Below are 144179 nucleotides of genomic sequence, written 5' to 3' on the forward strand. Positions count from 1 at the left end.
CCATCTTAAGAAGATGTAAAAAAAGAACAAATTAAAGCCAGAGTAAGTAACAAGGAAGAAATAACAAAGATAAGGGTAGAAATCAATAAAAGAGAGAACAAACAATAAGAGAAAACGAACAAAACTAGTCTTAGCAATAGTGATGAAATATAAAAGAGAGAACACAGATTCCAATATAAAGGATATAAGAAATATTAACATTATAGAGTCCAGATATTAAAAGGAAAATAAAGGAATTTTATGACCAAGTTTATGACCAACTTTATGCCAACAAGTTTGTCAATTTAGATGAATAAAATGAATATTTAAAAAGTACAACTAGTCTAGATTGACACAAGAGAAAACAGAAAGACCTCTTTAGTCATATATCTATATATAAATAAATTATATATGTATATATAATATATACAGACTCTCACATGGTCGCACTGGAAAATTCTAACTACTTAAGGAAGAAATATCACCAATCTTAAACTTATTCAAAAAATATTAAGAGTAGGTAACAATTACCAAATTATTTTATGAAGCCTGTAAATCACAACATTAAAAAACTTACAAGGAGAATCCAAGAAAAAAATTGCAGTCCACAAATCCTCATTGCTATTGCTAAGAATACTATAAAAATATTAGCAAGTCAAATACAGCAATATATTAAAAGAATACCACATCAAGACTAAGTAGGCTCATTCTAGAAATGCAACGCTTAATTTAACATTTGAAATAAACGATTGTAATTTGCCAGTTTAACATTTTAATAAAAGAGAAAAAATACAATTAATTCAATGTGTAGAAAAAGCATTGGGGAAAATTCAATACTCACTAATGTTAAAAAAATACTCTCTAGGGGGTGGCCCGTTAGCTCGGTTGGTTAGAGGGTGGTGCTAGTAACACCAAGGCTGTGGGTTCAAATCCCACATGGGCCACTGTGAGCTGCGCCCTCCTTAAAAAAATAATAATAAAATAAATTAAGGAAAATAATAAATTTTAAAAATGCATTAAAAACACAAAAAAATTAAAAAAAAACTTAGCAAGTTCAAACTAAAAAGAAACTTCCTCAATCTGATAAAGCTGTCTTAGAAAAATCATATGAAAAATAGGATATTAAATGATATAATGTTTAATATTTTGTAAAATTGAGAACAAGGCAAAACTTCTCATTCTCATGACTTTTTACTCAAAATTCTACTAGAGAACTTAGCCATAAGATAAAAAAGGAAATAATAACTATAGATTAGAAAGGAAGAAGTAAAACTGTCTTTTTGCAGATAACATGATTATATATGTAGAAAATCCTATAAAACCTTCAAAACAAATGCATAACTGAATGTCAAATTTAGCAATGTGTCAGGATCCATGATTAAAAATAATTTTATATTTGCATGCCAATAGCAAACAATAGGAAGATCACATTTAAAAAACAATTCCTTTTACACTAGCAACAAAAAATAAATTTATTATTATTTTACAAAAAGTAAAAGTAGTAAATTTAACAAAAGATGAGATGTGAAAGACATCTATTCTGAAACAAAACAAAACAAAACAAAAACTTTTGAGAAAATTTTAAGAAGACCCAAATAAACAGACAATGCACGTTGTTCTTTGGTTGGAAATTTAATATTTATACTGAAATGAAAAGGACTTTGGATATCCAAAGCTATATTGAAAAAGTAGAATGTTTAAGTAGAAGACTTACATTGCCTGACTTCAAGACTCACTATAAATCAAGACAGTGTGACACTGGCATAAGTGTTGATAAATAGATCAATGAAATAGAATAAGCAGCTCAGAAATAAATCCTCATTTTCAACAAAGATACCAAATCCAATGGAGAGAGGAAAGCTTTTTCAACAAATGATGCTGGAATAACTGGATATGTATATATGGAAAAAATATAATGCTCCCTAACTCCTATCTTACACTATAAATATAAACTAATTTCCGATGTATTATAGACTTAGACATAAATACCAGAAGTGTAAAACTTTCAGGGAATAATATAAGAGAAAGAATTTTTGACTAATAGGTAGGTCAAAGTTGCTTAAACCTATGATAAAAATTAATGACCACAAAAGAAAACTTGGTAAATAGTCTCTATTATCACTAAAAACTTCTCATCAAAAGCCAACATTAATAAAATTATTAGGAAAACAAAAAACTAAGAGAAAATGTTTCTAAAATGATATCTAACAAAGAACTGGTATTCATAAAGAACTCCTACCACTCAATAACAGAATGGCAAACAATCCAGTTTAAAATCTGGATAAAAAAAATTGAACGAACACTTTGCAGAAGAAGATATACAGATGGCCAATAATTCCTATCTTCAATATTTACCCAGTAAAAGAAGGCATGTCTTGAAATGACTTGTACAAGAATATTTATAGAAGCTTTTTCCATAATAGCCCCCAAAATGAAAATAACCCAGATGGTCTTCCACTAGGAGAATGGACGAATACCTGTGATATAGTCTTACAATAGATATTACTTAGTTATAAAAAGGGAGCAAACTAACGGTACCAGCAATGTTATGGATGAATGTCTTGACAACACACTGTTTCCGGATTAGAAGTTTTAATATAAAAATATCAATTGTCTTCTAGGTTTACTGCAATGTCAATCAAAACCACAGTAGTAGGATTTTATTTTTGTGGGAAGAACAGGTTATTTGGAAACGATATATATGGAAGTACAAAGAGCAAAACTAGCCAAGGCAATCTTGAGAAGGACAAAGCTTGAGGACTTACACTACCACTAATCAAGGTTTAACATAGAAGGTACAGTAAACAATAGAGTGCTGTGTTGGTACAAGGACAGACTAGCAGACCAAAGAAATAGAGTCCAAAAACGGACACGTACGTGTTCATAAAGATGACACTAGTACGGTGGAAAAATAAGAATTTTTTAATTATGATGGTAAGTCATTTGTATAAAAATAGTGCAACTTAAATTCTATCTCAAATGTTAACCAAAAATTAATTTGCAATGTACTATTGATATAAATACAAAGAATAAAATGTGGAAAAATATCTTTATGATTTGAGATAAGCAAAGATTTCTTTAACAGAATCCAAAAACCTAACAACAAAGACTGATAAATTAGATGGCATTAAAATTAAGTTCGTTTGCAGCTATATACAATGTTAGACAGGTAGTAGATTAGGGGTGGGAGGTTGTCACTTTGTGTGGGGTATAACTGTCTATTACATTGTTTTGTACATTTGAAACTAACAAAAATATTAAGTTCTTTTTTATTCTTCAAAGAACATCATTAAAAGAGTGAGAAAGCAAACCACAGAGTATAAAAAGTATTTGTAGCATATATCTGAAAAAATACTTGAACCCAGAATTAAAACAAGAGAACAACAACAACAACAACAAAAAACACCACTCCTAAAAACCTTTAGAAAAAATGACAAGAGGTCCAGTAGGAAAACTGAAAAGGATTACACGTGCACCAACACAGCCAAAATGAAAGTGATTAGTAACACCTAGTGTTGGTGGGGATGTGAAGAAACTGAAACGCACACATACTGCTGGTGGAAATATAATTCAGTATAACCACTTGGGAAAACCATTTGATAGTATCAACAACTGAAGATATGCGTACCTAATAACCCAATAAAGTTCCTTTCCTAGGTATATTCTTAACAGAAATGGATTTATATTTTCAGCAAAGTCAGTCACAAAAATATTCAGTTATTTTTAATAGTCCCATGCTTGAAATACTCAAATGTTTATCCATATTAAATGAAAAAATAAAGTTTATATTCATATGACGTGATATTATTCAGCAATGTTAATGAATAAACTGCTCCTCTATGCAAAACATGTATGAGTCTACTATGCATAATGTTGAGCAACAAAAGTCAGACGCAAGAGTACTTACTGTATGATTCCATTTATATGTATTTCAAAAACAGAAAAACAAAAAAACAAAAAAACTAATCAATGGTGATAGATGCCAGCCAGTACAATGGTTATCTTAGGGTTAAGGACTGGGTATAGGGAGACTTCAGCGGTGTTTGATAATTAAATCTATGGAATAAAAAGAAGTGTATATACTACCGTATGAACAACTTACAGGCTAACAGCTCTCAGATGCTTTTATTCACTCTGCCCATTCCCCCTACCACCTATCTCACCAGTTTTTTTTTTTTTTATTTATTAGTTTCAGGTGTACAAGACAAGGTAATACTTAGACGTTCATCATTTATATCCCTCACACTGTGAACCCCCCTCCCCCCATCCACTATCCCTCCGACCTCACACTGAACCATCACATTATATATATAAAATTATAGTTGGCATTCATTAATGTTTAGCTTCTGGTGTACAATGCCATGATCAGGTATCCACAGTATCCCTGAGGTGGTCTCCCAAATAGGACGCATGTCCATCGGATACCCAACAAAATCTTTACAACAGTGCAGATGACTTTGCCTCTGATTTCATAGAGACAACTTAGAATACTGAGAATGATTGTTAACTTCTTGTGCTCACATGTATGAGCACCTAGATAGGTACAAATATCAGTTTCCCTATTCATAACTAATCACACCCTTTATGATCTCTGTGTAATATCCTTTATATCCACCAGGATATAGAATTTGCACCAATGTTTTTTTCTTCTTAACATGCATAGTCATGTTACATTTTATATGGTTCAGGATGATGCTTTTCTAATTACAAAATAAATAAAAAATAAAATCCAAACATTCTTGATCTTCTATTCATCCATTTATTAATTTCTTCTGCAATTCTTCAGTTACTTCAAAGAATAATTTGTATTCATGGTTTCTTTTCCTTTGCATCTGTTTACTATTTACTATGGCTATGTAAAATACACCCAAAACTTAGAGGCCTAAAACATCCAGAATATTTCATCTGTAATTTGAGAAAGGCTCAATAGGGATACCTCATCGCTGCTTCAGATATGTCAGCTGGAACAGTTCAAAATCCAAGGTCTAAAATCATTCAAAGTATTGCTCACTCAAGCAGTTGGTGCTGGTGTTAGCACTGAGATGTTAGCTGGGTCTTTTAGCCAGAATACCTAGTCTCCATATGACCTAGGTTTCCTCACAACATGGTTAGTCAGTTTCAAGAACCAGGGATGAGAGAGATGATAGAGACAGAGATGGATAGAGATAGGGATATAGAGGTAGAGATAGAGATAGAAAGAAATGATAGATAGATGATAGAATATTTCTCTTTATGATCTAAACTCACAGCATTATTTCTGCGGCATTCTGTTCATTTGAGATGGTCACAAAGTCCTATTCTGCTTTGAGGAAATAGAAAATGGACTCCATGTTTGATGGGGTGTATCAAGATTCTGAAAAAAACAATTAAGATAAGAAGTATTGCTGTGCCCACATTGAACTTCAATTTGTTTCTCTGTAAAATGGAATGATAATAACATCTTTTGAAAAAGAACAGTCTCCCAGTATGTTTTATCCACATATCAAACTTCTACAGTCTGATTACAGTCTCCACCATTGCAATGACACTTCTTGCAAATCACAAGCAATCCAGTGACTGTGAAATCATATGGTATTTCTTTTCTCCTAATCTTACTTTATTTTCCCTACAATGTTTGGCAGAATTGATCTCTTCCTTCTTGATACATTTCTACTTTGGTTTTTTTTGCATCAGTATGTCCTGATTTTCTTTACACTCTATATGTATGTGCCTCTCATTCTCCATTTAAGTTCTTTTTCTTCTACCTATCTTTTATGTTTTAATGTTTCCCAAAGTTCAATTCTTAACTTTCCTCTTGTCACTCTATCTAGTCTCTATAAGCGACCATATATGGTCCTATAACTTCATCTACCTATTATATGTAGGTGATACACAAGTGTCTTGAACTCTGTTAAACAAATATAACCAATTTGTGATAGACCTCTGTGTTGTTACATCCTACAAGCAACTCAAACTCTAACTTCTTCAAAACCAACTTATTTTACTCATCTCATCTCCCCCTCCCCACCTGTGCCTCCTCTTGGAGTTACTGTCTGATGAAGTTATCATCTTTGTAGAGGCTGGGTGTCATTCTTAATTCCTTCCTTTTCCATGTTGCAACATGATGTGAGTAGCCATGCTCCATTATTCCAAGTTCCTGTTGTTTCTGGGGTTGACTTGATTCAGGTCTTTATTGTTTCTTTCATGGACCACTGAAATAGTTTAGTAACTGATTTCTGTATGGTGCCCTCCAATTCACCCTCCACATTGCAAGTGGAATGGTCTTTTTAAAATTCAGTGTATTATGGTACTTCTCTGGGTAAAATTCTGCAGTGGCTTTCCATTGTTTACCAGAGTATGAAATCTAGTCCTTATGTGGCATAAGAGATTTTTCAAGCTGTGGTTCTGAACTGTTCAGTTTTAATCGGATTTTTAGTCTAACCAAAGTAATAATAGTATCTGTCATTTACAATGTGCAATATGTAGACTGCATCTATTATCTTGTGTAAACTTTATAATATTTTTTATATTGGAAATTAATTAATAGGTATAGATATATAATTATAATGTATATTTCATAATTAATGAATCTTTATAATTATAATTTTACAGAAGATATTGAGATTAAGAAAAGTTATTAGCCCATCATTACACAACTAATTAGTGACACAGGGTTCAAAAACAGGCAATCTACTGTTAGAGCCCAGTATTCTATGTTCCACATTATGGCACAGTTAACTATTTGAAGTCCTCTGAATGTGCTAGGATTTTTAATCCAGACATTATTTACATCTAGGTTACTATTCCCTTGCATTTATATACATGAGAGAGTTGAATCACATTTTTTTTATGTTTCCAAAGGAAACTGTCACCCAATAATTTATCGTATTTTAGTAGATCTAAATCCTAGAACAAGTAAAAAGTGAACCAGAAGGTCTTCTTTGCATTTTCATGATATTTAATGCTTGAAGACTTGAATACAAACTTGAACTTTTCATGACAATTAGTTGATGTTTTTCCAACTTTTACAATGAAGTAAACAGTACTTGATGCATTATAAAGATTTTCTTTTTTTAAGTAGCTAAACTAAGGCATGAAAAATGTCAACATGAAAATTACAAAGTCATGAAATTTATTTATTTTGCTACTGGGGGACAGACTCATAGCAAACATCTTGCCCAGAGACAGAAAAACAATGCATTTTCTGCTAAAACTCAAGATGGAGTGATTTCAAAATATGCACATAACTAGATATGCATATTTATGCTGTTTGGAGAATGGATGCCCCATGTCATTTTGACAGGGAAACCAGACACAAGTAGATACAAAAAGAAATTACTATGAATTTTCTTTTGATCATTCCTGTGATTGCAACAGTGGTTCAAAGGCCTATGTTCAATTTAGAGATGTGCATATAGCTGCATGGAAAATACTGAATTATATAAATGTTCATTTCTTGATTATTTTGGTCCTATGTAGTACATAATAAAGTAACTTCCCCATGCTTTGTTCTTGATGAGATAAGTCCATTGTCAGCTTTGCACAGTAAAAATAAGCAGTAAGAAAATATTTTCATTAAAGTTATTCGGAATTATCTTCTTTTTTTCTAGCTCAGCCCTGGAGTTCTTTCTCTCTTTGATAATCTCTTATGAATCTACCATTACTACTAACATTTCTTCTTTCTTTAGCCTCAGTGATAAAAAGTATGTGTACTCCATATTCAGATTTTCTAGCCCATTTTTAGATAAGTGGATCATTTTCATTGTGAACTTGGGTGAACAAATCGACTTTATTGAACTTCAGTTTGCTACTCCATAACATGAAATGGGTTTTGATGAGCATCAGAGGGACACCACTCTTGACGTATAAACTGAGAAATTGTGAACATTCACCACCTATAAGCTATGAATTATTCTATCCAACAGCCCCATCTTAGAAATACTCCTGTTTAAGGGCTAATTTCTATGCTGAAAGACCTTAAAATATTCAGAATATTTTAAAATGTTTTGAAAATCTAAATTTGTTTAGTAGTAAGAAAACATTTCCCATTATTTCTCATCTATAAAATGGGGATAATAATAATATCCAAATCCTAGGACAGTTGTAAGCATTCAGTGAAAAAAACTGCATACAAATCCCTAAGAAGAGCACAGGGCATATGGCAAGCACTTAGTAAATATGTTGTTATTATTAACAGTGCATAACTAAATCCACAAGTAAACATTTGGAGGCAGCAGAGACCAATATAGAAAATAGTGTGTTCTCATTACATGAGGTTAGTTGGTTTTCTCCAGTGAGCATGCCCCAGGATATTGATATGAACAGGGCTGAAGATTTGGAATATATATATAAAAAATCTCCTCTTCTCCTTTTACTCTATTTATTCCATAAACACATTTTGTGAATTTCCCAAATATGATATTTGATGGGTATCAGCCCTGTGAGCTGGAACTTTGTAAGAAATATGGATTTCTCAATTGGAAGAAGACGATTCATCAACTAGAAGACCTGATAAAGACAAAGAACTGTGAGGGTTATTTATTTATACAATTAGATGCTATTTCTTTTGTGCTATACAATGTTCTAAGTGTTTTGACGATATCAACTAATTTAGTGATCATAATAGGTGATTATGGTAGCCTCTATCACTATTTTCATTATATACGTAAGAAAAGTGAGGTATGTTGGGTTAAGCAAAGTTTTTAAGGTCACGTGGATAACAATGAGTTAATTTGAACACAAATAGTCTGTGTCCAGAGCCCTTGCTATTAACTACTATATAGGCTCTTTCTAGAAACTTTTCATAACCCCTCTAATGCAGCTTCTTTTTGCATTCTGGTCAATATCCTATCTTTGACTTATTGCTTTAATGGGCCACTGACTCAATCTCCATGTAAGAATGTTACCTTTACTCTCTTATCATTACTTGGCCAGGCAAATGCCGTTAGTGGAAAGCACTCAGATCTGAGAATAAAAATTTAGGTATGGTTTTCCTTGCTGTGTGAACTCTGCTTATTCCACCATTTCCCACAATGAATTGTTTTGTTTGGATTTCACAAGGGAGGCTCCACATTAAGTGGGAAATGCTACTCTAAAATTTAAATAGAATTTTTAAATCATAGGATTTCTCAAGAATTTTGATTTTATATATATATACATATATATGAATATATATATGTATATATACACACACACATTCTTCACAGAGGGATATGAGAAAAAATTATTTCACAGACTCATTTTGATTGAACTGTTTTTATACAGAAAATCACAAAATCTTAAACAACTAATTTGAAGAAAAGATTTTGAAGAAAAGATTTTGAAAATACTTTGCTAATTTATCTCTGAGACATATTTTGTTATTTTTGAAGAGCTTATTTTTTATGATTTCAACTAGACTAAAATCCTGTGCTTATGAAAAATAAGAAATAAAGTAGTTTGCTTTTACGTTCACTTTGATTCATTATTATGTTTTGATGCAAAATCTGACCAAATATCTCAAAAAAGTTTCTTCTGACGGAAGTTGGAAGATAAGTTAGAAAACCAGGCTGAAATTCATACTTAAACTAGTACAGTGCATCTTCTTACAAATTTGTGTTTAGCTTCTTAATGGCAGAAATTCTGTATTAGTCATCTTTGTATCTCGTGTGCCTATCAGATTTCTTTGCACAGAATGGGTCTGGATGGAATGAAGCTAACATAACAAGTTTTTTCAAGGAAATTCCAAGTAGAAAGGTCCACTAAAAGTTCAATTAAGATTAGTTTTCAGAAACACTGCAATGCTTCAAAATATACACCACTTAAATCGAACAAAAGCTTGATTGCTGACCAAATATAAAAAAAAACACATATACTCATTAATAAGTAGAAAACAACTTGTAAAGATCTGAATAGAAGTAGTTAAAATAAAGTGTTTTCAATTCGTCATTTTTTTTCTGTTTTCTTAAGTTGCAACATAATTTGTATTTAAAAATAATTTTTTAAAAAATGGATCAATTCTCTCATTGTAGTGTGATAATTTTTACACCTGAAACGTCTCTTAAAATCCAAGAACTTCAGTCCATGGTGCTCGATGCTTTATATTGACTTTCTATAAGCAACACTGGAGATTTATTTAGCAAGCCTTATTGAATGTCTACTGTATAATCATTCACTCTCCTTTTCTCCCACCAAAGTTTAATATTTTATAGGTCCTGGAGTTATCAATCAATACTCTGATGTTCAATCATGTTGATTTAGGCCATCATAGATACAATATCAGGTTTTGTGAAACATCTGCTTATTTGTTTTGTAAGAAATAGAGACAGAATATTAATTTTATTTACATAAGTTATACAATTATGTAATTAACACTATTGCTACTGAACACTTGGAGACCCCTGGGTATCTTAAGGCCATGTGGATCAACGTCCAATGTCTAAAACCTGAGATGTCTGGGGCAGCTCCCAAGTAGAAAGTAAGTGTCAAGAGCATACAGTAATGGTTCTAAGGTGAATCAACCCAGGCTGATAGTGTTGCTGATGAAAAGTGCTGTTTATCTATATACACAGGAGGTATGGATACAGGACTAGCACACGGGAAGAAAATATCCCCTTCCAGACTCAAATTTGAAGTCTGCCCCTGTTGCCTGCTAACATCCAAGTCCAAGCACGATTATTTTAATGTCTTATCTTCAGCATACTGGATTGTTCTGCTACATTTAGATATGACTGATATAACTCTTTCACAATGGTGGAATATGGGATTCATGGAAACTATCATCTTTTGTTATATATTCTTTCCTTCCTTTCTGTCTGTGTCTCTGTCCCTCTCTCTCCCTATAGTCATGCAGTGATATAGCTGTTTAAAGATTTTTTTACTCCACAAATATTTTTCAATATTAAATTCTCTAACTTTCAAACAATAATTGGTGAGGACATATATACAGACGTTAAATATCTAGCTGTGACTTACGTGTCACTGACTTAGCCAATAAAAATTTCGAGTATACGGTGGATTTTTTCCTCATTTGAATCACAGCTGTTAGATTTAAAAAATAATTATGTGTTCTATGTATTTATATCATGAATTCCTCAAGAATAATCAAACCTCTTCCAAATGCAAACTGCTTCCTTAATAAAAGTGGTATTTATTGGATATTCCTTTAGTAGAACCTTTAAAAAAATACTTCACAGGCACTGTTACATAGAAAGGTATTAGAAGAGTCAAAATGAAGCAATAAAGCCAGTAATAAATATATAATAATTTAAGTAGCGACTTTCATTATATACTTTAATTCTAGAATTACAATATATAATGCAATACATATACTGTAAAAACCCACATATCAGAGTAAACACTCCTGGTTTTTTTTAGATATAGAAGTTAGACTTTATCTTGAAGGTAATGGGAAAAAAAAAAAACAACAAAAGCAAAACAGGGTAGACACTGTAATTCTTTTATAAATTTCTGCTTTTTAATCAAGAATTAACAGGCATTTAAGAAAGCAGGACAAAATGGCCAAGAAAGTTTGCAATAGACCCACACATGATCCAGACATTTGAATAATGGGATATGGAGTTAAAATAATTATTATTGATATGTTCATGGAAATAGAGAAAAATGTCAAGACAGAGCTGGTCTGTGTGAAAAACAAAGCAAAACAAACAAACAACAAAAAAACTTTATGTAGGACATATAATAAATTGATAGATTTGTTATAACAAATTAGACCTGCTGAAGAGAACAATAGTAAATTAGAAGACAAAGCAACAAAGGTTTCCAAATTGATACACGTAGAGAGAAAAAAAAAAGATAAAAATACACCAAAGAGTGAAAGGGGATGTTGAAAAGATTTTCTATAAAGATTTTATATAAATATAATCGGATTCATAGAATTCATAGAGGAGGAGAAAAAGGGAGTGGGGAAAAAGTAGTACTTGAAAACATATAAGGGTTGGGGATTTTCTAAACCTGATTAAAGACGCTAGTCAGTGTGAAACAAGGATTTCTACGAACATAAGAAGAAATTGCAAGAAGACCATTCCTAGGCACATAATAATAAAATCTACTTCAAAAAAATAAAACAAACACCAAAAAAGAAAATTGAAAACCTTCAGAGTAAGCAGAGAGAAGACCATTGCTTTCAGGGAACATCAATGAGACTGACAGCTAACTCATCAATAGGAATGATAAAGCAAAAGACAACAAATTACATAATGGAAGTGCCGAAAAGAAGTAGCTGCCAATCTCAGATTCTTGACAGGGAAAAATTATTCATTAGTAAGTAATGCAAAGTAAAGTATTTTTAGACAAAGATTGAGATAATTTATTGTTAGCAGACATACACTTAAAAAAATAATAGAAAGTACTTTTCAGACAAAAAGAAAATGATCTCAGATGAAATCACAGAAATGTAGAAAGGAATAAAGAGCACCAGAGATGGTACATAATGAAAAACACTACTAGAAATCTGAGTATATTGGTCTGGATCTAGGCCGGAGACCCAAACCAAACAAATTATTAGAACAGAAAAAATTTAATGTCCATAAGTACAATGTACAAACAAACAAAAAAACAAACAGCTGTTATTCCCAGGCTGAGAGATAATGAAAGGCAAAGAAACTGAGGACTCAAGAGAGAGTCTCTCCCTATTCTACTCCCGCCTCATCCCAAAGCTGGGACTCAGATTTTTTAAAAGAAGGTGTGGGCACCATAAGAATATGTTGCTTCATAGTGGTAAAGAAAGATTCCAGAGGGCACAGGCCGAAACTAATCTTTAGAAATGACCTGCCATGGTTCGAAAGGGTGGGCAGGCTGGAGCTATGTCCTTAAAACAGTTGCCTGAGTATGTGACCAAAGCTGCTCTACAAGGAGCCCAGTGGAGCTTCTCAGAAGCAGTCACTGGATAGGGAGAAATGGATTCATCCAGGGCTACAAAAAAGCATACATAAAGCCATGGACATAGCTACTAGGTGGGGGTACAAAGCTTGAGAGTTGAAATTAGTCTGTAAGGTCTTCAGGGCATCCATGCTAAATAAAAACATGGAGGACCTTTACCCAGAAGGGGTCTTCCTGCTGCTATGGCCTTCCATTGTCACTACAGTGTCTTCTACTGGCAAAGTCTAACATTGCTCTAGATGGCAAAGAGGAATATTCAGATGGTGCAGCTTAAGTATCATGAAGCAGGCAAAGAAGGATGGATTTGCAGCTAAGAACAATAACTTGATATTGGTTCACCGATAATGTGTCTTTTGTGGTTTAATAATATGTGTAATTGCAATGCATGTGAATAATAACATAAAACTTTAGAGTTAGATGAAAGAGCAATTTTTTCTAAGGTCTTCAGCATATCTACAAAACGGAAAATGTACTAATTTAAGGTAGAATGTATGAAGCCAAGGATAATCATTTGTATCTTTAAGGAACCTACTAGAAGGATAATAAAAGACAGTATGACTAATAGGCTCATCAGGAAAACAAATAGAATAATGAACCATGCTTGATCCAACAAATAGAATATAAGAAAAGGAACAGATAAAGAAGAGATGAAACAGAATCAAAAATAATATAGTTGATTAAAATCCAAGTACATTAGTATTTATGTTATGTTTGGAAGATAAATGCCCAGTTAGAAAGAAAGATTTTAAAACTGGAATGAAAAATATAAAGGCAGATTAAGATTGAAAGTAAAATGATGAAAAAAGACATACTGTAAAAATTGTAACTAAAAGAAAGCCAGAGAAACTATATAAATAAACCACTTGGACTTGTAGGCACAAAGTATTATTAGGGACAAAAGGGACTTTTCACAATAATAAAAGGGTTAATTCAACAGAAACATAATAGTCCATAATTTATGGAATTATAATGCAATTAATAACACAGATCCAAAATATCCACATCAAATTCTGACAGGATTATAGGAAAAATAGGAAAACCTATAATGGTAGCTAGAGATTTTATTATACCTTTGCAACTAACTGAGATAAAATAATAGACCAAAATTCAGTAAGGAATAGAGAATATAGATATCATGATTAACAAAGTGTCCTAATTCACGTGTTTAAAGCACAGTATCAACAAATGCAGAAAACATTTTATGTTCAAGTACACATGAAATATTTACTAAAATTGACCAATTATTATGTTATAAGCAAGACTCATAATTCAGAGAGTTTGCTGACTAAACAGAACTTGATCATAGCCAGTACTTAATACAGTAGTCCCTCTTTATCTGTAGGGAATACATTTCTAGATCTCCAGTGGAGGCCTGAAACCATGGATAGGACTTGAACTCTATAAGCCCTACGTTTTTTGCTTTTCTCTTCAAGGAAGCACTTTATGGCTTCTCTTTGGCATATCAAATTGCCAGCATCACTACTCTTGCGCTTCTGGGCTACTATTAAGTAATATAAAAGGTACTTGAAGACTTTTTCAAAGAACAGCAAATTATCACAGCAATGCCTCGATGGTTGATCTGATAGCCTAGATGGTTACTAAGTGACAAACACAAGTGTTGTGTACACAGTGTGAATACGCTGCACAAAGGGATGATTCACCTCCAAGGTGGAACAGAGCAGGGGAGTGAGATTTCTTCATTGTAGTCAGAATGGCAGGCAATTTACAACTTATGAATTGTTTATTTCTGGAATTTTCCATTTAATATTTTTGGACCCTGGTTGACCATGGGTAACTGAAACCGTGGAAGGAGAAACCATGGGTACCACTCCCAAGTAGGGGTACTATAATAAAAATTTAGCTAGAAAACCCTCAAATGCTTTGAAGTTAAGCCATGCATTTGTAAATAACTTATGGGTCATTTTAAAATAAATATTATAATATACTTTCAATAAATTATATTAAAATGCTACATACCAAGATATGTGAGGAGCAGCTCAAGAGATATGTTTAAGTCCATAAATTAGAAAATAAGAAAAGTTGAAAATTAATGACTGTAATCATCTATCTCAAAAAGCTACAAAAAAGAACAGCAAATTATCCCCAAAATATGGAAAAAGAAAATAATGACAATACGAACAGGATTAAATGAAATAAAAACACATCTATGTGGTCATTTTACAAGAGAGGTGATAAAGTGATGCAATTAGGAAAGGATGCTTTTAAATAACTGGTGCTGTCTTGATTGGTATAATTATAGAGAAAACAAGCACCTTAACCTTTAATTCGCACAAATATAGTTTTTACATGATTTGTAGACCTAACTGTAAAATTTAAACCAATAAACTTTCTAGAAGATAGCATATGAGAATATCTTTGTGGCCGTGAGATAGACATATATATATGTACATATATATATATATATATATATATATATATATATATATATATATATTTTAAATCGGAAAGCAAAAACATTCATCATAAAGAAAAAAACAAAATTGAACTTTATCAAAATAAAAATAAAGTTCATCAAACATTCTATTAATAGAGTGAAAATCTCAAACATACACTAGATAACAATATTTGAAATATATTTTACAAAAGCTCTATATCCAGAGTATATACAAAATTTGTACTAAGCCATAAAAAAAGGAGGCAGCACAATAGAAATAATAGCAAAAGACTTGACCGAAAGAAATATGTCATATTGAATAAATATGAGCACATGAAAAGGTATTCGATGTCATTAATCATCAGGAAAATACAAATTACAGCCTCAATCAGATGCCATTTGAATTAGAATGGTGTAAAATTTCGCGTTACCCACAATTAGTGCAGATGTGGTGCAAATGTAACTCTCATGCTCTGCTAATGGACATGTAAAGTAGGTCAACCACTCAGAAAACTGTTTTGCAGTATCTACACTAAAACTGAAAATGCTATGCATCCTAAGGTCCTGAAGTTCTAAACTAGGTATAAATCTAACAAAAATGGTAACTAAAGACATACACAAGAATGTTCACAGCAGCATTATTAAAAATATTCCCAAACTAGAAATCAATGTTAAAAATATTTAACAGGAGAATATCAACAAAAGAATGAATAAATACATTTTATATTGATGTAACCACAAGAATGAACCATTGTGCTTCAAGCAGCAACACAAATAAATCACAAATATAATGTTGAGAAAAGAAAGCCAGACATAGAAGAGCACAGATCATGTTATTCTATTCATGTAAATTAGAGAAACAGACGAAAACTAATTGATGGTGATAGAAGTAGAAATATTCTTTTCTTAAGATAGTCAATAACTAGATAGATGGAGGCATGAGCAAGGATTTTTGGGGTGCTGATATCCTGGACTTGAGTGGTGTCTACATGGCTATATTCATTTGCTTTATCAATTTACTTGTTCTCACTCTATCCGATTTTTGAGGTTTTTACATTATATTTAATTAAATATATCACAACAATAGTGTTAACAATAATACATATGACTATCATTTGTTGATCACTTATTCTAAGGACGCAGTGCTTTTTTAATTCGTTAGTTCATTTAAGTCTCACATCAGTCTCATGAAGATAATGCATTAATTATGCTGATAGTAAATTGATCCTAAAAAGATGAAATGACTTCCTTGTCAAGGGTGGAGCAGGGATGAAAACCCAGATCTGCTGAGTTCAGAAGGCATGCTCTGACTCACCCCAGGCTCCTATTCCCAAATGCTATGTTATGCTGCACACATTGAAGGGAACAGCTGCATGCTGTAGGCCTGCCTGGCATAGAGGAGAAGATATAAATGAGAAGTGTGATAAAACATTTAGTCGAGAATGACTGAGTCCCATTTGGGACATAATTGCTGCAATCAAGTTACGAAAGAAACCAAATAACACTGGCAGAATTACTGCTATTCACTCGGATGAACTGAGGACTGAAAGAGCTTGCCCTCAGTTACCTAAAATGTCAGCTGGTCACAAGCATGATCCAAAAGGGTTTACTGAGTCATGACAAGCAGGGTAATCCAACAGGTAGGAAAATGACAAGAAAGAGTCAGTGAATGTTAATGAAACATCCATAGGCAGCACAAAGTTGGAGTGTGGTGGGCGTTTTTATCTTCTTAGAAAATATATTCCTTTCCCATAACGCTCCAGCAAGTAACCAGAATTTTGAATGGCTTACAGGTGGATAGTGGGAAAGGCAGGAAATAGAGAATGTGGCTTGAAAAACCTTAATATACTTACCCTACAATGATAACAATCACCCTGATCCACTTAGTAAAATTAATCAAAATACTTAACCTGATTCACAGACTTCAACTGAAATAATATGGATCACTGTATCTCAAACTTTTTCTCTAAATATCCTCAATAGTTGAAGACAGTAAAAGCAACCTCCCTCCCCAAGAGTTCTGGGTAAGCTGCACAAACTTGCTGAAACAAGAATTATATTTCTTTTAAATTTGGTGTTTTATTTTAAAACTTCATGCTTATTTTGCAATCCACTCCATTAAGCGCCTGTTTGATATAATATGAAAAAATGTTTTACATTACCTAAAAGAAAAGAAAATTGACTAGGAAGCTTTTTCAACCCCTCACATACCTACGTATCTTCATGATATTATATATGCCTATGTACTTTGAGAAGCATAGCTACAAGAAAAAGACTTTAAAGCTATTAACTGTAAAAGGTTATGAGAGTATTATTGTTACTACTATTCTTATCATAAGAACACAACTTTGGTAGAAAAACAAGCTAGGAAGCCAACATGCAACTGTCTTCTCCCTAGGGCATCTGCTCTTCTGGGTAGATGCAGTATGATGAGGGCTGGCCGCTTGCTTCAGGGCCAGTCTATCCTGGAGTTTCTGTCCTGCTTCCCTTCCCAGGTGGGTTCACCTTATTGCTCGTTGCCTGACAGTACGGGCTTCTGCTCATTAAAAACATTAATATGTCTCCACAAATCACTGAACACAGAGTTTCTATGAAAGCCAAAATGTCAGACATTACTTGACAATTTGCATATGTATCTGTCATGAGCTATTTACTTGCCTGCTGATTAATTTAACCAAAGGTAATACTGTAAGAAAATAGAAAGTAATTAAAAACGTGAATTAATAATCCTTCCAAAATGATTCATGGAAAGAGAACCAGGTGACTTATAAATCAATTAAATGAAAGTTTAGGGTCTCTTTTCTACCCTGGCCTTCAGAGAAGGTAAGAGATTGTTGAAATGGATAGTGCTGTGTGACTTAGGGCCATTTCAAGTCCTTTACTTGCCAGAAGAAAGGATTTCAAATATCTGGTGACTCTGTTATTGCTTTCCCTACAAACTTCAAATAATCTATAGCCCAAAAGAAAGAAGTGCTAGGGCAGAAAGACCTGTGCAGAAGACAGTTTGTGATTTTAAATAATATTGGCATCGTGTGGTACTTGTTCAAATTTAAACTCTATCACGTCTTGGCCGTGTGACTTTTGGGAAATGACTTCGTATGGAAATCTTGGTTTCCTCATTTGTAAAATGGAGAATATAATGCTTACCTAATAGGGTTGTTCTTAGCATCAAATATGATAATATATTAATATATAAAATGCTTGGGGTAGTATAGTTGTCTATAGTTAGTAGGGAATATAATTTATTGTTATGAGCACAGGTACAGAAGACAGACTGACCCGGATTTAAGTCTAGGCTCTTTTATTCACTAGATGTATGAGCTCAGGTATGTTTCTTAAATTTTCTGAGCCTCAGTTTCCTTATTTCTAAAATAGGGATCCTAAAACCTGTAATACTAGATCAATGGGTAAGATAGTTACTGATGTACTGGAAGGTGGCTGGCAAAATATATTTATTTTGCCATTGATTATATCTTATCATTACTGAGTTACAATATACATGTATCTCTAATGAATTAGCAATGAGTAAGCATGTGGACAAGAACAGCACCTGACTGTCAGTGCAGTAGCTAATTCTGAATAGCTGTTGGGAACAAGACTCAGTGCAAAGTGCTCTGTGGAGCTGGTATGGGAAATGCGAGGTCGACGGGTGCCTGCCTCCATGGAGCTAATGATGCATTGTATGAAATAAACCATGAATAAACATAAATAAGAGAGAAAGCTGAATATATTGAGTGATATCACAGAATAGAAAAGGTAAATTTGATCTAACTTAGAGAATAAGAGATGGTTTAATGGGGGATGACATATAAGTGGCCACTGAACGTTCAGCAGAATTTCAAAGAGCAATGGAAATTGGATCAAGTGAGTCCTAGATGAAGGCAACAATGTGAACAAAGATACAAAGCAAGAAACTACAGGATATGCTTGTAGAATGATGAATTTTGACCCAAATATTGTGTGGTATCACTTATATGTGGAATATAAAAAAGTCCACCTCATAGAAACAAAGAATATAACGGTGGTTCCCTGGGGTTGGGGGGGACGGTAATTGAAGAGATTATAAAGGGTACAGATTTTCAACAAGAAGATGAATAACTTCTGGAGAGCCATTAGCATGGTGATTATAGTCAATAATATCGTATTACATACTTCAAGGTTGCTAAGAGACTACATCTTAAATGTTCTCACCACAAACTAAAATGACAATTATGTGACATAATAGAGGTGTTAGCTAAACTTTCAGTGGCAGTCATATTGCACTATACAAATGCATCAAATCAACACTTGTACACCTTAAACTTACACAACGGTATACAACAATTATATCTCAATAAAAAAAAGACAAGATGAAAATTTCTCTTCTTCAAGCTTCAAGTGGTCCTAGTTCAGTTTTACTGGCGCTCAATGTGGTGTGTATTTTTGCATCTGTTTGTGTAAGAACTGAAGCCAGAAAAGTAAATTGGGGACAAAAATTAAGGTTTTACTGCAATGCTAAAGGATTTCACGCTGTTTTTGTTTGTTTGTTTGTTTGTTTTAGTAGGCAGTAAGGAGTTTTTTAAGATTTTTGTTTTAAGCAAAGGAATGGCAAAATGGGTTTTAATTACACACAATAAATATTATAGTATACATACTGTACACCAAGAACTGTGCTAGGCACTGGGGTTATAAAGATAAAATGGGACCTGAACTTTACCTTCATGTGACAGATATAAACAATAATTACAATAATAGAAGTCTGTATAAGTGTCAGACTTCAATGATTATACAAAAGCTAAGAATTCTACTGGGAGTTGGGTGTGTATGTGTGTGGGGGGGTGGAGTTTAAAAAATAAAAGTGCTCTCCTGGCTGAAAAGGTAAGGTAAACTATACTAGGGAGGAGGAAGCATACACAAAAGAATGTAAGTTGGAAACAATGTCTTGTGTTATGAAAATTACCAGCAGTTCCATATTTCTGAAACTTGAACTGTGTGTGTGTGTGTGTGCCTGTGTGGACATGTGTATACTCATATATTTAGGGGAGGTTCAGCAACGGTTGAGATAAAGAGACTGGAGAATAGTTAGAAATCCATACTATGAAACTGAATTATAAAATATACAATATATTAGAGAATTATACAATTTTAACTGCATAGGCAGCATAGCATCATGGTTAAGAGCATGGGCTCTGGAGGCAGACTGCTTGGGTTGATAACTCCAGATCTTCCATTTATTAATTCAGTGTCCTTAAATGACTCAGTTAACCATTGTTTACCTCAATTCTCATCTGCAAAATGAAGATACTAATAATACTGTTTCATAAAGTGCATATGAGTATTAAAATTTTATTAACATTTTACAATTAATATTTAATATGATAATTAAATATTTTGAAACACTTAAAGCAATATGTGTCAGATAAAAAATTTTAGATAACTCATATTTGAATACAGGATGTCCACCAGGTTAGTGGGATCACTGATTTGACTGTAGCTTCAGGGATATTGACCTGTGTGCAAAAATTAAAAAAAATATATATGGACAAAAGAGCATCAGTCAACAAAGACACAATGAGTCTAGAGAAGATGTGGGGATTGGCGCTGGTTGTTGAAGTTCGCAGAATCACAGTAAAAAGAGAATCCACGTAACCCACTCCAAAACAGATGTTTCTAGACTTTTACTTCCTTAAACATATCTCTAAATTAGAGGAATCCTGTTAGGAAAACAAATCAACAAAAACAAATGCCGTGGAAGAGTATTTCTAGAGACTGGGATACATTCAACTGAGATTAGAAGATTGGAGGGATATAGAAGCCATACTTCTTCTGGAAGTAACAGCAGCAGTAATACCAGCAATGCCCATTTCAAGTAGTGGCTTCAGAAGTATCAAAGGTGAGGGAGAGATGGCTCTATTCCTGCTAAGTAACAGAAATGGCAGCTTGAGGAATATCAGCTAAGTGTAAGCTCTTGGGATCATACGGAGTGATGACGATTTTCTATAGTTCTAAATCTAAGGGCAATAACGCAAACCCTTTTGTTTTCCAGTCCTTCAAACATTTTTAATGCCCTGAATTAAATTCCTGTCCGCTTCAAAAACCTTGAGTTGTTTGGTTTTCTGATTTGATGCTTACTCTAGGACCCATATGCTTAGACTTTGGGTAGCAAGACTTTGTATTTTATCCCATTATCTTAAGCATTGGTTGTGATGAAAGACTTCCTAAGAGACTAAATTGCTATTACATTGGGGATATTAAAGAATTTTATGTGAATTATAGAATTAAAACATAATTTGAACTCAGTTCTGCTCTGTCTGTGATATTAAGGCAATGACTATAAATGAGTAGGACCCTGAGAATAATAATAGTTACATTTGAGTGAATGAAGCTGAGAACTTTGAACCTCCATATTACAATGAGCCTCCTTTGAATATAGGAACAGTGGTTTCTTTTCTATTTGAGGAAATAAAGCATCCCTTGCTTGAAAAACATCAATAACTTTACCTAATGATTTCTACTCTCTTAACTGTCCATCCTGCTAACCTGTATTTATAGTATTTCACTATAGCAGGGGTGTCCAAACTTTTTTCAACGTTTTTCACCAAGGGCCATATTTGGTAAAATACACAAACAGCCGGGCCACTCACTTGAGGTGAAGTACGTATTGCCTCACCTGGTTTATTTAAGTAAACTAAATATATTTTTGGAATTTGCTGCAGGCCGATATAAAATGGATCGCGGGCTGCAGTTGGGCCACGGGCCGCAGTTTGGACACACCTGGACTAGAATAAAATATCCCAGACATACTCTAGTGAAACAAGTAGAAAGTCTCAATATAGAGGAGAAACCCACCCAATAATTAATATTGCAAGATTTTTATTTATATTAGCAGAGATTGGGAAATATGTATGAAAATATATACTGTGCTAGAGCAAGGAGAATAAAATCACATCACACTGGGATAATTGTATCAATATGGCTGCACTTATTTGACTATTATGGATTGAATTGTGCACCCCTCCAAATTCATATGTTGAAGTCCCAACTACTAGCACCTTAAAATATAATGATATTTGGAGACAGGCCCTTTAAAGAGGTAATTAAATTAAATGAGATGATTTGGTAGGCCCTACTCCATGTGACTATAGTTGGAGATAGGGCCTTCAAGAGGGACTGAGATAACATGAAGCTATTAGGGTTGGGCTCTAATCCAATATGATTGGTGTCCTTATAAGTAGAGGTAGAGCAACCAGGGAGGCACATGCAAAAGCCATGTGAAGACACAGGGAGAAGGTGACCACGTGCAAGCCAAGGAGAGAAGAAACCAAACCTGTCGACAGCTTTATCTTGGATTTCTGACCCCAAGAACTGTGAGACAATCCATTTCTGTTGTTTAAGCCGCCTATCTGGCGTATGTTATGGCAGCCCTAGCAAACTAACACACTGATGTTCAGTATTTAATGTTTTAGGCCAAGCAGCCAGGAATGGTACAAGCACTTGATTTGATTGATTTGAAACCTTTGAGTTCATTTGTTAGCTCAACTCAGTGATGATGAACATTCAGTCACAGAGTAAGTAACATTCAGTCACTTACGAGGTATAGTGTTGAATGGTTGTCCTTGGGGCTGCAAATAAGAATCCCTGGAAGGCTTGCGAAAACACTGTTACTGGGCCCCGCCCTCACAGATTCTTACTTAATAAATCTGGGTTGAAGGAAAATAGTTTGCATTTTTCACAATTTCCAGAGTGATACGGAGGCTGCTGGTCCAGAGGCCACAATTTGAGAATCACCCACGAAAGTACACAGACGTTCTTTTAACCGGGGAACCTCTCAATTCCTTAGAGAAGGGAGCACCCACATCCATTAAAAGCTTTACAGTACGTTTCCTCCGAAGATCAGAAATGATGGTTGGGAGGCAGTTAGAATAATGGGATGCTGGAGTAGGGAAGGCCTGGTGGCAATACTTAAAACACCTGATACAAGATGAGATATAGTTAACATAACAGACAGCAAAGCCAGAAGAAAATCAAAATGTTTGATCCGCAGGGAGGTTCAGCAGTAGCTAAGTAATTACTTTCTTCCTTGGAATGCAAGAGATGGACACACATACTATTGCTTGATCTAAAAACATAAAAATTAAACCCTGAGTCTGGTGGCAAGAACTCTGACTTGAGTTGTCACAAAGGGCTGTTTTCTAGTCTCCATTCCTAAGCTAATCCATAGATCAACAGTCACTTTATTGAAGAGGAGGTCAAGTTCCCTTGCATTGCCACAAGTAATATCATAAATCTTCAAAACTTTACTATAGCAATATAGGAAATGGAGGGAAATAGACCTGGGAAGGATTACTAAACAACAGCTCAGATTTGACGTTAATGCCCAGGGACCTAAAATAACACAATGGTTCAATAGCAGAGGCTTATAGAGGTCAGGTATTAAATCAAATTTTGGACTTTCTCAAAGTGAGTCCCAGTGATTATGCAGACACAATCAGTTCCTGAAAATATAGTTGAAATAGACATTTTTGGCAACTAGTAAAATCCCACATTGGATTCCCGACCAGTACATTAAGGTCTATTATTAGGAAGGGCCAAGTAGAAGCCACTGAAATGTCACGTACAACCAAAATAGAAAACCAAATGTAATTCTACATCCCTGGGGGCATTTCAGAAAGCAGTGCCACCATCAAAGCTTTGAAAGATTCAAAGTAATGATTCCTATAATATCTTCACCTAATTTTTTGATTTGTGAAAAAGACCAACAGGTCCTGGAGAATGTACATTATCATAAGCTGACCAAGTGGTTACTCCAATTATAGCTTGTGTTGCAGATTGATCTCTTACTTGGAGTAAATCAGCACAGTCCCTGGCATTTGGTTATTGAGCTGAGTAATTGAGCTGAAAAATGTTTTCTTATACCATTTAATAAGGACCACGATAAATAATTTGCTTTTGTCTGACAGTGAAAACTGTACGTGTTATCTCAGGGCTATGCCAGCCCTATGGTTCTCTTGTCATGATCTAGAAGACAGGAATGTTAGTCATTTTGCCTTTGCAAAAATATCATGCTGGTCCTGTACATTGATGACATCATGCTATCTGGACATCATAACAAGAAGTGTTCTACGTGACTTGGCAATACACAAAAATCCCAATGTGAAAAATACACTTCTGAAAACTAAGGGACATCTAGTCAAGTTTTCTTGAATATAGTGATCAAGAACATGAAAAAAAAAGAAAGATGAATTTCACTCCTAATACAATCTACTACTAAGAAAGAAGCATGATGCTTGGTTGAAATATTTGGATTTTAGAAACAACATACAACTCTGTTATGGGTGCTTCTTTGCTTTTATTACTAAATAACCAATAAGCTTAAAAGTTTTCAGAGTTGCCTAGGCAAGAGAAGAATTTGCAACAGATCCAGGATGCAATGCAAGCCCTCCTCCACTTGGTCCATGTGACCCAGTAGATTAGATGATGTTGAAAATGTATATAATAGATAGAGATCCTATTGATACAAGCATAGATGAGGTGAATCACAAGGTGTAGGAAACAACATCAAGTCGCTTTAGAAAACAACTATTCTCTTTTAGAACAACAGCACTTTGCTTGCTACTGGTTACAAACAATGTCTGAATTCCAAAGCACAGGACAGCAAGTGACAAGAATTGCATGTATCTGATCCAATAACCCAGTGAATGCAGCAGCACATTATCACCAAGTGAAAGTAAATAATACAAGATTGGGCTTGAGCAGGTATTAAAAGCATGATCTTGGACCATCATAGTAACTGTATTGTTTACTCTTTTTCAACCCATTTCTATGATTCTGTAGAACAGAGGTTGGTAAACTTTTGTCTTAAAGGGATAGTGAGTATTTTAGGCTTTGGGCCTTAATAGATATGATTGCAACTGTTGAATTCTGCAGTTATTAGTGTATAAGCAGTCATAGATGATATGCAAATGAATGTGACTATGTTCACATAAAACTTGATTCAAAAAAGCAGATGGATTTGGCTCTTGGACTATAGTTTGCCAACCCCTGTCATAGAGACTCCTTTATAACTAGTTGACTGAAGGAGAAAAATATTAGGCCTGAGCTTACTAATCATTCTGTACAATATGCTGGGACTAGCCAGAAGAGAATTGTTAACACATTACAGGCCTACTCAAGGAAAGTACTAAAAGATAAAAGGGTAGGGAATTTTCCCAAAGAGCAAAAATTCAAGCAGTATAACTAACTGACACTTTAATAGAAATATCATAGATCTACACTATATGTATCTACATTGATTCATGGAGTATAGTTAACGGTTTGGCCAGATGGTCAGGACTTGTAGAGGAAAAGGTTGACAACTTGTTAACGAAAAGAACTACGAATGAGACATGTGAATGGACATCTCAGGACAGGCATAGATTGTGATATTTGTGCTCCATGGGAATAACTAACAAAGGGCATTCAGAGCAGAAAAATATCTCAATAGTCAGGGAGATAAGATGAATTTTTGTTGTGGTCAGTTGAGTTCAGTCAACCTCTTTCTTCAGCCCTGACAGGTAGTGGATTCAAATGTGCCTTGGAAAACATACACCCAAATTCTAGCCCCTGGTACCTCTGAATGTGACCTTATTTGGAAATGGGGTCTCTGCAGATGTAATGAAGTTAAGGAGCTTAGGATAAGGTCATCCTGGATTTAGGGTGATTCTTAAATCCAGTTACTGGTATTCTTAGAAGAGAAAGAAGAGGAAGATCTGAGACAGAGACACACTGGGAAGAAGGCCATGTGAAGACGGAGGCAGAGAGTAGAGTTTTTGCCAAGGAACAACAAGGGCTGTTGGCAGCCTCCGGAAATCAGAGAGAAGCAAGGAATAAATTTTTCCTTAATGCCTCCAGTAGCAATCAACCCTGCCAACGCCCTGATTTCAGACTTCTGGCCTCCAGTACTGTGGGAGAATACATTTCTATTGTTTTAAGCCACCCAATTTGTGATGCTATAGCAGCTCTAGGAAACTAAAACAAGGTGCTTGCTTACTGGAAAAGTAGACGTGACATCAAGGGTTGAAAGCTATGCACGTGCTCAACCATGAAGGCTGATATGGCTACTTCCCAGCCTGTCAACAAATGAGAACGGTGTTGAGCCCAGAACACAGGACCATTCCGTTTTTCTTTTTTGGTGGTGGGGAGAGTGGACATCAAGCCAGCCATTCAGTAGAAGATTGATTACATTAGTCCCTTTCCCTCCTGGACTAAGCAGTGGTTTATCTCAATCGGTCAGACACTTATTCTTGATATTGGTCCACATTTGCAATGCTTCCACATACAGACTCATAGAACGCCTTACTTAAGGTCATCACATTGCTTCTGACCAAATACTAATTTTACAGCAAAATAGTCATAGATTAAAACTATGGAATTCATTATTTCTCCATTATCCTGGTGCAGCAGGCCTGATAAGATGAAGAATGGCCCATTAACAAATCAGCTATGGTGCCATGTGGGAGGCAAAACCTTGTGAAGTTAGGATGTTGTCTTGTAAGAGATGGCATAGGTTTCGAAACATGCTGCTGTTTCTTTTATGGCCATATCTGGACTTCAAAAGAGTTGAGGAAGGGAATCGAAGAATTAAAATTCACCAAAATTCTGTGAAGAAACATAGCATATATTGAAATTGGTAAAATTTGATTTCAGCACATTTGCTCTCAGGAAATTTCACAGGGACTCTTGTCTCTTTAAAAGAAAAATAATCTTTCTATTTTCTTCACAGGTGGATAGTTAAGGTAATTAAAAGATACATGTTCAAAATAAAACTAGCATAATGAAGCAGATCAGTAGTACTATTCCACCCAGCAGATGTGAATCCCTGTTAACGTGAATTTAGAGCTATTGCAAATAATAATAATTGTGTAAAAGTAACAAGATGTTTTATTTTGGTTAAGTAATGAGTGCTTGGTAAAATATTACATTAGAAATTATATGTGGCAACGATGGCTTTTCAGTGTTCTACCCCTACCTTTGGTACCAGTATTCTTTTTTATAGTTGAAATTTAATTGTTGATAGTTTTCTATTCCTTCCCCTGGATATTCTTATTTTTTATAAGCTACCCCACTGTAGTACTATTGGAATTTAAGAAATTTTATTTTCTGGTTTTATTTAAAATTTTTATCGTGTACTCTATCCTCATTGTTATAAGTGTAGCTACCTCTATTCTTTACGACAATGATAGCTCAGATAGAGAATGATGAAGCACTCATATTACCAGCTATAAATATAACTTTCAAAAAGTCACTGTGTTACATTGAATATCCAAATGTTTCTAATCACATCTATAAATCTCAGGAATATGATTAGCATACACAAGCCAAAACTAATGATTTCCATAATATGCCGAGAATTGGAACATAATGAAACATTCAATTTGTACATTTACAGAACCTGAACATTACAGTATTATATAGTAGAATTTCAAGCCAAAGAACAATGCCATTTTTAAGTGATGCTTTTAAAATGAATGCATTGCATGCTGCCTTGTACAGTGATACCTCAATTAACAAATACCATGGAAATAAAGCTTCTTTTATTGGAATCATACAATTGAAAAAGAAAATCATCAATCATGCTAAAAAGAGCTGCCTAAGATTCTACCCTCCACACAAAATCTCCTCATTGCCTATGTCTATATGTCAGGGCACAGCTGAAGGTAAGTAATTTTTTAAAATCAGTATACCATTTGTATTAGAAAATTCTCCTTTATAATTTTTGACATTTTTTTTTTCTCTGCAAATCCCAGGGTACTATACCCAGAAATTGAAGTACCTAATACCAAGTTTCCCCCAAAATAAGATCTAGTCAGACAATCAGCTTTAATGCGTTTTTGGAGCAAAAATTAATATAAGACCCGGTATTATATTTTATATAATGTTATATTTATTATATTATATCATACCATATCATACCATATCATATCATATAATTATATTATATTATAATATACTATTTTACATTATGTTATATTATATTATATTATATTGTTAACTTGGTCTTATAGCAAAATAAGACCCGGTATTATATTAATTTTTTTTTCAAAAGAAGCATTAGAGCTGATTATCTGGCTAGGTCTTATTTTCAGGGAAACAGCTACCTATTAAAATTAAGAAAGTTCTGATAAATGGTGACCACCTCTTGTGTATTGACTGGTTCCTATAACTAAATCTCAGTTATGATGTGTCGTTACCTTATGTAAGTAATAATTCCCTTTAACTCTAGTTTCCTCCAATTTTGTTAAAGTAAAATGACTAGCACGTTCATCGCTCATAGTAGAAATCTTACTCAACAAATGATAGGTGCTTAGTTCATTACTCCTCTCGTCTCTCTGCACTTAATAAATTGTTATGAAGACCAATTCTCTGGTGGTTCTGAACAGAAATTATCGTAGTAAACCAGAACATTTAGAGAGGAAAACCATGACTTATCTATCTCTTTATTTCTATTATGCTTTGGTATATTGGAGAGGGAAGTGGGATGAGCAGGTGGGCATGACCGGACAGTTGAACAGGAAATATCTTTCTTGCCAACAGTTGAATCTTGACATGAGCTGCTAAATGAGGGTTGTTCCATGTCCCAATGCCTGCTTAAGTTCCCAATGCTTGCTTAAACTTAATGGTGAGCCAAATTCAGGGGTCTAGCAAAATAAGAGAAGACTCGCTGCAGCTTGGTCAAGTCAAATTAGCCAGCATTTTGTTCAGTAGAGACAACAGTTGAACTAACCATTTATGAGACAAATAATGGCAATTTGGAGGGTTTGTGTCTGGCCTTGTCAGAGATAAACAGGGGGACATTTTCAAGCCTACCAAGTCTTACGGAGAAGAGTGGTTCTTTGCAGTCAACCATTTCTTGAAATACAAAATAATGGAGGGATTTTTTAACCATTGTTGTTTTCCAGAAGCACAGGCCTTAGGTAAAGTCAACAATGTCAGTCCTTAATATTTCTTATAAGTGAAATAGTAAAATGCTGGGAAGGACACCAGCCCCTCTTTGAATGGCCACTCCAGTGTGCAGATAAAGCTTGGCTACAAAGCTCAGATAAACCTATGGGTCATCTACTCCCATGGCCAAGTGAATTATACCAGCTGCAGCACCCAGAACTGTTTGGGATAGTTATAGAATTCCACATTCAGAGAAAGTTACCAACAGTTCAGCTGATACCTGAGTTAGTCTGGACATTGTCTTTAATAGGGAGTAAAAGGAAAGTATGACCCCCTTTCACCTTCTATCTCTTCAGTGTTTTGTAATTTCTACTTCACAGAAATCAAACAATTAAATAAACAGAAAAGAGTTTTCATTTTTGTTGGCTGTTTCTAATAAAAGGTTAATAGTATTTATCTCTTCGCCTTTGTAAAGAATTTGGGATAATATCCAATGGCAGTAGTTCAGATAAGAGCCAAAAGCTAATGGAGGAAATAATATGTCATGTGGAGATGATCTAAATCCTTAACTAATCCCAAGTAAGCAACTTTCTAACATATTAGTTTGTTCTTTCAACCAAGGAACACTTACTGATCATTTAACCTGTGCCAGGCTCTGGGTAATGGTAGCACAGAGTGAATGGGGTGTTTTTCCTGCTTTCCATGCCTCTATTAATCTAGTAGACAGGTCTAATATTTAAAATTTGTTTCTAACCCAATGCTACAAGTAGAGGGTTAGTACAGGATCTTACTAAAACACAGGAAATGATATAACTACCCACTCCTTGAAAGGACTCAGGGATCTCCTCACACAGGAGTGACATTTGAATGGACATTAGCCAGACAGAAAGTATGGAAAGACTTTCTAGAAAGTAGAAATAGGGGTTGTAGAGGCAAAAAAGCAAATGAAACATATCATATTTGATGGCCCAGCAATCATATAGGGTGGACAGAGAGTAGGAGTAGTGAGAAATGGTTAGCTGTGGGGCTATAGAGCATGTTATTTCTCAGAAAGTGATCTCAGAAACCCTGCATCAGAATTTCCTAAACATGAGTGTTAAAAATTGAGATTTATGGTCTTTAATGGAGACCTATATGACACTATCCACGGAGTAAGCATATAAAATCTGCATTTTTAACAAACATCCCAGATGACTCTGATACACTCTGAAGTTTGATATTCACTGCTATAGATAGAGGTTGGCGGATTTGGGAGATGAGGTTCTTATCTACTGAACTATGGAGATTAAAGTGTATATGTAGTTGGGAAACAATGAAGCTTTTAAAATTGGATTTATACTGATAAAATTTCCCTACTGTAAGATCATTGGCTGCAATGTAGGTGATAAATGGGGAAGGGGGGTGGTGACACAATAATAACAATAAAAATGAGTTAAGATGTGATTGCCGCAATCCAAGCAGGAAATATTGTAGTTGAGGGTTTAAACTAAAGCAGGGTGGGAAATGATTTGAAAGACATTTAAAAGGTACAGTTGACCAATGTTGTGATCAATTAGATGTAGAAGAAGGAGCATAGAATGACTGTGAGGTTTCTTTGCTTTGGTGACTGGTATTTCAAAAGAGTGTGTGTGCATTAATGCCCACATTTGTGTGTATTACATACTTTACACACATCACCTTATTAATAGTTTCTACAACTCTGAATGAGGCAACTTCTTTGTCTTTATTTTATCTCTGTTTTACAGTTCATGAGACAGAGTCTTAGAAATGTAAGTTGTCCTAGATCCCAGACTCCATGACAATTAAGTACCAGTGTCAGGATTCAAATGAAGGCAGATTGAGTCTAGAATCTACACTTTCACCCACCACACCCACCATTTCTCCATAGAATTAATAAAAACATTGTCTAAGAAGGCAGGATTGCTATATAATCCCATATAAGATGTTCGACTCTTGCACATCTCCCTGAAGAATTCACTAAGGAAGCCTGTGGTGTCCTGGCCAAGTAATTAAACTAGTACTATAGTTTGTTTTTCTGTACACTCTAGTCTTCATTTTGCTTCTGCGTTAATTACACAGTTCTCTCTTTTATTTTACGTAGTTAAGGTCTGAGAATTTAAAACTTGGTCTTTCTTTGAATAGCATAGTACCAAACAAATTGCTCTGTTTAGAATCACAATATTGGCCATCACTTCTTTCCTATGGCGTAGCATAATTTCTTCTCATAGTCGGTGAACTTTCATTTAACAAAACATCTTCATAAGCTGTTTTGGGTAGGGAAAATGAGATGCTCCTTATCTCCCTGTACTCATTATAGGGTAGAAGGGAACTGTGAAACTTATGTTCTGCATTAAGAAATTCTAACAGGTGTTAGAATGGCTATTAGCAACAATACAAGTAATAACAAGTATTGGAGAGGCTGTGGAGAAAAAGGAAACCTCATACTCTGTTGGTAGGAGTGTAAATTGATATAGCTGCTATGAAAAACAGTACAGAGGTTCCTCAAAAAGTTAAGAATAGAATTACCATATCCTCTTCTGGGTATCTACCCCCAAATTTTAAAACATGTATCCATAAAGATATATGTACTGCCATGTTCATTGCAGTATTATTCATGGTGGTCAAGATGTGGAAACAACTGAAGTGTCCCTTGATAGATGACTGGATAAAGAAGATGTGTACATATATACAAAGGAATCCTACTCAGCCATAAGAAGAGGTGAAATATTTGCCACTTGTGACAATATGGATGGATTTTGAAAATATCATACTAAGCGAAATAAGTCAGACAGAAAAAAGTTGAAAACCATATGATTTCACTCATATGTGGGATATAAAACTGAAAGCAACAAACAAGGCAAACAAAACAAAACAAAACAAAAACTCATAGACCAACAACAGTTTAGCACTTACCAGAGGGAAAGGGGCAGGGAGGAGGTAGAAAAGGGTAAAGGGGGTCAAATATATGGTGATGGAAGGAGATCTGACTTTGAGTGGTGAATGCACAATGCACTATGCAGATGATGTCTTATATATTTGCGCACTTGAAACCTGTATGATTTTAATGACCAATGTCACCCCAATACATTTAATTAAAAAAAAGAAATAATGAAAGATCAGGAGTTGGAAAACTAGGAAGAAGAAGATAGGGAAAGGGGGGACAAGAAGAGGTAAATGAATCTGTCAGGAAAAATTTCTCAGAAACAGAAGTGGTCAAAGGAAGAGGAGTGTTGACTCTCCAATTTTATTCTTGCTGTATGATGCTATGATGTAATCCTTACTCTGTCAGACCAGACATCTTATATCAATAGTGACTTTCAAGAGTGCTGTTGTGAGTAAATAAAGAAAAAGGGGCCATGTTGCATACATAAGTCAGTGTACATAAGAAAGCTTATTACTATAAAGAGGCGATCGTGTTCTCATAAGCCTGTTCTGGTAAACCTAAATTTAAATCAAATATCAAATGCAGGCCTTAGACTTTACATTAAATGACCTAGAAATCTCAATCTCCTTGTAAGGGGGGGGTTGGGGGAGGGAGATAAGGTTAATGGGGATCAAATATATGGTGATGGAAGGAGAACTGACTCTGGGTGGTGAACACACGATGGGATTTATAGATGATGTGATACAGAATTGTACACCTGAAATCTATGTAATTTCACTAACAATTGTCATCCCAATAAATTAAGAAAAAAAAGAAAGAAAGAAAGGTAAAAAAAAAAATGAAAATGCTAATCCCGAGGAACTATGCCCGGCAGAGAGCAAATGTTCAATAATTAATTTCATTATTATTCCCATCCCTAGTTACTTTTTTTCTTAAAAAAATATCCCCCTCCCAAAGGAGCAATCCTTTGTTAATGTGGTTAAGAATTGTAAAGTGTTTGCTTTCCGTTTTGAAAAATTACCAAAAACTTGTCTCATTTCGAGACTGGGTTATATTTCTCCCAGTGCGTGTTACCATGTCTCTTTTATGTCAAGGGAAAATAATAGTAAGAAATAGTACTCAATTGATCAAAAAAACCCCAAGAGCCACAGCATTTCCTCACTGCATCCTATAATTAAAAAGTATATTATTATTTAAAAAAAAATCTCAATCTCACATCCAATAGGAAATCCAAAGCCCATTAATGATTTATATTTTAAGTTGAGTAACATAATAGAGAGATGGAGCGGTGGAGATAGGGAAGAGATTATAAAAGGGGAGAGAATGAAAGATATTTGGGGTAGCGAACTAGCAACTAACAGGTGAGGAAGTAGCACTGGGTAGGAGCGGTTTGAGGAGGTGATATAAGGAGAAACACTGCTGAGTGTCATGAATTAAATCTCTTTAAAGTTTTTATGAAGAGAATAAAAATTAGCATCGTGATTAAATTTAATTTTATAAGCAGTTAAACCCTACTAGGGTTTCCTGTTTCACAGTCACTGGGTATTTAGGGACCACATTCTTCAGATTCTCCTGACTCCAGGGCTTGGAACACAATTAATGTTCTACTAACAAGGGAAATTTGAACATGGTGTAGAAGGTAAAAAGGAGGCAGAGCCATAATATTTTATTTTCTCTGTCAGTGGCAGGAACGTGCATAGGCTTCAGCAGTTATAAGATTTTGTAGAGGTTTGCAGTGATCATCTAAAATAGTTTTCTGCATTTTTTTCTTCTGGTTGGCAGAACCTGGTTACCACCTGGTTCTCCACACTGTCCCTGTGGTGGTAAACATGAGAGCTAGTGGAAATTTTCCCTGCTGTGTGCATCGTCAACCTTTCCAATGGTTTTGTAAGCAATTAATTTCCTACATTAAGTCCCCTTTTGGTAAAAAATCCTTAGAATACTTTGGGTTTCCTGAAACTCAAAATTGGATTTGATAATATTGAACTTTATCTGAACCCTGTATGCCTAGAAAATCCTAATAGTTACGAAATGGCTTCACCTTTTGGTTCTCAGCCTCTCTTGCCCTCACATATATCAGGATAAGGCCTTGCTCCGTTCTTTATCCTGAGTCCCTTAAGACTCTGATGACTTCCTTGTTTACCTGTTGCTGTAAAACACAGGCCTCATTCTTCTCTTTGAGACATTCTTGTTTAACAGATGTTTTCTCTGTTAATAATAGCTTGAACAAAATCATCTCCTTGTTGGGCTGGTGAATTTCGTCTTTCATAGAATCATGTTTTGTTAATATGACTGCACAAACACTACTTATGTCAGGAATTCTTTCCAGATCAATGGATGGAACTTTCTTATTGTTATCTATGGTCTTCCCTAGACACATAGCTTAAAGAAATTTCCTAACACCTATATGCCATTATGGGTTCAAATGACGTCATAATTAAAATTTTACTGCAACTTACTCTAGGACAAAATTCTTACTCTGATCTTCAATAAAACATGCCTGTTATACTAAAATTGTGTTGTGACTATGAGGAAGCAAATTGTTAGAATAAATTTTAAGACTGAGGGGGTACGTCATCCTATTTTATAAACTTCTATTGTTTGAATTTGTGGCCTAGAGCAAGTAACTTATGTCTAAAGTTTAGATCCTCTATTAAAAATAATTTGTAGAATTTTGGGGATAATATATGACAAAGACAGCACTCTTCTTTAGAAAGGTATAGTAATATATTTGTAGAGTAATATATATGTCCTCTATGAGCAGGTTCATCTAATAAAAATACAGATTTTTTTAACATAGGAAAGTTTTCCTTTATAATCATAGCCTAAAACCAAAACTTTTTTATTAGTTGCATTCATCATCTTGTCTTTCTTTTATAAATAATTCTCAAAATAAACAACAAATGTCCATAGGAATTTGAGACTGTAGTATAACATTCTTGGCATTTTTCACTTAAAATAAGGTTAAATTCTTTTTTCTTTTTCTGTTATACCCCTATGTTTTCACTATATACGCCTATCTCTGTATCAAATTTATAATAGCTAATTTTACCTATCAATGATTCTATCTTCCTTTCACATGTGCATAAATTTTGACTGATGTTCTGCAGTGGGTAACAAGAAGTGTGATGCAAAGAATATTGAGGGGAAAAAAAAACTGTAGAGATTTTGTATTATGAAACATATCCAGGCTTGCTAGATTGAAAGGAAAACAAAAGTATCGTCAGTTAGCATAACCTGGTTTATGCTGTGGAAACAAAACTGCAGTTCTCAATGATTTAAATATCTATGGTTTCATTTCTTGTTCATTGTAGGTTATCAGGGAGCTCTTTTCACCATAATGTCTTAGGGACCCAGGGGATGGAGCCACATCTTCTCAAATGCATAAGTTACCACACCAAAGTGAAAAGGAGACTCACTTTCTCACTAGGCAATTAAACGTTCTGTCTCTGAACTGGCTAATGCCCTTTTACTCATACTCATTGGGCAAGACTAGTCACATGGATCCACCCAATCTCAAATTGTTTCTGGAAATAGATGAAAGAAAGTCAGAAATATTTGGTATACAACACCATTAATGACTACCAGAGAAACTGAGGGAGGCGATCAATTCTATAAGATTTTTATGAATGGTATTATTTGGGATGTATAATAGAGGTCATACTCACATGTGGGTTATGCCTACATGAAGCATTTAGAGAACATGGCATATTTTATTTGGTAGATGATCAATATCCACAGGTAGTCTTTAAGGGCATTGCCTTTTTCGCTATTATATCCTGTGTTCTCCTTATTGTAAGATCATTTGTGTACTTACTGAATATCCAGTATATATAAGGTACTCAGAGAATATAAAGATAGATCACCACATTGTATACTCAGGGAACATATACAAAAAGCAATAATACATAGGCATACTTATTACATAAATTATAAAATAATAAATGTGAGACTTTAAAGGAGGAAAAGATTGCTTTGAGCTGGGCAGGAAAATGACAGGAGCAGAGATCATATTTTTGTTGAATCTTAAGGAATGAATAGCATTTGAATACTTGTAGAGGGAGGAAGTGAGTGTCCCAGGGAAAGGAATGGTATAAACAAAGTTATGGTCATAGAATATTGTGATCTGATGAGAAACAGAATAGATCAGCAAAAAAATTCTGAGGTGAAAGAAAGAGAATTTTGGAAGTAGAGTAAAAATATTGCAATAAAACAGCTAAAATTAATTGCAAACATAAACTAATTGCAAACATAAGAATTTTATCTGCTATTTTATTAAATGTCATAAAGTTCAGAAAATTAATTAGGGAATCACAGGTAGGATAAAAGATAAAATGAGACTTCCGTTATTTGACATGACACTAAAGAAATTAGGAAATTCAGCTGTGAATGAATTTTGAAGTAGCCTTCTCAGGAAAAAAAGTTCAAAATGATCTAAACAAAGATTAATTCTAGCACATTTAACTTGTGGAGCTGCCAAAGTTAGACCCAATTGATTACACAATTGGGACTAGGACTATAAGAAAGTAGTAATATAAATTCACTTGTCCATTTGCTTACACATTCATTATTTTAGCAAGCAATTAAGAAACACAATCGATGTACTAGGCACTAATTTAGACTGATGATATTTATGGACAAAGAGGACTTTGAGTCTAGCGGGGAAGACTTTACTTAACAAATGATGATAGTAAAATGGAATAATTGTTATGAGTGAGGAACATGTTATAAAAACATGTAGTTTGGGTACTAACTTAATCTAAGGGGCAGAGGAGGCCTTTCTAGAGAGAAATAAGCATATTTTACATCTCTTCTAATGTTGTTTCCATCCAAATTTAATGACTATAATCTTGTCTCTATTTTCCATAGTAAGGGAAGTCAGGATGGGTGTAGGTGTGAGCTAGAATCCTAGAAAATAATTGTTATTTTACTAAGTGTATCAGACAGGGTTCTTGATTACACACAAGAGAAACCAAGTCTGGCTGACGAAAGCATAAAATAATTTATTGGATAGTATTCAGGTAACTCACAAAATCACAAAGTAGGCTAAAGAGCAGAAACAAGGGAAATCTTGTAGCCAACACCACAGTCCAAATCATGCTGTAGAACTGGTTTAATGACAACACCACTGGTCCTGCTCATAAACATCAATCTCAGTAGCATTCCTACCAAACTGCCAGCACGAGACCCTGCAGACTGCCTCTGACACAGCTGCCATTATAACCTGACGCTCTTGCTACTACTACTACTTGTTCCAGTATAAATTCCTAACTTTCCCTGATTCTCCACGTCACTACCCCCAGCTTAAAGAACACATATGTCTGACTCACCATGCAGGCAGACTCTAAGGTAGATCGCACTCTTCCTGCCTCCTGGTATTCATGCCTTTGTATAATGCCCTCTCCTTGAATGTGGGCAGGACCTGAGATTTGCTTATAAGCAATTGAGTAGAGAAAGTATATGACAGAATATATGTGATTACAAATGATACGTTACATAAAATTGTAATACCCACTTTCCAAAGAGACGCTTTTCTTTGCTGGCTTTGAGGAAACAGGCAGTCATGTTAGAAAGGCCCACAAGGTAAGGAACTGAGGGTAGCTTCCAGCTGACAGCCAGCAAGAAACTGAACGGCTCCAGCCAACAATGCATAAAAAAACTGAATGATGCCAATACCCACATAAGCATGGAAGCAGATGCTTCCTCAGTTGAGCCTCAAAGGAGACTGCAGCCCTAGTTAACAACTTGAGGTATTGGACCCAATAAGCAAGCAGTGCCTAGACTACTGAACCACAGCAATTGTGAAATAATATGTGTGTTGTTTTATGCCTAATTACCACTAATTGTGTGGTAATTATGATATACCCATAGATAACGAATGTAATGACTGAGCCTGGACCCTAGGCCTGCAGTGTAGTGATAAAGGAAGTTGGGAAAATAAGCATCTGGACTTGTTAGCTTCTTAAGCAAACTTGGAGGCTTAAAACAATAGCAATTTATTCTCTAACAGTTTTGGAGGCCAGAAGTTCAAAATCAAGGTGTTGCCAGGACCAAACTTCCTCCAAATGCTCTAGGGGAGAATTTGATCTTCCAGCTTCTGGTGGCTTCCAGAATTCATTGGCTTGTGGCAGCATAACTCTGTTTCTTTCTTCAAATAGCCTTCTTTTCTCTGTCTCTGAGTGCCCTTTTCTTTGACTTAGACTACTCTGATTGAATTTAAGGTCTACCCTAATCTACTATGACATCACTCTAATCCTTACGTTAATTACTTTCACACTAAATTTCCATAACATAAATATGTTTCCCGACTAAGAAAAAGCACTCAAAAAGCATTGCCATGTGGTTCATTTGCTATGTCCTAATTTATCTGGCAAAAGTTGACCTCACCAGCACATTTTCTTCAGTATGATTTGAACTACTTGTTTATAATTCAATAAAAGCACATTTGGGGGGAACTATGGGGTAATTTCTTCCTTGCAGGAGAAAATGTTTTAGAGTCTAATACCAAACCATGATTTCTCTCTTTTAAAGTTCCCACCTTTGCTCTATCCTATGTTTATATATGAAGAAAGAATTCCCATTGAAGTCCACTGAAATACAGTACGAAGTAAACCTATACATTCCTAGTATTGACATGAAGACCCTAAAAACATGCTCTAAGTGGAAGAAGGGAATGAAAGATTTTCTTCGAATAGGAAGTTGTTTGAACTCTGAGGTTATTTCCACTTGTCCTTTATTCAATTTCAAAGGCAAAAAATGTTTTGCCAGTGCTTTTTGAAATTAAGAGATTCTTTTGTTTGTGAATTATGGCCAGTGACGTCATGTTTATTGTTTCAAAGATTTAGTTTATATTGCGATAATGAGCTCCAATAAAGAACTTTCCATAAATTTTCTTCTAAATTTCTACATACTCAGCAGGATTGAATTCTGGGGGTAAAAGGAGAAAAAATAATTTTGGATATGATTTACTATAAGACGCAATAGACAATTTTTGTGATTCAAAACAAAATCAGTTTTACAAATTTTATATAAAGTTTTATAAGGATCTGGATATGAATTCAAAAGGCATAGATTGATCTAACAAGCAGATGTTGAAAACTGACATGAGCAATCCCAAACTGTCAGCTATACACCCTGCTACCCCTTTTTATCAACAGTGTTTTACATATTCCTTCTTCATCTGAAGTTGGGTATCATCTCCTGCTTATGTAACAAACTCTTAAAGGTGTTAACCAATGGCCATTGGGGTCAATTCAATGACAACAGGAATCCCCAGTTTGGGATGTGGTGAAGAAGAAACTTTATTCAGAGCAAACAGCTCACATGTGATAGAGCACGGCTGAGAACACAGCGTGGCTGAGGGACAGCTCAATGGTGCTATAGATCAATTATGAAGCAGCACAGCTGTGAAATAGCATGGCTACGAGGAGACCCTTGGGGGAAGGAGGTCCTGAGGCAAGGTGGCCCTGCTCTGCTCCTTTGTGCTGCATTTACTCCAGTCTTCTCTGTTCTGCCCTGCTCTCTTCTGCACCAGTCAGTCTGGACTGCTTTACTCTGCCTGCTCTGCTCTGCTCTATTCCACTACTCTGTTCTAGTCGCCTCAGACTACTTCATGGTTTTAATTCCAGCTAGGGAATGCAGTTTCTGTAGTAGGTGGAAAGAGAAAGAGTGCTCTCCAAGCAAGATGGAAGCTGACTTATATAGAAGTCCCTACTCCTGGTCCGTGATTGGCTCATCCTCATGCAAATGAGGACTCCAAATCCTTGCAGTTTGATTGGTCCAAAAAGCACTGTCCTGATTGGTCAGAATGGAGCTGCTCTGATTGGTTGGCGAAGATGCTGATGGGGTATATCTGCATAGCTTCAACTGCATGGGGAAACCCTTAGACTTATTAGTTGAAACAGAATTTCAGTAACTCCTTGATAAGAGCTGGCTCAGATGGCAGGAACACAGTGCAGGAAGGCAGTCCAGACTTTTCTCTGAAGTGTGGTTTGTATAAGAAGTCCCTGTTTAGAAATGGTGCTAGGCTCTGCTTTTAAATTTGAGCCCAGTTATCCATCAGGAGCCCTTCTTGGTAGGTATCTTCTATCTCAGGGTTCACAAAGGTAATATTGATTTGAGGTGACTAAATATCAATCCTACTCCCTCATAATGCTTTTTAAGCATTAAATTAAGAAATACTTTGTAGTGTCAGTCAGCATCATGCTACAGTTTAATAGTTTTTAAATAGAATCATGATATAGCAGGGAGCCTTGACAAATTCAATTTTATATTTCCTGTACAATGTCAAAAGTTGATGGTATATCCTACTATCTACATAATAAGGTCTTAAGTAATGCACTAATAAATAAGAAATATAATCTTGAACCACAGAAGTCAAAATTTTTTTTGTTGACAGTCTTCTAAATATTGTATATTAATATCAGAATCAGATTTGAATATCTTTGTCACCTGCTGATCACCAAGTTTGATTTAGTGTCCAGTTGTAATTCAAGATAGAGAAACCAAACTGTCAGAATCTTTCAGTTTAAATATAGATATAATATTGACCTCCAAATCTATATTTGGGCGGGTATATAATGGTCTTCAATTGCCAACTTTATTTTAATGGCAAGAAAAGATCACCAATAGGATTGTTCAAAGATACATCTAACCAGTCAACCCAACAAAAACTTAATGTTATTCAAATTTGCTTTTTTAGAGTATGAATGTCTTATGCATTCATTCATTCAAAAATATTTATTAATCTGCCACTATAGACCAGTCTCTATGATAGATGTTTTTATCCTTTATCGGGTGTTTTATTGTCATTGATCCTCATAATTCTTCAGAGTAGGTGGTATTGTCTTTATTTTATAGATAAAGCAAGTGAGAATCAGAGAGGTTATATGGAATTCAGTGAGTACATTTTTTACCTTAACCAAACACACTCTATAGATTTATATAAAGTCAAGATTTACATAAAGTATATAAACTTGTATACTAGTTATAAACTTTTTCTTGGTAGGAAGTAAAATAAAAGTAAAGTAAGCAATTTGGGATTTATTTTTGTCATATAATCAGATATCAGGATATATCTGTAGATTTCTGTTAATACTGTTCAATAGCTCGAATATATCAAAACAAATATTTCTGAAATTATCCTGGTCTCCCCCCATACTACACCTCTTCCTCAGCTACAAGCAACATGGTATCTATATTCCAGGAAGAAGAGGAAGGAAGTGGTGTCGATTAATACTGAGCCAATCTCTTTACCAAGAAACTTTCCCAGAAGCCATTCCAACAGATTTCCAGTTATACACCAAGATCCAGACCACCTGGCCACTCTCTACTTGCAAGAGAATCTAAGAAAATAAATATTTATTTTTTCAGCATCTGTGACAGAAACAGCAAGGGGAAAGAAGGTAGGAAATTGGTGTTGGATTTCCCATATGATGAAACCAGAAGTCATCACAATACTTATCTGTTGCCTATATTTTCATGGTAGGATACACACACACACACACATACAAGCATGTAATAACAAAACAACAAACAGAAAGATGGCCTGGAAAGAGCTTGCCAGAATATGTGTACACATGTTCATTTATAGGTATGTCTGTAGGTATATAGGTGGGATGAGTGAAATATAAAGACCAACATCTGGAACCTAGATGAAAGATATGGACATAGGAAATAGACCTTGAAAGAATAATAACAGTTTTTATATGTGACAGCTTATTTGTAATCCAGGAAAAGTTGCAGAAACACACTCCACATAATATCATTCCCTCAGAGGCTTCTCATTGCCTAACAATTTTGGTAGGTGCTCTTAATTTGATTTTTAAGGTCCTTCAGTATCTGATTTCAGGCACATTTTTAGTTTACTTTCTGCCCTTAAGAACTCTATGTTCCAGCTACATAGGTCTAACCTACTTCTTGCATATACTCCATATTTTTCTAACTTACTTACGCTATCTTCCATCTTAATGACCTTTATTTATAGTTTCTTGTTTTTACTCATAATGTCTGCTATTCAAGTTTTAGGTATCTTTTAAGACATGCCTGAGACGACAGTTTTTTTCTCTGAAGATTTGATTTCTCCACCTGAATGTGAACCTTCAGACAACTGACCCTTCATAATACTTTTTAGAAGATTATTCTTTATATAATATTTGCCATGATTTTTTTTTCATTGAATTCTATACTCATTCTCCTTTATAAGAACATTTTTCTCAGTCTTTTGCTACCTTCAGGACAAAATCTATCTAGTTCCTTGGATAGAAAAAGAGAATGAGTGAAATAAATGTGTTGATTTGAAGAAAAAAAACAAACTGTTCTCCTGATGACTTTGTTGATGTTTAGTTACATCTTATCAGACCCTAAAAGACTATGAGGAATCCTTAGTGAAGATAAATAGTACTCACAGTTGATGGATGATGCTATATGAAAACAATGAAATGGAATAATAGATTATGAGGATGATGATTGGTATGATGGATCCATAGAAATGTAAATGTCCATTTGGAAACAACAATTTGTAAGAACAGCATTGGAGCATCTCACCTCCCTTCTCTCCAAATACTCTAAATTTTACATAGACTTGAAATGACCACAAAGTCTGAATTCTATGGCACAACATCAACTGATTGATGTAAAAGAAACAATGATTTTATTTTAATAATGTTTTTCTAATTAGACAAAGGGTTTTTGTTAGGTTCCAGGAGGGGTTTATTTTAGGAGACAAAAATCCTTCAGCTTAGTTAATCACTAAAGGTCAATTTTATATAAAATTTATGTATCGTGGGCATGGAATCCATAGTTTCCCTGTTACCTACTGGTCTTCAGGCCAACAGTTACTATCCTTTACACCCAAATCGAGGTAGTATCAGTGTAATATGTGACTATTGCACTATAGTGCTGACATCTGTGCTGTGTGCAGTGGAAAAGTGATTACTGTAATATTCTTGATATTGATCCAGTACACATGACCCTGCCTTGACAACAACAGCTCAGATTGGATCTCATCCTACTAAACTAGCTCATTCTTTGATCTGTGCTGATTGCTTGGCACTAAACATACCAATAGCATTGAAGACTTTATTATATACTTCTGAAGTTCAAACAATATTGAGTATAATATGATTAGATGACTATTCTGTTGGACTACCAAAGCCAATGGGTTGGGGTTGTTGGAGAGTGGATAATATTTAATGACATTGCTCAGTAGTGTCATTGCATCCATATTTCTTTCTAATTGTGTGTGTGTGTGTGTATGGGGAGGTGGTAGCTAATGTTATAAACAGAAAATTAAAAATCAGCTCTTTTGTAGAAAAAGGAAATTTACCTCCTGTTGTTGCAACTTGTGTAGAAAACAGAGGCAACTGGAGGAGAAATACACATATACGAAACAGTGCTGAAAGGCACAGCAGGATGTATGCAAAGCATTTCGGAGGAAAGCAAATATCAGGGCTAGTCTTTAAAGTATTTACCAAAAAGATTTTCTCAGGTTGTCATGTACCCTTTGCACTTCCCCCTTTGGAGGAACATATAGCACAAAAGCACACACAAAAATGTAAGGCATTTAAGATTACAAAAATCTAGTCTTTAGTTTTTCTCTAAAGCCTAGGCTTTAAAGAACTTCAATAAACATAGCACAAATAACTTTAAAAGGAAAAGTATGAAGAAATAGGCTACCCACCTCATCTTTCTCTCCAGACTAGATGAACATTCTCTGGAAGGAAATGAGAGGACAACAGAGAAAGCAAACAACTTAGTTGATGGTGTTTTCCCAAGAAGTAGATTTTTGCTTTGCTCCTGCCCACCACACACAGAGATGTTAAAAACAGATATGGGAGAATATTCTGGATATACTTGGAGACAGATATACTCTGGATATACTTATGAACAGAAAAAAACTGTAAACTTGTCCTCAGAGGAGAGCCTAGAGTAACCACACAACAAGCATACTGCTAGAGCAAAATTCAGAGCATGAACTAAGCCAAAACCATTCAAAATGGAAGTGCAAAAGGTACCATAGCCTGATGGGTTTAGAATTAGCAGAATGTATCTATTGTATAGGGAGGGTAGTGTGGCCATGGTATTGGGATTAGTGCCCTGAATTTGGAACAAGGAGAGTGAGTAGCATCCTGGGTAAATCGATAGCTATAGGTCAGATGGGAACAAGTATATGTCAAAGGCTAAAGTTGATAACTTTACTGTGTTTGTCCACTCCTCATATGGTAAGGCCAAAGTGCTACATAATCCCTTCTTCCTAGAGAATTTGGATATGATCCCTGGAGAAGGATGGCGAGATTCCAAGTTGACTAAACATAAATTTCGAATTCCTGGTGGAATATGGATTTACAACAAAGTCCATTAATGCAAAACATAACACTGCACTTCTTATACACTCCAGTTATGACTTGCCCAATATATACAATATACCATTGATAAAGACTTGGTGCTCAAGCTGAACTTTAAAGAAAGATAACATGCTGTCTATATTTAGAAATTAGAGATAAATACAAGATATCAACATCCTCATGCAAGCAGCTTTAAACAGGAACACTCCATGACTCAGAATATAGACCATGTAAGCAGACAAATGGGAGTAGAAAGGATCAGAATATAAATAGTCTTTAAAATATAGAATCTATTTTTTGTCATTTTCTTAAAAGAGATAAATTAAAAAAAAATATAACCCAAATATATATATTTTTAGGCTAAATAATATATAATTACATACAGTGAAATAAGTTGACTTTTATTTCCACATCATGAATTTGGTCATTCTTAACAAATCATTTTGTTTTCCTATGTCCAAATATTAAGAACATTTTCAGGTATTATTAAAGATAGATACTTGACCAAATTGTCTACCATCTGCCTCTTATAATTAGGAATTCCCTGGGTAAACAAAATAAGTTAGTAATACACCTTACCAAATGTATTTTATTGAGCTTTCTTTCTTTCTAGGTTTGCTGAATACTAAATATCCATTCTAGAATCCCTGGTTTTAACTTGTTTGACATAGAAGTAATACTAGCCGAGCCTTCTAATTATATATAGATGGATATAATTTCCCCTAGACCTTTAGTTTATCAAGTTCATGTCTGAAAACAAGTAAAATTTATAGGTCATCGAAGAATGGTATTAATGTGCTATCTCCCATCAATTCTACTCAAACACTGATCTGTTGGGAAAAAAAATGTATGTTGATAGTTATCCTAGATCTCCCATGTGGATGCCTGATATTTCTTCAGAAATATTCAGTGTGCAGCAGAGAGTGAGAGAAAAAAAAAAAATCAACGTTTACTTAATGTACTTTCCACTTAGAAAACAAAATGTACAAAAGTGGAGAAGAGATGAAACTTCAAAATGAAAAATTTAATTATAAGAATAGACTTCACTATCTATGTTTAAATGCCCCCAAAAAAGGATCTCAGTATAAACAAAATGATATCCTCCACAGCACATGGCACACCTATTTAAACCAGGAAACTATTAACATAGGACTAGGGGGTGAGGGAGGGGTTGGCTGGAGTATGTATAACTGATTAAAAGAGAATTTTCTTTTGATTTTGAATCCTAAAATATAATTTTGAGATAGAGATAAATAATTTTAACTAGTCTCATACTCAATGTTTAACTAAGCTATTTGGAGAAATCTTTCAAAAAACTCTGAAACCTAATAAATAAAGGAGAATAGCATCTTCACATGTGTTGTTGTCCTAAGTGCAAGTACACAAGTTCAAAATTTTTCAAGGCTGGAAACCTGTGGAAAATTTGTTCTGCTATGAAAATACGGTATCAGTTTGTTGACAGCTTCCATATTCTAGGGCAAACAAGTGGGCTTTAGTTATAGATTAATGTATCCCTTCCCTGCCCTCCAAATTCATATGTTGAAGCCCTATCCTCAGTATGATGGTATTTGGAGATGGGTCCTTTAGGAGGCAATTTGAGTTAGATGAAGCCATGAGGATAGGGCACTCATGATGAAATTAGTGATCTTAGAAGAGACATCAGAGAACTCCCTCTCTCAGCGAACACAAAAGAGGTTATGTGATCACACAATAAGATAAATGCCATCTTCAAGCTAGGAAGAGAGCTCTTACCAGAACCTGACCACGCTGACACCCTGATCTTGGACTTCCAATTTCCAGAACTGTGAGAAAATAAATTTCTGTTGTTTAAGCCACACAGTCTATGGTATTTTATTATGGAAGCCCGAGCTGACTACTGTAGCCTTTTCCGTAATGAGGAGATTGGAGTTACAAAAGATCAAGAGAGGGAGGAAGGGATTTTCAGCCATAACTTCCTGTATTGTTCAAAACTACAGATATTTTTAGTCCTGGGGCTCTTGCACAATCATCTCTTCTATTTCCTCCCACAGGCCTCCTTCCTTTTTCTTTTCGTTTCATTACTTTTGGATTCTGATCTCCAGTGATGGTAGCAAGCAATAGTTTCCCCACTTTTGGTACTGCTGTCGGTGTCCCTAAGACCTAAGGTTCACTTTACCTTAGATCAGGGGTGTCCAAAATCTTTTCAACATTTTTTACCAAAGGCCATATGCGGTAAAATACACAAACAGCCGGGCCACTCACTCGAGATGAAGTACGTATTGCCTCACCTGGTTTATTTAAGTAAACTAAATATATTTTTGGAATTTGCTGCGGGCCAATTAACAATGGATAGTAGGCCGCAGTTGGCCCCCGGGCCGCAGTTTGGACACCCCTGCCTTAGATCATACAGCCATCTGCCCATTGTTATTTCACTGAAGAAGCAGGTGGAGCTTTTGAGTATTTAGCGTGAAGTTGGAAGTGAGATAAGTGGATAGAGAAGTGGAAATTAATATTGTCAATTCACTGTGTGACATGACAGGGAAATTGAGGAAGGATAATTTAATAGGAAATAAATAAGCAAAAGACCTGCAATGGTAACACAGCCCAAGTTATTGCAAAGTGCTACAAGCTGGTACCAGGAGTTGGGTTGACTTGCCCACCTGTTAGGGGTATGGCCTTGGGGTAATCTTTGTCAGGTCATGTCAACTCTCTGGGCCTCAGTTTTCTGAATGGTAAAATTAGAAGTTAGGACCAGATGAATTTTAGGGTTGCTTTCAAATCTTTTTAGAATAAAATGCTTTTATTTTTGCTTTGAATTCTGTCAGGCAAAAACTTTTATTACAAAAAAATAATATAGGCCAACTTTCTTCTTTTTTTCCTTTTTTCTTTTTGAACCAGCTGAACTGGACTTCTTTACATTTGAAATCCTGCAAGACAGAATCCTAAACTGAGTTCAAAGGGAGTTGAGGTCATGTAGTCCATTTCACCCAGGGCAGCCTACACAAACAATGCTGTCGTGATGTCCGATAGAGACTTGATAGGGTCTCAGTTAACTATCCTAGGAAATGTTCACAAATCATTTAGGAGAAATACGTCTATTTTGTTGAGAAAACCAATGTCTTAGATATGCGTTCCAAATAGTGCAGTGTATTCAATACACACCTATTTGTAGCAGTCCATTAGTGAACACTAAATACATAGTTCACTAAATAAATATGTAACACTTCATTTCCACCTGTTCTTCATTTCTTTCCAATTCCAGATGTCCTTCATTTCTTTAGTCATCCTTCATATGACATGGTTTCTAGATCCCTCAGGCCTATGTCAAAATTGCTATAAAAATGCTCTGTTCTTAAAACCAATTTCTAATTAATTGGATAGTCTATGGTTGAACGCTCATGCCAAAATTCAAGAAACCCTATAGTCAACAGAGAGCCTAGGAGATTCATTCACATTCTAAATCCAGGGCATGCTGTCATCAGTTACAGTGCAGGAGGCCATCACGTGCTAAAGAAACCATGACAAAGTTTTGGGAATTATAAAGTACATAAATCTAGAGTTGGTTAAACAAAGGAAAAAATGGCCTCATTATAGTTGAATATATGATACATTAAAACTCTGGGAGAAATAACATCATTTCCAGTTAAAATAAAGATAATTAGAGGGGAAAGAAAGGTTTTCTAATTTGTACTTTAAAAAGCTATCACAGATGCAATACTTGATGAGATATTGCCTTCAATCTGCAGGGCAGAAATAAATACCAACATGAGTACATTATATATCCTTCCTGACAAAAAGGAGAGATAGCTTATAAATTCTAAAATGTCAACCATTGCTTAACAAGTATTTCCAACAAAAGACAAATTCCAAAATGATGCATGAAGGATCTTTCCATCCTCATTCATAGGATCCTTACAACAGTAGGAGCATTCCTGACAAGACACTAAATTTCTTTGAGTGCATCAAACCCATTTAATAGTGATTTTTCCTTTTTACATTTTCTGAAGAATGCCTCACTACACATACAAATTTAACAAAAAAGTCCTGCATTACAGTGAAATACCTCTTTCCCTTTAGGCTCCTATTTAACTTTGTCATTTAAAAAAATTCTTAAGTTCTCTGTATTCCCCATTGCCTCCAGAACACCCCACTTCTTATCCTTACCTTAAGGTGCTACACAACTTCAGTCCACCCTATCCTTCCCCTACTAAGGGTCTCATCCCATTACAGCATCAGTTTGAAGTCCAAAATTCCATTATCTAAAGTGTCTAAATAGGGCAATCCATTAAATGAAGCTTGTGGGCAAAATTTCTCTTCCTCTCTTGGCTTTTAAAACTAATTAGACAAGTTATCTGGCCCCAACACTCCTAACATACAATCATGGTGCAGGCATAGGATACTAATTATAGATGTTGCTGTTCATTTTTTTTTAAAGGTGAAAAATGGAAGATAAAACAGTCACAGGTCTAATGCAATTTTGAAATCCATCTGGGCATAGTCCAGCCAGAGCTCCTGGATTCGGCTTCAAGGCCTGAGAGCTGTCCTCCATGGCTCTCACATCTATCTGCTTTCTGGCTTGCTTGTACCCCCGGGGGCTCTTGGTTCTGCCTTCTGATTCATCCTGCATTTTTCATGAAAAGTAGCGAGTGTGTGCAAGTGAGTATTTTTATCAACCTGCCAGTAGAACTTTGGGGGTTCAGGAGTGTCTTAATTTTGTACTTTTTTTGTTTCTTGCATATAAGCTGGAAGTGTGTGCGCTGACATAATTTTCTCAAGAATCTCATGGGTTTTGTGAGATTCTCTTTATTCCATTAGTCAAAAGCTATATCCATAGATTTTTCAAAATAATGCCTTCTTCTATCCTGACCTGTTGAGGAGGCTTGGAGATGACACTTGCAAGCTTCCTTCTTGGTTTGATAGAGAGGGTCTGTAAGGCACATCCTTACACTCTTGTGAAGAAACCCTGTGATCTTTTGATCTTTCCAAGGTTTCAGCAAGGGTCCATAGTCACACCCTCAGCCTTGTCTCCAGAGTATGCTTTCCAGTCAGTTAATTTCTTAGTTAAATACTTCTTCCCCCCACTTGTTCTTTCCTCTCCCATTTTATTACAAGCAGAAAACAAAACCAGGCTGAACCATCTGTGCTTGGAAATCTCCTTAACTGTATACCCAGGTTCATCCCTTACAAGCTGTGCTCTCCACACAACTGTGGGGTACAGTTTCTGCCTCTCCATAACAAAGATCCCTCCCTCTTGTTCTAGTTCCCAATAATGCATTTCACATTTCCTTCTGAGCCCTCATCAACCGCATTTTCAATGTCCATGTTTCTCTTAACAGTCTGCTCAAGGTAATTTGGACTTTCTCTAACACACTTCTCAGTAATCTCCTCAGATTTCTTCCAGCTTCTGCTCACTGCTCAGTTCCAAAGTCATTCCACATTTTCAGGTATTTGCTACAGGATCACACTTCCAGGCACCAATATGCAAATTAGTTTTGTATTGCAATGCAACGATTTACCAGTTTAGCATCTTAACCCATTTATTAACTCACAGTTATGTAGGTTAGAAGTCTGGAGAAAGTGTAGCTGGATTCTCTATTCAAGGTAGCACAAGGCTAAAAATGAGGTTTGGGCTGGAACTGCAGTTCTCATCCAAGGCTTGAGGTTCTCATCCAGGCTCCATGAGTTTTGTATTGCAATGCAACGATTTACCAGTTTAGCATCTTAACCCATTTATTAACTCACAGTTATGTAGGTTAGAAGTCTGGAGAAAGTGTAGCTGGATTCTCTATTCAAGGTAGCACAAGGCTAAAAATGAGGTTTGGGCTGGAACTGCAGTTCTCATCCAAGGCTTGAGGTTCTCATCCAGGCTCCATGATTCCTAACGATTGGACTAAGATCCCTGTTTCCTCACTTCGGTCATCAGGGGCCACTCTTAGCTACTGGAAGTCTCTCCTCTCCAAAGGCAGTTCACAACACTGGTGCTTTCCTCCAGGCCACCCAGAATGCATCTCTCTGACAACGTCTGCTATCAGCTGGAGAAAACTCTCTACCATTAAATGGCTCCTATGATTATGTCAAGCCCATCTGGATGAACTCCCTTTCTTAAAGCCAACTATGTCATATGACAGAACCTAATCACAGCGATACAATCTATTATCTTCACTATAAATACATAGTTTAAAATACTTGGAATTATACCGGGCTTGTACACCAGACGGGTGCGGAATCTTGGGTTTCTGCCTACCATTATAGTCTCAAACAATATCATCTCACCCAAAGTCTGTCTCTGAAGGCTAACATAAACGAGGTTCACTTATTTTCCCCCATTCAGATGTAATATCAAGAAGAAAATAACAGTTTCAAAGTTCCCAGAATTATTGTATTATCAGCTTTATTATTTTAAGTAATACTTGAGGAATCCCAGTGAACTCTATATTGATATTATATTGAACTTTGTATTTGATATTGATATCAAGTTGATATTGATATAATCAACTTGCTAAATACAACACAACAGAAAACTAAATTTTATATGTTACCATTTATGAGGAAAAAAATGTCATTTAAACACAGGCAGTTCAATTTGGACCCAAAGGTCAATTATCTTCTTTTGTTCCAAAAAACTGAGCTTACATAAATCTTTATGGAAAGAGAAAACAAATGATGTATGTTCTCAAATTACGTATATTTGTATATGAATATGCATATATATTCATATACATATATATACACATATACATGCATATATATGTATATATATATAATTGAGTACCAAATAGGAAAAATAGATTTGTGTATATAAATGCAACTGAGAAAGAGTTAGATGTCCTTGTGTAGTAGTTCTCAATCTTGGCTGCAAAAACGCATTCAGGGAGATTGAAAACTCCTGGGTTCTATCCCTAAAGATTGTAATTCCATTGTCTCTATTCCTAATGCTGTAGTTGACATTCATTGTTGTTCAGCTTCAGCTTCAGGTGTACAGTGCAGTGATCAGGCATCTACATCATCCCTTAGGTGGTCTCCCTAATGAGACAAGTGTATGAGATGTCAGAGGGGTAGTAGACAGGGGAGGGGCGTTATCACAGTGTGAGGGATATAACGATAAATGTCTAACTATTATATTGTTTTGTACATTTGAAATTAATAAAAAAAAAGATTCTAATTCAATTGCAGGTCATGGCCATAATTAATCCTATAAGTAGTTCTAGCTGCGGTCCTCAAGGAATTGACAATCTAATGTTTGAAAAACGACACTTCAAAAATCAGTTTTTGAAGGATCTTTGTTAAATTCTTTCAACAAGGATTTAATGTTAACTTTAAAAATTGAAGTTAATACAGATAAAGTACAAAGGCACACGTGTACAGCTCAATGAATGATCACAAAGGTACACACCCATGTAATGCTGATTCCTGTCAAGAAATAAAAAAATAAGAACAAAGCCCCCCTTCCTGACACTTCCAAAGTGTTAAATCCCTCCTTCCCAAGGATAACTATTTTCTTGAATTTTAATATAAAAGATTAATTTTGTCTATTTCAAATTTCATATGAACAAAATTATAATTTCTTTAAATATGGATTCTTTCATTCATTATTATATTTGTGAGATTCATTCATGCTCTTGTATGTAGTAGAGATTTGGTTTTTCCACCTCATTCTGAATTTCCTGAATTGTATAAATATATTAGTTTGTTTATCTATTACTCAGTTGAACATTTGGGTCATTTCCCATTTAGAAATAACACTGCTCTATATATTCTTGACTTACATACATGTCTTTTGGTGCACATATGTATGCATTCCTAGGCCTGGAACTGCTATGCGATGAAGTATGCACATGTCCACTTTAATAGTTACTTCCATGTAGTTTTCTTAGGGTAATTGTACCGGTTTATACTCCTCCCAACAGTGTGTGATGGTTCTCATTGATCCGTATGTTTGCCTAAGCTACTTTCAATCTTCTAAAGTGTTAGCTGTTATGGTGGCTCTCCAGTGATGGCTCATTGCAGTTTTAGTTTTCATTCGATCTCATGTCCCTGATAATGGCCATTTGGATATCCTGTCATGTGAAGTGCCTGTTCAAATCTTTTGCTCATTTTCTACTGGGCTTTCTGACTTTTTCTTATTGATTTATAGAAATTCTTTATATAATTTGACTATAACAAGCTCATATTGGGGTACATGTTTTGCAAATGTAAAAAACAACATATATTTTTTTTTGCCGTGTTTTAAGGGTGTCTTTTAAGAGAATTTTTAATTTTAGTGTAATCAGATATTCTCCTGGATAGTTATTGCTTCTATATTATATTTTATAAGCTTTATTATTTTGCCTTTCACTTTTAACTTTATTAAACATTATTTGTATATGTTCTTATAAAGATCTAGTCATTGTTTTTCTGTATAGATATCCAATTAACCCAGTACCACTGGCTGGGAAGACTAAATTTTCTAGAGATAATTTGAAGTTCTAAATTAATGTTATCTTACACTACTGAGGTTATAGGCTTTTTCTGTCAGATTCTAGGTAAGGGCATGTAACCTTAATGGATGCAGGTATTGAAAAGTTTAGAAGCCATAAGAGTGCTGATATGTTTTCAGGTTGACCCTTATTCCCGGGGGTCTAAATTATTGGTGTCCCATTTTAGAACCCCTCCACGGTTGGTCTTTGATCTCCAGGTTTTGTTCCCCGAGCTTGTGAGTCTGCCAAAAGTCCTGTTCACTTTCTTAGCTTCTCAGCTACCACTTTCAAATCAGCAAATGCTTTGAAGAAAAAAGTTGTCCTAAGCATCAGGTTCACATTTCTTTGTTTCTTTCATCTTTGGGATCTTACTCTGATGAACTTGACTCCCTTGATAACTTACAAATAATGCTTACACACAGATCTTATTTTATTAGTTTGTCTAATTTTTTTCCTACATGTTCTAAGAAGGAGAGTCGATTCAAAATAAACTACTCTCCATTGTCTAAAACAAAACTTTCAAAAATGTAATTTCAGGCCTCTAATGGCTATCTAGCTTCCTAAAACAGAAGAGAACCCAGTCAATTTCTGTTTATCTGGCAACTGTTGATATAGAATAAAACATACATTTAATTTAACTCATTACAACTACTTGCTTATATCCAAATGCTCTTTTAAAAGAGGTTATGTGGAATCTGCTGGTATCAGAGGTCAATGGAAGAAATACATTTTTGATTAGAGAAGGGAATCCTAGGCACCTTTCAAACAATAACTCACAGGTAGATGCTGACTCCATCTTTGTAAAGGATCTCCTAATAAGGGGTGGGGGGTGGTGGTAGAGATTATCAGTGTAATACTAGTGTCTGAAAGCTAATGACAATACCTGTTTCATTGTACAAAGATAACTATGGCTCAGAATCTGGTTGGGAGAGATCAGAAAGACTGTGATATCCTTTTACATTCTGATTTTCTCCCCCATTTATTACTTTGACCTAGGTCTTTGGTATTGTTTAAGAGAAACACAGGTTATTTTTGAGGCCATAGCTATATGGTTAAAGAGAAGCCACAGCTCAGTGTGGTTGCCTAGCTTATTCAAGCCAAAACAAAGATCAATTTAGTTCTTCCTTCGGTCTTTCTATTCACATTCCAGGCTTAAGCACGTTTAAACACATGATATTATGATGTTTAGGGCATTAGAATCTGTCTTTACTTATTGGCACATTAATGCTTTCCTCCCTTGTTTCACTCTTGATAAGAATAACTATGCTGAAAATGTTTGGGAATATTTTCCAATATTGAGAATATTTTCTAAATCCATATATTTCTATCAGGGATTTTAATATTTGATATTTTCTAACAGGAAAACAAATTTGGTACATTTCCTCTTTTTCTGACCATTAGTAGCAGTAAATAATTTAAAGGTATATAATAGACAAAAGTCATAAGTCTTCTGAAATAGTGGTCCACAGATAACCTGCAGAGGATCTGAGCATATGTGGAATGCATGTTCAATGTTTAGATTTGTAAGTCTTACCCCAGTTCTAAATCTGAATCTCTAGAGAAGGGCCCAGGAATTGTCATTTTAACAAATTTTCTATGCAAGTATAATTTTTATATATGTTATTTAACATTTATAGTGGGAAGTTTCATCACATACATTACCTCACAGAGTCTTCTAGATAGGTATGATTATCTCCAATTTTCCAATAAGGAAACTGAGACACAGAGAGGTAAACCATTGGAAAAAATTCACCTGTAAGTGGATCTGGCATGCCACCCAGTTCTCCCGACACCAAACTCAATGCTTGTCTCACTACATCAGCTTTACTATCTATAAAGAATCTCTAGCTTAGGAAAGAGATGTTTTCCACCCACAGCTTCCAAGGCTGCATAAGCCCAAACAGCCTAATATTTGCTCCGTGATAGCAATTTTTGAGATAGTGTATTATTAACAACTTTCAGCACACACACACTGGGCTTTTCACTTGCAGAGTGCCCAATTTTGTCAAGGCACTTGAGTGCTCGCTGGAAGTTTCTGTGTATAAAAGCTATGCCTTGGAGAGAGCACATTTAACACCTATGAGGGATAGTGCAACCTGAGGTCACCAGGAGCAGAGATGCTGCCACTGTTGGAGCAAATATAGATGAGTTCTAACAGCCTTTGATGAATGACTCAGCCTCAACTCCACAGAGGTGAAGCTTACCAAATCCACTCGGAATTACTACCTTTTATAATGAACTAGAAAAAGTGACATTTTCCTATCTGAGATACTAGGCATTTTGTTGGCCAGCAAATAAGCTACTGATAAAGACTTGTCTTCTAATAATATACTGGGATGATTGAAATTTGGGGTATTTTTGTTGTTTTTTTGTTTGTTTTCTCAAGCAAATACATGAAGATAATAAGCATGACCACTATTGACAGCTACTGATATTGAACACTCATTATATGCCACAAACTCAGCCTAGAGCTTTATAACAATTGTCTTATTTGACTCATTACAAGCTTATTATTTGATTGCACATTAGAAAACTAAAGAAAGACTAGAGGAGTTAGGTAATTTGCCCATAGCCAGCGTGGCTGGTAAATCCTTGTCTATCTGAATCCATAGCTCATTAACTTAACCACTTTCCTACATTTTCTTCCATGATGTATTGAAGATTTATTTTTATAAATGCATTATAATTTAAAACAAATACAGAGAAAAGACCATGGAAATACCTTTTCTTTTTTTCCCTTTGAGTGAGAGATTTTCTAGTAGCATAGTACCTTAAGAAAGTTCTTCTTATTCTTACACACAAGATATTGGGAAATGGGATTAGCATTCATTCTTCTGCCCACTTTTTATTCCTGAATATCACAGTAGCTTGAAATTTGATTAACTGGTCATGCAGACTAAAGAGATATGGTGGCCAGTAGTTGGCTTGTATGTCTATCAGGCCAGCTGGCCAGTAGGACAACTAGGGTTTTAACGTGATAGAAAAGGAAGGGACTTTAGAGGTTAAAGAGGAAGAAGAAAGTCACAAGTTCAAAGAGAACACACACCTTTGAAAGTGTGCACCACTAAATTCAGGACAAAAAGGAACATAGGACAACTGTGTCCTGTATGGCTGCATAACTCTCAGATGTGCTAAGTGAAAATGAAAAAGAAATGGAAGAAATGTAGTAGAGACAACAATGGCAGTAGAGCAAAAGCATTGTTTTGGAAGTTTTCCAAATATGGCTGAGCTATATCGTCAGAGGGAATTAATTATGATTTAGGAGCTATATCCTCTGAATGACTCTGCCTCAAACATGGAGAACAACTTTGCAGTCCTGCTGAGCAGCAGGAGGTTTTAGGTTTTCATCATATTGTTCTCTGAAGTTATATAAAAATTATCTACTTGATAATGTTATTGGTATTTCCACTTCTCTTTTTTCTGTCTTAATAACCACTGTATCACTTATTCTCAGACGATAATTTTATACAGTTATGTGCATTCAAATTCTTTTTTTAGATAAGAAATTAAAGTTTGTATTCTAACCATCAGAAATCCCAAAATGATTGAGCAAACTGTAGAGAAAATTTATTAAAATAAATATGGCTGAAATATTAGATATTGGCACTCTACCATTACTATTGGGGACGTGGCTCTTGGGTAGAGAGCATCACCAAAAAATATCAATGTATGTTTTCTATTGCTAACCACCCCAGAATTTAGTAGATTAAAAACCAAACTTTTATTTGTTCATGGTTTTGTGGGTTGGCTGGGTGATTTTTCTGGAGTGGGTTCATTTACGCAACTGTATTCAGCTGGTGGGTTTGCTGGTGTGTCAGTGTGGGAGGGGACAAAATGAGGGGGTGAATACCAGATGTAATCTGTTGGGAGCCTTTAACATAACAATCTACAACAATTAATAGCTTCCCTTTCCTTTGATTTCATATGAGGGGTTTTAACCTAGCATTTGCAACTCAGACTCTAGAGTAAGTCATACTTAAGGACTGACTACAGTCCAAATGAAAAAGATAAAAGTCCCATGGTTGTGGCAAAAGTCACTTCATTTGTCAAGGTTCCACCTGATTATTGTTGCCTTCACTACACCCGTCTGTTCCCCTACCTACTGACTTATTACTTGCTATAGATACCCTTTTCACTGTCTTCTCTTCTAGCATTTGTATCCATTAGGGATCAACCAGAGAAGCACAACCAATAAGAGATATATTATATATTTAATATAAATATTAATATATTTTATATATATAATATAGTACAAGATTTATGCAAGTCTTATGTTGATTGTAGGAGCTGCTTAGGAAGTCCCAAATTCATAGGACAGGCCATCAGGAAGGACAAGCTGTAACTCTGGGACATGAACCAATGCTGCTGTCCACAGGCAGAATTTCTTCTGCTTAGGGAAACTTCAGCTCTTATGGAATCAGCCTGACCCAGATTATCTAGGACAATCTCCCATATATCAACTGATTAAAGGCTTTAACTACATCTAGAAAATATCCTCACAGCAATATCTAGATTGGTGTTTGAATAACTGAGGACTGTAGTCTAGCTAAGTTGATACATCCAAAGACCAGCACAGCACATTTCAAAACTTCTTTTACAATAGCAAATTTGAAATGTCTTAGGCCTTATCTACCTGATTGTCCACTATTGCTTTTTCCTAAAAACTGATGTTGTTTTTTCACACATTCTAGCCTGACTGCCTAACTCTGACTCACAATAGCTATCTAATCTTACATTCTAGTAATGTTTTATTCTCCCAGATTTAGGGACAGAAGCTTCGAATTTTTAGGTAACTTCACTGTCTTTTTCTGCTTTTCTAGTATTCCAACAAATGTAAGTGATCACAACTGTGTAACTGATTCCCTATATAAAATACCTGAAATGGTTGCTGTTTTCCTGACAGGAAAGACTTGCAAAATATTATATAAAATGTGAACTGGATTATCGCTGAGTAAAACAAAAACAAAAACAAAAGCAAAAACAAAACCATATATATATATATAGATAGATAGATAGATAGATAGATAGATAGAGAGAGAGATAGATAGATATGTATATCTATAGATAGATATACAGATAAATAGATATGTATAGATCTATATATAATTTTTTATTCTTTCTTTGCACTTTACTATTTTATAGCTATATATTTATTATATGTATTATTATTTTTTGAAGTTGAATCTGAACTTAGTCTGGTAGAGTCCCAATGTCACACATTTGCTGTTCCATAAAAATTAAGGGGGAGATCTTGTTTGAAACTGTATGTTAAATCACCAATATTTATTGTGAATTTACTATGAGCTCAAAACTCTGCCAAGTGCTCAAGAGCAGGGAGTCCTCATGTATATATACATATATATATGAATATATATTCACGCATATGTTCATATATATGTTTATATATGAATATATATATATATATGAATGCATAAAAGTTTAGGACACTTTTCTCTTAAAATTGCACATCTGCAAATTAATACAATATTTTACATGAAATGTAAGGGTGTTTAAGTATCCCTGAATGCCAACTAGAGACCATTCTGTGCACCACAGGTTAAATTCTAAGGAATGGTGAAAGAAAAAGGTAAAATCCTATGTCTTTTCTTAAGTTTTTTTATCTAATTATGGAAACCAGTTCTAACGCCATGAGAAATTAAGTAGCAAAGAAGAAGCAAATGAATGGGTGAGTGAATAAATGAATGAATGTGTAATTACATATAATTAAATTGTAGAAAACTCCTATAAGGAAATATATAGTTAATAGCTAAGTGAAAACACATGTTAAGTTTTAACAAATTGGGTAATAATTACACAAAAGAGCCAAGTTATCTGTCAGGTAAGTTGACTCATAAAATAGATTATCCAGTGTATCAACATTAAGCTTTAAAAAGAAAATATAGGTTCCAGTCAAGATGGTGCAGTAGATAAATGCTGTGTTTACCTTCTCTCACGGTCATATCAAAATTACAATTAAACTACAAAACAAGCATCATTGAGAACTGCCTGACATCTTGTTTAACTGAAGTCCTGCAAATAAGGACATACAGAAGAAACCAACTTGACACTGGTAGGAGGGGCAGAGACACGGAACAGGCTGGTCCCACACCTGCATGTGACCATTAAGAATCAGGGGAATATCTCCACTAGAGAGGTTCCCCCACACACACCAGAGGAGCAAAGGGTCCCAGTCTTTCCCCAGTCCAGGGGATCAGTGCTGGGGAAAGAAGTCCCCATAACTTCTGATTGTGAAAACCAGCAGAGATTGGGGCTGAGTGAGATGGAGGGCAGCTGCACTCCCAGGCGCTCCTGTTAAAGGGATGACACTAGATTTACTCACCTACAAAGTCGCTGGCTCTGAGCTCCAGCACTGGGGCAGCAACTGGAAAGGCAGCAAGGACAGGCAGGAAGGAACTCAGTAGTCTGCTTTGGGACCGGGGCTTGAGGGGCAGCTATTTCCCAGACGGAGTAGCTGGTGGAAGCCATTTTTCTTTGTTAAGCCCTCCCCCTTCCTGGCATGCAGATACGGGCAGACGTTATAACTGAGCCTCCATCAAGCTGGCTAATACCATTTGTTTGCTACTCCCTGGTGATTCTGAGACCCTGCCTTGCCCAACTTTCCGGCATCAAAGCCAGTTCAAGTAGCTTTGTCATACGAACCGTCTGCCTTGGCTCATGCTGCAGACTTTCCTAGGTTCTTTCAAAGGCTCTCAGAACACAAGCAGTATCTGGCTTCAGCGGATCCCATACCTCTGGCTGAGCAGCCCTAAGCCCAGCACTAGTGGCAGCTGGCCTTGGTTTGTGGCTTGGCCTCTCCAGGAGCATCCAAGCACAGCACAGGTGGTGCCCATCTGCAGATTGCTTTGTGACTCCTGCCAGGTGGCCCCAGGCAGAGCATGGGTTGTGGATGAACTTGACCTGCAGCAGGTCCCTTTCCAGGTGGTCCTAGAGCTGGCAAACCCAGGGGCCAGTCTCAAAATGAGCTGGTGCATCACCCAGTCACCTCCAAGTATGACACACCCAAAGGGCAGATTAGGCAGGCATCAGAGCCCTGCGGAGGCAGATCCTGCTCTATAAGGTCAGCCCCTGCACCACAACTCCTCCACTGTAGTCACAGCTGGTCCTCACAACCAATGAGCCCCAAGTTCAATCTCTGCCACTGACATGTAAACAGCAACCAAAACTCAACTACAAGAGGAGGGCACACACATCCACACAAGGGACACCCTGGAGTGAGGAGCTCCAGTGACCAGGAAGTCTGCGCCACTGAAACCCACAGCATACTTACTACATAAGGCCACTCTACGAAGACCGGGAGACATAGCAACCCTACCTCATACACATAAACAAACACAGAGAGGGAGCCAAAATTGGGAGACATAGAAACGTGTACCAAATAAGAGATCAGAACAAAGCTCCAGAAAAAGAATTAAACAAAATGGAGACAAGCAATCTACCAGATGCAGAGTTCAAAACACTGGTTATAAGAATACTCAATGATTCCAGTGAGAACTTCAGGAATGGGATAGAAAACATAAAAATGGAGATAGAAAACAAACAAACAAAAAAGAACCAGTCAGAAATAAAGAATACAATAATGGAAATGAAGAATACATGATAGGGAATCAACAAATTAGATGAAGCAGAGGTTTGAATGAGAGAGAGGATCAGGTAGCAGAAAACACCCAATCGGAACAGAAAAAAAAAAAATTCCAAGCAAATGAGGAGAGTTTAAAGGGCCTCTGAGACAACATCAAGTATACTAACATTCACATTATAGGGATACCAGAAGGAGAAGAGAGAGAGAGCAAGGAGTTGAAAACCTATTTGAAGAAATAATGATGGACAACTTCCCTAATCTGGCAAAGGAAATAGATATACTAGCCCAGGAAATGCAGAGAGTCCCAAACAAGATGAACACAAGGAGGCCCGCACCAAGACCCATCATAATTAAAATGCCAAAGACAAAGAAAGAATCTTAAAAGCAACAAGAGAAAAGCAGTTAGTGACCTAAAAGGGAGCTACCATAAGACTATCAGTTGATTTGTCAACAGAAACTTTGCAGGCCAGAAGGGATTGGCAGGATATATTCAAAGTAATGAAAAGTTAGGACCTACAACCAAGATTACTCTACCTAGCAAAGCTACCACTTAGAATCGAAGCACAGATAAAGAGCTTCCCAGACAAGAAAAAGCTAAAGGAGCTCATGACCACCAAACCAGCATTAAAAGTAATCTTAGAGGGACTTCTTTAACATAAAAACAAACAAAAAAATCCAAAATATGAATATAAAATGGCAATAACTACATACCTATCCACAATTACTTTCAATGTAAATGTATTAAATGCTCCAATCAAGAGATGGAGGGCTGAATGGATAAGAAAACAAAACCCTTACATATGCTGTCTACAAGAGACTCACTTCAGATCAAAAGACACACAGACTGAAAGTAAAGGTATGGAAAAAGATATTTCATGAAAATCGAAATAAACAAACAAAAAATCTGGGGTAGCAATACTTATACCAGACAAAATACACTTTAAAACAAAGACTATAAGAAGAGACAAAGAAGGACTTAGTAATCCACTTCTGGGTATTTATCCAAAGATACCCAAAATGCTACTCTGAGGGGTTGTGCTCATCCACATGTTCATTGCAACATTATTTATAGTAGCCAAGATATAAAGCCAACCTGGATGTCCCTGAATGGGTTAATGGATAAAAAAGAGGTGGTACATATATACAATGGAATATTACTCAGCTATAAAAAAGAATGAAATTTTGTCATCTGCAGCAACATGGATGAACCTAGAGGGTATTTGTGCAGAGTGTATTTAGTCAGGCAACGAAAGACAACTGTTATATGATTTCACTTATAAGTGGAATCTAAAGAACAAAATAAATGAACAAATGAAACAGAAATAAATATATAGATACAGAGAACATTTTGATGGTTGCCAAATGGGAGGGGGTTTTGGTGTGGGTGAAAAAAGGGAAGGAATTAAGAAGCACAAATCAGTTGTTACACAGCAGTCATGAGGATGTAAGGTATAGCATAAGGAATACAGTCAATAATACTGTAATAACTATGTATGGTGTCAGATGGATACTAGATCTATTGGCGTGATAGACGGTAGATGGGTTGGGGGCAGGGTGAAAAGGTGAAGGAATTAAGAAATACAATTTTGCAGTTACAAAATAGTCATGGCGATGTAAAGTAAAGTATAGGCAATATAATCAATAATATGGTAATAATTATGTATAGTGCCAGGTGGGTATTAGTCAGGGGGATCACTTCTTAAATTATATAAATGTCTAACCACTGTGCTATACACCTGAAACTAATATAAATTAAGTTGAATGTTGACTGTAATTGAAAAAGGTGGTGGGGGGAATAGAAAAGAGTAAGAGTTTCAAATTTTCAGGTATAAAACAAATAAGTCATGGGAATGTAATATACAGCATAGGAAACATAATCAATAATATTGTGATAGTGTGTGCAATGTCAGATGGTTGCTGGACTTATCATGATGATCACTTCTTTAGCATAGGGAATATAATCAATAATATGGTAATAACTATTTATAATGCCAGGTGGTACTGCTGAATAATTATGATGTACACTTGAAACTAATATAATATTGTATATTAGCTAAATTTTAATAAAAATCTAAAACATAAAAAGAAAATACACGCCAAAGAGTACTTGAAGTTCCTTCTAATTTCTTAGATATGATAATTTTCCATTGTTGTTGTTACTACACATAGAAACACATAAGGAGTGACATAATCAAGTTCTCCAGTCAACCTAGTGTTTGGCCTTGAGGTAGTATGGTATCGTGGAAAGAATTTGAAGTAAAAAAAATCTAAGTTGTGAATATTTTTTACCATTTGTTAAATAATCTTGTTGGGAAAATCGACCTTTTTGAGCTTCAGTTTCCTCATCTATACACTGGAGGTATTCTGGCTATTATTATAATACAGATATTATTTCTGTATATAAGTTACTCTAAAACTCAGTGGTTTAAAGTAATAAGCATTATTTTATTATATTAACTATGTTATTATATTAACGATTCACTATTGTGAATCATTAATTTGGGCATGGCTCAACTGAACAATTTATCTGTTCCATGAAGTGTTGACTGAGATGACCCAAATATTACTCATTTGGGAGACTATCTGGTCTGGAGGGTCCTAGATGGCTTCATTCCCTTGTCTGTTACCTTGTGTGTGAAGTGTTTGGACTTGGTTGCGGTTAGTTGATTAGAGCACCTATATGTGGCCTCTAGCATGGTGCCCTCAGGTTAGTTGGAGCTCTTCATTATGCCTTAAGACTCTAGAGAGAGTTTTTTAAGAGAAAGGAAATGGAAGCTGTCAGTCTCTTAAGGCCTCCACCTGGAAACTGGTGTAGCATCACTTCTGCTGTGCTCTTTTCATTGCAGCAATCACAGAGATGACTACTTTCCGGGTGAGGACCCATGCACTCCATCTCTTAATGAGAACAATGTCAGAGAGTTAATGGCCATCTTTTGTCTGCTTCAGGGACTATTTCCCTCCTCATCAGAGTTATTATAAGAGTTAAATAAAATTTAATACATATGAATCAGGTTAATTGAAATACTTGAAAAAGTTAGAAAGCAAGCTTGCTGTGTGATTATCTCCCAACAACTGCTCCTACAAACTGTCATCTTTATAGGGTTTGTCTTTAATCCTGCATAAATCCCCGGCACATGTCATAGAACAATTAGTCATTCTCAGATATTCCAAGAATATGTTCTTTTCCCAGGTTTTAACAATAGATCAGTCCATAAGCATTTCAGATATTGAATTCACATTTCTCTAAAATCTTCTCTTTCCCCCATCCTCTAATGAGGATGGGATGGCAAGGCTTCCATTCTTGTTTTCACTTGACATCTTTCAATATAGTTGTTTAGAAGGTAGGAAAGGTAACGGGGCAAAGCAGATCTTACTTGTAATCTCTCAGTTACACCGCTAGATGTGGTGGATGCCGAGAGTCATTTATTTATTTCCTGTGTCATTTCTGTGAATCTCTGAATTCAGGTCCTAGGTGCATGTGATAATCTCTAGCTGGCCACATCTATCCTATTTAGCCTTTGCCTCTAACATCTCTGGCTCCTTTATACCAAGGTCTTTGAAGGAAGGAGATTAGCATAGAGATATTTTCAACACAACACATGGCTATCTTCTTTCTGACACATGAAAATTACACAGCCAAACTCTGAAAATCTGGCTTGCTTTCAGTGAAGATTCTTTTATCCCGTTGCTATAGGTTAGTTCTGCTAGTCAATGTCCTTTAGGCTTTTTAGGCATAAATCTGGTAGCATCATTGCATCCTTCAAATTCTAGGTGATTCATACCAGATTCTACAAACTTAAAGTGTCTTCAGCTCAGGTGAGCACAAAGTAATCCCCTCCCATCCCATTTTTCACAGTGGTTGACATGGAGAAGTAGAACACAGGACATGCCTACAATTTCTTCAAAGCAATTCTAATACCTGCTCTCTCTAACTCCTCACACCTCCAGTGTGCCATTCTAGTTTTTGAGTTCTCCCAGCCCAGGAGCCAGACATGTGGGAATGAGCTTTTGGATGATTTTGGCTCCCAGTTTTTGAGTCTCCCTCAGTCTTACATTGAATACAAATTCCTGACCACAAAATTTGTGACATAAAATGGTTGTCTTACACTTCTAAATTTTGCCTTATTTTGTTACCCAGCAGTAACCAGAACAAGTACCTCCTGTGTGTGCATGTGTGTGTGTGTGTGTGTGTGTGTGTGTATGTTTTCCCCAGTTTCGGTATCTCAGTTATACCTGCGTAAGAAAGAATCTCATATTAATGTACAATTACATAAACTATTTGGAACACAACATGTACTTAAATAAAAGATAGTTGTCATTCTTCTTGATATGACAGGATCCAGGAGTTTTTAAAACCATTTTTCCAAAACATGCCTGTAGGAATATGAAAGGGATACCCAGACCGTCTGAACTGTCCCATGTTTTGTCAAAGCATTTGCTTCTTGGTGGGTCAGCATATTGCATCACTCATATGACATGTGATCTGCCCCATGACTAAGGATTAGTACTTCTACTGTACACAGATTGTAAAACACAGACGATGGTGCCTGGGAGAAAACTGCAGGACTACATCCAAAGCAAATTAGGAAATTTCATTACATTAGAAACCAAAATGCCAAAAGTGAAGGAAATTCTTAAACAGCATCTGCTCTTACCCACTACTTCTCCTAACTTACACTGAATCTAAAGAATCATAAAATCATGGGTAGCTCTGCAAAGACCAGTGAAGTCCTTGATGAGAGTTGTTCAAGTCTTCAGACTTGGTGGCAGAGATTCACAGGCACCAAAGGAACTCATTTGTATAAGAAATGAATCTTGCTTTGGCAGTGAAGTTACTCCTGATAAATTGCAAGTGGAAATTTTTAAAACGTTAAATATACTCAAAGAATATACAGTTCAAGAAAGATATTTTTTGCTTTAACCAAATGAAAAATTTCAGCCGTTTGATGACATAATACTTTTATATACTATAGTCCAAAGTTCTGAACATTGTTTACTATATTGTAGCGGACACCTAGGGAGGTGTATGCTTAGCCCCTTGCCTTGTCCTTAAAGAGCTCCTTCAACAGTCATCATGGTGATATGCTGATCCAGTATCAACCAAGCTTAAATTCTCTCCATCGGAGACCATCCAGATAAACTGTTCTTGTTTTACCTTGGGTCAATTGCCTATTTCTGTATCAATCACTCAGATGCAAAATGACTACTGGGGACCACCATGGCAACTGTAAGAAGTTACTTCAGTATAATGCAAAGGACTGAGCAAAAAACTCCATGAATATTGACTATGAGAAGCAAAGAGAGATAAAATTAGAAAGTCAATGCAGATAGTGAAGCAAAGCTGAGTGATAAAAAGGGAATCTTAATGCCATTTAAGTTACGAATTCCTTCTTTTCTTGAGGTCAAAGAGATCATTGACTTTTGGGTTCATGAGATATTATAATAGGTTTAGTTACATCCCTGCTTTACTTGTTTAAGTGAGAAACACTGTGTTTCTGTATCTTGCTCCAAAAGAATCCTCTTACATTTAGACTCATTTTTTAAGATTCCCTCTTCATGCTCTGAACTGTAGCCATGCAAATGTCTCCTAGTTCCCTGAATTTGATATTCTCTTTCATCTTGCTAGGTATTTACGCATGTTGTTCATTCTGCCTTCTCCCTTCCTGCCTCACCTGGACTCACCTGGCTTATTCTTGCCCATACTCTATATCTCAGCTTAGAAATCACTGTTTTAGAAGCCCTGTTTAACCCTCACGTTTGACTTAAGTTCTCCTCAATTCTTCCATATGTCTAGTATATATCATATTATAGAATGTATTTCACTGAAATTGCCTGTCTTCCAATAGACTGTACATTCTTTAAGATACAGGCACCTGGGTCATTCTTACCATCAGAAATATCCAGGTCCTACAAGACTATCTGGCACATGTAGGCATTCGATAGCAATCCATTAAAGAAATGAATAGGTTTACTTAAAATAACACATACACACTAAAGATATATCAATAACATTAATTATAAGGATAATGTATACATTAAAAATTGTGCAGTAAACAAAATGTGTTATTTTAAATCTGAGTGGTTTGTACTTCTCTGTTCTTCTGAGCTTGATTTCCTTCTTTTCTCCCAACTGCAGTTATTTATTTGTTTATTTTATTTATTTATTTATTTATTTATTTACTGAATCTACCTTTATTGAAGGGCTTCTCATATATAAGACCCTCATCTTTTCCAGCAAAACTTGACAATTTTACATTCTCTTCCTTCATATCCTTCTTGGGACAGGACATTCATTGACATGTTAGCACATTAGCCATTATTAGCATCCCAATGAGGCTTCTTTTTCCAGTAAGTTCATGTACACAGGAAGAATGACTTTCTGAAGGAAATGCCTTAATAAAAAAATATGGCTTACATCATAAGAAATGCATGCAAAGGCAGCCCAGAGGGAAGGTAATATTTTAAGCCGGTAAGACCCCATATTCCTCAAATCAAATAAATAGCTGTCATCCTCCTCTTTTGTAGGGTCAATTCTATTTACACCTATCAGTGTATCTCACATAGGTAAGGAAAAATTTCATCACATATCCTAATGTTTTAAGCTCATAAGAATAAGTACCTTGCAGATGATCAATCAGAAGAATATGTACAATAAATATTTATGATGGCAATAAATAACGAGGCCTAAATAATTCTCCCAATCTGATTGTATTCTATTTAGCAAATTGCCCTTTCTCTCCAACATCCCATAGTATATCAATGAAATATGAAAGGTGGGGAAAAGACAGCCTGTGAAACCTGCTACACTTAGCTGCAGTGATGTGAATAGTGGTCAAAACTTACTTTCAGATTAGGTCATTTTCTTTGGTTTCTTTAAAAACATTTTGAGAATTTTCTTTGGTGGACTTTAAGGTTATCTCAGCTGTTCTTTATTTATACCCTTTTACAGCACTTTACCATGTTGTGTTACAATTTATTTCTCTATGTCCTCCAAGAAATTATGATGATTCAAGGAGAGGGTCTTTGTTGTATTGATTTTGTATATGCCGAGCCTGTTACTCTTTATTCACTCAATGAGGTTCTCTGGTAAAATAAGAAAAATACATTCTCCATGTCATTATTTATATGCATGCTTTAATGACATATAAAGTCTGGAGCTCAAATGATCTTTATTACTTTCCCTTAAAGTGTTTCCTTCTGAAGATGCCATGGCATATTAACCAGGGGTTCAGAGTGCATGGGGTTGTGGGCAGGAGTGAGGCAGGAAATGAAACAAAGAGATAATAAAGAGCCAGATCATATAAGGCTTTGGTTTGACGATTTGTAAGTCCTAGTTATTTGAAAAACATTCATTGAAGACTTAAAAACCAACAAAAAGATCAATAAAGGACAGGAACTTCTTCTAGCTGATATAGGACAATGGTATTGAAACAGCTATGTAAGGTGTCAGAGGCGTAGTAGCTTGGGAGAGGGAAGTTATCACTTTGTGTGGGGTGTAAATGTCTAACTACTATTACATTGGTTTGTACACTTGAAACTAATTTAAAAAATTGAAGAAACTATCTGGAGCATATAGTATATTTAAAGTAGACATCTTGAAATCATTCTCATTAACATCAGGGATAAGACAAGGAGGGGCTCACACTCACATTCTCACTACTTTTCCTTAACGTTGCACTGGAAGTCCCAGTCACAGCAGTTTAGAAAAAAAAAGCAGAAGAAACAAAGGCTTAGTGATTAAAAAAAGAAAGAAAGAAAGAAAACTATCAATATTGCAAATGATATGATTGCTATTAAAATCACCAGTGAATCTACAGATTACATGTTAGAATTTCTAAGTGGATTTATCAAGAATAATGGATATCAAACTAATGCAAAATAAAAGCAATGATTGATTTAAAAAATGCAATTTAAGATAAATTATCTGCTATACATAGGAAGGAAAAGCATATGATTTAAACAGAAATAAAAATATAGCTTAAGACTGTCTTGAAAAAATTATAACATTTGTTTGAAGATGTTACAGAAAACCTAAATATAGAGAGGTGTCCATGTCTTTAGAAAAATGGAACAGAATAAGAAGTCCATAAATGACCTTATCTATATATTAAAATGTAATTTAATTTGTGACATAGTTGTCAGTGCCAATCAATGGAAATACATGGTTTGGGATCCTTGTTCATCCACTGGGGGAAAAAATGTCAAATTTGTTTTCTACATCATTCAAAAAAGCAAATTCCAGCTAATATATAGATTTAAATGGGAATGGAAAACTCCATAATTATTATAGGACATTTTATAACTCCAGGGCAAGAAAGAGTTCACTAAACAACAAGAAGAAAATGAAAATTATAAAACAAAAGATTGATGGACTCTATTATTACATTAAAATGAATACCTTCTGATCATCAGAAGATACAGTCAGACGAAAAAAATGTAAGCTAAGAAGTGAGAAAATTCTCAGAACATATATAACAAACGAAGGATTTTTATCTTGCCAATCATCAATAAGAAAAAGGAAACAACCAATTAAAATTGAACAAAAAGCACCAGCAGACATTTCATAGAAGAGGTACATAAATGACCTTTGAATACATGAAAAGATGTTCAAACTCATTAGCTACCCCAGAAGTACACACTGATGTCTCAATAACACTTCACTTTACAACTTTATGTGTTGGCAAGAATGTGGAGTGATGAGAACAGTCATCCACTACTCATGAAGTGAACACTGTTCAGACACTGTGGAAGAGAGTTTGCCAGTGTGTAGTAATGTTGAACAGGTACAGTTCCACTCCTAGGTATACATACTAGGGGAAATCCTGCACAAGTACAAAAGGAGGTAATTTATGAGGCAGCAATGTTTGCAATAGAAAATAAATGTTAACATTTTAAATGCTAATCAATTGTAGAATACATTAACAATTGCTTTATATTCATACAGCATAATAATATTCAGCAGTGAAAATAAATTAACTACAGCTATGAACTGGGTTAATCCAATTCCCAAAAACATAATGTTGGAAGGAAAAAAATCACAGAACTGCACACAGTATGATGCCATCATTAAAAAATTTAAAAATAGGCAGTACTAATTATATATCCTTAAGAGCCATCTTTATTTGTTGTGAAAATTATAAAGAAAATCAAGGGGCTCATTAGCAGAAAAATAAGAATGATGGTGTCTTCTTGAGGTGAAAGACTGGTGTAATTGACAAGGGACACACAGGAGGCATAGATGAAGCCTCTACAACACTAGAAATGTTATTTAACTTGGGTTGCAAGTCTCCACTTGTTCCTCTAACAGTCTGTAAATTTGAATATATATTTTACAACTCTGCAAACCTAAGGTATATTTAATAATAAAGTAGTTTAAACAAAAATAAATGTCATTTTTCATTTATTTATCCTTGTAAAACAAAGACTGAGGCTTCTAACTATTTCAGCACACACCTTTACTTTTACGATTCTACTCACACAAGCCCTCAGCTTTATTTGATTAATTTGCATGCCAAAATTTTTCAGATTTGCTCAAAAATCTATATCCACTTACAAAGCTGTACTCTTTGATCACCTAAGAAACTCATTAGCTGGTAGAGGAAAAGTCAAATGAAAGTAATTTTATCAGCAGGTAGTTATCCTCAGTTTGCTTCTTTCAGTGCAGAGCCCAAGAACTGGTGAGTTTGGATCAGATGCTCTGCTAGATATTTAGGGGGGACAGTATCGCAATGAATTCTCATGAACTCATGATGCATCTGTTATCACTTCTATTTTTTTTTCCAGACAAAAAACAGTCTCAGGAATTATTATATAACTTATGCATGAATGCCGAGCTCACAAGAGGTAGAAAAGAGAATTCCTGGTCTTCAGATTATGAAGCCAAAGGCTTCCCATGACACACTGCCACCCCAAGGGACACCAGGATCACCAGGTGCCAGAGAATACAAGCACAGTGCCTTCCACGGAATTAAGAGCTTAGTAAATATTTAATAAATGAAGGAACAAATAAATGAGTTTCCTGAAAATACGGTCCTTACTTAAACATTGTTTTCTTTTTTTTCAGTCTCTTTGTTTTCAGTCTTTGATCCTCTTTCCATCTTCAGTTGTGTGTCTGTATAACCCTGGGCCATGACATTTCATTTAATGATTGGAAATCACACTTTCTCATACATGGGACATTTTACACAACATGTTAAATAAACAATTTTACCATAATTCAATTCTTTTAACTCTGTTTACCCCCCTCTTTTATACTATACTCTGTCTCAGTAACTATTAATGATAATCTCTGCTATGAAAATTTCATAAGATAAAAGTTTCAAGTTATAAAAAATGAATTAGGCCTCTGTGTTACAAATTCTATAATTTCAAAATGCTGCAAAATGATTGTGTAATAGCCATACTGTGTTACACAGAGGAACGTTTTATTTTTTAATATACGGTTTCCTAAATTCCAAACTATACTTGATTTAAGAGTCTAGAGACTATTGCTCCCTTTCCATTGAAGTAGCCATGCATGTTAAATAATTACTGTGCTTCAACAGTTTCTTAATTTATAAGCAAGATTAATTTGATAAGCAAGCAACTGTGCTATTTCCCAAGATCTCTCTGCACTAGCTTGGGAATGTTTTGCTAATAGAATCACAAGGATTTTATTGTAGAATTAGTGAACTGGAGAAAAACATTTATCTGCATGTCACACATGTAGTGTTTTTAAACCTATAAATAATAAAATACAATACTAGATTTTGTCTGAAAATAATTTGTAGGTAATATGAGAGAATTGGTGCTGAGAAAGAGACTGCTTAAGGACTTGTTGATTGTTTTCATGTATCATAAAACACCTACAAATTTGGTGTCCTCTGTCTTAAATAGTGAAGAAAAATAGACTTTCTGTCTTCTGGGTAATTAATGTTTAATATGATGAAATAATAAACTTGAACAATTTCACAATTCATTCACTCATACCTTCCTACCTTCCTTCTTTCCTTCCTTCCTTCTTTCCTTCCTTCCTTCCTTCCTTCCTTCCTTCCTTCCTTCCTTCCTTCCTTCCTTCCTTCCTTCCTTCCTTCCTTTCCTTCTTTCTCTCCCTTCCTCCTTCCTTTTTCTTCTCTCTCGCTCTCTCTCTCACTCCCCTTTTTGCCTTTCCTCAATCACTGTTATTTTTTTTCCTTCCATTGTATTCTAAGAAGAGAAAGACAACAAAAGCAGAATTTTTAAATCCTATTTAAATCCTAAATCCAGTAAGAAAAATAACTTTTGAATTTTGAATAGTGAAGTAACTTTAATAAAAATTTAGACTTGACAGTGAACTTGTCTTAATTTACCATAAAATTGATAATTTGCAATAATGTGTAGTCTAAAATACTACAGAAAATTCAATGTAGCAGGAGCCCTTTAGACTAGGAAACAGAACGGACTTCTAATACAGACCCTAGTCTCACCTCACCCTACTTGTATAATTTTAGGCAGCCGATTCAGTTTTCTCATCTACAAAATGGAGTGTTTATTAAAGGAAACTCAAAGGAGGTTGTACCAAAACAAGTTAAAATGGCAAAGCTTCATATTAATGTACGGCATTGTTATTTGAGAGCAAGAAAATGTTTCTTTTCTACCTTTTAATGTTTGGAATTACAATGACTACAGTATTTCCTGGATTTACTGTAATTCTTTTTGGTTGTTTGGAGGAGTAATTTGAGAATGGAAGTCTTTCACACTGGCCTTTTGATAACAAGTTGTTAACAAGTTTTGATGTTGAGGGGGACTAATTTGAAAATATCATTTTACCTAAGGCAAACCAGCAGAATGGTTTGCCTTACAGTAGCAATCCTAATCAGTATTCAATTTTCAGCTATGATGCAATTGGGAATATTTTAAACTGATTTATATTAAATTCAAATGCAGAGTACATAAATACTTATTCAAGCTATCAAATGAACCAAAGTCTTAGAGTGACAGTAAATATGTATATGTATGTATTTTAAAAGATTAAGCCTATTCTGATTTCATTTTTACTGTGTTTCAAGAATCCCCTCACATTTAACTTGGTTTGTTGGTCTGCCTTTACAAGTGAGTATAAACTTTTAGTCCTTGGCCTACCCTCTCCAGCTTGGGTATCATCAATACAAAAATTTTTCCTTGATTACGTTTCTAAATTTTACTCAGTGGGAAGCAAATGAAATATCTGCTCGAGTGGACGGGCTCAAGGACACCAGCATCATCACTTTGCAAAATTTACTTGCAAATTGAAGCAGATTGGAAGAAAAAGAAAAGGATGGGGTGGGTGGAAGAGGTTAGAGAGAAGGTCTCAAAAAGAATTATGGAGCTGTAGATGTTTTATTGAATATGTCAAAATTCATTAATGACTTGTAGAATATTACCCAGAAATTATTCCATGATCGTGTTGGTACTGATTAACATATTGAAATCTCAATCTCTCTCCTTGCTACTGATGAAGACTTGTGGAGACTCTTATTTTGAGTTTTAGTTTTGTTACTTATTCCTATAAATTAGGTGACTACTATGGTATATACTCTCAGAACTTTAACTTCATCTATACAATTATAATAACACAAAGTACAGGAATACTGAGATCTCCATTATTATCTATGAAGAGGTTTAAATGAATTATTATCTATAATTGGGAGGAGACGTCATCAAAATGGCGGCATGAGGTGAGCCTCTGGAAATCCCCCCTAGAATTTACAACAAATTAAATAGCTATAACTCCACAAAGGACTCCCTGCACAGCAGACACGCAAGACGAAGAGGCTCACTACTGAATTCGCCTAAAGGTACAGGGCTCCTTATTATCCAGGCCAACTGTTAACAGAGGAGAAGCCCACCTTCCAGGAAATCCCCCCATTGTGTGAGAAGCTGGAATAGTTCAGAGAAAACGTAACACTACAGTGTGAGAGAGTAAAAAGGACTGCAGTTGGAGAGAAAATAAAATATTCTACCAACACGTACTGGAAAACAAAAGAAAGACTCTTGCTATCAATCTGTTGCAGAACCCACTTCAGTAGATGTCTAGGAAGAGAAATAATAAATCACTTAATTGCCATGGAAAACCAAGGCAACAAGACAGCTCAGAAAGAAAGTGAAAAGTCTCCAGAAAGTGAACTTAAAGATATAGAAATACGTGACTTAAATGACAGAGAATTCAAGATGGCAGTTCTGAAAAAACTCAACAAGATGCAAAAAAAAACCAAACAAACAAACAAAAAAAAACACAGAAAGGCAGTTTAATGAACTCAGGAACACAATCAAAAAACAACATGAGCATTTTACCAAAGAGATTTAAATTTTAAAAAAGAACCAAATAGAATTTCTGGAGATTAAATTCTTAATAGAAGAAATTAAGAATGAAACAGCCAGATTAGGTAGTAGAGTTGACCAGATGGAAGAAAGAATCAGTGACATAGAAGATGTCTAGAAAGACCTGGAAATTACACGGATGGAAGAAGAAAGAGACTTGAGACTTCAAAGAAATGAAAGAACTCTACAAGAACATTCTGACTCCATCAGAAAGAGCAATATAAGAATAATGAAGATAACAGAAGGAGAAGAAAGAGAAAAGGGAACAGAGAGTATATTCAAACAAATAGTCAATGAGAAGTTCCCAAACTTGTGGAAAGAACTGGGTCCTCGAATCCAAGAAGCAAATAGAACACCTAATTACCTCACCCTAACAGGCCTTCCCCAAGGCACATTGTACTGAAGCTGTCAAAAATCAACAACAAAGAAAGAATCCTCAAGGCAGCCAGGGAAAAGAAGACAGTAACCTACAAAGGAAAGTCCATTAGATTATCATCAGATTTTTCAGCAGAAACTCTACAAGCCAGGAGGGAGTGGAACCAAATATTCAAACTATTGAAAGAGAGACATCATGAGCCAAGAATAATATATCCAGCAAAGATCTCCTTTAGATATGAAGGAGGAATAAAGACCTTTCCAGACATACAGAAGCTGAGGGAATTTTCTAATACACGACCTGCATTACAAGAAATACTAAAGGAGGCTATTCGACCACCATCAACAGGGACAACTTGTGGCAAACAAAACATAAAAAGGGGGACAGTAAAGGCCTGAATTAGAATATGGGAATGGAGAAAGTAAGCATGCTGAAGAAAATAGAATACTCTAAGTATCAAACTTTCTTTTACATAAACTTACTGGTAATCACTCAAAAAAAATCCGGAACTGAAATATATACTGTAATAAAAGAAGAAACAGAGAGAAATATCATGGAATACCACCACACAGAAATAATAGACAACAACAAAAAGGCAAAGAAACAATGGAGACACAATCTTACCAGAAAACTAAAGCTAGAATGATAGGAAATCCTCACATATCAATAATCACCCTAAATGTAAATGGACTGAACTCACCAATAAAAAGGCACAGAGTAGCAGATTGGATCAAAAAACTAAACCCAACCATATGCTGTCTCCAGGAGACACATCTCAGCTACAAGGACAAGCATAGACTTAAAGTGAAAGGGTGGAAATTGATACTCTAAGCAAATGGTATCCAGAGAAAATCAGGAGAAGCTATACTGATACCAGATGAAACAGACTTCAGGGTGAAAAAGATAACAAGAGACAAAGATGGACATTTCATTATGGTAAAGGGGACTATACAACAAGAAGACATAACAGTCATCAATATTTATGCATTGCAGCAAAAAGAATAAAATACCTAGGAATAAACTTAACCAAGGATGTGAAAGGCAAAGCATTTTTAAAAGAAATTGAAGACATAAAGAAATGGAAAGACATTCCGTGCTCATGGATTGGAAATCAACATAGTTAAAATGGCCATATTACCCAAAGCAATATACAGATTTAATGCAATCCCCATGAAAATCCCAATAGCATTTTTTAAAGAAATAGAACAAAAAATCATCAGATTTGTTTGGAACCACAAAAGCCTCCGAATAGCCAAAGCAATCTTAAGAAAAAAAGAACAATGCTGAAGGTATCACACTCCCTGACTTTAGCTTGTACAGCAGGGCAACAATAATCAAAACAGCATGGTATTGGCAGAAAAACAGACATGTAGACCAATGGAATAGAATTTAGAACTCAGAAATAAAAGCACATAAATATGGACAAATAATTTTTGACAAAGAAGCAAAAAACATACAATGGAGAAAAGACAGCCTCTTCAATAAATGGTGCTGGCAGAATTGGATAGCTACGTGCAAAAGAATGAAACTGGACTGCTATCTGTCACCATGTACCAAAATTAATTCAAAATTGATCAAAGACTTAAGCATAAGACCTGAAACAATAAACTACATAGAAGAAAACATAGGTACTAAACTTATGGACCTTGGGTTCAAAGAGCGTTCTATGAATTTGACTCCAAAGGCAAGGGAAGTAAAAGCTAAAATAAATGAATGGGACTATATCAAACTTAAAACTTCTGCACAGCAAAAGAAACCATCAACAAAATAAAGAGGCAACCGACTGAATAGGAGAAGATTTTTGCAAACAGTTCCTCTGATAAGGGGCTAATACTCAAAATATACAAGGAATTCATGCAACTTAACAACAAAAAAACAAACAACCCAATTGAAAAATGGGCAGAAGACCTGAAGAGACATTTTTCCAAAGAGGACATACAAATGGCAAATAGACATATGAAAAAATGTTCAACATCACTAATCATCAGAGAAACGTAAATAAATACTAAAATGAGATATCACCTCACCCCAGTTAGAATGGCTATAGTAACAAGTGTTGGAGAGGCCATGGAGAAAAAGAAACCCTTATACATTGTTGGTGGGAATGCAGACTGGTGCAGCAGTTATGGAAGGCAGTGTGGAGGTTCCCAAAGAAATTACGAATAGAATTACTGTATGATCCAGCAATCCCTCTCCTGGGTATCTACCCAAAATATCTGAAAACATTTATACTTAAAGACAAGTGTGCTGCAATGTTCATTGTAGCTTTATTTACAGTGGACAAGACATGGAAAAACCAAAATGTCCTTCGATAGATGAATGGATAAAGAAGTAGTGGTACATATACACAATGTGATACTATTCGGCGGTAAGAAAAGATGAAATAGGACCATTTGTGACAACATGGATAGATCTTGAAATTATAATGGTAAGTGAAATAAGTCAGACAGAAAAAGCAAAGAACTATATGATTTTACTGATATGTGTATAAACCGAAAACAACATAAAAATAAGATAAACAATTGAGAAACAAAAACTCATAGACACAGACAATAGTTTAGTGGTTACCAGAGTGTAAGGTGGGGGTAGTAGATGAGAGTAAAGGGAACTAATATATGGTGATGGAAGGAGAACTGACTCTGGGTGGTGAACACACAATGGGATTTATAGATGATGTAATAAAGAATTGTACACCTGAAATCTATGTAACTTTACTAACAATTGTCACCCCTTTTAATTAAAAGTTAATTAAAAAATATTATATATTATTACTTAATACTATAACTTAATGTAATAATATATATTATAATATGATATATATTATTAACATATAATAATTTAATGAATAATAGTTTACTCATATAAATCAGCTTTATCCTCTGGAAATCAACAGAAACAACATGCTTCATTTACATGAACAACCATGTAGCTTTTTAAGTTCTTTATAACTTGAGCAGAGCATACGTAGTTACTGCTTAATTTATCCATGAAACAAAATGGTAGCAAAGTAATGACCTTGCCATCATCCAGAGGAGGCATAGATCAATACTGATACATTACCACTAGGTAAGTTTAAAGAGATCATCTGTTGTTATGACTGCCCTTTCTGTCTTTGTGTGATAAGAGCCTACTTTGTCTGTACCCCAGCCCCCTAGATAGTTTTCAGTCATGGTGAGAACCATGATTCCTTCATAGTTTGGTCAATCAGAAATACCCCACTTGCTTCAGTCAAATTCATCACCTGAGAGTTGCCAGTAGGATCTAAGCTAGGTAAAAGAGATTTCCTTAGGACAGGATATTGATATGTGATTGATCAGAATATATTCTAATACCACATATTCATGTCTTCAGAAATTGCCCCTAGTCTCCATATCCTAGAGAAAATAGGAGAAGATTAAGAGAGATGTCTGATAACATTGTCATCAAAAATGAAAAATCATGGTCATACCAAGGCACTGTACATCTGAAGCTGAGGTAGAATAATATTGTATGTCAACTCTAGTTAACACACACACACACACACACACACACACACGGGTGCCAACAAATGTACACATTTTAAGAGATGTTATCTATGTATTACTTTTCCAAGTTGAACTGAATTATGGTAGCAGTGTTTAGCATGACCTTCCCTAAAAAGATGGCATTAATCAAATGAATACCAGAATCATTCATTGTACTACAATTTTAATACAGTTTTCTCTTTCTTAAAATGGGTATATTTATTTTTGCACTCTCTGTATACATAGTCATGGGATATGGAGTATAGTATAAGGTAGATAGTCAAAATTATTGTAACAGCTATATGAGATATCAGAGGGGTAGCAGCTTGGGGAACAGGGGTTATCACATTATGTGGAGTGTAAATGTCTAACTATTACATTGCTTTGTACACAAGAAACCAACTTTTAAAAAAGACAAAATCAAGCCATCCAAGACATAAAAAGTTTCATAGGAAAAGGAGTATTATAAAATGAATATGAAAATCAAACAGCTTTCTTTACTGTAAAACTTCTCAGACTCTATAATATGTTAATGATTACAATCTCTACATGCTAATAGGTAGACGTATATATGCTTCTATATATGCCAAGAGAGAAATATGTCATATTTCATTGAATATAAAATGCTATCTAGTGTTAAAATACATCATTTTAGGTACCAATAAATAAGAAATAATGATGCCAATTAAATAAGGTACAATGAAAAAAAGAAAAATCATGGTCATAGAATGACCTTCAGTAATTGCAATATTCCATTTGTAGCATTATGAAGTTCTATTTCTTATCTTAATTTCTTTGAATCAACACAATTAAATTCACTACACAAAGAATGTTTAAGATGCTTGACTGAATGTTTCTCAGGTTAAGAAAGTAATCCTTAACCTCACAGTCTCATGGGCAAAAGAAAGAGCATCCTCCTCAAAGGAGAAAGACAGGTGGCTCATTCTTATCCTAGAAATAGTTCCTTCTTTATCCACTCAAGGTTCCCAGGTGGAAGAGAAAGAACAATAGTCCACATCAATCAAAGTTGGCCAGCATTTTATATGTTTTGCAATCTCTATCTGGGAAAGCAGTGTGTTCAAATTTAAGTAATGCCTTTCTTCTTGCAGAAGGATTATTTTGTTCTAGCTTCAGATTCATTCCTGGATTACAAGAAAGAAAAAGGAAAGAAAGAGGCCTGGTCTCTAACAGCAATGATTTCCCCAACAGCCATCTCTCTCATAAATTCCCAGCTAAAATACTGGGAGATATCTCTATATTTTCCCTAGATGACTTCGTTAGTCCCTGGTTTTAAATTTCACCTAGAAACTGATGAAATTAAAATTTATAATTTTGGCCTATAAGTGTCCTTTAAATTGCTGAAGTGTGTATTCAGCTTTCTGTATTTCCACTTGGATGTTTAATATCATGTCTAAAAGAAAACTGCTGTTCTCTGAAATTTTCCTTTTCCAAGGAAAGTTCCTTTTCCAAGTAACTACCTTTTTTTCATGCTTACAAATTTGGGGACATCCTTTATTTACCTCTTTTAATCCATTCAAGCCAACATTCTTCACAGTCATCAGAGAGATCTTTCTCAAATACCTGATAAAATCCAAATGTTTTAAATTGGCATGAAGTGCCCTTTATGATTTACTGTACGTCTATCTTTAACAAATACTACTTTTCCACATGACCAGAAATTTAGCCATAATAAATAATATCCATTTCCCATAAAGTGACATTCTCTTTCCATATGCTAAAACTCATGCAAGGAATTATCATCTTGCCACCTATTTCCTGATGGATTCCCATCCATGTTTTAGAATTCAACTCAAGCACCACTTTTCTGAATTGATCCTGACCTTCAGGAGCTGCCTCCCTTTATTGCCATAGCATCTTTTGCCTGTATATTAGAGTCATTTTCATGTGGATTCTAACAATATGAAACCATATAACACTTTGTCTCTCTCGTCTCCTTATTAGACTATAAAGAATTTGAGGCTAAGAATTTTTTTGTTCTTGTATTTTTCCATCTTGCTTAGCTTTAAGTCAATAAGAACCTAGCACAAAGTCTATCAAAAGATGGTGCTTAAACTAATATTTTATAAAAGAATAAATGCTACCACGTAAAAAGCATAGTTTTATCCATTTAAGCTAAATAGTTTAAGAATGACTCAGCCTTATTTTGTTAAGTATTCTATTAGGCATTTGGCAGTAATATACCTTTATCAACAACACCTTCACCCTTAAATACCTGACAAACTAGTCTGCAACCTAAAACACTCTTAGCCTTTACTCTGCTGTGAAAAACTGATGTAATTTGTATGAAAACTGCCTTTAAAGGGTCAATTATTAAATATCTGATATAGTTTCAGGTATGATACCTTTTTCTGTGATTTGAGGTTTGAGATATTTTTGTAACAGGAAATGTAAAGTTTGAGTTTACAGTGGTGTTACAAGGAGCATCCCTACAAGTTGGGAGCTGTTTAAATCAATAGTTAAAGAAGAAAGCTCCAGGGTTGAAAGAAAATAAGAAACTCTGGCTACATTTATATAGAGATCATGATCCCTGAGCAAAACGAAAGGGGAGAGATCTAAATCTGGAAGAGGTCCACATGCTAAGAAAAATATTTTAAAATATTAGTGAGAGAAAGGATAAAAGCAATCTGGAAAAAGGAACATAAGGCTGGAAGTCGGCAGACCTTGACTCTGCACTGTGCTTATTGGAAGACCTTATGCAAATCCTCCATTTGTCCTAACGGCCTAGATACAGCCAGCTATGCCTGCCTTTACTTTCTTCCTCATAATGAGCAAAGCAAAAGATGGGAAAATAAATGAGAAAATAGTTTTAAAAACGAAAAACCCTCTTCTAACTTAAGTAATTATTATTAACAGCATTCTCAATAGTAATCGTAAACAAATTTAAAAAAAAAAACCCGGTATTAATAAAACTAGATAACTGGTGATGGTGTTCAGGGTTAGGGAGAGTCTGCCAATAGATACGAACTTTGAAGGGTCAAGTTGCTCCCCGTATAACTGAACGTACACATATGTTGCTCGCTTTCTTCACCCATTTACATTCTGTCATCTCTTCAAACTCAGATAGATCCAGTTAAAGAAGTTTAGAGTTATTGGGCATTTCAGAAGTCACTAATCTAATTGCTCCTCTATTTCATAGGAAAGGAAGCATATAAATCCCAGAAAGATTACATAATTTGTTCAAAATCACCCCGCCAAGGAGTAATGGCACTACCAGATCATATATTTGCCACCTACCGATTTGATACAATTTGTACCCCATGCATGCCCCTGTCTGCTTGTAGTATAAAGCCTGACCACCTGAGTTCACACAGCAGAAGACTGCCAGTAAGAATGACATCCCATCTCTGTCACTGACAATTTGACTTAGGCAAATCACTTATCTTCTTTAAGCGCGGACTGTTTTTTGTTTTTTTTTTAAATCTGAAAAGCAAGAATAATAATAAATGGAAAAAATAATTAAAGATTATTTTTTTTTAAAAAGTATAGAATGCCAGATTTTGTGCTTGGTTCTGAAGATACAGGTTTTATGGAAACACAGAGCATACTCCTCACAACTTTTCAGTGCAACACTTTGTAAATTATATTCTGTGGCTTTCTGGTCCTGCAGGAGTTAATGATGCTCGGACGGAAAAGTGTGGGAAATCATTAATTTTATGTCAAGTTTTAGAGATTTGTAATGCACATTAGCATATTGAAGGCTTTCAAAAATCCTGCTTCAAATCAGTTTAGTATTAGCAAATACAGATCTGAGTTAATATTTATGAAAGTGCCTTGTTCTCCATAAAATAGAAGACAGATGTAACATTCATCAAGTCTTCCAAATTCTTATTAATTAGAGTTTCTCTTACTTGTCTTTTTTACTTCACTAATTTTTTCCTATCCTTAGTTCATGTCTCCTAAGCAGTTAGTTATTTATGGGCGCCAAAGGTAAATTTAGATTCAGCTAACATCATTTTCCAGGCACTGAGCTAAGCATATTCTCTATGCTTTCTGGCCCGACACATAATAATCAGTGTAAAAATATTGGCTGCTGCTGTGAAAATGATGTTGAATTGAAGATCATTCTGGTTATCCATGAGCTGGAGGCCAGTATTCATGGTATCATGATAAATCAAAGAAGTAGTCTTCACACCTCTCAGAATTAAACTGCTGCTCACTCTTCTCATGAGTGCTTATGAAAGTTGGTCCTTGATGAAATATGTAAGATTTTGTTCTGAAAATCATATTAAAATAAGAAACTGCTTCAGAATATTTAGTAACAGCAACTGCTAACACTAGCCAAGCACCTTCATATACTAAGCTCTGTATTAGACAGGAGATTTTATATATATGTCTGTATGTATATGTATATATATGCATGCATTTATTCCTCTCCACAGCCCTATAAAGCACGTTGCTACTTTTGCTCATTTTTATGCAATTATTAGATGATACTGTGTGTGTATGGAGGTGGAGTGTCTGTCCTGTCAATGTGGTGAATTAGATTGACTGATATTTAAATGTTAAAGTGACATAACTGTGATTAAGCCAACTTGTTCATGATACACTTTTATTTATTTATGACTTTTTATAGCTAATATGTGTTAAGGAAGTTCGTAGTAATGTTCACGAAGGATATTGGTCTTTTTTTTTTCTTATAAAGTTTTTGCTACAGTTTGTTATTGAAGATATACTGGCCTTATAAATAAATTGGGAAATGTCCCTGGTCTATTTTCTAAAATAGATTGTGAAGATTGTTATTTTTTCTTCCTTAAACATTTGATAAAATTCACAAGAATGTCTTCCTGGCCTGAAGTTTTATTTTGGGAAGGTTTTCGTAATGAATTCTTTTAACATCATTGTTATTCATATTTTCTACTTCAACATCTTGTGTCAGTTTTTTGAGTTGTTCATTTCATCCAAGTCATCAAATTCATTGGCTTTATTTTGTTCATAGCATTTCTTTATTATCTCTTTAGTATCTGTTGATCTGTAGCAATATCCCATCTTTTATTCTTGATATTGGTGATTTCTATTCTCTTTTGCTCTTTATCAGTATAGCTAGGGTTTCATAAATTTTGAAAAAATGATTTTTATTAAAATATAGCTAACATACAATATTATATTAGTTTCAGGTGTACATCATAGTTATTCAACAGTACCCACCTGGCATTATACAGTTATTACCACATTATTGATTATATTCCCTATGCTAAAGCAGTGATCACCCTGATAAGTATTGTATTGCTTTATCAAAGTACCAACATTTGCATTTGTTATTATCTCTGTTATTAATATGTCTGTATTTCATTTCATCTATTTTTGTTCTTACTTCTATTTTTCATATTTTCACTTACTTTGACTTAAAATTTCCTTGCTTTTTCTAGTTTCTTAGGCTCGAAAATTATATTGAAAAAAACCTTTTATCTTTGCTAATATAAGGAATCAGAGCTATAAATGTCCCTCTAAGCACTGCTTTAGATGTCTACCATAGATTTTGATTTGTTGTATTTTGATTCTCACTCAGTTTGATATATCTCTAATTTCCCATGTTATTTTCTTACTGACCTTTGTCTCATGAAAAAGTGTGTTGTTTACTTTCCAAATATTTGAAGACTTCCCAGATATCCCAGATATCTTTATTTATTGCTTACTACTTTAATTCTCTTATGGTCAAAATAACTCCTGCAAAAAATCAATGTTTTCAAATTAATGAGAGCTATTTAATGGCCCAGCAGGTGGTCTCTCTTGGTGACTGTTCCATGTGCACTTAAACAAAATGTTCATTCTATAGTTTTTGGGTGAAGTAGTCTATATCAATTAGATTTGGTTGCTTAATTTTAGTTTAGTTGTTCTATCAATCACTGAGAGAGTGGTGCTAAAATCTGCAACTATATTTTTTTCTCTATTCTGTCAGTTTTTGCCCTATGCATTTTTAGTCTATTACATGTATGCATATGTATATATACATATATGTGTATATGTATACACACACATACACAGAGAAGAAACAAAAACATCTATAATTTGATGCATTCATTCCTCATAAATCTATCTTCTTTCCTTGTTTTTTATTTTGTTCAAAATCTCTTTTAATTTAATATTATCCCTTTTTATACTACCTGCATACCTCTATTCTCCTCCCATTTTTTTTTCTCGAATCCGCCTAATATTTCTATTTTTTCAGAATTCTGTGTAGAATGTGTTTCTTTGGAATAATGTTCCCCTCTCTGCCTACAAATCATACTCTACCAACCAACTCGCTGGTTCAAAATACTCTGGGTTTGCTCTCTGTATTTTCTGTACATATATCCAGTTCTTCAAAATTTGCTACAGGCACATTTCCCACTGTCTTTAATTCCCCAAACTTGATTCACTCGTTTTATTCTATAGTTGTTTCCGGTCTCCTTTTGGGAATATTCCTGACATAACTGAGCTAATCTATTAATGGTTAAGAAAGTCATCTCAGAAAGCCAGCCAGAGCTGCAGTTTTAAATTAACCTTCTCACAACTTATTTTGCAGATGGATATTTGAAACAAGGAAGCCCAAAATGAAGGAAATAAATAATCTTCTGAAATGGGCTTTACCAATAATGATAATAATAAAAACAACTTACGCTCCCTATTCCTTTATGTAGCATCCATGCAGGCATTCAAATTACTGTTGTTAACTTAGGGTACCACATTAATTTTCAGAAATATTTCATTTACAAAGAAATAGGAAAACACCTGCTTCCTGATAACTATTTTATATTTCTATTTCAGGTGAAAAGAACCTGAATGGAAATACAGTTCATAAAAAAAAAAAATGTAAGCTGAAAATAAGTAACTTCCTGACATTCAGTAGAAATGGCAACTTAGATGGGAGAAGAAAATTTCATTCATACCCAACAAAATATATATCTGCAATATTATTGAAAAAGTAATGAGAATTTATCTCCTGAGGTCATATAATACTGGTTACTAAAGGAGTTCTCAATTACTTGTTCTGTTGGTACATTTGGGACTTTAGTGCATACACCCCAAAATACATTGTAATTATGTTGACCATATTTTTTAAGCCGAACCTCAGGTCACATGGTCTGACAACAATATTTAATATTGCAATCAAGATTGTTTTATAAAATCTACAATGCTGTGATCATAATATAACAGAACTAAAAGAGAAAACTAGTATTAAATTTGTATTATTATACATTAGATATACTGTATATTGCCCTATTGATTTCTAATAACATTCTTATTACTAGGTAGGAGTTAATGGTCCTATTTAAATATAAAAATATTAAGATGCTATAAGTGAAAAGATAAACTATGAATCTAAGTCAGATTACAAAGCCCATATTTTTTTAAATCATATAACCTTGACTTTCAAAGTAAGAAGATTAATTAGGAAGCCATTGAGAATTCAGATTAAGATTATGTAAATTGAGATATAGGAACAAGTAATGTGTGAAAAATAGATGAGAGGAGGAATTTATGGAACACTCTAAGTCAATAGTTTTCAACTCTATCAGACCCCAAGATCCCCACACATAAAAATATTACTAGTAGACCCAGCAATCGCTCTCCTGGGTATCTACCAAAAAAATCTGAAAGCATTTCTCTACAGAGACACGTGTACTCCAATGTTCATTGCAGCTTTGTTTACGGTGGCCAAGACATGGAAACAACCAAAATGTCCTTCGATAGATGAATGGATAAAGAAGTTGTGGTACATATACACAATGGAATACTATTCGGCGTTAAGGAAAGATGATATAGGAGCATTAGTGACAACATGGATGGATCTTGAGAGTATAATGCTAAGTGAAATAAGTCAGACAGAAAAAGCAGAGAACCCCATGATTTCACTGATATGTGGTATATAAACCAAAAACAACAAAAGAACAAGACAAACAAATAAGAAACAAAAACTCATAGACACAGACAGTAATTTAGTGGTTATCAGAGGGTAAGGGGGTGGGTGGTGGGTGATGAGGGTAAGGGGGATCAAATATATGGTGATGGAAGGAGAACTGACTCTGGGTGGCGAACACACAATGGGATTTATAGATGATGTAATACAGAATTGTATACCTGAAATCTATGTAAATTTACTAACAACTGTCACCCCAATAAATATAATTAATTAAAAAATAAAAAATAAAAAATAAAATAAAAATAAAAAATATTACTAGTAACTTTCCCTGTTTTATCCTGAAATAAAATTTTCAGATACTTAAAAACTATGCGCATTCATTCATTAAACAAAATCGATATAATCCTTTAAATGTGACATATATAAGAGAAATTAAAGAAATACAATTTTAACAATATATATACTTCAGTATATATAACACAGTACAATTACCTTGGAAAGGAATAATGAAGTTATTATTACATTTTGGATGAATAAATGAATGCAGTGATTCTTCAAATATTTGTACCCATATGAATAATCACTATAAATACACAACTATAGATGCAGACTTATGAAATGGTTGCATATTGGTAACTCATACACCATGAGCTGTGTTGCCAACAGTCATATAACTTTTGTAATGGTTAAAAACTCTTGGTAATGTTTAGGAAAAAGGACAATTTACATAATGTATGAATTTCTGAAAATTCAATATATATTAAAACTGCCAAAAATTGTTCCTATTTAATGTAATACTGAGTTGGATTCTGGGATAAAAGGATTTTTTACAAAAAGGTTTTTTACCTATCTGGTGGGACATTTAAAATTCATTCAAAATGTGGTACAATTTTGGGGACATGGCAGTCTGATCTGCAGGATGTGTAGCATCTCTAGCCCCTACACACTAAGTGGTACTAGCAACCTTTAATCCTCATGACAAACAACCGCTAAAGACCCATAAATGCCCCAAGGACCTCTTCAGGGGAGTATCTCTCCTTTTGAGAACTGCTGCACTAAGATTTGGGGATTACGTAGATGCCACTGATGAAAACTGGGAATATGTGAGAAAGATCAAGTTCTGGAATGGCAGATGGCGAGATCAGTTTTAGATTTACCGAAATGGAATTAATATGGGGTATTTATGTAGGGCTAGCTATGACAAGTTGAAAATGTGGAATAAAAATTCAAAAGAGCGATTAGACAATAGTTTGAAATTATAGGAATGGGTAAATGGTCAAGGGGAAGGATCTAGAAATTAGAAGGAATGACATATTAAGACAGAGCCATTTGAAAATACATTTAGGGGAAAGCAAATTGAACAGCAACTAGCAAATGAGACAAAAAAGTAATATACAGAGGGATAACAGGTGTAGGAGATATATACGTTAAGGAAGAAAAGGGAAAAGAGATTTAGAAAGAAGTAGTGATCGGTTTTATCGGTGTTTGCAAATACTTGAAATAAGAGAATGAGCTGAAAAACTAAGACCGTTGGGCAGAATTTGGTAGTGTGGTAGAGGTAAAAGCCACTTTCTCAAGGGATTGAAAAGAGTGGAAAATGATGACATGGAAGTAGGACTGTGCATTGCTTCAGTCACCAGCTTTATTTGGGATCAGACTCTGGAAATAGTCAAGCTTAGTCCAGGGCAGACAATTAACTGAGAAAATCTAGACAATCTAGAAAGAAAGTATCTGTTAATATCATAGGGGTCACATTTCCACCAGAATGTCTGATCTGGAATGAGTCCTATTTCCTTCACAGTGTTCACTGGATCACAGATGAGCTCTGGGCATAAAACTAGCTATTGGTCTCCATGTCCTATAGGGAGAGAAACTCTGCTGGACAAAGTGTGTCTGACAGGGTATGTACACTCAGCTAGGCTCCTGAGACTGCTCTGCTTCTGAAACCAGACCACTTCCCTAAACCACAGTGCCTAATCAGAACCCTGGTTCTCACGAAACAGACGTTTTGGTCTGTAGTGCCCTGTGCCTGTGTACAAATACCATCCTTACCTAAAGGCATCTTTGAAACTTTGGCAAAGCCACACCATCAGATAATATCAGGGTCTCTTCAGTTCTATTTCTAAGTGCCCTTGTAGACACTGTATTTGAACTGTCAGCATCACAGCCCAGATTCTAGCTTCTTATGTTTTTCCATCAGTCCTCATGTTCCAGCATATTTAAGGGCCATGCCTCCATGAACGGAGTCAGTTGAGACAAAAACAGGGAGTGGTGCACAACACCCACTCAAGAAATTTAGAGGTAGAAGAAAACAAGACTTTTTCCTCATGGTTTTTCTTATGGACTAGATAATTGAAAAGCCATCTTGGGACAAAAACTTACATGCAGAATAAATGACACCCTTCTTTTAAATGAAAAAAAGGAGAGCAAGAAATAACTGAAATGCAAAGTAAGATAACTCTTGGGAAGTGGTGTGGAGAGGAACATGATGATGTAGTGTCTTCAAAGGCAAAGGTCATGTTTTATTTCTCAAAGTAGATAGTAGGTGGTTTTTCTATTATTTATAATACCAATGTTATTTAGGTATACTTAATATTTCACATGAAGAGAAGGTATACTTTTTAATGGGGTGATGACAATTGCAACATTGACAACAACAGAGCAGTCACTTGTTAAGCGCTTGTGTTCCAGACACTGTGATAGATACTTTCTATTAATTTTCACAGAAACTCTGCAAGATAGTAATTATTACCTTCATGGTATAGAGGATCAGGTAGCAGTGATTATGAGCAAGGGCTGTAGCACCTGAGGGCTTGAGTTCAAGTCCATTATCTGCCACTTACTAGCTGTGTGCTCTGGGGTAGTTTACATAACGACTTCGTGGCTCCATTTCCTCATCTATAAAATGTGAATAATAAACCTATCTACATACAAGATTAATTATGAAAAAAAATCATTGTAGAATACTGTTACTGTTCTTATTCTTTCCATCATTCCTAACTGATGGTGTCGGCCTTCATAGCTCCAAAGTCCATGGTGTTCCATTGTTGAATTTAAGGGAAGGGACTGGAAGGTAGGGGCAAAAAAAATTAAAAGAGTGAGGATAATTAATAAATCAAAGCCTCAGGTAGTAGAAAAGAATGGAGCAATCTCATCTGTTTTATGATTTAGGCTAATACGCATAACAGTTGCAGAAGAGTTAATTTCTTTTTCAGAAGTAACTTTTAAGCTTTCTCTGACCTTGTAAAGGCAGACATTTCACATGAGATATATACATATAAAGAGCTCTGCTTGGAACAAGGAATAAGCATATTTGATTAGTTTAATAGGAAGAACAGTAATACATTTGCTGAGCTTTCAATCAGGTCATATTTTTTCCTCTCTTCAAATATTATGTTTGATAGTCCCTTCCACCAGATGAAAGATGTGCAGTTTTGCATATTTTGAACATGTATGAGTACACACAAAACCAGTCTATGTACCAAATAGGGGCCATATGGCTATTACTTCCATCTGAATATATTTTAATAAAAAACATTTTGCTGTCACTTGGCAAAAACTGGAGAGTTTCATGAAGTAATTCAAGTACATGCTAGGGAATGTCAAGTATCCATCAAAAATCAGAAACATTCACATCATATGGCTGTTTTAGAGGCAGTGTAACATTGTGGTTAAAGCTATGGTTCAGGAGCCAGAGTGCTGAGCTTTGTATTCCAGGTCTATCATTAGTTGTGTGGCCATGGTCATATTACCTAACCTCTTTGTGACTCAGTTTCTTCTGTTTCAGAATGGGGACATTAATTGTACTGACCTCACCTCATAGAAGTTGCAAAGTTTGTGACTCAATACTACCCAGCATGCTGTTAGGAACATCACAGATACTTAGTGTGCTCTCAATCGGAGGTAAGTAGTACCATAATTACAATGATTTCTTTATACCATTGGTATTGTTTCACATCAGAGGAGTTCATTATAACTCACAAGAGGCTGTAAAGCAATTAACTTGGTGAGGGTGAAAAACTGCTTATAAAATGCATGGTGATGTTTAATAAATAAAACAGAAGACACAGTTTTATTATTTGGTTGGGAGAAGACAATGGACGCTAAAATATAATCTTTTAGGTTGAATATGACCAGATATGTACACAACCTCTGAAACAAGGATTTACTTACGGTTATTCCTATGAAAAAATGACAGATATTTGTGCAAATATAGACATAAGGATGCTCAGGATGGTATATCGAATAACACTGAAAACTTGGCAACAGTCTGAACGCCTCAAAACGGGGAATTGATTTACTAATAATTATAATGGGGCATTTAAATCGCAATTTTTTTTTCTTTTGTGATTTTCTGTTTTTTTCAAGTTTTTACAATTAAATATGTATTAATTTCATATTTATAAAAGATGATTGAAATAAATTGTGACTACAGATCTTGGAACATGTATAATTCAAGTCATAAAAATATAAGGATATTACTTTTGAGAAAATGACATCCAAAATGAAAATGAAAGTAAATATAAACACGTTTTCTCTGTTACAGATTCAATAAGCACAGCCCAAATGGTTTAACAGCTCCAAAGATGACAGAAACTTTAAAATAAGCCATTAGTTTGAAATGCATCAAGGCCTAAGCTACTAAATGCCTGATTATTGGTGGACATTAGCCATTTTATAAACTGAACTGTGATTTGATCACTAAAGGATAATACAGCTACAAACAAATTATTATATGAATTATCTGTGTGCTGAAAACATTGATACTCACTTAATTATCAGAAACTTCATCCATTAAAATGTGAATGCTGTAGAACTCATTTACACTTACCTATTCCTATGTCTTTTAAAAACCGTTTACCAAATACTTTCTTAATTATTGAGGCCCTGGACTTGGCAACTAAAATAGAAAAATAAATTGCATAATCCCGGCTCTAAAAGCAAATACGCAATGAGCCAGGATACAATGTGCTATAGTGCACTGTATTGTATGCATTATAAATAATGTGTCATATGTAGTTGTATACAGATATCATACAACGTGTTGTGCTCTGCAGCAGCACTTAAAGTGAAATGAATTTCATTGCACTACATTAACTCTTTCTAGAAGCTTGCATCGTTAGCATTGAAAAATATGGTTCATCAACTTACTCAATATCCCATATCCAAACAGACACCAAATAGACACCATATTCCAAAGTGTGTAATTTTTAAAACCTTAAAGTCAAATATCCTGTCCTTTATCAATCTAATTTCACAGAAATCAGCATTACCCTACTTCAGTAGTTATTAGCCACTTAACATGGAAAATTACCTGTAGGTTGATTAAGAGAGTGACACCTAGAATCTGTGAACTGAAATGAAGAAATAATACACATCCAACCAACTGGTTTTTAATTTTTTCCAGCTCTTCACTTGGCAAGTAGATGTCTAGGAGCTTGACATAATCAGGATTAAATATTATCAAGTCTAAAAGGATGAGAGTATATTTGGATTTTCATGTCATTCATATTCCGTGGGTAAGAGTATACAGTCAGTCAGTTATCATTTTGAGTTGCAAAAAGATTTTGTGATTCAAATAAGAAAAAAAATCACTAAATCAGCACAAATATAGAAGTGATTTTGACTTTTATGGCACTCAAAATGAGTGAAGAAAAAAAATCTCAAAATCCTGTGATGACATCAAAATGTTAGCATTGCATCAGCCTGCATAGCCGTCTACCTATTTTAGCATTGTGTTAGCTTCCTATTGCAAAAGAATTTGTAAACTTTTCTCTGCCCAGTACACTACATAAACATCTCTGGGTCTCTGCCAATTAGGGATTTACTCATCAGAACCAATCAGGACTGTCCCTAAATGTTTTAGGCATTACAGATCAGAAGCAGTTCTGCTACCTTGAATACGGTTATGACAAACTCAAAGTTTTGTGGAAGTAGAAAGAAGAAGTGAATCAGGAATTCTTGGTCATTAATGGACAAAAATACTTTCAGTGAAAAATAACACACAGTAATCTTGACAGCCAAATCTGTTTCACCGTGTCCTGCTACTTCTCACATCATGATCTAATTCCCATGTCTACTATCTCAATGGACTATGGCCAGAACTCATCGACAGGTGTATAAAGATCCCACTAAGGAAACTCCTTAGAAGGGAATTTATGACAGCACAAAATAAAGTGATGAGCCTCAAATAACAGGTCTTTTTTCTGGCTTCAAAGAAAACTCTAGAAGAGAAAAAATAATGATGCTGATGAAGATGATAACAAACGTTTATACAGTTCTCACTAGTTTATATGCACTGTTCTTAGGTATTTATATAGTTTAATTCATTTATTCATCTAAAAAGACTCCTGTAAGATTAGTACTATTTTTATCCTCACTTTAAACATGTGAAAACCAAAGCTCCGACAGGCAAATAAACTTGCCCAAGCTAACACAGCTAATAAGTAACAGCAGACAAGTAACCATTTCAGTCTGCTCTTTATCTGTGCTCCTAACTCCTCTGTTTTATCGTCAGTAAATACTAAAATACTGAATGAGGAATGGATGCATACCAGCAAAACAGTTTCAAGAGTGTGTGTGTGTGTGTGTGTGTGTGTGTGTGTGTGTATCGGGGGTGCCAAAAAAAAATGTATACAAGTGGACACTTTGGTCGATGTTGCTCAAGCAGTAGTTCGCCATAATCAGAAGTGTCTGGACACTGATGGTAACCACTTTGAGCACCTCTTCTAATTGCAGAAGTCAAACACTCCTTGTATTCATCTTTTGTTATCAGTATATATTTAGTAGTACAATTTTAATACAGGTTTTCTTTCTTAAAATGTGTATACATTCTTTTGGCACCCTCTGCATATGCATATACTGAAAATGCGGCAGTGGTTGGCTTTGTCTGAATAAGCAATTTATGACTCATAGAATCCACAAAATCTAATTTCAAAATCAAGAGGAAAAAAACCACTTAAAACCAATGCAATGTGAACATTGCAACATATCAATAGATACGTGACACCTGTAATTACTGAATGCAATTTTAATTATCCACTTATCATATTTCTTAACTTTCCAAGACAAAAAAACTCTCATCAGTATGTATTCTCTCAGCAAGTGAGACTGCTGAAATCTCTGCTTGTGTTCTCATTTTCACAGTCCTGCTTTTTCTGCCTGTCAGATCATTCATATCATTATGAATGATGATGGTATAGCTAGTTCTCAACGTATCTACCGGCTCTGAGGTGTACCCAGGACCAAGGCCTGGCTAAGCAAAGGAGAAAACCCTCTAAATACAGTGATTGGGAAAACAATAGACACAGAACCTACACTGCTTTCATTACAGTCAGGCCTAGGACTTTTTTTAGAATTATTGGGAAAGAAGCACTCTGTGTCACTGTGTTTGCTAAACTGGGGTGACAAAAGTTTGAAACTGTCATGGGCCACAGGAAGAATAGAGTCTACCTGTGAGGGAAGTAGAGCTAAGGAATGGAGAGACCAATTACTGAACTGTGCACACCCTGATATCCACCTTTACCTACAAGGGAAAAATTATTACATAAGGATCCCAGGGGTCAAAGACAACAGACTGTATACCATCAGAATTTATACATTTTCTTTATGTTATTCTTTTTGCTCAATCTAGTTTAAATTACATTTCTGTAATTTGTATCTGAAAGAATTCTGACAATACGCTTGATAAATATTTTCTGATTGCTAGGTGGAAAGCATTTGCTAAGAAAAAAAAGGAAGAAATGTCAAAGGAAAAAAGATGTAAAAATTTCACTTATGTCAATTCATGAAAGCCACTGTGATGCTTCTCAATAAGACTGTTGAAATCAAGAAAATAAGACTGCTCTGTATGAATTAAAACAAGAAATTAACACTTAATGAATAAGAATTAAGATATGCAAAGTCACACCAAAGCTAGAATGTGGATTTTATTCTGGTCTATAAAATCAGTCCTCTGAATTAAAAGTGAGATCCATGGGTCTCTCTTTGTTAGCTCTGGCATTCTAAAGGGTTGCCACACATATCATCTTCATTGGTCTTTTTTGATCCAAGGAATCAGACCCAGGCCAAATATCACACCACTAGTAACACCCTGTTCCCTTTTGGGTTGTATAAGGTGAGGCATTCAGTTTGTAAAACTCTGTTTAGAATGCAGAAGCTCAGGAAAAAAGAGACAACCTTGTAACACGTTGCAAATCCACCAGGGCTCCGGACTCGTGAGGAGAAGAGAGGTTGAATAAGGTTATTTTCAGTGAGCTGAAAACATTGTACTTTAATTATGAAATTGCAGGTTAAATAAGCTTACAATAAAAGAGGGCAGGAAATTAAGACAGAGGCAGTTTGGGAACCAAGGGATTTCTCCAGTTACTGTAGCAGATGCTGGATTTCCTGCTAGTTCCCTCAGAGATGTCTACATTTGCTAAAGTCAAATTTCTTGAATAAGCTCAGGAATTCCATTCCATGTTTTTTTTTTGTTGTTGTTGTTTGTTTTTAATATACACACCAACATATAAAATTGTTTGATTACATTTTGAAAAAACAAGTTGATCTTGGCCAATCAAGTCTTTGGTCTATGAAATATTGGTTTGAGCGATTAAAAGTGAAATATAACTTTTTCAATTTGTTATTTTGATGTCATATATAATTCACATATTTGGTCCCTGAACCACAGTGGTTGAATGAATTTTGTAAATAAACAAGCAAAAAGTAAAGATGTCTCACAATCTCTTTCCCAAACTTCAGCCTGTGTGCTTCACCAAATTTGCAGTTTGTTTTAATGAATTAACTAGTCTAGTAAGTGAAAATATTCATTCAGTCATTTTGTGTTAAGCTAACTAACAGTTAAGATGAATTGTTATAACACAGCATTCAAATAAAAATAAGAACAACAAGAATTTTTCCTGAAAATAAAAAACAAATGTTGACTATTAACTGCCTCCATTTTGTGATGCAAAGATAAAAACAACCCGGATTGCACTGGTAACATAGCAGAAAAGGATATATTTCTAGTCCATGTAAATTGTTACTCTGGGATTTGGCAAAGTTTCTCACAGCTTTACTATGCTGGTTGAGAAACCATTTTTAGAACTGCTAAACAGAACAGCTTTAGCAACCTGGAGACCCGCTTTGCTCTTTGAAGCTACGCAGTGGCTGCATTCGCTGCCCACAGCATTCTGTCTGCAGTCTTTCTCTAACTCCCTAGGAACTTCTGCAATAATGATGCCGGCCCTTTGATGTCTACTTGCAATTTTTTTTTTTTTTAAGTAGAAATGGGTGGTGAGCATACAATGTGATTTATAGATGAAGTATTATAGAATTGTACACTTGAAACCTATGTAACTTTACTAACAGTTGTCACCCCAATAAACTTTAATAAAAAATAAAAGTAGAAAATAAACACATCTACTAATTTCTAAAACAATTTTCACACAGGAAGCCTGCATTTACCTGCTGTTTATTTCCTTGAATGGTTTTGTTTTCTACTGACTCTTTTCTATTGACTAAATATAACAGAATCTACCAACTGTGCTACGATTTTTTGGGTTTCCATTAGCAACCCTGGTTAATTGGCCAGCAGCAACAACGCAAAATGTGCAGTGGGAGCCAAGGATCCAGAAAGGAAAATAAAAGGACCTGCTTAGACAAGAAATGTTAACAAAACAGTATTCAAAACAGCATCTAGGTGGAAACCAGGCAGGAAGCTGGAGGTCAGGGGCAGCCTGGAAACCACTTTGATGATCTTCAAGGCTGTGTCAGCTATTAGGTTGGTGCAAAAGTAACTGTGGTTTTTGCCATCATTTTTAACCTTTTAAACTGCATTTACTTTTGCACCAACCTAATACCTCTATCTTGCTCTGAGAGATAGTTCCTCAGCGAGGAAGCCCAGGAAATCAGACTAGGTTACTGCCTAAACTAAAACAAAGCACACATACAGAAGGGGTCTTCTTTTCATCATTTTAGAAAGTCTTTTCCATTTCATCAACTGTGAAGAATTAATGGATTAAGTTTGCTGGAGCACTTGCTGTGGAGGATTAAGATTAATTGAAAAAGAGCCCTAGAATTCAAGCAGAATTGGGATGTGCTAAGCAGGAACAATCTGCAAATGGTACAATCATGATTCTCACACAAATGTAGAATGAACGTGTGCCCAAATTTATTTAACTAATTAATTGATGAAGGACCAGTATGATAGTCAAGGTGTTTCAAAGGGTATATTAGGAACTGGATATTTATAGGAGATTCGATAAAGGGATTTTAAGAAAGATTACTAGGTTAGATTTAAAAAAAAACCAAAAACTGGTAGTGTCATACAGTTCACCTTTAGGGTTAACTTTTCTACGACAGAAATTGTTTTCATCCCATGCAAAAGTCTCCAAGTTCACATGTAACTTCAAGTCTTAACTCTTAGTAAATAACAAATAGCGATGCCAAACAGTGGTACATTCTCCTAAAAAATGAACTGTTAGGTGATTCTGTAAAACAATGCTTCAGGGTGACATTGAAAAGATATGCAAATTTCCTTTTGCCTTATTTACAGGTTTTGGATACCTATTTTTCCTAACAATACTAAGCAGATAGGCAGGAAATAATTCTTTGTATTTGTAATACAAAGATATGTGCCATTATCTCTTCAATGTGTAATAGTCATAAATAATTTCCTCATTTTCCTGTTGTGCTAACTAATTGTTTTAAAATACTGTTCCCATTTATCAAGTTTAAATTATCTTCTAGTTCTTTGAGGGAAACTCCCTTTTTCAATTTATAATATTTAAAATCTTTAAAATCACAAGGCTGAACTTGGTGCTAGAAAATCAGAAATGGACAACTTGATTTTAGATAAAAGATAAGGACTAGATAGACATTAGAATTTTCTCTCCTGTTCTGGTGAGTGTAATAGAAGGAACAAGACTCAGAAAGACACTGGAGAAAAATTGTAATTTTGAAACTCAAAGAACTTGATGAAATCTTTTTCTCTGAGTCAGCTTTGGATTGGGACATTATGATTTCTAATAGCTAATAAAATTCTCAAGTTCCCAGGAGCTGAACAGTTTCTGCTTTCTCTAAATTTACTTCAGGTCCTATGAGGCTACAGCTAGTACAGAGAGAACTACAGGGGACAATTACATCCAGACACTAATTGATGATGTTTGTGTAGCTGATTAACTTAAAGATTTTCTCAAGAAATTATCCATCTTACCTTTGAATCTCACTGACATTAAACATGACAACAGACCTGACTTAATGTCATCCTTATTAAAAAAAAAAAAAAAATACCCGGTAAGTCTTGTTCTCAGGCAGAAAATCTTAGGGCCTTTATGATTCTGTCTGCATAAATAATTAATGAATTAGAATTTTACATAGTGTTGTGTAGAAGTGACTTAAAAATTTTAAAAATGCATTAATAATTCACTCACATGAAGTGGTATTTAATGCCCTACAAGTAGTTCACAATTCTTAGTCTCTTCCAAGAATTAGTTTCTGTGTACAATCATGTATTGAAAATGTATGTGTGAGAGAGAACAAAAATATTTTTCTGTTTTCTTTTGTAAATTAAAAATTAGTCTGGGTGAGGCCCAGTTGCATAATACAATGAGGACAGCCAATGTGACTTGAAAGAATAGCTGTATACCAAGGTGCGTGGCCTGTAATGTATGATACAGAAGAGAGTCTCTCCAAGGACTAAACAACCTAAGAATTCTCTAAAGGGAATGTAAAGTCCTGAGAAGCAGACATGAAAGACATAAAGAAGGAAACATAGTTTAATGAAGCTGGATCATTACTACGAAGGGAAACTGAGTCCAGCAGAGTATGTAGGGTACCAAGTGTAAATGTTCAGAAATGGAAAAAAGACTTTAACAAGTAACATAGTAGAACAGCTTTGGCGAAACCATTATTTTTGCTGGAGATTTTTTAAAAATTCTACAAGAGTCTGAGTAACTGCTAGAACAAGAATCAATCTAGAGTCTTCTAGTTGACTAACCCTGTGATGATTATCAGGACTAAGGAGAGATAGGAAAAAAAAAAAAATCTAAATACCTGTTCGTTGAGACTGGCTTGGATCTAGAAAGATAACAGCCAAGTAGGTGACAGGAATGGGTCAGTAATAGACAAAGATAGGTGGGGTAACATGGTGTTGAAAAGCAGAAGAAGAGATAGAAACACAAGGTGAAACTAATAAATAGGATCTGAATAGACTTTCAAATGATCCATGCAGAAGAAAAGACCAAACAATGATGTCATGAACATGGTGTTGGCCACAAACTCAGATGCTAGAGAAATTCTGGGGGAAGAGAGATCAGTTGGGCTGAAATATTTGGGAAAGGGCTCATCATGGAGGAGCCACATGTTCTGGCTTTGAAAATTGTTCAGGCTTTACCAGTTTAAATAGGGAACTGCTACAAAACAACTATCATTAGGGCATTACTGAAAAGAATTAATAGCGATGAAAAGCAACCAACTTGCCAAATTAGAAATAAAACATATGAGAAAATAGAAAAATAGAGAAGTATAAAGTAAGTTTTTTCTTTTCTTCAGTTTCATTGCACATCTCTTTGTGTCTATTAGGTATGTCTATTGTTTTTGCAGTGGGGTACCCCTCAGTACTAAGGACATGCCAAAAATTTTTTCTAATATGATTTCTAGGTATACTGCAATTAATGCAAAGAAAGTTTAAGTCCAATAAAATGTAGACCAAAAAAGAAACAAACAAACAGAAAAACCCAGAACATCCTGAGATTTGAGCTAAATGATAGCTATAAGCATTGATTAGACAAACAAGCGCAATCATAGCTGTCAGTTTAGATGGTGGACTAGTTGCCCTTAAAGGTATTATTACTTCATAGAGCTTATTTAAGACCTTTAAGAACTGTTAAGGAAATATGGATGCTGAATTGCATTAAATTTTTTAAATTCCCAAAGAGATTGAGGAAAACATTCAGCAAAGCTATGACGAGTCTGTTATTTGGATCTTAAGTGCAGTGGAAAATAACATATTTTTACTGCAATAAAAACCCTAACAAAATGTTTGAATCCATTATGTTAACTAAATGGAAAGAGAATTATTTAATGAAATTTTACCTAAGTTTTGAAGGAATTAAACACTGAGAATTAAAGTACACTTAGTGAACTCTAATTCCCTAAATTGTATTCATATAAAAGACCAAAAATATGTAAACTAGTACAAACAATTTATAACCCCTGCATAATATGACCACATTTGTACCTAGAAATTTCATATTAAACACATTTACCAGGAAAGATAAGGGAAAATGCTACTACGTATTTGGGGGGAAAATCGTTCCTTTTTTAAATGAATTTTAATTCTTTCAGCCTTTGTTCTTATTGTTAATGTACTTTATGAAGGATAAAAAATAAAGTTACCTTCTCATTAGTGTCATTCTTTTCAGGAAAGACATCAATTCTCTCCTTTCTTGGACCTTCACTTCAGAAATAGGTAGAACTAATATGAATATAGTAGTTATATTGGGGGTGGGGTTCCATTAACTCTCTTGTAAATTTCATGGTTCTTCAATCAGATCAACTGAGTGTCTATTTAAAGCTTTAAAAAATTTGCTTGAGGCAAAATTAAATCCAAGGCAAATTGAGTGATATAAGAAGTACCTCTTTATAATTGTAATGTGCAATTCCATGATGAGGATATAGTTGTCATGGACATTTAAATATCACAGCAACAGAATACTGAAAGCCAAATCTTCAAAAAGGATATGAACACATAGATAATAATAATCTCTGTTATGTCATGTTAGATTGCATAGACAAAAGTATCAGTAAGAACAGAAGGGATTCTAACAACGGCATTAATAAAATTGAAGGAGTATATAGATCTGCAGATGTATGTATAATAGTAACTAAGGAACTCACCAATGGAATAGTTATAAAAATGGAGTACATATTAAACCAGAAAAATTCGTTTAATTCCTAATTTGAAATAGTATGGGCTGGATTATCAGATAGTAATACAATTTGACTAGAAATAAGAGCAAAATTAAAAAGCATGCTGTTGGTAGGATTCAGGCACCCAAGGATTTCACTATCTAGGTGGAACACTTACAGGCTGTGACTGGACAGATTTTTTTTTTTTTTAATTTGCAACACAGTTTCTTTAAAATCCTAGAGGATGTCAGGATTATTCGATTCTGTTCGATTCCATGAGAGAGTAAGACAGTAAGGTATATCCAATGACAAAGATCTTAAACCAGAGCAATCTTATCTGTTGGCCCCTGGTCTTTTTCTCTACCTATTTGTAATGTGGAAACCAGCCACAATTAAGGAAACACCAGCTTTAATCCAGCATTCCCTTTGTTTGGCAGAGAAAGCTTCAAAAAAAAAAAAAAAAAGACATTTTAGAGAAATTCCTGGAACTTCAGTGTTATCAATCTCATGCTTACTAATTTCACCGCCTTAATACTATGTAGGCTAGATTAGGGTCCACACCACAGAAATCACTCCAGCTAGGTTAAGTAGAAAGGGAATTTGGTGCTAACAAAATCAGTGGGATAACTAGAGTGGAATCTCATAGGCTCTGGGCTGAGCTCCTAGGAAACACTCCCAAAACAGCACTGTATGACCGGCCCACATAGAGCCGCCTCTTGTGCTGTCTTCAGGAAGCCTGAGGACCAAAAGCCACCATGACAGTAGCTAGCTACAAGATCTAGGGGCTCGGCCACACGAGAGCCAGCCTTAGGTAGCCTCTTGCCTCTCAGCATTTACTGAGGCTTAACTAATTAAAATAACATTATGCTTGTTTCTGATAAGTAGTTGTTGCTTTCTACATTAAGTCCCCCATTCCCTCAAACCATGAAAATTTCATTGTAACCCTTACCGAATACTAACAAAAGATGTCAATAACCAAGGAGAAAATGAAAGAGAACCACTGCTTTGATTCATCTTTTTTTTGTGTGTGTGTGAGATTTATTGTAGTTGTGTGGTTAAGTAAAAGGCTTTAATGACATACTAGTATTAAACTCTAGTAAGAACTAACTGTGAAAGCCTGGGGCAGTTTAATCATGCTGGACTTTAATTTCTTCATCTGTAAAATGGGCATGATAATAATAGTGACTGTTCCAGACAAAGACAGATACCATATGATTTCACTTATATGTGGGATCTAAGTAACAAACAAACAAACAAAAAATGAACAAACCAAACAGTAACAAACTCATAGACACAGAGAACACACATAGATACAGGTCACCAGATGGGAGGGCGGTTGAGAGGCTGGATGAAAAAGGTGAAGGGATTAAGAAGTACAAATTGTTAATTACAAATTATAGTCACAGGCATGTAAAGTACAGTTTAGAGAATATAGTCAATAATATGTAATAACTATGTATGGTGCCAAGTGGATACTAGACTTATCGGGGGATCACTTCGTAAACTATACAAATGTCTAACCACTATGCTGTACATGTGAAACAAATATAATATTGAATGTCAACAGTAATTGAAAAAAATAAAAAAAATAAAGCTAATAGTGACTATTCATAAAGTCATTATATAAATTAAATGAAATAGTGACCTGAGTGCTTACAACACAGCCTGGCACATCATAAACCCTTAACGATGGTGAGACAAGTTTTATTATCACCACCTTATTACTTGCTGTCTCCATTTTTTCCGGTATACTATCTCTTTAAGTCATAATCTCACATCTGTCACTGTCATTTCAGAGACAACAACTGACTTCCTCCATGCCAAACCCCATTGATCTTTTCTCAGTCCACATTCATCTTGGTTTTGCTCCTGACTTTGACATTGTTCATCATCCTCACCCCCCTTGACACTGACCGCATATACCAGCTTTCACTCCCTCCCCCCATCCCACGCTGCATACTTAATCTGTCAGAGTAACTATGGTAATATTTGTGGTCATCTTTTTCTTTTCCATCTATCATCATAGTGTTAACCTTCATTATCTTATGCCTGTGCAAATTTTTTATTCATTAACGATAGCTGACTTTTTTTTTCATTATCTCTGCTTCAATTCATTTTGCACACTAACTGATAAATGAATATCTTTAAAATACTGATTGTCATTCTTGTTCTCAGAAATTTGCAGTGACTTTCTAGTGTCTATCAAATTAAGTTTAAACACATTGGTCTGGTTTTCAAAACATTTTTAAATTTATCTCCTCCCATGCCTTCCCATCTCATAGCAAGTCAGTTTTTGAAACATGGTACTCATCACATACTATGCTTCTGTTAGGCCTTTACTCATATAGAAATTTTCCTGTAATGCCCTCTCGCCAGCCACTTACATCTCCTGAATTCTAATGTATCCTTCAAGGTCTGGTTAGAATTCTCTCTTCCCTAAGAAGGTGTGGATGAAAAACTGGTCTTTCAAAAAGTGATCTGATCATAAATTGCTAACTTGGCAGGTCACGGTGGGGAGCCACTCCCCAGGCCTATAACATCTTTAGTAAAACAATTATCACTGCTTTAAGCAAGCCCTGTTCATTGTTCTGTGTGTCTAGGTTAATACATCGTTTCATACCCCTCCTTCTAGAGTATGACCACTCAGTGTAATCTTCCTTACCTCCCCTCCTTAATTTCAAATGCATAAAAACAAACAAACAAACAAACAAACAAAAACTACAAAATGTTACTCTCCAAAGCATTTGAGATCTTGCTTTCAAGCATATGTTGTCAGTGTGGCTCATATAAACTCTTACGAAAATTCTTTACAAGTTTGGAAGTTTCTTACAAAGTTTTCTCTGATAACTCGAATGAGGAGCAATCTCTCTCTTTTCACAATACTGAAGAGTTATATCCATCACTGGGTGCAACATACATAGTCCTGCATTAGAGCCAGTTTCTTTTCTTTTCTTTTTTTTTTTTTTTTTGGTAAATATGACCTAACTGGCATATTAGACCAGGGCCATGAAACATCTTTAAAGGCCAGACTGTAGATGTTTAACTAAATATGGCTTGGGCACCATATGGTCTTTGTTATGACTACTCAACTCTGCCTTTCTAGTGAGAAAGCAGCTGTGGGTAATATGTAAATAAATAGGCATGGCTGTTTCCCAATCATACTTTATAAAATAAAACTAGAAATAGTTGGCCAGCCCAAGGGCTATGGTTTGCTGACCACTGTACTATACCATCAGTTTCTGAAATGCAGAAACCATGCTATACTTCTCTGAACACTGCTAACTCTACTACTACTAAATCATTCAATACTTTCCTATAGTCCATAGTATGGTTATATTGCATTTCCACAGGAGGAAATTGAGATGCTTATCACAAATTGAAATTCTTTTTTCTTTTTTTTGTATTTATATGTTTGGAGTTGTCTCTCTCTCTAGAGGGAAATTCTGTAAAAATAAAGAAAAAAATCTGTCTCATTTGCTACTGGGTCTGGCACATAATAGTTATTCGTGTTTATTTAATAAATTAATAAATGAATTAAACACAGAGAAGTTAACCCATCTGTCCAGGGTCACACAAGCAGTAAATAATAGAGCAGCAATTCAAATAATTCAAATTCACCTTTTTTTTTCAGCATTACTTTTTTTTTTTTTTTTGTCCAACAAGTGTTTCTTGAGAACCCACCATATCTGGGCTATGAGCTTTCCACCACACAAAACTGCCTATCAGATTCTATTCAATAATAGCCAATTCTTATAGAACATTCACTATGTACGAGGCTTCATTCTGAGTACTTTATACATATTCACTTATAAATAACCCTATCAGGTAGGCATTATTATTATCTCTAATTGATTGATAAAACTTAGGCACAGAGAGCTTAAGCAACTCACCCAAAGTCAAATGTCTAGTAAGTGGTGTAATCAATGCTTTTAAGTTCACTTAATTTTTATAAGTCGTTTCTAAATACTGGTACTTGTTTTCTCCTTCCTTCTGCTTTTGTCCATGGTAATAACTTGTTTTATAATTAGCTATCTTATACAGCACTAAGATCCACGTTTCCTGAGAATCACTCCTCCCTAAAATTAAATTTTAATTCTAATCATGCAGACCATCTGATTTTCACCTTTTCATTTGCTCACATAGCTTCCCCAATGTGGAATACCTCCCATTCTCTCTATGTCATTCTAAACTCTCTCAAGCTAGGGAGACTTTAATAAATTCTGTTGTTGTTGTTTAATAAAACCATCTTGTAAAAGATAGAAACTACTCAACTAACTTTTAAACTATACCTGAATTTACTCATAGCTAGTATTCCAAGAATGAATAAGCCTGTGGGTCATACCCTGATATTTCACATCTTACATCAGTGTTCCATTTCATATAAAATGGGTGTAATATATAAAATGCTAAGTTTTGTCTTTTTACACATTATAGATCAAGCTTCTCATTGGTGCAAAATTGGACAAATTATACCTTTCCTTTCAGGTATTTAAATATGTAATTCTTCCATTTTTGGGTTGTGATTTGGCTAAGAGCAGGAGCTGTGACCATCCATCACGGTATTTTTGTATAAAGAGTGCTCAGTAGACAGTTGTGAAATGACTGAATTAATGTGTACACACATGAATATGCATGCATTTACTTTACTTACTTCTAATTAGAAATCATCTTAAATCTACCACCTCCGCACTGCTCAGATCTGCGTTAGTTCAGTCCCCCAAAGACTTTCACTAACATGCTTGTAACAACAGTGGGCCTTACATCTCATCTTTGCAGATTCTTAGTTCCTCCTCCTCTTTTCTCCCAAACTGGGGAACGTGGTTTCATTCATGGATTATACACTTCCCATCCCATACTTCATTTTCCCATCTTGTACTCTATATGTGGGTCAAAGTTCCTGAGAACCGCATAGAAGCCTCTGTTGTCCAGCTGGCCTGATTCATTTCTTCTGTTCACATGTATTCAGCACTCCAGTGACATTGAGTAGAGGACTTGAAGTTTCTGGAACATGCCAACCATGTCTACTCAACCATAACTGTGGACATATACTTCGTCCTGTGTGGAAAACCCCATTTCCCCCTCTGTGTGGCATGTCCTTGGCTCCCAGGGTGGGGTACTTTCTTGACTTTCAAGATTCAATTTAAATATACCTTAAGAAGCTTTTCTCCATGCCCCAAACTGAAATTGGTGCTTTGGCTCTACACCCATAGCCCCACCCCTTATTTTTGAATACCTTCACATTGATTATAATATGTTTATGTAGCTATATTTCTACTGAGCTGGAAAATCTTTGAAGGAAGCAACCCTCAAATATCACCAGTCTTAACAGTGCCAGCCATATAGCCAGCCCACAATCAATATTTTTTAATGAATGATTTAATCAGTCAATCTATGCTGACATTAAAGAAGTTAAATTTGTGTTACAGAGATACAATCACTCAAAATAAAATTTTGCAACTATAACATAAAAGAGATTTTTAGTATATAATTATTCAAAATCATGATATGTGGTTATATATTTATATCCTTATACTTTATTTAGAAAGAAAATGTTAGACGTCAGGATTAAATTGCTTAAGCAAATGATATCTGGCATCTGAAATTGTACAACCTGCCAAGTGAGTCATAAGAAGTTTCTAATTAAAAAGGACATATAAAGGAAATTGCATTGATTTTTGATGGCTATAGTATAAAACATAATTATATAGTTATATTAAATGTACCATGAATATATTCATTTTCCTAAATGATATTTAATTGTTGGTCTCTGGTTTTCCTATTTAATTACTGCTAATTGCAGGTTTTAAAAGTATTTACTTTAATGCTGAGGACAATACAAAAAGCCTTTTTTCAAAAGAAAAAGTTACATTGAAAATTGAAAACAATTCTATTTCAGTGATGGGGCCAGGAAAATGGCATTCCAGTGGAGCTCCCATTGCCCATGTATTCCAGTGTTTGTGTGAGGGAAACTGAAAGCCCATATAGTGCCTGATTTTATCAACTAAACTAAAGGTATTCTCTGGTTTACTTTATTGCCTGAGTGTCACTAGAATTTGAGGTGCCTCTAGGTTACTCCGCAGAACAAGTTCGATCAGAACCAATCTTAGAAGACTATCATATTACCAATTTTCCCAGAAGAAAAAAAAAATGGCTCTCAGTATGAATATAAGACATTTAGAAACCAATCTTTACAAGAACACTTTTCCTCAAATGGCTTCAGGGTCTGTTTAGAGTCTAAAATGCCTCTGCCTTGGACAGTAGGGTAGGGTTTCATGTTGATGTAGAATCAGAGTTTTGCCAATAAAAGTATGATGCTTGAGCAAAATAAAGAAAATTCAATCATATTAATGAATAAAAGAAAAAGGAATAGTCACCTGAGGTACATTTTCCTAACAATTGGTAAGAGTTCTCTGGCAAAAATCATGCTTAGAGCTTGGGACAGAGTTATTCATCCATTAGGTGCTCAATAGTTAGAGGTTGAATAAACAAATGGATGAATGAATGAATGAATCTTTAATTCTTTCATGATTCTCTGTAGTCCTATCAGCTTCTCAATTTTCTCCCTGACTGATAGGCCTTTATGTCTCGTGTCTTCATGGGATATATGTTGTCTGCCCAACTCACATGAAATTTAATTTTATAGCTATCTTTACATATTTTTACTAAAAATAACCCATATTCAAAATTAAGTAAGCTTCCTCTAGGTACAGATTGGAGCTTACTGTTCTGTATCCTTAGAATCCAGTCAAGGGATTTTTTTCATGACTCAATAGTTCTTTTATACCTCCTGTGGTTTCTAGCGGACACATTAGATTTCCAATAAATATTGGTTGCACTGAGTAGAATGATGCTGTCAAGCTCTTAAACAATTCTTCACTTAGTATTTTGATGTAGTTAGAAATTTATCTGAAAACTAAAGATGTCACTATTTTAAAATATTGAATAAAAGCTATATTTATCTCTTCATTTTGAAAAATACACATCCACAGTATATTAATTTTTGGTATACAGTGATAAAATGAAATATCACTGACTAACTATTTGAATTTGGATATAAATCATAGCACACTGCCAAATGATGAGAGCAAAAAATATCACATTAATAAATCACTGAAATAAATTTGTTAGCCTTTCTGCTGAATATATTTCCATATTAACAGAAGATAGTCATTGAACATTTCCAAGTATGCTTATAGAAAAAAACAACTGATTCTCATAAAATTTTTAATGTTACAACCATATTAGCTCTATCTATATGTTGTTGAAATAACAAAAGGCTGTGAACCCAAGAATATAAACAGAGAAGATTAGAACTAATGTATTTAATATTTGTCCAAATATGAGATACTTTGTAAACATATCCACTCTTGAAGAATATGTCTTTGCAGTATTTCTTTTGAATTATGAAAAGAACAGAAAATGGAAAGACAAGTATAAACTGATTGTAAGTTAGATAATCTATTTTCTTTTCAATTCAATGAATAAAGAAGTTGACCTGATCTTACATTGACAATGACACAGTCCAATAAATATACTCACAAGTGTATCCTAATATCTTATTAAGCAGAAACTATAAAACTGCCTTCTCTGAATGTCTTCAATGATTTATTAAATTTCACACAATGATATAAAGTGTGATTTTAAAATATTGTGTAAGTGTAGAGTCCACGTAAAAAAAAATCACTTCCATCTTTGTTTACAGTTATTTTATGGTAGAATATGTATATTTTCCTCCCTAATGAAATGATTTTCCATTTCAGCGTACATTGCATTTGTTTTTCAAAAGGTGATACAAAAACCAAAATAAATGAACAAAGTAGAAACAGATTCACAGATAAAGAGAACAGACTGATAGCTGCCAGATAGCAGAGGGTTGAAAAGCTGGGTGAAAAGGTAAAGGGATTAAGAAGTACAAATTGGCAGTTACAAATTAGTCACAGGGATGTAAAGTTCAACATAGAAAACATAGTCAATAATATTGTAATAACTGTATGGTGCCAGGTGGGTACTAGATTTATTTAGAGGATCACTTTGTAAGTTATATAAATGTATAACCACTATGTTGTATACCTTAAACTAAATAATGTCAACTCTAATTCAAAAAAATATTTTAAAAAGGTAATACATTTATATACGAGGTATGACAATTAAGAATGAGAACTTGTTGCAACAATGTTGCTAACCCTTTTTTGATATCAGAGGGATCATTTATTATGAATTTGTACCAACTGGACAAACAGTTAACTAAGTTTACTGTTTGGAAGTGCTGAAAAGGCTGTGTGAAAAAGTTAGACTACCCGAACTTTTCACCAACAATTCATGGCTCTTGTATCATGACAATGCACCAGTTCACACAGCACTGTCTGTGAGGGAGTTTGTAGCCAGTAAACAAATAACTGTATTGGAACACCATCCCTAGTGATCTGGCTCCAATTACTTCTTCTTTACTGAAGATAAAGGAAATATTGAAAGGAAGACATTTTGGTGACATTCAGGACATCAAGGGTAATATGACGGTATCTCTGATGGCCGTTCCAGAAAAAGAGTTCCAAAATTGTTTTGAAGTGTGGACTAGGCATTGGTGTTGGTGTATAGCTTCCCAAGGGAAGTACTTCGAAGGAAACTGGAGTGATATTCAGCAATGAGGTATGTAACACTTTTTCTAGGATGAGTTCACGAACCTAATTGTCCAACCTTGTATTCAAAGAAACACAAGAGTGTACTGTAGAAAGTCTTCCTATCACTATTAGTATAGTTTTCCTTTTACTATCATATAGTTAATTGTTCACTACCCATTCTTTGCCTGGAACTACTAAATGTTATAAACTCCTTATCCATTCTTCCCTATGTATATACAAGCATTTATTCTTTCAAAATAAATGGGAACATAACATTGAGGTCTCTTGCACCTCAATATTTCTTGAAACTTAACAATATATACCTTGGAAATTGATTTGTGTCAGTGCATAAAGCTCTTCCTTATGTTTTTTGTAACTTCATAAATTATATTGCATAGCTATTGCCATAATTTATTTAGACAAGTGTCTATTGATAGCCTTTGAGGTTATTTCAATGTTTTACTTGTAAAAACAATGCTGGAGTGAATAACTTTGAATATACATCATTTTGTACCTGTGTGAGAGTCTCTTAAGAACACATTCTTTGGAGTAGATTTGCTGGGAAAAATAATATGTGCATTTGTAGTTTTAATGTTTGATATGATAAAAATTTCCTTCCATAGCAGTTGCACTAATTTATATTCATACCATCACTTCAAAAGAACATTTTTTTCCCCATTCGCCCTAGTCAAAATACTCTTTTATATTTCTGTCGTCCTCGTGAAGTGTGATACATGTATAGGAAAATGTACAAAATTGCAAATTAACCAATGAATTTTTACAAGCTGAAAAATTCCATGTAACTTGTACCCAAACCAAGAAACAGACCACTATCATCATCCTAGAATCCTTTCTTGCATCCCCAGGAAGTCACCTATCCCCAGCTAAGAGTACCCTCTATCTTCTAACACCATCGAGTAGCTTTACCTGTTTTTGACCTTTATATAAATTGAATCTCTACGCTTATATGTCTGAATTCTTTCAATAAACATTTTTTTATGTGTGGAATTTATCCATACTTTTGTATATAGATAGAGTTTGCTCATTTTCATTGCTGTATTGTGTTCCATTATTTATATGGTACTTTCATTGGAAAGTTTCCAGGTTTTGGCTTTTACAAATAGTAATCCTATGAACATTCTTATAAATGCCTGTTGGTGGACCTATAGCCAAATTTCTGTTAGATACATATCTAGAAGTAAAATTGCTGGGTCATAGTGTATTCATACATTTAGCTTGAGTTAAATTTTGCTGCAGTTTTCCAAAGTGACAGTACCATTTTACACTCCTACCAGCAGTGTGTATGAATTTGAGCAGTTCCACATCTCAACACTTGAGATTATCTTTTTCTTTTTCCACTCTTGTGGGTATAACTTAAAGTGTAGTTTTTATGTGAATTTCTCTTAATAGGAATGAGAATGAGGCTGTAGTATTAACACGCATATTCATTTCTCTGAAATCTATTGGCTCCACCTTCAAAGTATAGAAAGAATATAACCACTGCTTTCCACCTCTGCTACCGCCACACTGAACAGATAGATACTCATTACCTGGATTATAAGAAAGCCCTCCTGACTTGATCTTGCTTCCATTCTTGCTTTTGTACTATCTAATCTCAACGTAATAGCCAGAGGGATCTTGTTAGTGAGTCAGATCACGTCACTATCCTGAATGAACATTTCAACGCTCATTTCACTGACACTTAAAATTCCCTGCATGACCTGGCCCCCATTTCTTCTTAGACTTAATCACCAACTCCTTTCCTGCTCACCTGTTCTGCTCTAACTCCACTGATTTCCTGCGTTGCCTCATATATTCCAAGCATGTTGTTCTCTTAAGATATGTACCCTAGCTCTTCCTCATAATATTATTATGATATCTACACAATATTCTTAGGGCTAACGCCCTCAGTGTTCAAGATTTTGTTCACATGTCATTTCTATAAAATTCATCCTGACTGCCCTCACCTCTGACTATGATTCCCTACATTCATACTCTGTTCTTATTATCCCATAGAACCTGACCTTCCAATACATTAATGTATTTATTATGTTTATTAATTGCTTCCCTTCGGAATGTAACTAGTGAGAGCAGTGTCTTTAGTTTGTTTTTGTTTATCAATGAATCTCTAGTCCTAGGTCAGTGTTTACAATATTACAGAGACTCCATACCTATGTGCTAAAGAAATGTTAATAAAATTTGCCCACAAACGTTTATCCACCCTGTGATAGCCTTTCTCATGTAGAGCTATCTATAAGAGCAGAGAAATAAACATTTTATAAAATGAAGAGCAAATACTCTTTTACTAGTTGTCACTTGCTATTTGTCTTTGCTTAGAAATTATTGATTGCCCTTTAGAAAATAAAATTTTTATGCAGTATTACTTACTTGGTTTAAGTTACAAATTCTAGGTTTCACATCAAACTTAGTAAGATGTTGCCCATTAAGATAATACAAAAAAATAAAAAATCTGCTCGTACTTTTATGGTTTGTGTTTTCAGGTTTAAATCTTTCAGCCATCTGAAGTTTATCAGATGTCCTAGTTTTTTCGACATTATTCATTGAATAGTTCATATTGTCTGCACTAATCTGAAATGCCATTGTTATCATTTACCCAAATCCTATATGAATTTGTGTCTTTCGTCACATTTTACTCTGTTTCATGGTGATTCTATTTATTTATCTACCAGAAAGACAGTATTAATTCACTGTAGCTTTATGTTACATTTAATACCTTTTAAATTCTCCTTATTGCTCTCCCTTCCTTAAAAAGCTCCCTGAAAAGTTTCTTTTCCTCTTGTTCTGTATTTCCCACTAAATTTAGAATCAATCCCTAATATCTCCTACAAAAAAATACTATTTATATTTTTATTGTGATTACATTACCTTTTAATTAAGCTCATGATAAACATCTTTAAATTTTCTCATTCAGGAAAGAGGAACACTCATACAACATCACTAATCATCGGAGAAATGCAAATAAAAACCATAATGAGATAGCACCTCACCCCAGTAAGAATGGCTATCATCAACAAGACAAATAGTAACAATTGTTGGAGAAGCTGTGGAGAAAAAGGAACTCTCATACACTGTTGGTGGGCATGCGGATTGGTGCAGTTGCTATGGAAGGCAGTGTGGAGGTTCCTAAAAAAATTAAGAATAGAATTACCATATGACCCAGCAATCCCTCTCCTCAGAATCTACTTAAAAAACCTGAAAATATTTATTCGTAAAGATATATATGCTCCCATGTTTACTGCAGATTTATTTATAGTGTCCAGGACATGGAAACTAAAGTGTCCTTCAATAAATGATTGGATAAAGAAGATGCGGTATATATACACAATGGAATACTATTCTGCCACAAAAAAAGATGAAATAGTGCCATTTGAGACAACATGAATGGAACTTGAGATTGTTCTGCTAAGTGAAACAAGTCAGACAGCAAAAGTCGAGAACCATATGATTTCACTGATATGTGGTATATAAAACTGAAAGCAACAAAAGAACAAGACAAATAAATAAACAAAAACTCATAGACACAGATGATAGTTTAGTGGTTACCAGAGGGTAAAGGGAAAGGAGAGTGGTCAATGAGGGTAAAAGGGATCAAATGTAATATATGGTAATAGAAGGAGAACTGATTCTGGGTGGTGAGCACACAATGCAATATATAGATGATGTATTATAGAAATGTTCAGTTGAAACCTATGTAACTTTACTAACATTGTCACCTCAATAAACTTTAATTACAAATTTTTTTTCTCTTTCAAGATTATATGTCTTTCTGTTTCTCTAAATACTTTTCCTCCCCACAGTGACATTTATTTTTTAATAGAGATTTCATGTATTTCTGCTTATAGTGAATTATTTTATTGGTATTGTAGACAAACACACTTTCCCATAGCTTCTAAGTGATTTTTTTCTGCGTAAAGTCTATTGATTTCTTTATGTTAATTTGGTTTGCACCCATGTTATCGAATGTTATTATTTGGAGAAATTTTTCAAAAGATCCTCTCTGGCTAAAGAGATATGTAGTTTTATTATCTTCAAGTAATAATTGTGTTTTATTTCTTTATTTTATTTTTTAAATCATTAATTTATTTCTCTTGTCTTAAGTGAACACATATAGTAAATAAACTGTAAATGGCTAGATATATTATTTATGTATTTTACAGTTTAGTTTTGGTCTATTTGATTGGTCATGGACTGAGACATGAAATTTAGAATATTTATATATATATATGCACATATACAGATACGTCTATACATATGCATATGTGTGGCTTGCATGTGTGTTTTCAATTTTACTGAATAGCATTGTTTCTTGAATATAACACTGATTTAGGTTTTGCATTAAGATCAAGTCATTATTAATTGGTTTGCTTTGTTTTGGGTATTTCTATCTTCTGTTACTTTGCAGTGTTTCCCTTTTGTCCTAATGGTTAACTTTAAATAAATATTTCTATGTAATACTTGATTTTGTACTTCTTTTGATAGTATCTATTGATTTTTCACCTCAAGTGATAACATGATTTTATCTTCCTCTCTTTTCTACTCTCTTCCCTTTTCTGTTTGCAGATTATATTATTTTTTATATTGTTTTCTTTTGTTTCATTATATTCATTTCATTTGTTTCATGTTTGGACTGTATAGTCTCTTCTTGTTTCCCAAGAACCACTCTCTCTGTAATTGTCCACTGTGTCCTGAAAGATGATGATGTAAGCTGTATCAAAAGGTATGTTACTTTCTGTCTTCCAATTGGATCAGTCAATGGAAGCCCCCACTGAGTGACCCTATACTATGGTTGGAGTTCTCCTATCTTCAGGTTTAAGATTAGTAATAGATCCTTACTATTGGTAGTTCCTGGGAATTTCACCATTGCTTTCTGGTTTCCTTTAATCTGACAACATTAAAAAAAAATTGTCCATTTCCCAATTCTTTTTAATTATCACATTCAAGTATGTCATCAGCTTCCTTATGAGACCCATACTGATACAGTATTTGTTACCTCTACTTATTGTTTTGTCAACTACACATAGTATCTCTTGACCTGTTTAGTAGCAAATATGAGGAAACCAGCAGGCTTATATTCCCGCCATCATCTCTCTTCCTTCCACTTAGCTTTACTTTTTAAATGGTATAATTTCTGTATTGTCTAAGTATATACAACTTCCATTCTATTTTATAAGCACATCCCTTCATTTATTTAATATTAGACCCACTGCCAAATGGATTTAGTGTTCTCTACCAGTTCTTCTGCCATAATGTTCCAGCCATCCTTGCTTAAGGAAACGTATGCTATAGCCTTTGTTTTTTTAGAGTCATGAGAGCAATATATCTGAATTATTTTACACTTCAAAAAATATTAATCTGTTCCTTCACACTTGAAAACTCTGGGGCCAAGTACAAAATTCATAGGTCACACTTTCTTTCCTTGAAAACTTTGTAGGATCCTCCCTTCATGTTCATACCACCTATATTTATGCATGTAATCCTCTTCAGGAGAAGACTAAGATCTCTGCGTTTTTTCCTCCTTTGCTTTTTTGCATCTTGAACATTTTTAAGAGTTATTTCTTTAGATTTGATGCTTAACAGGATTCGTAGAATTGACTGGTATCAAATTTTTCTAGATAGGCCCTTTTAAGTCTTCTTTCATTTTTGAAAGTTTTCTCTGTTCCCTTATTTTGCTTTCTTTTTCTTTTTCTTTTTCTTTTTCTTTTTCTTTTTCTTTTTCTTTTTCTTGTCTTTCTTTCTTTCTTTCTTTCTTTCTTTCTTTCTTTCTTTCTTTCTTTCTTTCTTTCTTTCTTTCTATCTTTCTTTCTTTCTCTCTTTTTTATTTTTGATGGAATCCTATAATGTATATTTTGAATCTTCTTTTTAAGTTCTCCCATATCTGTCATTTTCTCTATAATATTTGTGAAATATTTATTATCTTCATTTTAGTTTGTTCAGCTTTATCATTTCTGTCTTTTATATCTCTTACTACAGTAGTTTCAAGTATCTATTCTTGAACTGCTTCTAATTCTAATTTTGTCTTCCTTTTTTCTACTATTCTCACCATCTCTTCCCTAAACTCTTCTCTTGTATTTCTGCCATGTACTCTTTTATTTTAATATAAATTAGTGCAATCACTAATTTTAAAAATTATACAATCATGCTTGAGTACAGTTTTGCTCTGCTCCATAAGAACACCCTTAATATCGGCAATTTTCATCGGCAATTTATTTTCCTGTTCCTTCTTTCAGTTTGTTTTGTAATGATTTTGTGCTCATTCCTTTTGGATTCTTTGTATATGAATGAGGAGAAGTTAGTTTTGCTTTTTTCTGTCAACTAATTCTTTGCAGAAAATTTATGTTGAGAAGATGCCGCAGTCATATTTTTGGCTAGCAGAAATTTTTCTTGAGATTTAGTGAATTCTTTTTGCCTTAACTTTTTGTGTGCTAGTGGATCTAGGTAGCTGTAAAGTCGCTCACAATGCAGACTCTCTTTTCTGCTCTGTTACTTTGAGCCATGAACCAGATAAAAAGAAGATCCCATTACTAAATCTATGCGTCCTATTTCCTTTGCTGTAAATGTGAGATTTTGGTTTTGCTCTTATGGATGTTTCTTCACCTTGGAGAGATTTACTTTGCAGTTTTGAGATCTGTAGCTACTGGTATTCTCTCTCTCTCTCTCTCTCTCTCTCTGTCTCTCTCTCTCTCTCTCTCTGTCTCTCTCTCTCTCTGTCTCTCTCTGTCTCTCTCTCTCTCTCTCTCTCTCTCTCTCTCTCTCTCTCTCTCTCACGTTGTTTCTTTTTTATTGTGGCAAATATATATAAAATAAAAAGTACCATTTTAACCATTTTTAAGTGTATGATTCAGTGGCATTAAGTACATTCACAATGCTGTGCAACCATCACCACCAGCCATTTTCAGAACATTTTCACTATCCAAAATTCTGTACTAATTTTATTTGTAAAACAGTTTATACAAGCTCTGATTTATGGCCACAGTTATGCCCCAGGACCAATCAAATGCTCTGGCCTAAACTTTATCATGTGTGCTACAATTGTTAGACCTAAATCAATATCAATATTAACCTTCCAATTTTAGTATTAACCAATTTATAAATGTTCCCAGATATAGGGATTTCTTATTAACTAATTAGAGAAAAATATTAATACACATTTGAACTGCTAATAAGATTGATAGTATCAACTCAGGTGACAATAATACTGCAGATATTTTAGACTTATATGAAAAATAGCTAAACAGTTAGGACATTGATTAAACGTAGAACTAATATCTATAATCAATGCATATGAAATGTGTTTGATACATATTTACCAATTTCCATGAGTTTAACCTTTGTATAAACCCATCATATACCTTTCACTTAACTAACAGGATGCCATTACTGCTGTACATGTTAACTATAGTGTAACAACAACCACTGCAATCCACTGGGTACATTTAATTACTTTCCACAAGTATTACTGACTTTAACCATCACCATATAATCTATAACAGTTGTTGATATTATTCTTTACCTTTTCAATTTAACTTAAAAATATTTTTTCAGAAGTTAACATTGTCATAGAAGTTCATTTATTTAATATGTTTAAATGATATTTAACACAATCTCTTCATTTTATATACTGAGACCCAAATGGTTAAATGACTCGCCCAGAATTCAGAGTTAGTCAGTGATAAAGTTGGGACAACTTCTTAGTTTTACTAACTCCTAATTTAGCACATATGTTTCCTATAAAAAAATGAAAAATTTAAATGCAAATTTTTTACTTATGCATAAATGCACATTTATAGAGATTTTAAAAACATTTACTGAGTCCCTAGGGATACAAATATTCCATAGACTTGTTTTTGAATCACTTTGTGAATTCACTTTTTATTTATAGATAGACAGAAGAGAGGTATATATTTTCATATATCAGGCCAAGTTTAAATAATGTAGTTTCAAGAGGAGGCAATTACTTCAAAAAGAGATAACAGTCCTGGAAGATATTAATATAAGTTCATCGGTTGATCTTTCCTTAAAAAAAACAAACCACTATAATCCTCGTATCCATCGGGATTGTTTTAAATGAATTTGCTTTCCACATTGACCAACTGGTATTCATAGTTTTATCATTTTTCCCTAAAACCTAATATTAAAGTAAAATTGCAAATTACTTGATCCATTTTTGTACTTCTAGGTTGTTCTAATACATAATTTCCTAAAGTGTCTAGTTAGATATAAAGTGTTCAAACCACTGCATCTCTTCATGGTGAATTATTATCACTGTCATCTGTCAGGTGATAGAGGGTGTACATGTACACCTGAATTTGTTTTTTTTAAACATTCAGGATGAACATAAATGTATATCAACAAATCAGTAATTTTTTTGAAACATAAAATATTGCTCAATTATTTTTTTCACTTTTAAAACTCTTATTTTCATAAAACATAAAAAGCATAGTTTGGTAACAGACTATTAAAATTCACCTTTATATGAAAGAGTGAGATATATGTATATATAAACAAAAGTGCATAAAAAGACAGCCAATTCCTGATTTTACCCCCAGAATTTTCAAATGGTTGAATGGAATTTATAAGAAATATGACAATAAATGTTATATCATCTCTCTGAAAAATCATTAGTTAAATCATGTTTTAACTAAAGGCCAAATATAATGTGTTACTCTCCAAGTTGTAAACACTACATTCTATGCAAAGCAGCTGCTGGATTATGTTTAACAATCTGAATTTACTTACTTAGCTTAAGAAACAGTTCCCTATGCTCCCAATCACAGCTTTTCACAATCAAAACTACCATATTCCTCACAGTATTATAACTAAACACATCACTAATACTGCAACAATTGTTTCCATGATATTTCTTTAAAATTTCTACAGTTGAAATCCATAACTTAACTCTAAATGTTTCTCTGTGCTCTGACATTTAAAAAGCAACATGCTGTATTTACTACTCTCTATTAACTTCTTTGTCTTCATGAATTTCCTTCATTCCTTTTTGCTCTCTACATGTTCCAGAGTTACCTTCATTCTCCCGTGACAATTAGTCTATGCCAAGAACATCCCTTTAACTTTCTTGTCTTTCCTCTAAGTTTTTCTATCTATAATAGTTTCTGTCTTATTTAATGGATCAGTTCCTCTTGCTAGTTTAATACTGGAAAACAACTCTTCCCGTTACAGAACTTGTATTCTCTTACGTATGAAGACGCAGAGGAGAAAGCTGTACCTGGCAGCACCTTCCTACACAGCATCCTTCTTATATTTACTTGTTTACTGAATAAGCAGCTATTTAGATGGAGAGTGAATAAAGATGAACATAGTATAACCTTTCCCCATAAGGGCACAGTCTAGTAAGGACAACAAGTTGTAAATAAATAAGTGCAACAAGCAATAGGTCTCAATTAGTTAATTAAATAACCCCTCACATATATTTGATTGAGGGTCTATATGAGGGCTGAGCCCTGAGAGATGGTAGAAAACAAAGTAAGTATGGCTCTCTCCCTTGCAGAATTTATATTGCTTTGAGGAAATAGAAATTGAATGTGGTCATTTTAAACAGCACCTTGGAGACTATTAATTTATCACCTGTTTCTTTAGTGCTGAGACAACATTCTCATGCTTCATATTCTGAAGATAAATGTAACATTAAACAGAATGTTTTGACCTACATTTTATGTATATCAGGCTTCTGGTAATAATGGACTGAAATCACACTGATTATGGCTCCCTGGCTATTATCTGTAGCAGCTGCATCTGTGAGCTGAGCTGGGTCCCTGGGAGGCCTCCAACCATAAGGCCATTTGTAACTGTCATTTATCTTTATTCTACATGGTAATATTTCATCTTACCAATATCCCTATATTGGCAAAGCTTCCAGGGCCTTTTTTTAAATCAATAGATATGATTTGCCAAACAAAATCAAGGATAATGAAAAAGTCTGATTTCCTAGAGGAAAGAAATCTCAATGGCATCAAACAATGAGGCTTCATGAAAAATATGTAGAACTTTGAAATAAAGTCAGCCAACCAATCAATCATAAATAAAACAATTTCATATGCATTCTCTCCTTTGATTTTGACATCAGCCCTTTGGGAAAGGTAGGGCAGGTGTTAAAATCATCATTTTATAGAGAGAAATCTGAATGGCTCAAGATCATTTTCAGTAATTGTCCTTTGAATTCCAAAGTAAGGGCTCTTCTGCTACAAAGGGAGAGAGGAATAGGAATGTATCTAGAGAAGGGAGAATATCTGCTCTGCGTCAGGAACTATACTGGTGAATTATGAATTTTATCCTATTTGATTGCACAGGAGAAGTAAGTGTGATGCAAGGATGAATGACTAAGAAGCTGATATCCAAAGGAACCTTACAGAATAAGAATATAAGGATTCCCACATTAGTTCCAAGTAGTAGATCATCAGGTCCCATGTTCAGGTCTGCTTGTGGCACTTAAGCCATGCTGTCTATGACGGAACCTCAAAATGTTGGTATGTCTTTTATTATGGTGATGACAATGAAGAGATACGTGCAGAAGACACTAGCCTGCGAAAACGACCCAGATTGTAGCTCCAGCTCCTCTACACACACACACACACACACACACACACACACACACACACACACACACACACGGCCTAGTAACTGAATAACTCAAACTTCTCTGGACTTCAGTTCTCGTTATGTCATATTCTCATTGATATTGTTGTTTTTACTAATCATATTGAATTGACATTAGAGTAATCATCAGAAGCCTAAAGTCACAGAGTCATTGCGTTCATTGACTTCTAAAAATAGTTTAACTGGTAGGGACTAGAGAAAGGGTTGCTTAGGGGTGAAAAAATAATCTACAGCAAAAAGAAAACACATGTTTATTTGGTTCCCAACCCTGTGTTCCTTTGAAGACCCACAGGCAACTTTCTGATCCTGATGAAGTGATGGTGACAGGGAAATAATTCCCTGGTGACAACTCTCATTGCTGGCTCTGCAATCCGTATAATTATATGCACTATTTTCCTCTTTGTTAGCAATAAAGCTAATGACTAGGCTGGCTCATCCATGGGCATTTCAGCAGCATTCTAGGATCGCTGCCCCACTTTACTCCTGCAGAAATCTCTTTAAACATCAGATGAGCTACATTAGCAGAATGCATGGATCAAATGCTTGATGGAGCTGATGAAAAGCATTTCAACTAAATACCATGTCAAAACAAGTCTACTAATTCAACAGGAAACTGTAAAATGCTTTGAGTTTATGATAAGTGCTGGTCAGAAGCTCACTATTGTTGTCCATGCAGAACTTCAATGAATTGACATTCATGGATCTTGTTGTCAGTGACATCCTGCAAATTATTTTTTTTTCCTTCGAGATGAAAATAGCACTTTGCATGGTGAGCAGACACCACTGCGGGTTCTTTATGTGGCAGACAGACTTATGAGCCTCGGTACATATACAACCTTGTGCGTTATTCTTTATCTTTGTACTTTTCTCCTTTTCCTTCTCTACATCTTGCTTTCATGGATACCCTTGATGGGAGAACAAGAGGATATTTTTCAAAGGGTGAAACATACTGGAAGTGTAACATCCTTTACCCAGCAGGGAAACCAAACAAACAAAAGTTTTCTTTTTCAATATTGCACCTAACTGTGCTCTCAGGAATGTTAATTAATTGAGACATACAGCCAGAAACAGAAATGCAGGCACTAGACTTTGAAAATGAACTTGGATTTGTTAATGGATAACAGAAGAAAAATGCTTTCAGGAGGGACTGCTGAGTTTTTATAAGGTGTTTTCAAGACAGGTTGAATGTAAAAGGTTCATATCTACTGGGTACATTTTTCTCAGTTCTTGTTCAAAACAGCAGTTTTTGGAATGAATGACACCAGCCTAAGATATTACATAATGTGATAGCCTAAAAATAAAATGTCTGAACATCAAATTTCCTCAGTGTCCTAAGGTTCCCAAGATGAGTGGAAAAAAGTCTCTGAAATAGGGCACAAGAATGAGAACTGTAGAAAGTTAAAAACGTACAAAACAAGGCCATGGAAACTTAGCACTTTTATCTGCTTATTTCATCTACTTTTCCTGCGGAAGAAGACTTTCAGTGAACTAATAAATCTATTTTCTCTTTCATCTCATACTGTAGTTGTCTTTTTTGGAATTTTATTTACAATTATTGGTTTTCCTGCATTTTTGTATTTTTTTCTCAGGCTAGTGCTTGCAAACTCACAAGGAGTTTGTGTTTCCACATCCTTTTGAGGAAAGAGTCTAAAGCCAGACATTTATATCTGCCATTTTCTCATTTGCCCCACGAACTGAGGTCACACAGATTTAAGCTAGGATGTGAACACATCTGCCTCCTTTCATTTAACTCTTTTCATTACAACTAGTTTTAACTGCCAACTCCAGTCTATCTGCCCTCATATGCTTGCCTCAACTCCTCTCCTTATTTATATACTCCAAATGTACCAGACTGAGATCCTGTGATGTTGCGTATTATAATTCTTGTCTTTTGTATACCAACTGTGTTTAACACATATTTTAAAAGAGGAAATAAAGGGATGTGATCTCTCAAGTAATATCTCAGACAGCAAAATCAACTTGTGACTTTTTTTCCTTTAACTCAAGTTAGCCATTTCTTCAAGAATTCTGTCAAGACACTTTTTTTTTCAGTTGAAGACATCATTGTAGTACAAGAATTCTGTTCATACCCCAGATAAAGTTTTACAGTATTTTTTTCCTTTTTTTTTTTTTTCCCTGATGTTATCTTCTAGCACCACTAATCCTGAGTATCTGCAAGTAATTCCTGCTGTGGGTGGTAGGGAAAGAAAGGAAACGAGTACTGGTACGTTTTCTTCTCTCACTTTCTCGTTTGCTTTTCCCATTTCTTTAGGGGCATCTTTCCAGGAGACCTGAAGTTTGATGTCTTATTTACAGAACTTTCTAAGTAAACCTCTCCTGTTATTCCTCCCACATCTCCCTTTCAGTTTCCTATATAGCACTTATATTCATTTATAAAGCTATTTATTGGAAATGGGATGAAGAGATAACTCTTCCTTAGATAACAATTTCAAATAATAAATGTAGACACTTTCCCTCTAGGAAGTGAAGCTGAATCCTCCCTTTGACGAGGCTGGACTCAGTGACTCCTTTCTAATGAAGAGTATAAGAAGGTAAATATAGTAACTACAGAGGAGAAACCTAGCTCTACTTCTTGGCCAGGTGATCGAGGTTAACATCACCAACAATGTCATGCTGACAGCATGTACCCCTTAATAAAACGTGATGAATGTTCACTAAACCTATAACCCCAGTCTAATTGTGAGAAAATATCATACAAACTCAAATTGAGGGACATTCTACAAAACCCCTTAAAGCATTTTTGAAAAGTATCAAGATAATGAAAAGTAAGGAACAATTGAGACATTGTCACAGATTGAAGGAGACTAAGGAAACACGATGATTAAATGCATCATGGTATTCGAGACAGGATTTGAAACAGAGAAAAGACACTAGTGGAAAAACTGGCAAAACCCAGATAGAGTCTCTAGTTCAGACAATAGTATTTACCAATGTTAATTTCTTACTTTTGACAAGATGTTAACGTTCATATAAAATGTTAACGTCAGGGAGAATTGGGTGAGTAGTGTATAGGGATTCTCTGTATTATCCCTCCATCTTTTGTGTAAATCTAAAATTATTTCACAATAAAACGTTTTGGAAGGGACTGAAAGTATTTATTAGATATAGGGTTGTGTAATGTCTGCCTCCCCCGTGATACTGGAAACTGAGAGGCTGACGAACATGACTACATATCTCTTCATTCCTGGGGCCTAGAACTGTAAGAATTCCTGGTAAGAGCTCAGGAAATGATTGTTGACATAATACATATCACTGCCTGATGAGTGCTTGTCTGATACTTTGCTGACTCTAACAGGATTTATATCCACACTTGGGTAAACTCAAGACACCTTAGGCACAAGGTGAGACCTAACTAAGCAACTTTCTCATAAGAAAAATAACATGTACCTTCTGCTTCCATTGGTCGCATTCCTTTATTTCTACTTCTCATGCAAATTCCTCTGACACGCTGATGGGGTTCAGGATACACTACCCCAAAATATGTCACCTTGCCCGATTGAGTATTTTAAGCTGAAGGAATTTGAGAAATGGCAGATGCAGGAAGGACTTTCTGACCTTCCCATGAAGCAGGTCATAAAACCCTCATGTGAGAGGTATTCTCCCTATACCCAGAAGAAAGAACATTCTTGCCTTTGAAGATGAAAGGACATGAGAGAAATCTAAACAAACAGGCCTTGTTAAGTTTTCCCAGTTTACCACACGCAGCTCATCTTTGTCCTATCACATTTTCCCACACCTGTCCACCCTACATCAAACCTAACATAAAAACACTCAAATGTAACCGTTTCTTTGGGTCTTCATTTCCTTATGAAGTTTCCTATGCCACATAAAACTTATATTAAATAAATGAGTAGGCTTTTCTCTTGTTAGACTGTCTTTTGTTATAGGAATCCCAGTTGAGAACTTAGAAGGGGAAAGGAAAATGATGTTTTTCCTCTCCTACACTGTCTAGATCCTGGTACCAAAAGTGACACCTGACAATGGTCAGCCATTTGGAATCTTAGAATTTCAGAAATGTACTCAAAGAATCAGGACTTCCTTTTTCCCATAGTGACTCCTTAGTTTTAAACAAAACCATCAGTGAAATTCATAAAAGAAAAAAAGCACAGCGGTTCTATTTTTCTCTAAGCCTCACCCATGTGGCACTACCCCCTTGCACTCAGCAGACCTTCGAGAGGAGGCCTGGGGCTCTGTGGAACCCAAGTTGAAAACCACCGAGCCATCTTTTTTATTTCACTGATAAGGAACACTAAAGCCCTGAGAGGTGAAATGATTTGGGCCAGATATCACAGAATTTTTGACTAGATCAGGAGAAGAGCCAAACTTTCTTAAGGATCTTTCCTAATGAGTTTGGGATAGGTAGCTTAGATGCAAATTATGCATTTTCTCCATCACATTTAAATTCTCATTTATTGTCCCTAATTTCAAAGACATTTTTTGACTGGGTAAGATAAGAAAAATAGTACTCTCAACCTTTTCACCTTCCTCACAGTTTTCTTCTGTTTTATGAGATTTTTTTTTCTTCTCAGAGCCCACCAATATGTCTATGAATAGCTCTGAATTTAAGGCCTCTAGTTTGAACTTTGTAAATTATATTTCTCAAATCCTAGTTTCCATGATGACTGTCACATTCTATGAAAACTTATGGATTTCTCTAAAAGTAGATCTATCCTGTATACAGTAAAGTGAAATGTTAAGAATGACATTCATATGAAGATTTGTGAATCTCTTTTAAACTAGATGTACCCAGTAAATAATGGAATGGGATGTCAAAAAATAAAACAATTAATTTAGAGTGTGTGCTTAGCCTTACCAGATAATTCAGAAAGAAATAAGTCAGTTCAGGACATAAATCATATGAATTGGAAGTAACAAAGTATGATATGGCAGAAAACTCACTTCAGTGGCCCATCAGGAAATTTGGGCTCTACCTCTAATTGGGTCATAAATTCTATACATTCATTTTTGGAATCTCTAAGGTTCAAAGAGGTGAACAGAAAGATATGGCTCCCTTTTCCAAGTTGTGTCTGGATCTGAATTTATAACAACATCTTTGCCAGGGGAACCGGGTTGTGAAAGGAGAGCTGCTTTTAGGGAGGCTCTCCACTGCTCTTTCAGAAGCACAGGGCATTCTTTATACGTGTCTAAAGAGTTCTGATACCTGATTTTACCTTTATACATTTCTCATGCTAGTGCACACTCGCTATACTAATGAGGCTTTTCTGAAGATCAATAGCTCCCATTACAGTTTTTTTCTAGAGTCTCTTCTAATTTTACCTCCTAAACTGTGACCTCCAATTTGCATAAGAGAGATGCTACTTAAACTTAGAAGCAGAATTGATTGACTAAACCTGGCAAAGGTGGGGGAGCAATTGCTCATTTGAAGCACATCCAAAAGATGGTGAAAATGATTAAAATCTGTACTATAAATACTCTCATAATCCTTATTTCTGCTGGTTCTAAAAATTAACCCCCTCAGTGTAATTTTCTCAGGTCAGGGATTAAATACGACTAAAATAATTCCAGGTCAAGGGGACAGTGAACAAGGCAGGAGGCATTCCAGGTACTGGAGGCAAAAGAAATGTTTTTACCCCAAGACATTTTTAGCTACGCAGCGTCAAAAGTGTTACATTCTGGGTTGTAACACCAGCGTGGGGACATTCTTACTATAGTTCCACAGTTAATTGTTTCGTGACAGATCTGGCCTAAAATATCCCTTTACCCCATTCACTTTCAGTTGTTCCCTTGTTCTTATATCATCCTTTTACCATTTTCTTTACTGGCCAGAGGCACATTTCCTGTTTTTTCTCGAAGTCTTTCATTGCAGATAGTTCTCCCACCTATATATCTCTTTATGAAATATGCCTGCTTTACAGCCTTTGTTATTGATATAATCAGGAGATCCTAGAAGTGTTTTCTTCTATCTCAATTGTTGCTATTAATTTTTTTCTCAATTGTTCCTATGACCATCGTTGAATAAGTGTGAGATTTAGAGAGAGTACATCAATGAGTCGAGCAGCATTACATTGCTACTTAAATTAATAATATCAAATATAGACCTGGTGCTTACTGTGTGTCAAGTAGTTACAAAAGCCATCTTCATTCTCATAGCACTTTGATTAAGTAAACACCCACTTTGTAGATAAGGACACTAAGGCTTAAGGAAGTTTAAGCAAAAACAGAATTAACACATGGACTTGGGTGTTTATAAAAATCACTGAAGAGTGAAAGGCATAGGCTCCAGGCTGGGCTTCTAGGGACGACGTTCAACAAACATACAGGACAAACAGGGCAGGACTGAGAAAAGGTGGGAGATCCGGAAGTCTCTGCTGAACCACTGAATGTCAAAACATACATCTGCAGCAGCCAAGCATGGAGCTAGAAGAAACGAGCAGGAAGCTCTCAAAGCCATTGTGATCCCCTCTGGATACTTAAAAGCTTAGACACACTAATACACTGTTACAGGAAAGCCCTTATTTCCAAAATATCATAATTTTTTCAGCCAGTAAAAAAACAAAACAAAACAATAAACCTAAGTGCAATGAGAATACAAATCTATATGATCTCTCCTCAACCTTTCAAAAATCTGTTAGTGCATCGAACTGGTGAATCTAATGTGATGCTAGATCTAGCCACAAAGAAATCTGAGAAACATAGTTTTCAGTTTTCTAGTCCCTGCAGTAAAGAAAGACATTCTAGAAGGTAAGAATAGATGTGGAGTGCCAACCAAATCAACTATATTCAACACAGATAATAAATGTCTGCGACATAACACGGAGCCAGTAATCAGTGCAGTTGAGAGTACAACTCAGGTTGACTTGTCTGCAACGCCTGACACTTAAACACTATTCTCCATTGTCTCCATTGATGTTTTATATTTCCAAATGCAGCTTTTGGGGGCCATTAATTTATATGTTTTAACTGGAAAAGTCTTCCCAAAAGCAAGGTACTAGAAAATGGAAAGAACTAGTAGACATCGTCTTTCCTTTCTTCAAAGTTATTAACTTATTACAATTATTCATGCACTATATACATTTTTGATGTGAATAAAAAACGTGAGTTGATAACACTTCATGTAAATTATGCCAAGCCAGAAAATGTGGTTCCTTTGAAATAGCCTGTGTTTAAATCCCAGCAGGCTGTGATGTAGAGGGAGGCTGATTCTTTTGATGTTATTGCTATAATTGTATAGCCTTTGCAATCTATAATTTAAAAGCCTACATATTTACTTCAGGAATTTCTGCCAGATTCTCTAGGTATCTTTAAGGTTCCAGGATAGTTGTCCACAATTGTCAAAATATATCTGACTTCATTCTGTATTCAGGATACCCAGAGAAGAGCTGGGTGACATCACTCCACTGCCAAAGGGAGTGCAGGGAACACAAAGGAGCCCCCGTCCTTTGCCCGACAAATTGGACATAGAGTGGCAAATACTGCTAATGCTATCCCACCTGCCTTAGTGACACAGATTAGCTAGCATGTCCCTAGGTAGACAGGGAGATCCCTGGTGGAATAAACAAAGACAGTCATATCCTAAAACTTCAGATTTTGAAATCAGTCCTTGGCTCCAGGACATAATGTAACAAGGCCTTGAGGTTAATCATAAAATTCCCTTTGGCCTGACAAACGGAGCAGATCTGATAGATAAAGAGTGGGTACCTTTGCTAATTCCTTTAGGATGGGCAGGCAGAACAAACCTGGTAGACGAATTTCATTAAAAGGCGCCAGTTCCCTTCTTCAAACAAGTTCCCTTCTTCAAGCAGGCAAGGGAAGGTATAAAAGTAAGAGCTTTTGCCTCAGTCATGCAGCACCCCCATTTGGGACCTCCTCTCTCTCGGGAGCTGCAACCTCTTCTCCTGCCTCTAATAAACTATCCTGTTTTTAAAACTTTTTGCCTCTCCCTGGTCCGTGTTTCCATTTTTCGGCTTCACGAGACAGGATCCCGGACCACACCTAGAAATTGTTGACAGATCCAACATTACCCACATCATTAGGTTCTTTGAGATGTATGTACTGCTTCTTATGTACTGCTAAGATTCAAACAGTGATTTTCTGAGGCTGAGAACTTCTCCTTAGCCTTCATGAAAATGCTGTTATTGTTATTGCCAGCTTCAGTGAATTTTCTCCTACATTGATATGTCTGGGAAAGATACGATAAGTCTGCATTTAAGGTGTTTAGAAGGACAGGGCATATTGCTGGTAGTCAGAATATCTGATTTCTCTACCCTTGACTTAGTGCGTGAACTTGACTATGTCACTCCAGTTTTCTCAATCTCATTCATCCTCAAAAAAATAGAAGGCACATCATTCGATAACATTTGAGTGGAATCTATTTTCAAAAGAATCTCAGAACTCTTGGTTCACATATCTGCCTGACTCTTTATTTTATTAAAATAATAAAGTTGATGGAAAAGTTGTTTTCTTGTTTCCTTTTATTATTTTTTTTTCCAGATAGCTTTCTAGCACAAGGATAAGAATAGGGTATCAATGAAGCATTTGACATGTACTTTTTTTTTTTTCTTTCTCTTTCTGGGTTTCCTCTTTGTCAAAATATTTTGTATAATGTTGCAAGGAAACTACCACTTCCAGTAAGACAGGTAACTTGAATTTTCAGAAAGAAAACAGGGCAGACATTTGAGAGGCAGAGGCTACTGAAGTTTCTTGAAGGAAATGCAATTTACATGTATGTGTGAAAACTGTAGTGCTTAAAAAAAAAAAAAGAAGAAGAAAGAGAAACAGAAAAATTCCCATTCCTAGCTGCCATTTTCTTTTGGTTTTCACAATGGCAGTGGCAGAAAAATAAACAGGCTGCCAGACAGTGTGTAAACATACCCTTTTGACAAATAGTCTCAAGAAATAGGATTATGGAACAATGATCTTTAAGCTCCTACTGTGTGTGCCAAACGTGCAATGTCCTAGGGCCCTGTGATCTTTTTTTACTCTTTGTCATGCATTTGTTGAAGTAATGTAAGCAAAATATTTGTATCTACCTAAACTTGTCAAGCAAATTGGAATACTTTGCAAATAGTTTACAATGAATATGAACTTCTGAAACCTGGACTTTCCAAATCCAAAGGATCGGCATGGATCTCTTTTTTCATCTATTTTGGGGGTAAACCAACTTTTTTGTGACTCTTTCAATTCAGTTGTAGCATTCTGACATGCTCTTGTGGCCATTGAGTAGGAGGTGGTTCTGACAAAAATTAAACTCTTTGGTTGACAAAGTTGAATGGGCTCATCTATTGGCAAGGCAGGTTTTCTCTTTCTCCCTTGAGTCCCTTTGTCTTTGTTTTTTCCTCTAAAAGCTGTTTAAGAGGGTGATCTTTCCAGATAGAGGAGTACCATTTTTTGGCCAAGGGTATTTCTTGCTTTGCACCTCTACCAGATTTTAGACTCACCAGAACATGGAACACACACTCTGTCTTAGTTATCTTTTTATTTTTGCTTTGCTATATTTTCCTCATCTACTTATTCTATGAAACTGCAATAATCAATCACCTTTATCTAATCAATTTTTTAGATATGACATTTTTGTTGTGTTAGGCCCTCCACCAAATAACTTAAGGAAAGATGACTTTCCCTCTTCAAATTTATTTCCAAAACAGGCACTGCTACAAAAAAAAAAAAAAGTCCTTGGCATTCTTTATGACATTTTCCTTATTATTTCACCATTTTTATATCATTTCATTTTTCATGGTATTTTGCCCATTGATAATCATATTTCCTGGTGTCTGTTTTCCCACTAGATTAAATTCCACAAGAGAGGGACCATATTTGCTCTGTTCACCACTTTACAACCAAGATTTTGCCAGTTGATGTTGTAAATATTATGTCACTTAAACATTAAAGCAGCCTATGATTAGAAACTACTATCTTCCTTTTACAGATAGGATAACTAAGCCTTTAAGATGTTAAGTATCCTCTTAGAAGTTACACTATAGTATCAAGAAATGATTGGTACTCAGAGATCTGTGACTTTTAAGCAAATGCACATTGTACAATATCTTGCTGCTGTTGGAGTTCTAAAAAGGGTAGAAGATCATGCTCTGTATAAGATACAAGATTAGTTCACCTGTAATTCTTTTTTTTATTATTAGTTTCAGGTGCACAAGACAAGATAATACTTAGACGTTCATCATTTATATCCCTCACACTGTGGACACCCCCTCCCCCATCCCCCCATCCACTATCCCTCTGACCTTCACTTGTAATTCTGATTGCCCCTTGTAGTACTGTAACTGACAAAAATCGTTTTGATTAAACATCAACAATGATTAATAGCTTTTACGCCCATGTATGACTGAAGCATGCTAAGGTGCTCAGATATAAGGTGTTATATAAATAAGCAGCAGTATTTTTAATGTAATCTGACTATAAGTGGTAATAGAACTGTGATACGTGATGATATAGCATTTTTTCCCCTTGGTCTCTTATAATAATTCTACCGAATTAGTTTTTTTAACTTAATTGTGCATTTTCAACAGTGATGTCATCTGACTTCATCCTTTCTAGAGAACATTTACTATTTGTATTATTATTTAAATATATCCACACTTGTCAGCATTGCAATGTCTAACATAATAACAATAATTGTCATTCACTGAGTATTAACAATTGGTAAATATCTTCAGTGCAAGATATTAATAGTTTTAACAACCTTATAGAATATATTAATACATGTATATTATCTTTATCCTCATTTTGCAGCTAAGTAGACTGAAGCTTATAGAATGTTCCTTATATTTAAGGCTCAGCTCAAATGTCAGCTAATTAAATAGCTTTCCTAATCACCCTGTATCAAGTTAAATCCCAATTTCCCATATCCTCACATCTCACATTCTATCCCTTTACAGTGCTATTTTTTAATGCATAGCTAACCACTGTGTGAAATTATATATATTTATATGTTTACTTTTTGTTGTTGTTCTGTCTCTTCCAACTATAAACTAAGATCTGTAATGCTGTGTGCTCTTTTTGTTACCACTGTAACACTAATGTCTGAAACAGTACACGGCACAGTAACACTAGACAAATGAATGTTATTGGATGATTAAATTACTGAAACAATTGACTTGGAAACAATATTTGGAGCTGAGAAGAGAACCCAAGTCTTACTTCTATCTAGTCCAATTCTCTTTGTACTACATTACATAGATTACACAAGAAAACCAAATGTGTGCATTTTTAGAGTTTAGGATTTGAAATACTGAGATTTTTCATTTTGTTTTATTTATAGCTACGTGATTTCCCTTAAATTGTATTGGGTTAACAAGATTAAAAAGGGAAGTTTTTAATCAGCTAAAAGAACACTGTTTGAAGTACTGTAAGCGGGGTGATGTCCCTGTGTACAAACTAATCTCCTTTGTGAGAACACATATCCTCCTTGAACTGTAAGCTATTATCACGAAGTTCACAGTCCTGTACTCTTAAGAACATATTTATTTTAAAATATTTTAATATTGCCGAAAATCCACGCTTTTACTCTCCTTTTTCTGATTAGTTGTGAGTAGTGAAGACTTATGCTATGTCTGCATAGACTTCTTTGATATGGCTTGCCCTTTTTGAGTCTGAAAATTGATCTCTGATGAAACCTCTTGGCTCCATTTGCTACAAATTAGAATATAAGGAATGAGAGTTCAAGAACTGAATTTGAGTTACGATGACTTTTACAAGTACACGTCAATTAGCTAAGAAGGCTGCAGACGTGAAACCATTTCATTGGTGACCCCTCCTGGAAGGGTCTTAATGGCTCCCTCTGGTTAGCCTGGCTGTTTTACTTCTCTTAGCAACCTATATCAAGGTGGCTGAGATTGGGGACTGAGTCGGAGCTTTGTGCAGCTCCTCTGCAGGTATTATTAGTGAAGCAAATTAGCAGTTGGTGCCAAAGGAACGTAGTGACCTTTATAAACTCCAGTTTGCAAACACTGTATTTGCAAAGCATCTGCTGCATGAGCTGCTTTGGCTTCAACCAGTTCTTATTTTAAAATTTTTGTTGGGTAGAAGCGGAGTCATGACAGGATTTCTCAGTAAGTGAATGTTATCATATAATCTTAAGATTCTCATGTGGGGTACATGAGTTTCCTAAATGAGAATACATACTTGGAGAATACACATGTACTCCCAAGCTTGACAAACATAGAGGTGGGAGGGATTTCTCCAAAGGTGGCATGAGGCGGCCTAACCATGACCTGAACCAGAATTGCTGTTAAAAAGAGCCGATTCGGGGAATCAAATTCAAAGAGTGGTAAAGAGAAAATGATTCTGACACTTGTTAAATATGGTAATAATGACACATTCAAGGGACTACTGCAATGGGGTTTTGCAGTAGAGAGTATGCTCAACTATGAATACAAGGAAAAGTGGGGGGTTATAGCCATGGAGAAGGGTAGGGATCTGTGGGTGAAAAATTACTAAAAGGAAATATCAGTAGAGTAAGGGGGGGAGTTATGGTTAAAAAAAAATGGACGGGATTTTTGCTGATGGCAGGCGATCAACATACCTGAGGGATGGTGTGGAATGAGGAATTTGAGCAGATACATAGATGATCAGACATATAAGGTGTGGGTTTCTCACTACACTGACCTTGCAAGATCCGTGCTCTGTGGACAGGGTCAAGTCAAAAAAATGGCTCAGATGAGGCTGACTAAAATTTGATTAAGGAGAAAGTTTTTGTGAAGGGCAAAGACAATGAGGAAATGGTTTACAAAACCTAAGTTTTCATCCAGGAACACCACAGACCTAGAAGTGAAGAGGGGCTGAGGACAAGTCCCTGAAAGCACACAGAGTGGTGAGTGGCGTTTCCTTTATATGTGGTGCCCACTGTCGGTCATGAGGCTCAAGGTAAGGGCACCTTGGAGAAGAGCACAGGATTGAGCACAGTGGTGACTTACTCCTAAAATGAAGGCTCTGTGAAGCTAAGAATTCCACTAGAGATGAAAAGATTAAGTGAAAACTGTTCTCAAATGCAAGACTTTTGGCTGTCCTTAGCCCAGTCTGTTTTTTCAGTCATTTCTTTAAAGCTACTATAGATGTATTTTGTGAACACTCCTAAATCGTTTTTTTAGCCTATTCTCTTGCTGAGGATTTCCTAATATTATCTAAATAATGTATTTTTCCTAAAACTTATTGAGGTACTTTCATATACTTCATCGTTGCCTTATGGCATATACTTCATCTTCGTATATACGATTCTTGCCTTAGTCATGCATAGTTGTGTGTGTGTGTGTGTGTGTGTGTGAGTGTGTGTGTGTATACTTGTGTTTATATTAATGTCCTTCCTTTCAGATTGAAGAAACAGAAACACAGAGAGGTTAACGGGCTTGGCCAAGGTCACGCAGTTTGGAAGTAGCAGAGCTGGGACTTAAATCTGAGGCTTCTGAATCCAATCCTGGCTCTTCAAACAATATTTATATTGGAACATTATCCATATGGAAGATGTTATTTTTTTATTTTTCTTTTCATGTGTTAGGATTGTATCACAAAAAATCTATGGAAGGCTTTAATAATTTTCCTACCTAGTTACATAAAAGATACACATGCTTGTTTGTTTAATGCTTGCTAAGAATTAAAATATGCTCCTATGAGAGCCTGTCTAGTTCCCGAATGATGAGGATATAATTGCATCTGTTTTTGCAAAAGCGTTTTCATTGAGCCACCTGGCGTCTCTGGGAGGACTCAGTACCCATGAAATTACTCAGGGTCATTTTAGTTAGTTTAGGTGGTTGGAGCTCAGGGTAAAGAAGCCATGGTGGAAGGCTAAGGCAAAGCACCTGGGAGGATAGGGGACTTTATTCTGCTCTAGGATCAAGCACTATCTCCCTGATCCTGCACTAGTGATTGGAAGGAAAGCCACGAGAGAACTCTGGCTGATAGATTGATGGGCTGGTTCATTTATTCAGGAGTGGTCTCCTTCATGCTAAACACTCTGCCAGTTACAGGGGATTCTACAAGGAACCACAATGTGTTCCTATCTTTAAAAAGCTTATCGCTTCTAGTTCAGTGGAATGCAAATGCTCACAATATCATGAAACTAAAGAGAAGTCTGAAATGACTGGTATATAGGACAGCAGGGTATGAAAATAGCACGTGACAGTAATTAGAACACAGACGCTGGTATCAGATGGCCAATGTTCCAATTCCATAGCTGCAACTTATGGGCTATGTAACTTTAGCCAAGATATTCAACCTGCCTTTGTGTTAGTTTGCTTATCTGTAAAATGGGCATGAACGTACTTTACAGGGCTAGTCTGAGGATTAAATGGATTAATATTTTTACAGCAGTTGGCACATAGTGAGCACTAAAGAACATTTTGTTAAATAAATAAAAATAGGAATCAGGAAAGGCAGAAAATAAGATTGGACAGGCAATAAAAATGAACAGTTGTTCAATGTTTATGAATGCCAGGCACCGTATGGTACTAAACTTTTAACTGTCACAGTGAAATGAGTCAGTAGGTTTATGATCTCCATAATGCAGAGCTTCTCAATCTTAACACTACTGACATTTGAGGATGGAAAATTATTTACAATGGGGGGCTGTCTGTGCATTGCAGGATGTTGAGCAGTGTCCCTAGCTTCTATCCAGTAGATGCCATTAGCACCCCTCCCCTCACCTGTAAAAGAAAAAGTCTCCAGACATTGACAGATGTTCCCTGGGGTGAATAGTCACCCCCTGCTGAGAATCACTGCTAAAGTCAGGAAAGTGAGGCTGAGAGAGGTGAAGCAATTTTTCCAAGGTCACACAGCAGATGATGGTAGAAAAGCAATGGGAAATTAGTTTGCATCACCCCTATAAAGACAAGGATATAATGAATAATGTCCAGTAAAAATGAGGACATAATGAATAAGCTTTAATAATGTTTCTAGTCTCAGACTGTGAAATCCAGGCTATCCTGATGGACTTAATTATTCATTTGGCAACAGGATTAACTTGATCAGATGTGTGTCTGGTATGTATCATGGCACATGGACTGAGGGGAGAAAGATGTGAAAAGTGACAAGTTATGAAATCATCCAGATGAGGCATGACAAGAATGTGAACTGAGGCTAGATAACACAAAAGAAACAAAACAACTGCAGAGTACAATTTGTTGAGATGCTTCATTATCGTATTCCTCCTATGTGAACAACTTCAAATGCCTTTCTGACTTTACTCTGGTAGCCTCATTGTAAGATAAATAAAAGAAATTGTTATTTTACTCCCCTTTGTAGAGAAAGTGGCTCAAGTCCTTTCAGATTAATTACAAGCACACAGGGTCATAAAGATGGTCATTGGTTCTTAGTTCTGCAGTTTAATCCCTGGAAAGCCCTGTCTCCTCACACATCCTTCTAATCTAAATGATCTCCTATTCCTGACTGCAAGAAAATGGATATTTACAAAACTAATCAATACCTGTTTAATGTATCTGCTTCAATCCACTCTACTTAATGACATGGCGCTACTCTGAATAGCCTTTTCCAACAGGCAAGGTTCGGATTCTCTCAACTATATGTCTGATATTACTTCCTTCTTCCTCTTTTCATTTATCTCCCTGTCCTCCCTCCATCTCTCATTTCTTTTCCTCTCCTCCTTTCAGTGTGATGTAGGTTGTTCAAAGCACACTGAACTTAATAACCATAACAGCATCAACAAAAATTGGCTAACATTTATTGACTATTTGCTATGTGCCCGGCACAGTTTTAAGCTCCCTGCATTTATTAACTCATTTAATCTTTACCACAACGCTATGAAGACAATACAATTCTTATCCCCATCATACAAACGAAGAATCAGACATTACTGTTCTCCTAGCATCATCAGAATGAAATGAGCTAATGGGTGCACTAGTGAACTACAAAACACAACAGATTCGAGCTGCTGTTATTAATTCATTTTTCTGACTTCATTATCCAACAAAGTGAAATCTGACAACTACTTAACCTAGACCCTTAAAACCTACAAATAATAACTGGAATGGAAAACAGATACTTTCTATTTAACAAGGCTTGTTCTAACAAATAACAAAAGCTCTGTGGTTCCTGTTTACTTAGTTGAAAACAAATCACTTTAAATCAGGTCAGACATAATTAGGATTAAGGAGTAACCAGACTTGAAAAATGATTGAACATAAGTGTCATCTATCTGGCCAATATATCTGTATTAAAAGAATTAACCTGTATGACTGAAATGTACTGAACTTATGTATTTGATTTCTATTGTCTACTCAAAATACTGAGGTATAGACTCAGTGAGAAATACTCTTCACAAGAGGCTCATTTTGGCTTCCCACCAGACATTATCACAGCTCTTAAGGCTGAGTACAGAAATCAGGCTAAAAGGAATATGCCATGATGTAAAAATCTGATTTTATCTTAAATGTTATAATATTTCATCTCTCCATACACTCTGTGTCTTTTCTCACATTTATCACTACTACCATAAGTATTGTCTCTAAACTTAGCATTTTCCTTTCCATTTCATCCAAGTTGGAATGTTTGTAAAAGTCGTTCACTCAGAACTACCGAAGAACTCTGGGAGGTCAGATACAGTGGTCTCATCTCTATCTTCATACTTTCAACAATTTCTTGTCACCTGACATTTAACTTGTTTCACTTTTCTTCACTCTTAAAATTCTGTTTCTTCAGAATATTCAGTTTAGATTGTGTATCTCAGCCTTTTCTCTCTTTCTTCTCTCTTCTCTCCTACCTTTCTCCCCATGACCACCCCCCCACCCCTTCTCTCGCTCCCTTTTCTCCCTCTCTGTTTCTGTCTCTCTTCTTTTATTCTTTCTCGTGGACTCAAATGCTGTATTTTTCCAGATGACGCTCAGACTCAAATGCTGTATCTGTCTCTATAAATGTCTACTAGTCCTCAAATAATGGATGCCTCCGCTCTGAGCTAAACTATACTTTGTTTTCTGGTTGCAATTGGAAAGATATTTCAAGACGTCAATATACCAAATCCAGTGAAATGTTTTTAATTTTCCTTAATGCTCCATCAAACAAATACCAAGAAATACTATATTCAGGTCTTTGTCAAAGGTGGGATTTTTCAGTGTTCTAAGATGTCTTGGCAGACTCAGTTTAGTGAAAAGACTGGCTCTAGAAGGATACTTGCTAGTAGTCTAAAGGCAAATGCTTATGGGTAACTCTTTTATCAGGGGAGAAAGGGTTGTTCTGATTTCTTTCATTATCCTACTTGTGCAGAAATTAAAAAGACATCCAAGCATAATTTATTTTGCTTTATTTAATATTCAAAGGGACATATTTTCCTACAAGTTATTTATTTAAGTACAAAAAAAAAAAGATAAATGAGCATGATTTCTAAGTAAAATGGCTTTACTACCACTCTATCCTGAAAAAGCAAAAATAAAATAAATCTGAAAATCCACAGAAGCTGGGTTAGGATACCTCTCTCTTATGTTCCAAAAGACCTTCTCTTTCCCCATCATAGTACTCATCTTGTATCTTTGCTTGCTGACATTACACACACATTAGCCAGTGAGGTATCCGAGGACACAAATAATTTCTTTCTTGCTCTCTTAGCATAGTACTTAGCACAGAACAGTGCTCAGTAAATATTTGTTGAATAAACTGATGTCACTCCTTTCCTCATTTTTCATTCATTCATTCAGCAAACACATATTGTATAGCATTGTTTAAGACATGGTGATAGGTGCTAAAAGTTACTTTTGACATTGCCTACTGTGTTCGCTTCAATCTTCATCTAAACTCAAAGTCTTTCCACTTAAATTTCCAAAGACCTATTGATGTCTTTCTAAGTATCATTTTGTCTTTCTTCCATTTGTACTTATCCATAAATTCAGTCATGCCACTTACCGTTCATACTCCTCGGCCTGTTCAATACCCAAATGTTCCACGGAGAGTCATAACTGTAATTTTGATTTTTCTCCTTTATCAATATTAAATACATACCAACAAATTACAATCTTCTGTATAAAATACACTATTTTTGTATTCATTAATCAATCCTTACTGTCCATTAACTGGACATCTGCTAGTTACTGTGTTGTGCTGTGGGTATGTGAAACGATACATCACAGGGTGTCCTCTTTTGAAACTTGTTCTTATGATTTTGAACTTTTATCCAAACATGGTTCTCAGCTCACCTTCTCCATGAAACCTTTCCTGATAATACAGTCACTCATAACTCTCCCTCTTCCCCTGCCCTCTCATATTTTAAAATCAACGTATTACTTATTTCATTCTGCTTTGTATTTGTAATCAGTTGTTTATCCAGGTCTGTCTCTGCTATCCCTCTCGAAAGACAGGTGTATATATCTTATTCACTTCCTGATATCTCAGTACCAGGCTCATATAGGCTTGAGATAAAGGCTAAATATGCATGGCCCATGCCAGTCAGAATTACCCAAAATAACCATTGCTCACCACAGAGAAAAGTTGCCCAAGAGTTTCCTTTAGAATGCAATAGAGCAGAGAGTTTGCCATATCCTGGCTAGTCTGTCAAAGTGTAGATAGACTCCACTCTGTCTTGTTCACATTTGCATTCTGAGCACACATCACAGTGCTTGCACATACTAGATACTCAATAAATAGTTCCTCAATGAAGAAATAAGTCAATTAACTAAGCTTCTGTTAACTAGCTATGTGACATCAAAAAAAAAAGTCAACTCTGTGAGCTTCAGTTTCCTCATCTATAAAATAACTATAACAAGTATTAACTCACAAGTTCTTCGTGAGTCTTAAATCACTAAGTTAGACTTTACTGGTTGAATGTTGAGTTATTATTATTTGTTAATTTTAAAGTCATGTCTTGGGAGTCATAGCACAACTAAGGTCAGAATGATTTGTGTGCTGATTAGTGAGACAATTTAAGTGAGCACACTGCCAGTCTTCTATAATTTCTTTTCATTTTCTCTGCTTGAAAAAAATGTATACATCTACCTGAAACTAATAGTAATAATAAAAAAAGAAAAACTGTTTACACATAGGTAAAAAAACAAAAGTATACAGTATCAAGTATACAATTATACAATTATCAAGTATACAATTGATAACAAAAGTATCAATTATCTAATTGAAAGTAAATTATGTTTCATGTTCTTGTTTTCACTTTCTGGTATTCTTAAACGTGGGACTTTTTGTATATTTATTTATTTGTTTATCTTTATTAGTTTCAGGTATACAAAACAATGCAATAGTTAAACGTTTATGATTTATGTCCCTCACAAAGTGATAACCCCCTCCCCCAATCTACTAACCCTCTGACATAGCATACAGCCATTACATTTCCACTGTCTCTATTCCTAATGCTGTACTCTGCTTCTTGTGACCATATATATATATATATATATATATATATATATATATATATATATATATGAAATTATAGCTGACATTCAGCTTCAGGTGTACAGTGCAGTGATCAGGCATTTACATCTTCCCTGAGGCGGTCTCCCTAATAAGACAAGTGTCCATTGGATACCCTACAAAATCTTTACAACATTATTGCTTATATTCCCCAAACTGACTTTCGTATCCCCGTGGCCATCTTGTGGTTTCTCCCTCATCTCCACCCCCTCCCATCTAGCAATCCTCATTTTTTTCTCTTTATCTCGGAGACTGTTTCTGATTAGTTCGTTCTAAATGTGGGTCTTTTTGACAGGGGAATTTCAACGCATTTCATAATATGAAATCTTAGGATTGGTTCAGACCATTGTAGTCATCTCATACTTTCTCCTCTTAATGAACACAAAAATTTGTTTGCAACAGTCATGGAGTGATGTTCACCAAGCCTCAGCATTAATACTTCTGATGCTGAGGAGTTCACATGTGATCACGTCTTGCCTTCCACTGTAGTGAAATTCTGCCTTTTCTCAGTGTTTCTATAACTTCCAAGAATAGTTCTTGTGCCCCGTGCCAGAATTGCACCGGGAATGCTACTTCTCCTTTGGACCAACTGAACCTTCACTACCTTAAGGCAGTTACTAATTCATCCTTGGATATTATTTATCCAGGTAAGTATTTCCAGGTCTTTCTACCAGTCTCATCCCATAGGGTTCTTGAATCCTCTGACAGTCTGATTGTCTTCTTGCTACATCAGATTAAATCAAATTGCATTTCCTATACCGTGTTGTCTATATCATTTGTGGATCTAAGTACAACATGAAAACACAGAGCCCTTTGTTAAAAAATGTTCATAATTTCAAGAGAGCGACAACAGAGCTTTAAATCAACTGCAGGGCTTTTCTAGGTGCAGGACCCTGAGCAACTGCAGGGCTGCACACTGATGAGTCCAGCCCTGATTCTATGGAGAAATGTCATTCACACGCCTTCTGTGACACCTCAGAGAGGGGTGTGAACACTCTCGCATGACCACATTACAAACAGATATTTTCCTTTGCGTGTGGTGACATAGATTCTCCTTAACTCAGCACAGATCCAATCCACATTTATGTCCACACTGTAATTATGAATAATACTCTTTGCAATCTCCAAGTGTACTCATTTGAATGTTAAATTATATGCATACCTTACCTCTGAAAGCAGGAGTCAAGTCTATATTGTCTGCTCTGTATTTCCTGGGCCTTCAAAGTGCCTGTAAAATAATTGACTGCTTAATACATATTAAGTGGTGCTGATCACAAAGTGAGATCTTGGGAAGAAGAGTTTGACACGTTACCAACTAACACAAATTTCAATGTTCTTTGACTTTTGTGTCGTAATGTTGCACATCAACATCTATGTCTATGCGCAAACATTTGCTTCCCTTCCTATACTTTCAGTTCAGTTCAAATGTTCCCACTCGTAAGAATTTCCTGGACTTTACCATATGGAATCATCAGTTCTTATCTTGTGCTTTTCTATAACTTTGTTGTTTTCATCTACAACTGAATAAGAATTTTGTATGACACTTCTACAATCAAATAACAATGTTTTATGAGCTGATTCCACAATTAGCCTGTAAGACCCTATTGGACAGGAATGTTTCTCACGATGGTCATCTCTGTCAAGCTGGGTCCTTAACATATGTTTGTGGAATAAGTAAATGGAAGCAAGAGAAGTAGGTAATAGTTTCAGTTTGGATTTCTAAAGAGAAATCCTATATTTATAGTTCCTGTATAATATACATGTACAGGTATGTATAATTCAGGGGATTTGCAAAACTCTTCTGCATGTTGGAGAGAATTAGAAATGTAGGACCCATTAGAAATGTAGGACTCAAATTTGCATAGAACCCTTTTCTGAAACTAAGAGAATTCTCAGAATAATCAGCCATGAGGCAGAGGAAAGAGCACACATGCCCGAATTCATGGGCCAAAGTGCAAAGGCAAGTCACTCTCAAATTTTAGGGAAATATTAGGAGGCACTCAACAACTCACATTTCCCTCGTTTAATTTAATTTGACTCTGTCATTTGAGTAAAACAGTAAATCAGTCTAATACGGGCTGAGCGCTTGTTCTGCAGACGTGGCACTGCAAAGGGTGCACTGTGAACATATTTCTAGAACTGGGTCTACCGCTGACTGGTACCCTAGGCAGCTCATTTAGCTTTTCTGGGCTTGAGTGTTTGTATCTATACAATTCTATAATCAGATTTTTAAAACCATATTACCTGCAAGCTCTAAGATACTCTGATTCTGTGGGTTTAGTGCTATTGTTACACTATAGGATACTATAGATACCTAAGGTCTGCAGGATTTGATTATATAAGAATTTGAAAGTCAGAAAGAGTTCATCATGATACAGAAGGCAAAAATAGATTCTCATATATGGGACCTTGTAAATGTCCTAGGTAGCATTAGAAATCAATGGGAAATGGTGGGATATTAATTAAATTGTACTAGGACAATTGGCTTACATATGGAAAAAATAATATTGGTGTCCTACCCTATACCACCTATAAAAGTAAATTCGATATTGATTAAAGACAAAAATATGATCAACAAAACTGAACTTTTAAAGGAATGTAGGAGACCATAATCATGTCCCGATTGATAGGAATTTCTTAAATGAGGTGGAAAAAAATAACAAACCATAAATTAAAGTATCAATAAATTGATCCCATAAACAAAAGTAAAAGAGTAACCATACACTCAGAGAAGATATTTGCAATACTTGTACTAATACAAGATTAGTAGTCAGTACATAAATAGTCTACAAATCAGTAATAAAGAGACACACAACCCATTAGAAAAATGAATAAAGGATATGAACAGAGCTAAAAGTTGAAAGACATAAAGATATGAAAGGACATCTAATCTTACATTTTCACACCCATCCGATTTATAAAACTGAAAGTCTGCTAACACTCACTGTTGTGCAGGATGCAGGAAATTGGGAGTGTAAATTGAGAATGGTTTGTGCTCAGAGGTAGGGGCTTAACCAGTGATTTGGGAGAAAGCTGTTTGTCATTTTAGACAAAGATTGGTGAAATACTGATAGGAATTTAACAATAGAACATCTAAGGAATCGAGCCACAGAAGTAGTAGTGAGTGGTTTCTGAAGTTGATCACTTAAACAGAGATGTGTGGAAGCAAAAGAGGTAGAATGTAAAGGGTTAAAAATATTTCAGTGAATCTTATGCGCCCTTCGCCATTGTCCTACCATGAAACTCTTTTTTGCATGCTTGCCCTGAATTGTCTTAGGCTACTAACTATTTTGTTGTATTCCCCTGGCATAATATTTCTAGTAACAGCTTTTCCCCAGTGCCTTTGGTTGTATTACTTGGAACTTCCCCTGACCGACGGTTATAATTTACAGCACATATATATTCATACTCACAGCCTGTATACAATATACAGAGGGTGCCAAAAAAATGTATACACATTTTTGAAAAGGAAAAAACTGTATTGATTATAATACTCAATATATGAAAAGATGAATACAAGTCACATTTGACTCGTGCAATTACAAGAGGTGCTCAAAGTGGTTCACACACTCCTGATTACTGTGTCCACACACTCCTGATTACTGTAAAATGCTGCTTGAGCATAGATAACATCTCTGAAAGTGTGCCTACGTTTTTTTGGCACTCCCGGTATATCTCTGCTCGGAATTCTCTGTCTCCTGTGACTTAGCCATTCCTCCTATTTTCTTCATCTCGCATCTAATGCCAGTTTTAGTCAATTCCTGGCCTCCTCTGCCACAGCGTTGGACCTGGGCCACCAGTTCTTGAGCCTAGGACTCAAAATATACAGTGTATTTTGGGAAAACATGAGAATCCTGGGTTGGTTGAGGAATAGCTTAGATCCATAAAAGAACATCTTCTCGAAAGGTGTGGTAGGGTTATATGATGAGTGACTTGAGTAGATTAACGGTTTTGCAATTAAACATTCCACCACATGAAATAACCGCTTTGGTTGAAATGTCTGTTGTTGTCAACTGATTGTTTCACCCTAGTGTTTCAAATCCAGCAGTTACTTCAGGCTGATATTTTTTCATTTATCTACTTCATTAAGAAAACTAGATTTCTTTCCATTCTTCAGAATTTATCGTATTCTGTGTGACCCTTGCTTTTTTTGTTTGTTTGTTTTTGATAAATCAGATACATGACTTGTTTTTGTCGTTAGCACTGACACGATTTCTGTTAACGCTCACTGCTGACACCAAGATTTTTGGGCCTGATGAGTTGTTGCTGTGTAAAAATGTTTTGCTTTCATGACATGAATGTGTATCCGTGGGTATTCAAATGGAATTAGGCTTGCTAGCCTAAATCAGAGCTTGTTTTTAATGTAGTGGAAGAAATTTACAGAATTTCCAGAATTTACAGGAGGAATTTACAGGAGGAAATCACCAGAATGTTGGAGTCCTAAGACCTAGATGTTGAATCCTCAACTCAGTCATTGATGGGGAATTAGAAAAGCTGAATTATTCTGAATTTTAGTTTTATCACTTATATAGTGAGAATACTACCACATTTCCTTAAGTTTAAGATAATCTCAAACACAAGACATATCAGCTAATCAATAAAACACTTTGCAAATATGCAATGCATATATCAATTATAAAATGTATACACAAGTAAGTGCTTAATATCGTGAAAACTTAATAATGCTTATCTTGCAAGGTCTTGAAGTTTTATCATAGTAGCCACATCTGTAGCTATGAGTGGCACATAGTAAGCATTCAAAAATGGTAGCTATTATTGCTATTCAACTGAAATATCACCTGATACCTTGATATTATTTAAAATTTAATAAAAAATTGATCTGAATAAAGAAATTCATAAAAAATTGATGGGAACCCAAACGTTTTGTCATGTCCAATGCCCTGGTAATGCTTCTGCACATTCCTGTGGGTTTATGTGCTCCCTGATAGTCCTCATTCCCCGTTCCTGCTTCTCTTGAGCTTTGACTCATGTCTCATTTTCCATTCTCTTGTCTCTGATTTCCCCCCACATTCACTTTGTTTTTTACATCAATGGTAGACCTTATTGAATGTTCAGAGTCACTGGATTTTATTACCCTACAATGTTAAAAATAATATAAACTAGTCACTTTTCTTCATAAAATCTTGGCTGCCTGGTCACCAGACATTCCTCCTTAGTTATGTGCTTCCTCAGCCTCTGGAATTCTACTGTGCTGCAGATCTGGTCCGTCTCCAGCACCCTCTTCCCTCCCTACTTTCTCCATTACAAATTTTGGTAATTTCTGATGCAGAGTACCTTTTTTAATCTCGTGTGTATTAATTGTATCCTTTTAACTTACTCACTTGGAATCCTACCTGCAACATTCAAAAGACTAACCAATATATACTCTGACACATAGAGAATTATCTTCTTACACATAAAGCTGCAGTAAGGAAAGATGAAGAAGTTGCTGATGAAGGCAGTGATTCTGAAGAAGAAACCAGCAGAGACTCCCAAAATGAAGGAGAGAAGGGTAGTGACAGAGACTCTGATGGAGAGCAAGAGGAAAAGCAAAACAAAGATGATAAAGCAGAGTGGCAAGAATTACAACAAAGTATACAATGAAAGGAAAGAGTGTTACTGGAAACCAAACCAGACAACACATCCTGTTTGTAGTCTTTACTTGCCTGAGGAAAAACAAGAATGATGGTGGTTTTATATCACAGATAGGAAGGAACAAACGTTGATATCTATGCCATATAATGTGTGTATGCTCAAAGATACAGCGAGCTAGAACTGAAGTCCTGTACCAGGTAAGCCTGGAAATGTTCAGGACACAGTGTTTCTGAGATCATGTTCCTATATGTGTTTGGATCAGACAAAACTGTTGAAGTTGGAAGTTCATGAGGCTTGTGCCAGAAAATCACCCACCGTGGGGCTCGGCAGTAGAGGCGGGTGAAGACCAGGAGGACAGCAGGGATTTTGAAGACAGCTTTAAAGAAGAGGAGGATGATGGCCAAGCAGCAGTACTACAAATGGACCACAATATTTGCACATATTTGCCAGTTTTTGCTGTTTTGGAAGTGTATAATAAACCGAAAACAGTGCCAAACTGAAAGAAAAAAAAAATCTGATGCTAGTTACCGATGTATTTTCCCAAACACCTACATTCCATGCAGGATGTATTTAATGTTGTCTAAAATGTTAAACGTAACTTTCCAGCTATACTTTACCTGCACCTGTGAAACTGAACATG

Source organism: Rhinolophus hipposideros (genome assembly GCF_964194185.1).
Source record: "Rhinolophus hipposideros genome assembly, chromosome: 8".
Classification (NCBI taxonomy): Eukaryota; Metazoa; Chordata; class Mammalia; order Chiroptera; family Rhinolophidae; genus Rhinolophus; species Rhinolophus hipposideros.